Source organism: Hemitrygon akajei, chromosome 21, assembly GCF_048418815.1.
Source record: "Hemitrygon akajei chromosome 21, sHemAka1.3, whole genome shotgun sequence".
NCBI lineage: Eukaryota > Metazoa > Chordata > Chondrichthyes > Myliobatiformes > Dasyatidae > Hemitrygon > Hemitrygon akajei.
Genome location: NC_133144.1, coordinates 8,119,877 through 8,264,055, shown reverse-complemented (window position 1 = coordinate 8,264,055; position 144,179 = coordinate 8,119,877).

The following is a 144,179-nucleotide window of genomic DNA, read 5'->3' as shown; positions in this document are numbered from 1 at the left end:
GTCAGGGATCTCTCTGAGCAGGGTCAGGGATGTCCCAGTGCAGGGTCAGGGATCTCTCAGTGCAGGGTCAGGGATGTCTCAGTGCTGGGTCGGGAATGACGCAGTGCAGGGTCAGGGATCTCTCAGTGCAGGGTCAGGGATGTCCCAGTGCAGGGTCAGGGATGTCCCAGTGCAGGGTCAGGGATGTCCCAGTGCAGAGTCAGGGATGTCTCAGTGCAGAGTCAGGGATCTCTCAGTGCAGGGTCAGGGTTCTCTCAGTGCAGAGTCAGGGATCTGTCAGTGCAGGGTCAGGGATCTCTCAGTGCAGAGTCAGGGATCTCTCAGTGCAGAGTCAGGGATGTCCCAGTGCCGAGTCAGGGTTCTCTGAGTGCAGATTCAGGGATGTCTCAGTGCAGAGTCAGGGATCTCTCAGTGCAGGGTCAGGGATGTCCCAGTGCAGGGTCAGGGATCTCTCAGTGCAGGGTCAGGGATGTCTCAATGCAGAGTCAGGGATGTCCCAGTGCAGGGTCAGGGATCTCTCACTGCAGGGTCAGGGATCTCTCAGTGCAGGGTCAGGGATCTCTCAGTGCAGGGTCAGGGATGTCTCAGTGCAGGGTCAGGGATCTCTCAGTGCAGGGTCAGGGATGTCTCAGTGCAGGGTCAGGGATGTCCCAGTGCAGGGTCAGGGATCTCTCAATGCAGAGTCAGGGATGTTTCAGTGCAGGGTCAGGGATGTCTCAGTGCAGGGTCAGGGATCTCACAGTGCAGGGTCAGGGATCTCTCAGTGCAGGGTCAGGGATCTCTCAGTGCAGGGTCAGGGATGTCCCAGTGCAGGTTCAGGGATGTCCCAGTGCAGGGTCAGGGATCTCTCAGTGCAGAGTCAGGGATCTCTCAGTGCAGAGTCAGGGATGTCTCAGTGCAGAGTCAGGGATGTCTCAGTGCAGGGTCAGGGATATCTCAGTTAGGGTCAGGGTTGTCTCAGAGCAGGATCAGGGATGTCCCAGTGCAGGGTCAGGGATGTCTCAGTGCAGGGTCGGGAATGACGCAGTGCAGGGTCAGTGATCTCTCAGTGCAGGGTCAGGGATCTCTCAGTGCAGGGTCAGGGATCTCTCAGTGCAGGGTCAGGAATGATGCAGTGCAGGGTCAGGGATTTCTCAGTGCGTGGTCAGGGATCTCTCAGTGCAGGGTCGGGAATGACGCAGTGCAGGGTCAGGGATGTCTCAGTGCAGGGTCAGGGATGTCTCAGTGCAGGGTCAGGGATGTCTCAGTCCAGGGTCAGGGATGTCCCAGTGCAGGGTCAGGGATGTCTCAGTGCAGGGTCAGGGATTTCTCAGTGCAGGGTCAGGGATCTCTCTGTGCAGGGTCAGGGATCTCTCAGTGCAGGGTCAGGATTGACGCAGTGCAGGGTCAGGGATCTCTCAGTGCAGGGTCAGGGATGTCCCAGTGCAGTGTCAGGGATCTCTCAGTGCAGGGTCAGGGATGTCTCAGTGCAGGGTCAGGGATGTCTCAGTGCAGGGTCAGGGATGTCCCAGTGCAGGGTCAGGGATCTCTCAGTGCAGGGTCAGGGATCTCTCAGTGCAGGGTCAGGGATGTCTCAGTGCAGGGTCAGGGATGTCCCAGTGCAGGGTCAGGGATCTCTCAGTGCAGGGTCAGGGATGTCCCAGTGCAGGGTCAGGGATCTCTCAGTGCAGGGTCAGGGATCTCTCAGTGCAGTGTCAGGGATCTCTCAGTGCAGGGTCAGGAATGTCTCAGTGCAGGGTCAGGGATGTCTCAGTGCAGAGTCAAGGATGTCTCAGTGCAGTGTCGGGAATGACGCAGTGCAGGGTCAGGGATCTCTCAGTGCAGGGTCAGTGATCTCTCAGTGCAGAGTCAGGGATGTCTCAGTGCAGGGTGAGGGATGTCCCAGTGCAGGGTCAGGGATCTCTCAGTGCAGAGTCAGGGATCTCTCAGTGCAGGGTCAGGGATGTCTCAGTGCAGGGTCAGGGATGTCTCAGTGCAGGGTCAGGGATCTCTCAGTGCAGAGTCAGGGATCTCTCAGTGCAGGGTCAGGGATCTCTCAGTGCAGTGTCAGGGATGTCTCAGTGCAGTGTCAGGGATGTCCCAGTGCAGAGTCAGGGATGTCTCAGTGCAGGGTCAGGGATCTCTCTGAGCAGGGTCAGGGATGTCCCAGTGCAGGGTCAGGGATCTCTCAGTGCAGGGTCAGGGATGTCTCAGTGCTGGGTCGGGAATGACGCAGTGCAGGGTCAGGGATCTCTCAGTGCAGGGTCAGGGATGTCCCAGTGCAGGGTCAGGGATCTCTCAGTGCAGGGTCAGGGATGTCCCAGTGCAGAGTCAGGGATGTCTCAGTGCAGAGTCAGGGATCTCTCAGTGCAGGGTCAGGGTTCTCTCAGTGCAGAGTCAGGGATCTGTCAGTGCAGGGTCAGGGATCTCTCAGTGCAGAGTCAGGGATCTCTCAGTGCAGAGTCAGGGATGTCCCAGTGCAGAGTCAGGGTTCTCTGAGTGCAGAGTCAGGGATGTCTCAGTGCAGAGTCAGGGATCTCTCAGTGCAGGGTCAGGGATGTCTCAGTGCAGGGTCAGGGATGTCTCAGTGCAGGGTCAGGGATGTCTCAGTCCAGGATCAGGGATGTCCCAGTGCAGGGTCAGGGATGTCTCAGTGCAGGGTCAGGGATTTCTCAGTGCAGGGTCAGGGATCTCTCAGTGCAGGGTCAGGGATCTCTCAGTGCAGGGTCAGGAATGACGCAGTGCAGGGTCAGGGATCTCTCAGTGCAGGGTCAGGGATGTCCCAGTGCAGTGTCAGGGATCTCTCAGTGCAGGGTCAGGGATGTCTCACTGCAGGGTCAGGGATGTCTCAGTGCAGGGTCAGGGATCTCGCAGTGCAGGGTCAGGGATCTCTCAGTGCAGGGTCAGGAATGACGCAGTGCAGGGTCAGGGATCTCTCAGTGCAGGGTCAGGAATGTCTCAGTGCAGGGTCAGGGATGTCCCAGTGCAGGGTCAGGGATCTCTCAGTGCAGGGTCAGGGATGTCCCAGTGCAGGGTCAGGGATCTCTCAGTGCAGGGTCAGGGATGTCCCAGTGCAGGGTCAGGGATGTCCCAGTGCAGGGTCAGGGATCTCTCAGTGCAGGGTCAGGGATCTCTCAGTGCAGGGTCAGGGATGTCTCAGTGCAGGGTCAGGGATGTCCCAGTGCAGGGTCAGGGATCTCTCAGTGCAGGGTCAGGGATGTCCCAGTGCAGGGTCAGGGATCTCTCAGTGCAGGGTCAGGGATCTCTCAGTGCAGGGTCAGGGATCTCTCAGTGCAGGGTCAGGAATGTCTCAGTGCAGGGTCAGGGATGTCTCAGTGCAGAGTCAGGGATGTCTCAGTGCAGTGTCGGGAATGACGCAGTGCAGGGTCAGGGATCTCTCAGTGCAGGGTCAGGGATCTCTCAGTGCAGAGTCAGGGATGTCTCAGTGCAGGGTGAGGGATGTCCCAGTGCAGGGTCAGGGATCTCTCAGTGCAGAGTCAGGGATCTCTCAGTGCAGGGTCAGGGATGTCTCAGTGCAGGGTCAGGGATGTCTCAGTGCAGGGTCAGGGATCTCTCAGTGCAGAGTCAGGGATCTCTCAGTGCAGGGTCAGGGATCTCTCAGTGCAGTGTCAGGGATGTCTCAGTGCAGTGTCAGGGATGTCCCAGTGCAGAGTCAGGGATGTCTCAGTGCAGGGTCAGGGATCTCTCTGAGCAGGGTCAGGGATGTCCCAGTGCAGGGTCAGGGATCTCTCAGTGCAGGGTCAGGGATGTCTCAGTGCTGGGTCGGGAATGACGCAGTGCAGGGTCAGGGATCTCTCAGTGCAGGGTCAGGGATGTCCCAGTGCAGGGTCAGGGATGTCCCAGTGCAGGGTCAGGGATGTCCCAGTGCAGAGTCAGGGATGTCTCAGTGCAGAGTCAGGGATCTCTCAGTGCAGGGTCAGGGTTCTCTCAGTGCAGAGTCAGGGATCTGTCAGTGCAGGGTCAGGGATCTCTCAGTGCAGAGTCAGGGATGTCCCAGTGCAGAGTCAGGGTTCTCTGAGTGCAGAGTCAGGGATGTCTCAGTGCAGAGTCAGGGATCTCTCAGTGCAGGGTCAGGGATGTCCCAGTGCAGGGTCAGGGATCTCTCAGTGCAGGGTCAGGGATGTCTCAATGCAGAGTCAGGGATGTCCCAGTGCAGGGTCAGGGATCTCTCAATGCAGGGTCAGGGATCTCTCAGTGCAGGGTCAGGGATCTCTCAGTGCAGGGTCAGGGATGTCTCAGTGCAGGGTCAGGGATCTCTCAGTGCAGGGTCAGGGATGTCTCAGTGCAGGGTCAGGGATGTCCCAGTGCAGGGTCAGGGATCTCTCAATGCAGAGTCAGGGATGTTTCAGTGCAGGGTCAGGGATGTCTCAGTGCAGGGTCAGGGATCTCACAGTGCAGGGTCAGGGATCTCTCAGTGCAGGGTCAGGGATCTCTCAGTGCAGGGTCAGGGATGTCCCAGTGCAGGTTCAGGGATGTCCCAGTGCAGGGTCAGGGATCTCTCAGTGCAGAGTCAGGGATCTCTCAGTGCAGAGTCAGGGATGTCTCAGTGCAGAGTCAGGGATGTCTCAGTGCAGGGTCAGGGATATCTCAGTTAGGGTCAGGGTTGTCTCAGAGCAGGATCAGGGATGTCCCAGTGCAGGGTCAGGGATGTCTCAGTGCAGGGTCGGGAATGACGCAGTGCAGGGTCAGTGATCTCTCAGTGCAGGGTCAGGGATCTCTCAGTGCAGGGTCAGGGATCTCTCAGTGCAGGGTCAGGAATGATGCAGTGCAGGGTCAGGGATTTCTCAGTGCGTGGTCAGGGATCTCTCAGTGCAGGGTCGGGAATGACGCAGTGCAGGGTCAGGGATGTCTCAGTGCAGGGTCAGGGATGTCTCAGTGCAGGGTCAGGGATGTCTCAGTCCAGGGTCAGGGATGTCCCAGTGCAGGGTCAGGGATGTCTCAGTGCAGGGTCAGGGATTTCTCAGTGCAGGGTCAGGGATCTCTCTGTGCAGGGTCAGGGATCTCTCATTGCAGGGTCAGGAATGACGCAGTGCAGGGTCAGGGATCTCTCAGTGCAGGGTCAGGGATGTCCCAGTGCAGTGTCAGGGATCTCTCAGTGCAGGGTCAGGGATCTCTCAGTGCAGGGTCAGGGATCTCTCAGTGCAGGGTCAGGAATGACGCAGTGCAGGGTCAGGGATCTCTCAGTGCAGGGTCAGGGATCTCTCAGTGCAGGGTCAGGAATGACGCAGTGCAGGGTCAGGGATCTCTCAGTGCATGGTCAGGGATGTCCCAGTGCAGGGTCAGGGATGTCTCAGTGCAGGGTCAGGGATGTCTCAGTGCAGGGTCAGGGATGTCCCAGTGCAGGGTCAGGGATCTCTCAGTGCAGGGTCAGGGATCTCTCAGTGCAGGGTCAGGGATGTCTCAGTGCAGGGTCAGGGATGTCCCAGTGCAGGGTCAGGGATCTCTCAGTGCAGGGTCAGGGATGTCCCAGTGCAGGGTCAGGGATCTCTCAGTGCAGGGTCAGGGATCTCTCAGTGCAGTGTCAGGGATCTCTCAGTGCAGGGTCAGGAATGTCTCAGTGCAGGGTCAGGGATGTCTCAGTGCAGAGTCAGGGATGTCTCAGTGCAGTGTCGGGAATGACGCAGTGCAGGGTCAGGGATCTCTCAGTGCAGGGTCAGTGATCTCTCAGTGCAGAGTCAGGGATGTCTCAGTGCAGGGTGAGGGATGTCCCAGTGCAGGGTCAGGGATCTCTCAGTGCAGAGTCAGGGATCTCTCAGTGCAGGGTCAGGGATGTCTCAGTGCAGGGTCAGGGATGTCTCAGTGCAGGGTCAGGGATCTCTCAGTGCAGAGTCAGGGATCTCTCAGTGCAGGGTCAGGGATCTCTCAGTGCAGTGTCAGGGATGTCTCAGTGCAGTGTCAGGGATGTCCCAGTGCAGAGTCAGGGATGTCTCAGTGCAGGGTCAGGGATCTCTCTGAGCAGGGTCAGGGATGTCCCAGTGCAGGGTCAGGGATCTCTCAGTGCAGGGTCAGGGATGTCTCAGTGCTGGGTCGGGAATGACGCAGTGCAGGGTCAGGGATCTCTCAGTGCAGGGTCAGGGATGTCCCAGTGCAGGGTCAGGGATCTCTCAGTGCAGGGTCAGGGATGTCCCAGTGCAGAGTCAGGGATGTCTCAGTGCAGAGTCAGGGATCTCTCAGTGCAGGGTCAGGGTTCTCTCAGTGCAGAGTCAGGGATCTGTCAGTGCAGGGTCAGGGATCTCTCAGTGCAGAGTCAGGGATCTCTCAGTGCAGAGTCAGGGATGTCCCAGTGCAGAGTCAGGGTTCTCTGAGTGCAGAGTCAGGGATGTCTCAGTGCAGAGTCAGGGATCTCTCAGTGCAGGGTCAGGGATGTCCCAGTGCAGGGTCAGGGATCTCTCAGTGCAGGGTCAGGGATGTCTCAATGCAGAGTCAGGGATGTCCCAGTGCAGGGTCAGGGATCTCTCAATGCAGAGTCAGGGATGTCTCAGTGCAGGGTCAGGGATGTCTCAGTGCAGGGTCAGGGATGTCTCAGTGCAGGGTCAGGGATCTCTCAGTGCAGGGTCAGGGATCTCTCAGTGCAGGGTCAGGGATGTCCCAGTGCAGGTTCAGGGATGTCCCAGTGCAGGGTCAGGGATCTCTCAGTGCAGAGTCAGGGATCTCTCAGTGCAGAGTCAGGGATGTCTCAGTGCAGGGTCAGGGATCTCTCAGTGCACGGTCAGGGATGTCTCAGAGCAGGGTCAGGGATCTCTCAGTGCAGGGTCAGGGATGTCCCAGTGCAGGATCAGGGATCTCTCAGTGCAGGGTCAGGGATCTCTCAGTGCAGAGTCAGGGATGTCTCAGTGCAGAGTCAGGGATGTCTCAGTGCAGGGTCAGGGATCTCTCAGTGCAGGGTCAGGGATCTCTCAGTGCAGGGTCAGTGATCTCTCAGTGCAGGGTCAGGGATGTCCCAGTGCAGGGTCAGGGATCTCTCAGTGCAGGGTCAGGGATGTCTCAGTGCAGGGTCAGGGATGTCTCAGTGCAGGGTCAGGGATGTCTCAGTGCAGAGTCAGGGATCTCTCAGTGCAGGGTCAGGGATCTCTCAGTGCAGGGTCAGGGATGTCTCAGTGCAGGGTCAGGGATGTCCCAGTGCAGAGTCAGGGATGTCTCAGTGCAGGGTCAGGGATCTCTCTGAGCAGGGTCAGGGATGTCCCAGTGCAGGGTCAGGGATCTCTCAGTGCAGGGTCAGGGATGTCTCAGTGCAGGGTCGGGAATGACGCAGTGCAGGGTCAGGGATCTCTCAGTGCAGGGTCAGGGATGTCCCAGTGCAGGGTCAGGGATCTCTCAGTGCAGGGTCAGGGATCTCTCAGTGCAGGGTCAGGGATCTCTCAGTGCAGGGTCAGGGATCTCTCAGTGCAGAGTCAGGGATCTCTCAGTGCAGGGTCAGGGATCTCTCATTGCAGGTCAGGGATCTCTCAGTGCCCAGTCAGGGTTCTCTCAGTGCAGAGTCAGGGATGTCCCAGTGCACGGTCCGGGATCTCTCAGTGCAGGGTCAGGGATCTCTCAGTGCAGAGTCAGGGATGTCTCAGTGCAGGGTCAGGGATGTCCCAGTGCAGAGTCAGGGATGTCCCAGTGCAGGGTCAGGGATGTCTCGGTGCAGAGTCAGGGATGTCCCAGTGCACGGTCAGGGATGTCTCAGTGCAGGGTCAGGGATCTCAGTGCAGAGTCAGGGATGTCCCAGTGCAGGGTCAGGGATGTCTCAGTGCAGAGTCAGGGATGTCTCAGTGCAGGGTCAGGGATGTCTCAGTGCAGAGTCAGGGATGTCCCAGTGCAGAGTCAGGGATGTCCCAGTGCAGAGTCAGGGATGTCCCAATGCACGGTCAGTGATCTCTCAGTGCAGAGTCAGGGTTCTCTCAGTACAGAGTCAGGGATGTCCCAGTGCAGAGTCAGGGATATCTCAGTACAGAGTCAGGGATGTCCCAGTGCAGAGTCAGGGATATCTCAGTGCAGAGTCAGGGATCTCTCAGTGCAGGGTCAGGGTTCTCTCAGTGCAGAGTCAGGGGTCTGTCAGTGCAGAGTCAGGGATCTCTCAGTGCAGGGTCAGGGATGTCTCAGTGCAGGGCCAGGGTTCTCTCAGTGCAGAGTCAGGGATCTGTCAGTGCAGAGTCAGGGATCTCTCAGTGCAGAGTCAGGGATGTCCCAGTGCAGAGTCAGGGTTCTCTCAGTGCAGAGTCAGGGATGTCTCAGTGCAGAGTCAGGGATCTCTCAGTGCAGGGTCTGGGATGTCCCAGTGCAGGGTCAGGGATGTCCCAGTGCAGGGTCAGGGATGTCTCAGTGCAGGGTCAGGGATCTCTCAGTGCAGAGTCAGGGATCTCTCAGTGCAGGGTCAGGGATGTCTCAGTGCAGGGTCAGGGATGTCCCAGTGCAGAGTCAGGGATCTCTCAGTGCAGGGTCAGGGATCTCTCAGTGCAGGGTCAGGGATCTCAGTGCAGATGCAGGATATTCTCAAAGTTGTTTCCATGAGGCCTGACCATGTTTGAGTGACATCTTGTAATGAAGATCTCTGCAACACCACGTACTTGCATCTGATAACACCAATCCACATCACGTCAACCTCTGCATGACATTAGCAGCCTCGAGAAGGCTCCCTGATGTACACCTGTCCGATGCTGTCAAGGATTTGATAGAATATTGACTATCCAATTGAAACTGAAATTGCTTTTATAGATTCTGCCACCGGTGTCCAATTGAAAGAGAAATTGTGTGCTATGAATCCTTCGCTCTTCACGTTGGAATGGACTTAATTTTTAATGCTCCTAAGTCCCCATCATTCTCTCATTAAGATTACAGACTGTCTTAAATTGTCTGCTTAAGTATTGCTAGATTGTGTGGAGACTCCATCCAGATGTGAGCATTTGTGTTACTATTGACACTTATGATATAAAACAGAGCATTACATTGTGTACACACCATATGATGTCCAATTTCATGAAAAACCAGGCTAAAAAATTGCTATGTTATCCTTAGTAAGTTTTATTGCAAGTTTTGCTGAATGTTTTCAAATTGGGCCCCATATCTAAGAAAGGATGTGTTGGCATCGGGGAACGTCCGCAGGAGGTTCCTGAGAATAAAGGATTTCTGAATGAGAAGTGTTTGATGCCTCTGGGCTTGTACTCAGGGGATGTGGGGTGTATCTCATTGAAACGTACAAAATATTGAAAGGCCTAGATAGGGTGGACGTGGAGAGTATGTTTCCTGTGGTGGGCACAACCTCTGAATAGAGGTGCATCGTTTAAAACAAAGATAAGGAGGAATTTCTTCAATCAGAGGGTGGCAAACTGTGGAGTTCATTGCTACAGGTGGCTATGGAGGCCAAATCATTGGATATATTAAAGCCGAGGTTGATAAGTTCTTGATTACTAAAGGTTACAGGGAGAAGGCAGGAGAATGGGGTTGAGAGGGAATATAAATCAACCATGATAGAATGGTGGAGCAGACTCGATGGGCTGAATGTCCTCATTGAACTCTGATGTCCTATGGCATCTTCTGATTAAGAAACTACAAGGTGATTTGTGAATCTTCCCATTTCATTTTCCAGTCCATCCTCTGTGAGATCTGCGACATGCCTAGTACATCTCAGTGACTTAGTGCCTGAGACCACTTTGTATTTGTCCAAATTATTTATGAGTTCATCATGCTTTAGCAGCTATAAATGAGGCAATGAAGGAATGACGGAACTTGTCTGTGTGTGAAGCCTCTGGATTCAGGCTAAACATGCTGGCTTGCACATGGGAGTCAGTGACCCCTGACAGTCTTGATCCCTGTGGTTGTTCCATCCCTGAGGATCATCCCTCAGGATCATTCGCTGTGGATCATTCCTGTGAATCATCGCTGTGGATCATCCCTATGGATCATCACTGTGGATCATCGCTGTGGATCATCGCTGTGGATCATCGCTGTGGATCATCCCTGTGGATCATCCCTGTGGATCATCCCTGTGGATCATCCCTGTGGTTCATCCCTGTGGATCATCCCTGTGGATCATCGCTGTGGATCATCCCTGTGGATCATCGCTGTGGATCATCCCTGTGGTTCATCGCTGTGAATCATCGCTGTGGATCATCCCTGTGGATCATTGCTATTCTGGTTGAACATTGAATCACGAATCACATTCAGTTAAAAGCTGGTCATTGTTGGTTGGCAGGATCTTGCTGTGGAATCCATTCCCTGTCCCATTGAATGTCTATTGCAGCACCAATACCCCCCATTGTAGGTTTAATCAAAGTTCAAAGTAAAATTTATTACCAGAGTACATACATGTCACCACACACAACCTGACATTCTTTTTCTCTGGGCATACTTAGCAAATCTATAGGATCGTAACTGTAAACAGGATCTGTAAACTGTAAACATCAGGAACTGTAAAATGTAAACAAACACTGCAAATGTGGGTAATAAGTAAATAGCAATATATAATGAGCATGAAATAACAAGATAAAAGAGTCCTTGAATGAGTGCAATTATCCTCTTTTGTTCTAAGAGCCTGATGGTTGAGAGGTAGTAACCGTTCATGAACATAGTGGTGCGAGTTCTGAGGCTCCTGCACCTTCTATTTGATGGCAGCAGCGAGAAAAGAGTATGGCCTTGTTGGTGAGGATCTTTGATAATGAATGCTGCTTTTCTACAGCAACGTCTCATGTAAATGTGCTCAATGGTTGGGAGAGTTTTACCTGTGATGTACTGGGTGGAATCCTCCACCTTTTGTAGGATTTTCAGCTCAAAGGCATTGTTGTTCCCATACTAGGCCGTAACGCAGACAGCACACTTTCCACCACACATCTACAGAAGTTAGCCAAGGTTTTCAATGACATGCCAAACCTCCACAGACTCCTGAAGAAGTAGAGGCACTGTCGTGCTTTCTTCACAATAATATTTATATGATGGTCCGGATCAGGTCCTCTGAGGCAGTGACACCCAGGAATTTAAAGCTACTGACCCTCTCCACCTCGGATCCTTCAGTGATTACTGGCTCATGGACTTCTGGTTTCCCTTTCCTGAAGTGTACAATCAGTTCCTTGGTCTTATTGACACTGAGTGAGAGGTTTTCCTCCTCCTGTATGCTCATTCATCACCCCCTTTGATACAGCAAACTTGGATATGCTGTTGGAGTTGTGCTTAGCCACACAACCATAGGTGTAAAGCGAGTATTGCAGAGGGCTAAGTTCACATCCCTGTGGTGCTCCTGTGCTGATGGAGATTGTGGAGATGTTTTTGCCAATACGAACTGACTGGGATCTACAACTGAGGAAATCTAGGATGTAATTGCACAAGGGAGTATTGAGGTCCAGGTCTTGGAGTTTACTGATTAGTTTAGAGCGGATGATGGTGTTAAATGCTGAACTGTAATTGATTAAAAAAAGCATCCTGATGTATGCATCTTTGCTGTCCAGATGTTTCAGGATTGTGTGAAGAGCCAACAAGACAGCATCTGCTGTGGATCCATTACTTTGGTAGGTGAAATTGGAGCGGGTCCAAGTCACTACCACATGACAGGAGCTAAAATTCTTCAACACCAGCCTCTCAAAACACTTCAAGCCTGTGAATGTAAGTGCCACAGGCCGATAGTCATATAGACAGATTACCACACTCCTCTTGCGCACCAGTACAATCGAAGCCTGCTTGAACCAGGTGGGTACCACACACTGCCGGAGCGAGAGGTTAAAGATATCCATGAACACACCAGCCAGTTGGTCAGCACAGGTCTTCAGTACTCAGCCAGGTGCTCCATCCGGACTGGATGCTTTCCTTGGATTTACTCTCTTGAAGTCAGCCCACAGGTCATCTTCAGATACTGAGACCAGAGGAGCATAGGGAGACATGGGGGTTTGCAATGGTTCCTCCCTGTTCTGGTGGTCAAAGTGAGCAAAGCAGGCCTCTGGAAGCAAAGCTCTGCTGTCCCCTATGTCACAAGATTTAACTCTGTAGGAGGTGATGGCATTCAAACACTGCCACAGCTGTTCCACATCCCTGTCAGTACCTCCAGTTGAACTCTGCCTTTTTGAGTGTTTCCCCCTGGCTGTCAGCCTGTGGTTTTGTATTGCCATGTGCTCCTGTCCCCGCTCCTGCTCTACTCTGGCCCCTGTGTTACTGAGTACCCCATCGCTCATCTGCTTCTCACTATTACCTGTATTGCTGCCACCCGTGTCTCATTGTGCTCCACCTATCATCTGCCTCTCTGTTTATTGCTCAGTGTATTTCAGTCCTGTTTGTTGCCAAATTGTGCCAATGTGTTTTCCTAAGCCTGTCCAGCATTTATATCTGAACTGTCTGAATATCGACTCTGCCTCTTTCCCGATTCTGGTTTTTGGATTTCTCTGGATTTTTGATCTCTGCCTGAACTTTGATGCCGACTTAGCTTGCACCTTGGGATTCATTACTGAATTAATGTCACTGTGTGCACAGTACTGGGTCCGTGATTGGATCCCTGCTCCAGCGCTTTGACAATCCCTCCTTGATTCCAGTCTGGTCCGGAATCTTCTCTGCCCAAGAGAAGGTTTTCCAGAGATGCCTGCACCTCTTGTAATATCCTTGATCTCCAGACTTGAATGCCTCTGATCTGCCTCTCACCCAGATTCCAGATTTCATTGTTCACACAGGACTTGGGATCGGGGAAAACCCTGAACGATTTTGTGGGGACACACTCATCCACAGCTGTTTTAATAAAGTCTGTAATGACCCTGGTGTAGGCATTCAGGCTCTCAACACGACCCCGTTCCTCAGCCTCCCGCAAACTCCTCTTAGTTGTCTGGATCTCTGGAGCCTTGCTCTGTAGGCTCTGTCTGTGTGCAGGTAGCAGGAGTACAGCCAAATGATCTGACTTGCCAAACTGTGGTCTTGGGAAAGAACGTTAGGCATTCCTTATTGTAGTGTAATTACATCGTACCTATGTCATTGTTCAATTAATTTTCCAGTACTTATGGTACAGTTGCTTCTGTGTTTTTTTACAAGCTTCTTAGTTTTTTGTAGCAGTTGTCACACCATTTTAATCTGGTTATGTTATGGGTTAATTGTGATTTAAAATCAGAATCATTTTTCACATCACTGGCAAATGTCATGAAATTGTGGCAGCAGTACATTGAAAAACAATATTTAAAAAATCTATAAATTACCAAGAAATATATATAAAAAATGAATTAATTTAGTAGTGCAAAATGAGAGCAAAAATAGTAAGGTAGTGTACATGGGTTCATTCAGACCAACAGAGACCAGCCTCTCTCTGGTCATCTCACACTCAGACTGGAGATCACAACATTTTCAATGAAATTTCTGCCAGTTCCATCGTGGGTGCTGGTCTCCCCAGCAGAAAAGATGTAGTCTCTGTTGGTTGGGATCAACCAACATGGTATCCAGGCCAGGACAGAACGATACAGAGAGCAATCAGTTACCCACGCAGCAGGCTCCCCATCTCCACGCAGCAGAGGCCGGCACACAGGAGTTGCCTAATAACTGAGAATCCAGGCTAGTGACTGAAGACTGGAGGTCTGATGTCTGAAGCCTCTCCTGGGGGTAGCAGCCTGACTGTAACACAGCATGAATCTTGAAGAAAACGTTAACGAGACGGTGATTCGTGGTTAAAGACCAGTCGCATTGGATGAGAAGTTTGCCATTGTTTTTGTCAAAAATCACGGTGAATCTGCCAAAATAGTCAAACCCTCCATCCTCGTGTCTACAGCCTGACTTTGGACTTTTAGGTCTGCAAACCGCGTTAAGGAATTGAAGCAGGACACGGGAAATTGGGTGACAGTCAGGAATAGGAAAGGGGTTAAAGAGCCAGTGCAGAGTACCTCTGTGGCCATCCCCTCTCAACAATGGGTATATTACTTTGGATACTGTTGGAGGGTTGATCTAACAGGAAAGTTACAGCGGGCCTGTCTGTGGCACTGAGTCTGACTCTGTGACTCAGAAAGGAAGGAGGGAGAAGAGGCACGCTGTGGTGATAGGGAATTCATTCGGGAAATGGACAGGAGGTTCTGTGGGAGAGAACGAAATTCTCAGATGATACATTGCCTCCTGGGTGCCAGGGTCCGGGACATCTCAGATAGAGTCCTCAGCATTCTTAAGTGGGTGGGTGAGCAGCTGGAGGGTCCATATAGGTACCAATAACATTGATAGGAAGAGTGATGAGGTTCTGCAAAGTGAGTTCAGGGAGTTAGGTGCTATGTAACCTCCAGGAATGTGATCTTGGGATTGCTACCCATGTCGCGTTCTAGTGAGGCCAGGATTAGGAAGAAGGTTACACAGTTTAATGCATAGCTAATGAATTGATGCAGGAGGGAGGGCGTCAGATGCTGGGTCATTGGATTCTTGTTCAAGGCAAGAGAGACCTGAACAAAAGGGACAGTTTTCACCTGAACTGGAGGGGGACTAATATCCTAGCAGGAGGGTTTGTTAATGCTGCACTGGGGTGGGGGGGAGGGAGCAGATGTAAACTGGAGTTGCAGGGGATGGGAACCAGAGTGCCAGAACAGTTCATGGAGAGGATGTGGAGGCAGATGTTGGTAAGGCCTCAGACAAAATCAGGAATCAAAGCATGGTGCGGCTAGTGTCCTGAGCTGTGTATATTTCAATCCAAGAAGTATCGTAGGAAAGATGGATGAGCTCAGGGCACGGATCAACAACTGGAATTATGACGTTGTAACCATTAGTGAGACTTGGTTGCAGGAATGATAGGATTGGCTGCCCGGTGTTCCAGTGTTTTGTTGTTTTAGACGTGACAGAACGAGAGGGATTAAAGAGCGAAGATGGCTTTACTAGTCAGGGAAAATGTCACGTCAGTGCTCCAATGGACAGACTAGAGTACTCGACTAATGAGGCATTATAGGTGGAGCTGAGAAATAAGAGCAGTGTGCCCACGTTAATGGGGCTGTTTCACAGACCACCCAACAGACCGAGGGATTTAAAGGAACAAATTTGCAGAGAGATCACAGGCTGTTGCAAGAAATGTAAGGTTGTTCTAGAAGGTGGTTTTAACTTTTCACGTATTGACTGGGACTCCCATACTGTAAAAGGACTAGATAGGATAGAATTTGTCCAATGTGTTCAGGAAAGTGACTTTGCTAATAAGGAATGAGACAGGGCAGGTGACAGAAGTTTGTGTAGGAGAACACTTTGCATCTAATGATCATAATGCCATAATGTTCAAAGTAAATATGCACAAAGATAGGTCAGGTCCATGGTTTGAGATTCTAAGCTGGAGAATGGCCAATTTGGACAGCATTGTGGGGTAACGTAACTGGAAAGAGTGTAAATAATTCACAGCCACCAACTTTGAGTTGGGTTTTGCTCTAAGAGGCTGGTCTGACTGATGATGTTGCTATGTAAAGGGTTCTTAGTGAGCCTTGTGTTCAGGTCTTTTTGGTGTTCAATAAATGAGTTGCTATGGCTTTTCTGAAACATAAAACACCTCATAGAATTTTATTTGTGAAAACCTACATTGGTGACCCCGATGCTCCAGGACAATTCCAGAGTTATTGAACATCTTGGCCAACACAGTTGTTTTGAAACTGCCAGTGTTTTGGCAGCAAAATGCCGTCGCTTGGCTCGTGTAAGTGGAGGCTCAATTCGCGCTTCCAGAAATCTCCACCGACAACACCAAATATTTCTATGTAGTTATGTTGGTCAGCAACTCCATGGATGGAAGAATAGTGAGTCTTACTTATAATTATAATTACTTATAATTTAAGAAATGAATATGATATATTTTTGAAAATTTGGCACCCCTATCTACAAAAGATAGGATTAAATATATAGTTCCTTTGAAGATAAAATTATTAGTTATTTGGGGAAAAAATAAAAATATATACTAAAGTTATTTTGAACTCCATGGTGCATGTGGGGATCCTCCGATATCCAGGCAATTCTTCTTTCTTTCTTCTTTCTTTCTTTCTTTCTTTCTTTCTTTCTTTCTTTCTTTCTTTCTTTCTTTCTTTCTTTCTTTCTTTCTTTCTTTCTTTTTCTTTTTTCTTTTTTTTTAGACAGGGATGTTAAGGGGGGAAATGTTAAGGGGAGGAGGAGGGCTAATATCAATTTTCATTACTCTATCATTCTATTCATTGTATGTAATTCTCTTAAAAATTTAATAAAAAATATATTACAAAAAGAATAGAACACCCATCCGAGCAAAACAAATACTGATTGCAAAAACTCACTTTTTACACACTGTTGGAGTAACGGTGTCTGAGCACACCAAACGGTTGCTCTCCTTGCCCGGCCTTGGCAACAGTAATGGACCACATGCTGCAAATCCCCATTCTTGTTTTATTTTTAAAGAACTCTTCACGTGGCAAATGCCTGATCAAGTTCACGTAGCCCACACTAAAGCACTAAAATGGCTGATAGTCTACACTCGGCTCAGCAGCAGTGTATCATTCCTCCTCCTTTCTCTACCCCAATAAGCCCGGTCAGCAAAGCCCCAACATATGGTCACCCGCAACTATGAAACAGACAATGCCGGGCTGATTTGTGGACTTTGGTTTGTTGTCTGCTCCCCCAGTAAGTTCTCCATGATTCTGTCATGCACTATCCAATATGAGCTTAATTGACTGCTGGCCAAATTCCCAAACCTTACCAAGCCCACATTGCCACAACTGGCCTGCCAGTCCATGCCCACATGCATAGACTGGATCCTGGAAAGCTGGCAACCCCAAAGGCTGAGTTTGCCTGGAAACGTGAAGAGACTTGGTGCTGTACACCAGTCGAATAGCCCCTGGGCTTCGCCCTTCCATATGATTCCTAAGTCATTAGGTGGTTGCACCCAGTGCTGATTACCAATGCCTTAATGAGGTCACCACCCTCGATTGCTACCCGGTCCCACACATCCAAGGCTTTTTGGCATGTTTAACCGGAAAGCTGATCTTTTCCAAAGTCAACCTAGTTAGGAGCTACCATCAGCTGCCTATGTGCCTGTTCCCAAAACAGTGGTGATCACCCCATTTGGCCTTTTTGAGTTTCTCCACATGCCATCTTGACTGAAAAATGCAGTCCAGACTTTCCAACGCTAATGGACTCTGACTGAAGACTTAGATTTTCATTTTGTTTACCTAGATGACATACTTGTCACCCGTGCGTCCAAATCCGAACGTGCATTCCATCTCCGCACACATTTTCAGCGTTTAAGCCAACACAGGTTGATCACAAGTTGACTTTCTTCAAAAGTAGCCGCTATTATTGATTTCCCACTGCCCCGCACACAAAACATTACAGTTTTTAGGCACGGTGAATCTCTATCACCGCTTCATTCTGCAAGCTGTTGAACTGATCCTTTCCCTGTATAGTGTGCTTAAAGGCAAAACCCCCTAATCACATACTTCACTGGTCAGTGGACATGTCCAGGGCATTGGATGGCACCAAACAAGCTTTTGGTAACAAGACCCTACTGGCACACCGGCTCCCCAACACTCCCCCAGCCGTTACCACTGATGCCTCAGACTATGCTGCGGGTGCTGTGCAGGAACGGCTGGCCGGAGGAGTCTGGCAGCTGCCCTCCTCCAGTCGGCAGCTCCGACCCCGAAAGGAAGTACAGCTCGTTTGACCGTGAGCTTCTCGGCCTCTACCTGGCTGTCCAACATCTTTGTTTTCTTCTGGAGGGTCGATAGCTCACAGTGTTCATTGACCACAAACCCCTTGTGCACACAGTAGCCAAAATATCAGACCCTCCCTCGGTCTGCATGACAGCAACGCCATCTGGCATATGTATCAGAGTTCACAACTGATATACAACATATCACAGGGGAAAAACAATTGCCTCTCACGGCCAGCCATTGAGACCATACACATAGGGATTGATTATGCCGGCATGGCAGTCAACCAAGCTACTGACCTACAGGTCCAGGCTTACCAAACAGCAGTCATGGGCCTGCGTTAGCTGGTATTAAGTTCAGGGAAGCTGGTGTTACTCTCCTGCATGATGTCTCAACTGGTCCCCATTGCCCCATTGTGCCCACACACTAGAGATGGATTGATAAAGGATCTAGCACTTTCCTGGTGTGTATGATGAATGAACGCTTTTCGAGCTTTCAGCCAGGTACGGATATCCAATATAACCGATGTTTCGATGACAAACTCTGCCATCTTCTTCATCCTGAGCCACTGTTTGACCATGTCAATGTGATCTTGTTGGTCCTCATCCCCCCACGGTCTCACACACCTCCATACCATGGTGGACCGTACCACCGGGTGGCCAGAGGTCATCCTTCTGGCATTGACGCTGACCGCAGACGTGGCTCGGGAATTCATCAGCTCCTGGGTTGCTTGGTTTGGCTCCTGATGCACTATCAATAACTCCGAAAGACTGGAAGTAGAGTAAATACAGCAGTAAAACGGAGCACGTCCATGCTGGATAACTGAGGGAGGAGCAGTGACACAGTCGCCTTTATCCAGGAGTCTGTGGGAGGAGCCACAGGAGCAGTCAGCAGAGGGGCATGTCCAGACAGATATACATGGTTTACCACAGCTCCCCAGCTGATATTCCCTCCGACTGTGTTCCGCAATTCATATTAAACCCCTGGGCTGCGATGGCCCAGAGCTTGGCATTAAGCTACATAGCACCACGGCATTTCACCCACAATCCAATGGCCTATGCGAGCAGTTTCACTGCTCCTTAAAGGCTGCTTTGAGGGCTTCCCTGACTAATGAGTGTTGATTATCTCCCGCGGGTCCTGCTGGGGCTCAGAACAGCTCCAAAAGATGACCTGCAGTCATCCATGGCTGAGCTGGTATGCTGGTGGCTGCTACAACTGCCAGGCGATTTCATCCCCGATGCCATGACCACCCGTTCACTCTGTCAGAGCATTCCACCCTCAGTAAATTCAGTTCCTTTGCACGTATTCCTGCCTCCCATCACGACGTACGGCATCCCTGGGTTCCTGTTGTTGACCTACGTTCCGCCTCGTTTGTTTTCATCCACCATGATGCCCATCACATCCTCTTAGGCCCGTTCTGTGTTTTGGAATGGAGAGACAATACTTTTTAACGATAGATAAGAGGGGTAAACCTGAGTGTGTTTTAGTAGATCACCTTAAAAGGGCCCACCAAGATGTGGAATATTCTGCTGGTGTCACGACACGTCTATGAGTGTGTCAACACACCTCTGGACAAGCCAGAGGCCCCTGCTGTTCCTCCACTCATGGAGCATAGGACCCTAGCCGGGCGACTTGTCCGAGCCCCAGACAGAGTCGCAATGACAGTTTTAGTGAATTCTGGGGGGTAGCCTGTGTAGGGTAATGTAACTGGGAGTAACATGGAGAGCGTATGAAGACACAGATATGAATACATGCCATGTGAAGAGTGTTTGATGGCTCTGGGCTGTATTCACTAGAATTCAGAAGAATGAGAGGTTTGACCTCATTTAAAACTGTTGAGTAGTGAAAGGCCTTGATACTTGATAGAGTGGATGAGAAGAGGATTTTTCCCATGGTGTGAGAGTCTAAGACCAGAGGACACAGCCTCAGAACAGAGGGGTGTCCTTTTAGAATGGAGATGAGGAGGAATTTCTTTAGCCAGAGAGTGGTGAATCTGTGGAATTCTTTGCCACAGGCATCTGTGAAGGCCAAGTTTTTATGAATATTTCAGGCAGAGGTTGATAGATTCTTGATTGGTCAGAGCATGAAGGGGAGAAGTCAGGAGACTGGGGCTGAGAGGAAAATTGGATCAGCCATGATGAAATGGCAGATCAGACTCAATGGGTCAAATGGCCCATGTCTTATGAAAAAGGGGTTCACTTTAAGAGGCTGAAACATAAAATGCCTCACTTTCTTTTATTTGTGAAAAGCTACAGTATCGGAAAGGATCTGGCAAGTGTGGATTGGGACGGGCTGTTTCTGACAAAGGTGTACTTGATAAGTGGGAGGCCTTCAAAAGGGAAATTTTGAGAGCACGAAGCTTGTATGTTCCTGTCAGAATAAAAGGCAAGCATAACGGGTGTAGGAAACCTTTGTTTGCAAGAGATTTTGAGGCCCTGGTTAAGAAAAAAAGGAGGTGCGTAGCAGGTATGGGTGTGTAGGAACAAATGAGGTGCTTATGGAGTATAAGAAATGCAAGACAACATTTAAGAAAGTAATCAGGAGGTACGAGGTTGCCCTAGCAGACAAAGTGAAGGAGAATCTTAAGGGATTCTACAGATATGTTGCAAGGGACAAAATTGGTCCTCTGGAAGACCAGAATGGTAATCCATGTGTGGAGCCAAAAGAGATGGTGGGGATCTTAAATTAATTATTTCTGCATCTGTATTCCCCCAGGAGGTGGACACACAGTCTACAGAAGTGAGGCAAAGTAGCATCAACTTCATGGACCCTGTACAGAGCACAGAGGAGGAGGCTTTTCTCTCTTGAGGCAAATCAAGATGGATAAATCCCCGCTGACAAGGTGCTCCCTCGGATCCCGAGGGAGGCGACTGTAGAAAGTGCAGGACCCTAGCAGAGGTATTTAAATCATCCTTCATAGCAGGTGAGATACTGGAGAACTGGAGGTTAACCAGTGTTGTTCTGCTGTTTAAGAAAGGCTCTAAATATGAACCAGGAGCCTGGCATAAGTAGTGGGGAAGTTATTGGAAGGAAATCTAAGGAGACAGATATATGAGTATTTGGATAGACAGGGACTGATTAGGGATAGTCAGCATGGCTTTGTGTGTGTAGGTTATGTCTAATTAATCTATAGAGTTCTTCAAGGAAATTACCAGGAAAATTGATGAAGCCAGGACAGTGGATGTTGGTTTCATGGACTTCATCAAGTTATTTGACACAGTTCTGCATGGGAGTTTAGTCCAGGTTCAGTCGCTCAGCATTCAGGATGAGGTAGTAAACTGGATTGGACATTGCCTTTGTGGAAGAGGCCAGAGAGTGGTAGTAGAAGTTGCCTCTCTGACTGAAGGCCAGTTACTGGTGGGCTGCCACACCGATCGGTGCTGGGTCTGCTGTTGTTTGACATCTACAGTATATCGACGATCTGGGTGATAAGGTGGTTAATAGAATCAGCAAACTTACAGATAACGCCAAGACAGGGGGTGTAGTGGGCAGCTAGGAATACTATCATGGCTTGCAGTGGGATCTGGACCAGCTGGGAAAATGGGCTGAAAGATGGCAAATGGGATTTAACGCAGACAAATGAGAGGTATTTCACTTTGGCAGGACCAGCCTTACACAGAAGAGCAGAACACTGAGGAGAGTTGTAGAACAAAGAGAACTGGGAATACAGGTCCTTCCTTCATTGAAAGTGGCATCGCAGATAAATAGGGTCATAAAGAAAGCTTTTGGCACATTGGCTTTCATAAATCAGAGTACTGAGTACAGGAGTTGGGATGTTATGTTGAGATTGCACAAGATATTGGTGAGTCCTAATTTGGTGTATTGTGTGCAGTTTTGGTCACCCACATACAGAAAAGATAGAACATAGAACATAGGACAGTACAGCAAAGGAACAGGCCCTTGACCCACAATGTTGTGCTGAACCAGCTCAAAAGTAAATTAAAAACACCAAAAAACGAATCCCTTCTCCCGACACAATGTCCATATCACTCCCTCTTCTGCACACTCATGTGCCTATCTAAACATCTATTAAAAGCTTCCAGTGTATTTCCCTCTATCACCATAACAGGCAGTAACTCCAGGCATCCATCTCTCACTGAGTCAAAAAGCTTACCCCTCACATCTCCTTGGAACCTATCATCTCTCACTTACCCGGCATTTCTACCTTGGGAAACAGATGCTCCCTGTGACCTCTATTAGAACTCTCCTCAGCCTCTGCTGCCCAGAGAAAACATTCCAAGTTTGTTGAGCCTCCCTTGATAGCACAGGCCCTCCACAGGTCCTGGAAAACCTCTCCTGCACCTTCTCCAAAGCCTCAACGTCCATCATGAGGAGACCAGAACTGTATGCAATACCCCAGATGTGGTCTAACCAGAGTTTTATAAAGTTGCTACATAACCTCCTGACCTTTGGACTTAGTGCCTCAACTAGTAAAAGCAAGCATTTCATAAGCCTTCTTAACCACCTAATCAGCCTGTGTAGCCACCGTCAAGGAGCTATGAGCTTGAATCTCAACATCTCCCTGCTCAGCAACACCATTAAGGATCTTGCACTGTTAATGTCTCCTTACATTTGCCCTACCAAGATGTAACTCGTCACATTTACCTGGGTTAAACTCTATCTGTCATTTCTCTGCCCATATCTGCAACTGATCTCTATCATGCTCTATTCTTTGCCAGTCTTCTACACTATCTACAACTCCACCAATCTTGGTATCATCCACAAACTTCCTAACCCTACTCTACATTTTCATCCACGCTGTTTATATACATCACAAACAGCAGAGGACCCAACTCTGCTCCCTGGGCAATGCCACTAATTACAGTCCTCCAACTCAAATAAGTCCCTTCAATCACTACCCTGTTTTCTACTCACAAGGCAGTTCTGAACCCAAACTGCCAATTCATCACAGGCCTCATGCAGCTTAATCTTCTGGATTAATATCCCATGAGGGACTTTGTCAAACACCTTACTAGAATCCATATCGACAGCATACATTGCCCTACCCTCATCAATCTCTCTTGTCAAAAAGCTCAGCCAAGTTGGTAAAACATGACTTACCACACACAAAGCCATGCTGGCTCTCTCTAATTAGGCCATGGGTTTCCAAATGCTCATATATCCTATTCCTAAGAATCTTCTCCAGCAATTTCCCTACAACTGATGCGAGACTCTCTGCTCTATAGTTCCCAGGATTTTCCCTTGTTCCCTTCTTAATTACAACATTAACCTCTCACCAATCCTCCGGGACCTCATCTGTGGCTAGAGAAGACAGAAAGACACCAGTCAAGGCCTCAGCAATTTCTTCTCTTTTGCCTCCTTCAATAACCTGGGACAAATCCCATTAGGCCCTGAGCTCTTATCCACCTTAATATTTATTTGGATTTCCAAAACTTCCTCCTCTTTGACCTCTAAACACTCTAACACATTTATACACTCAGCAGCGATCTCCCGGTCCTCCAAATCTGTTTCTTTGGTAAATACTGATTCAGTACCTCACTCACATTCTGTGCATCCAAACAAATGTTTCCCTCTTTATCCTTGAGTGGCCCCACCTCTCCCTAGTTAACCTTTTTCCCTTGATGTCTGTATAGATTGCTTTGGGATTCACCTGAACCCTACTTGCCAAGGACTTTTCATGACCCCACCTGACTTTCCTAATTGCCTTCTTTAGTCCTTTCCTGGTTTCCTTACATTCCTCATGTGCTCTATTTGATCTGAATTTCCAAAGCATAACATACTTTCACTTTTTCTTCTTGCCTAAGTTCATCACCTCTCTGGACATCCGAAGTTCTCTTATCTTTCCATCCCCGTCCTTCCTCCTAACAGGAACATTGTCTCTTGTACCCTGTGCAGTTGATCTTTAAACACCCTCTCCATAAGTGATATGGTCTTGCCAGAGAAAATGTGTTCCCAATTAACACTTCTTTGAAGCACAAACACAAGAAAACTGCAGATGCTGGAAATCTGAGGCTACGTCCACACAAGACCAGATAAATCCGTAACGGAAGCTTTTCCTCTTCGTTTTGACCCTCTGTCCACACTGAAATGGTGTTTTCTTCCCCCGAAAGTGGAGCTTTTCTAAAATGCCCTCCAGAGTGTGTAAATTTGAAAACGCTGCTTGGGCAAGAATAGTGTGGACGGGGTAACCGGAGATTTCTAGAAAAGCTGTCATGACATGCCAGAACAGATGGCAGCATTTCATTGTTTTCTTGAACGCAACCTAACAATTTCAGAACAGACGGCAAAGAGACTGAAGCCAGAAGAGTTAGAAATGTACTCACCAAATACTTTGACCCATAACTTACTGAATAAATAAGTTTACTCACTTTGCCCTGTTTTCTGTCCTTGCTCGTATGAAGGTGGTTTCCCTATTTATGCAAGTACTTCTCTGACAATAGATGTGTAGCAGCCTAATGTAACATTGTATGGAAATACAAGATAACACTGATGCAGACATGTTTTATACATTTAACAAGATGCTTTATTAATGCAACAGAGTTAGTCAGTTTTTCAATGTTCATTGTCAGCCGGGTCACACTGTCCGTGAACTCGCTGTCGGTTGCCTCCATACGCTCCAGTATTTGTTTTTAGTTTTAAGTCCTCCTGCACGAGAGCCAACAACTGTCCGTCGTTTGGCAATTTCCTTTTAAGTCTTTCTAGTCTGTAACTGCACGAACGTGCACTTTCACGGTGAGATTCAACACCAAACATGTCGCTTGTTTGCTGTAGATGAGTCCTGTGCAGACTCAGTAGGAGGAGATTCGCCCAAATACCCGTTTTAATGTGGATGGAGGTACTTTCAAAAACACTTGGTGTGGATGCCTATCGTTTTTATGTGAAACCGGCGTTTTCAAAATTATCCGGTCTAGTGTGGACACGAAATGCTGGAGGATCTCAGCAGGCCAGGCAGCATCTGTGGAAAAGAGATGTCAATGTTTCTCACTCTCACTCTCCAGCATTTTGTATGTGTAACTCTTCCTAATGTTCTTCCTCATGCCCTTGTAATTTGCCCTCTAACAGGTTCATACCTATCCTTATCTTTAGCTATCCTGAAAGGTAAGGAGCTGACCCACTGAAAGGTCAGTCACCTGGCCAGGCTCAGTACCCAACACCAGATCCACTACGGCCCCTCCTCTCACTGGACTGTCCATATATTAAGAAACCATCCTGGATACATTAAACAAATTCTACCCCATCTAAACACCTTGCGCTAAGAAACTACCAGTTTATATTAGGGAAGTTAAAGTTCCCCTTGATAACAATCGTATGATTTTTACACATTTCATTAATCTGATTCTCAATGTCCCGGTGGCTATTGGGGGATCTGTGGCACAATCCCATCAGTGTGATTGCACCTTCCTATTGCTGGGTTCTACCCAAATGGACTCTATTGTGTCTCCTCCGGGTGCAGATCTGATATTGTCCCCTCTTTTACCTCCTTCTCCATCTTTTCTAAAACTTTGAAAACCCATTCCTGCCCCTCTCTCAGCTAAGTTTCAGTAATGGCTGCAACATCGTATTTCCATGTTCTGGTCCATGCTGTAAGTTCATCACCTTTGCCCATAATCCTCCGAGCATTAAAGTATACACACTTCCAGCTGTCCGACCCATTATAGCTACTACTGTGATTTTGCCTTTCAATACTTTCCCTGACATCTACTTTCTGGTCTGATCCTTCCCTTACTGTCCCAGGGCTCCAGTTCCCAGCCTCTGCAAAACTAGATTAAACCCTCCTGAGAAGCATTAAATGACCTAAATTATGCAGAGAAAATTTACAAGGATTTGTCTGGACTGGAGGACCTGTGTTATGTGGAAAGATTGAACAGATTAGGACTTTATTCCTTGAAATGTAGAAGATTGAGGGGAGCTTTGAAAGAGGTATACAAAATCATGAGGGGGTATAGATAGGGCAGATGCAAGCAGACTTTTTCCACTGAGGTTGTGTGGGACTGCAACTAGAGGTCATGGTTTAAGGATGAAAGGTGAAAAGTTTCAGGGGAACATGAGTGGAAACTTCTTTGCTCAGAGAATCATGAGAGTGTGGAATGAACTGTCAGCACAAGTGTTGCATGTGAGCTCAATTTCCATTTAAAGAAGTTTGCATTTGTAGGTGAATGATAGGGGTATGGAAGGCTATGGCTCCAGTGCAGGTCGATGGGAGACAGTAGTTTAAATAGTTTCAGCATGGACTGGATGGGCCGTAGGTCCCATTTCTGTGCTGTACTTTTCCATGACACGCTGATGGATTGTACATAACATTATCTCTTCCACGTTTTTCTAATACTTGGTCAACACACAAAGACCCTCTCAATAGCTTTCACAGTTATGGGATTAGTATGTTCAGAGTATAATTTATCTAAGATTTATCCTTTCAGGACAGCGGGAGCTGACTATTCATGTCACCACTTCAGACAGCTATGATTTATGACCATTTCTTACCTTTCAGAGTAAACAGGCTGTGTATGCTCACTAATCTGATTTGGTCCAAAGTTTCGAGGGTCTTCATCGATTCCTTCAGAAAGCTTTCTTTCAGTGACTTGTACAGCTGGAAATTCATCATCAACTCTGTGTAACGTAGTTATGGTTTCATTACCTCCACTGGAATCTTCATGTATGATTGTATCAGTAATTGTGTTTTATTGAAGTGCAAAGTAAAGTTATCATCAAAGTGTCACCATTTACAGTCCACCAGTTAGTTGGACCATTGGTTAATCAAGTAACCACTTACTTGCAACAACTCTTAAGGAACAAAAATCAATTGAGCAAATAGCCACGACTCCCAGTGTTTATTTGGGACAATGCTGCTTAATTGGGACAGGGGACTTGTCAAACAGGTTCTAACTAGTGGCAGTTGTGTGCACTTATTTGGCTGTTGGATGCCACATGTGATAAAACTGAACAGTTTTTAAACAGTGTCAGTTCCATGGGTTTGTGTTAAAAAAAACCCAAATTTTATCACTGATAGTTGGTGAGAAATAATCAGTAAGACCATCCAGAACCGTTTTGCTCACTGTGGTTTCAAGCATTCAGGCTTGGAGATTCCAAAAACAGTCGGGAGTGAAAATGAAATGATTTCACCACTTCAACAAGTCAGGACCTGCGATGACTTTGAAGGCATCAACAATCATTTTGAATGTTACAATGAAAATGAAGATCCGTAGGATTTGTATCTCAGTTTGTCTTTTTCATAGCTTTAGCTATTTCCATGAAACTTCGGCAAACTGGTCCCAATCTGCTTCAATAGAACAGAATCACTGAACTACCCTGAGATTCACTTCTTTAAAATTTAGAGATACATTGTGACAGAGTTCCTCCTGCCATTTGAGCCGTGCTGTCAGTATCCCCCGATTTAACCTAAGCCTAATCAGTTTTTAACAATGGCAAATTAACCTACTAACTGCTATGTCTTTGGACTGTGGGTGGAAACCAGAGCAACACATTCCACGGGGAGGACGTACAAACTCCTAACGGGGGCAATGGGACTGAACTCTGAGCTATAATAGCGTTGTGCTATCCACTATGGCTCTCTTGCAGAAATTCACAGTAGAGCAATAGAATCAGTGAAAAACTACACACAAACAAACACTGACAAGTAACCAATCTGCAAAAGAAGACAAGCTTTGTAAATACAAATAAATAAACAAATAGTAATTAGGACGTCTAAAATTCAGTGGGGTAATTGCGTTGGGACAGGAAGATTGCCCATGTTGTGGCTATGATTGGCTTATTTGGGACTGGAGAAACTAAGTCCAAACTTAATGCCTTTTGTAAGGGAGATGTAAAATCTTCTCAGTTGAATCTGGTGAAATGCCTTTGCTTGAAGAATAATGACCTGTGCTTTGTCTCCATCAGTGTAGCAAAGAATTCCACAGATTCACCACCCTCTGGCTAAAGAAACTTCCCTCATCTCTGTTCTATATAACCATATAACAATTACAGCATGGAAACAGGCCATCTTGGCCCTTCTAGTCCGTGCCGAATGGTTACTCTCACCTAGTCCCACTGGCCTGCACTCAGCCCATAACCCTCCATTCCTTTCCTGTCCATATACCTATCCAATTTTACTTTAAATGACCATATTGAACCTGCCTCTACCACTTCTACTGGAAGCTCGTTCCACACAGCTACCACTCTCTGAGTAAAGAAATTCCCCCTCGTGTTACCCCTAAACTTTTGCCCCCTAACTCTTAACTCATGTCCTCTTGTTTGAATCTCCCCTACTCTCAATGGAAAAAACCTATCAATGTCAACTCTATCTACCCCCTCATAATTTTAAATGCCTCTATCAAGTCCCCCCTCAACCTTCTACGCTCCAAAGAATAAAGACCTAACTTGTTCAACCTTTCCCTGTAACTTAGGTGTTGAAACCCAGGTAACATTCTAGTAAATCTCCTCTGTACTCTCTCTATTTTGTTGACATCTTTCCTATAATTCAGTGACCAGAACTGTACACAATATTCCAAATTTGGCCTTACCAATGCCTTGTACAATTTTAACATTACATCCCAACTCCTATACTCAATGCTCTGATTTACAAAGGCCAGCATACCAAAAGATTTCTTTACCACCCAATCCACATGAGATTCCACCTTCAGGGAACTATGCACCATTATTCCTAGATCACTCTCTTCTACTGCATTCTTCAATGCCCTACCATTTACCATGTATGTCCTATTTGGATTATTCCTACCAAAATGTAGCACCTCACACTTATCAGCATTAAACTCCATTTGTCATCTTTTCAGCCCACTCTTCTAACTGGCCTAAATCTCTCTGCAAGCTAAGTCTGCCTAAATCTAAGGAGATCTCTAAATCTCTAAATCTCTAAAGAGATGTTCTTCTATTTTGAGGCTGTGCCCTCTGGTCCCAGACTCACCCACTAAAGGAAACATCCTCTCTACATCCACTCTATCCAGACTTTTCGACAACACAAACACATTTTCAGATTCGGATTCAGATTCAGATTCAGTTTATTGTCATTTAGAAACCACGAATGCAATGCAGTTAAAAAAATGAGACAATGTTTCTCTGTTTCTCACCTGTCCTTTCTTGGAATGTGCATGGAAACTGGACTAGCCCGCAGGATTGTGATCCAAAGGCATCAGGATTTTCACTGAGATTGTTACAGACCCATTCTCTGTTCAATCGATTTCAGAGCATATACAGTACTGGACCCAAAGGTGGACACACTGATCTCCTGCACTTCTGAGAACCCCTGAACAATTATTTTATTGTTTGAATAATATTTACTGCAGCCACAATATAAATATTCACAGTGCATATTTTCAAATGAGATCGTGTGAGATGTTTGCTCGTTGTTCTTGGTAAACAATCTTCCGGCGATCACCACGAGAACTAAGGGAGAGAGCTAACTCATGGGATCTTGATGAATACTGTACAATGAGCATTTCTAAGTGGTGCCTACACTTGTCGGATGTTCCTCACTCAATCCACCAGGGAAGAGTGCGCTGTCGGGTGTTAGTATGCCATTTCTGTACACCCATTATGGAATCACCATGTATGTGATATTGGCAGCGGTGTTAGTTGTGAGGACATAGGAACCAGTAACAGGAGACGGACATCTGGCTCATCGAGCCTGCTCCACCATTCAATAAGATCATGGCTGATCTGACCGTGGACTCATCTCCTCCTTCCTGCATTTTCCACATTAATTCCCCTGCTCGGGAAAAACCTATCAAAACACTCTGTCTTAAATACATTGAATGGGGTAGTGTTGTCTGCTTCCCAGAGCAGAGCATTCCACAGATACACTACTCTGTGGGAAAGGTAGCATTTCCTCATGTCTGTCCTAAATCTTGACTCTGTGTCCTGTGGTTGCTGTTAGGCTGCAAAACTTTATACACCAACTTCTTGTTTATGTTTTGAAGTTCAAAGTTCAAATTTAAAAATGAATATATACAACCCTGAGATTCATTTTTTGTGGGCATTAACAGTAAGTCCATAAAAAAAAACCAAAAGAATCAATGGAAGACCACAAACAACATGGAGGACAACAAACTGCAAATAAAGAAAGAGAAAATGTAATAAGCAACAAATACCAAAAACATGAGATGAAGAGTCCTTGAAAATTAATCCAGACATTGTGGGAACAGTTCAGTGATGGGGTGAGTGAAGTTATCCCCTCTGGTTCAAGAGCTTGATGGTTGAGGGGTAATATCTGCTCTAATACCTCCTTCCTGATGGTGGCAGTGAGAGAAGAGCATGGCCTGGGTGGTGGGGGTCCCTGATGATGGATGCTGCTGTCTTGTAACAGTGCTCCATGTAGATGTGCTCAGTGGTGGGGTGGGCTTTACCTGGGCTGTATACACTACTTTTGAAGGATTTTCTATTCAAGTACATTAGTGTATCAATAACAGACCATGATGCATCCAGTCAGTAAACTCTCCGCCACTGGAGGAGTCACAAGGGCACGTGGTTGGTGTGACGTTATTACAGATCAGGCAGCGGAGTTCAGGGTTCAATTCTGGTGTCCTCAGTAAGGAGTCTGTACATCCAACATGTGCAAAGCTTGGGTTTTCCCAGGATGTGCCAGCTTTCTCCCACATTGCAAAGATATACTGGGTAGGTTAATTGTTCACTGTAAATTGTCCCATCATTAAGTTAAGGTTCAATCAGGAATGTTGGGTGTTACTGGGACAGTGTGAACCAGAGGGGCTGAATGTCCTCCCTCCACCTTCATCCCCTCCCCTACCATCACCCCCCTAACCCACCACTCTCCCCTCCCCCACCATCATTCCCTCCCCCATCTTCCCCTTCCCCACATCCCCCTCCACCTTCACCACCCTCCCCACCCCACCATCATTCCCTCCCCCATCTTCCCCTTCCCCACATCCCCCTCCACCTTCACCACCCTCCCCACCCCACCATCACTCCCTCCCCCATCTTCCCCTTCCCCACATCCCCCTCCACCTTCACCACCCTCCCCTCCCCACCATCACCCCCCAACCCACCACTCTCCCCTCCCCCACCATCACTCCCTCCCCATCTTCCCCTTCCCCATATCCCTCCCCCTCCACCTTCACCACCCTCCCCTCCCCACCATCATTCCCTCCTCCACCTTCATCCCCTCCCCTACCATCACCCCCCCAACCCATCACTCTCCCCTCCCCACCATCATTCCCTCCTCCACCTTCCCGCTTCCACGTGACCCTCCCCTCCCCTACCATTACCCACCTACCCCACCACCCTCCTTTCCCCTACCTTCACCACCTCCTCCACCTCCCCTTCCCCATGTCCCTCCCCTCCCTCCACCTTCACCACCCTCCCCTCCCCACCATCATTCCCTCCTCCACCTTCATCCCCTCCCACCATCACCCCCCTAACCCACCACTCTCCCCTCCCCCACCATCACTCCCTCGCCATCTTCCCCTTCCCCACATCCCTCCCCCTCCACCTTCACCACCCTCCCCACCCCGCCATCATTCCCTCCTCCACCTTCCCCCCTTCCACGTGACCCCTCCTCCACCTTCACCACCCTTCCCTCTCCCACCATCACCGCCTCCCCCACTTTCCCCCTTCCCCATGTCCCTCCCTCCCTCCACCCTCAACCCCTCTCCTCCCTTCCCCCACCATCACCATCAGCACCTTCCCCCTTCCCCATGTCCCTCCCCTCCCTCCACCTTCCCCTTCCCCATGTCCCTCCCCTCCCTCCACCTTCACCCTTCCCCGTCCCTCCCCTCCCTCCACCTTCCCCTTCCCCATGTCCCTCCACCTTCACCCCCTCCCCCACCAGCATGGAGGCCGTTGCACCAGAATTCCCAACACCCTAGACCACTGCGACACTACAACAAGCAATGCCTACACTAGGGTCATGACAGACTTTATTAAAACAGTGGTGGATGAGTGTGTACCCACAAAATCGTTCAGGGTTTTCCCCGATCCCAAGTCCTGTATGAACAATGAAATCTGGAATCTGGGTGAGAGGCAGATCAGAGGCATTCAAGTCTGGAGATCAAGGATATTACAAGAGGTGCAGGTATCTCTGGAAAACCTTCTCTTGGGCAGAGAAGCTTCTGGACTAGACTGGAATCAAGGAGGGATGCACAACATTTGTGGCAGTGTTTGAATGCCATCAACTCCTACAGAGTTAAATCTTGTGACATAGGGGACAGCAGAGCTTTGCTTCCAGAGTACAGAGACCACCAGAACAGGGAGGAACCATTGCACACCCCCATGTCTCCCTATGACCCTTACATCTCAGTATCTGAAGATGACATGCCGGCTGACTTCAAGAGAGTGAATCTAAGGAAAGCATCCGGACCGGACAGAGTACCTGGCCAGGTACTAAAGACCTGTGGAGCCCAACTGACTGGTGTATTCACAGATATCTTCACTTCAGCAGAGTGTGGTACCCAGCTGATTCAAGCAGGTTTCAATCGTACTGGTGCCCAAGAAGAGTGTGGTAAGCTACCTCAGCGACTGTGGCCAGTGGCACTTGCATCCACAGTGATGAAGTATTTTGACAGGCCGGTGTTGAAGAATTTTAGCTCCTGTCTGCGTGTTGACTTGGATCTGCTCCAATTCGCCTACTCTAGTAACAGGTCCACAGCAGATGCTGTCTTGTTGGCTCTTCACACAATCCTGAAACATCTGGACAGCAAAGATGCATACATCAGGATGTTTTTTTCATCAATTACGGTTCAGCATTTAACACCATCATCCCCTCTAAACTAATCAGTAAACTCCAAGATCTCCTCAATACCCCCTTGTGCAATTGGATCCTGGGTTTTCTCACTTGTCAACCCCAGCCAGTCTGAATTGGCAAAAACATTTCCACTATCTCCCTCAGCACAGGAGCACCACAGGGATGTGAACTTTGCCCCCTGCTCTACTCGCTTTACACCTATGACTGTGTGGCTAAGCACAGCTCCAACAACACATAGAAATTTGATGGTGACTCCACCGTTGTGGGCTGTATCAAGCGGGTGATGAATCAGCATACAGGAGGGAGATTGAAAACTTGGCTGAGTGGTGTAATAACAACAAACTCTCACTCAGAGTCGAATGTACTTCCTAAGAAGGTTGGCGTCATTCAATGTCTGTAGTGAGATGCTGAAGATGTTCTATAGGTCAGTTGTGGAGAGCGCCCTCTTCTTTGTGGTGGCGTGTTGGGGAGGAAGCATTAAGAAGAGGGACGCCTCACGTCTTAATAAGCTGGTAAGGAAGGCGGGCTCTGTCGTGGGCAAAGTACTGGAGAGTTTAACATCGGTAGCTGAGCGAAGGGCGCTGAGTAGGCTACGGTCAATTATGGATAACTCTGAACATCCTCTACATAGCACCATCCAGAGACAGAGAAGCAGTTTCAGCGACAGGTTACTATCGATGCAATGCTCCTCAGACAGGATGAAGAGGTCAATACTCCCCAATGCCATTAGGCTTTACAATTCTACCGCCAGGACTTAAGAACTTTTTAAAGCTATTATTAATGCTTTTTGAGATGGTGATTTAGATGCATATCATATTTTTTTTACTGAGTTAAGTATTGTATGTAATTAGTTTTGCTACAACAAGTGTATGGGACATTGGAAAAAAGTTGAATTTCCCCATGGGGATGAATAAAGTATCTATCTATCTATCTATCTATCTATCAACAAGAGAAAATCTGTAGATGCTGGAATCTGAGCAACATTCACAAAATGCTGGAGGAACTCAGCAGGTCAGGCAGCGTCTATGGAAAAGAGTACAGTCGACATTTTGGGCTGAAGCCAACTGGGAGGACTGGAGAAGAAAAGCTGAGGAGTAGATTTAAAAGGTGGGGGGAGGGGAGAGAGAAACGCCAGGCGATAGGTGAAACCTGGAGGGGGAGGGATGAAGTAAAGAGCTGGGAAGTTGATGGGTGAAAGAGACAGAAGGCCATGGAAGGAAGAAAAAGGGGGAAGGAGCACCCGAGGGAGACGATGGGTGAGCAAGGAGATGAGGAGATGAGGGAAAAGGGGATGGGAAATGGAAAAGGGGGAGGTTGTGGGGGCATTACCAGAAGTTAGTGAAATTAATGTCATGCCATCAGGTTGGAGGCTGCCCAAACGGAATATAAGGTGTTGTTCCTCCAACCTGAGTGTGGCCTCATCACGACAGTAGAGGAAGCCACGGATGTACATATTGGAATGGGAATGGGAAGTGGATTTAAAATGGGAGATCCCACTTGTTTTGCCGAATGGAGTGTAGGTACATCACGGGTAAAACCTTCCCAACCACTGAGCACATCGACATGAAACGTTGCCAAAAAAAGCAGCATCCATCATCAGAGATCTTCACCGCCCAGGCCAGGCTCTTATCTCACTGCTGCCATCAGGTAGAAGGTACAGGAGCCTCAGGACTCACACCACCAGGTTCAAGGACAGTTACTACCTCTCATCCATCAGACTCTTGATCAAAAGGGGAACGCTAAACTCATTCAAGGATGCTGTTATATTGTTATTTCATGCTCGTTCTTTGTTATTTATTCATATCTGTGTTTGCACAGTTTGTTCAATTTACATTTCCCGATGTTTACAGTTTACAGTTATTGTCCTATAGATTTGCTCAGTATGCCCACCGAAAAAGAATCTCAGGGTTGTACGTGGTGACATGTATATACGGTACTCTGATGATAAATTTTACTTTGAACTTTGAACTTTTCACCCACCCCCCCACCTTCAGCTCCTCCCACTCTTTAACCATCCCCTCCCCCACCTTCGACCCCTACCTTCACCCCCTCCACCTATCTTCACCCCTCTCCCCCATCTTCACTTCCCCTCCCCCAACCATCTGCTTCCATTTACCATCCAAGTCCTAAATCCATGAAATGTTGGCAATGAATTCCTGCCACAGTTGGTATTGTGAGCAATTCCGGGCCCTTATCCAGGAGAGGGTGTGCTGACATTGTGAAGAGTCCAGAGGAAGTTCACTAGAATGTTTCTGAGAAGGAAAGGGTTAACGTATGAGGAGTGGTTGATGGCTCTGGGTCTGTACTCACTGGCGTTTAGAAGGATGAGGGAGAATCTCATTGAACCTTATTGAGTGTTGAAAGGTCTGGTTAGAGTGGATGTGGAGAGGGTGCTTCTCTTACTTGGAGAGTCAGTCGAGAGGGCACAGCTTCAGAAGATTAGTTTAGCTTTATTAGTCACATGTACATCGATATATACAGTGAAATGTGTTGTGTTTTGTCAAATCAAATCAGCGAGGATGTTCTGAGCAAGTGACCTCATAGTTTCAGCACCACATCTTACAAAACCTAATCCTACCATCTTTGGACATTAGGAGGAGACCCATGCACTCACGGGGAGACCATACAAACTCCTTACAGACAGACAGCAGTGGGAACTAAACCATGATCGCACATCCAGTGCCATAGAGCATTGTGATACCATGCCGCAAAGGACGCCCATTTAGAACAGGGATGAGGAGAGAGTTCTTCAGCCAGAGGCTGGTGAATCTGTGGAATTCATTGCCATCGATGGCTGTGGAGGCCAAGTCATTGAGTATATTTAAGGTGGAGCATGATAATTATTGATTAGTCAAGGCATTAAAGGTTACGTGGAGAAGGCAGGAGAATGGGCTTGAGAGGGATAATAAATCAGCCATGATGGAATGGTGAAGCAGACTCGATGGCCTAATTCTGCTCCGATGTCTTATGGTCTTATAGGCAAGTGGACTGTGAATTACACAGACTAAAGACAAAGAACAACAACGTCTCAGCCCCACTAACTGTAGAAACATCTCTTTTGGGTCTACCAAAGCCTACACAGGTAGACCTGGGATCTCAGACTGGGCCTCCCTGCTGTGGGGTCTGAGACCCACCTTCCCCAACACCAGAGTCGGTGGCCGGACTCGAGGGATTCCCTGAGAGGACCTTTCGACTTCTTGGCTGCGTGGGCCTGGTCAGTTCCGGCTGGTAGGTTCCTCACACTCTGCAATCCCCCGATGTGGGACACCTCAGCGAGAATGGGATCTGTGTCACGTGCCCGGAATCCACTGAATTACTCCCCACAGTTATGCTGAGGCATGAGACAAGAAAGGTCATCTCACAGCAACACTGTGCTTCAGGATGAACGAATTCTGTTCCTTTGACTATCACACCCCGTTCGGATGAGCACAAGAATATGTTTTCGAGCGGCTATCAGGAAGATTCCCTCACATATTTTACCTCAAGTTCTGTGATTAACTGAGTGCATAAGAGTCACAGAGTCATGGAAAACCACAGCACAGAAACAGGTCCTTCGGCCTCCCGACTTCATGCCAATCCACTTAAGCTACCTGCCCCCATCGACCTGCACCCAGACCATAGCCTTCCATGCCCCCTGCCAATCCAAACTTCTCTTAAACGTTGAAATCAAAGTCACATCCACCATTCCCACTGGCACTCCACACTCTCATCACCTGCTGAGTCAGGGGTGTCAAACTCATTTTAGGTCACGGGCCGGATTGAGCAAAATGCAGCTTCATGCGGGCCGGATCAGTCGGACGCGTGCGAACGCAGCTTTCGTTGCCTCCGTTTTTTCAGCCTGCTCTCATGTGTCTCAGTCTCTGCTATAACTACAAAGTGTTTCACTTTACAAATTCCGTTTCTTATGAAGAGGACTGCCGAGCAAGACTGCCGAATAAACACTAAAAACCCTGAAAACCTGGTACCTGAATAAACTCAGCATTAGCCATATCATACGCCATAGGCGCTTCGATTACTGGGGACAGCTTTAATAGTAATTAGATATTATCTCGCGGGCCAAAGATAAATCCGGCCCGCGGGCCTTGAGTTTGACATATATGTGCTGAGTGAAGAATTTTCCCTTCATGTTCCCTTTCACCTTTCACCCTTCACCTATGACATCTCGTTGTAGTTTCTCCCAGCCTCAGTGGGAAAAGCCTGTTTACGTTTACCTATCTGTGCCCCTCATAATTTTGTACACCTTTATCAAATCTCCCTTCAACCTTCTATGTTCTAGGGAATAAAGTTCTAACCTATTCAATCTTTCCTCCAGTCCCGCATCATCCTTGCAAATTTTCTCTTTCAATCTTTCATCTTTCCTGCAGATAGGGAACCAAAACTGCACACAATACTCCAAATGAGGCCTCACCAACGTCTTATACAACTTCAGCATCTCGTCTCATCTCCTGTACTCAATACTTTGATCTATGAAAGCCAGTGATGCCACTTTCAATGAACTGTGGACCTGTATTCACCAATCCCTTTGTTCTACCCACTGTGTAAGACCGACCCTGATTGGTCCTACTGAAGTGCAAAACCTCGCCCTTGTCTGCATCTGCCATTTTTCAGCCCAGTTTTACAGCTGGTTCAGATCCTGCTGCAAGCCATGACTCTATCTACAACACTCCAACCTTGGTGTGATCTGCAGATTTGCTGATCCAGTTAACCACATTATCATCCAGATCATTGAGATAGATGACAAACAACAACAGACCCAGTACCGATCCCTGCAGCACTCCACCACTCACAGGCCTCCAGTCAGAGAGGCAACCCTCTCCTACCACTCTCTGGCTTCTCCCACAGATCCAATGTCTAATCCAATTTACTACCTCATCCTGAATGCCAAGCGACTGAACCTTCTTGACCAACCTCCCATGATGACCTTGTCAAAGTTGACGTAGACAACATCCACCACTGTTTTCATCCACTTTCCTGGTAACTTCCTCAAGGAACTCTATAAGATTGGTTAGACAAGACTGACCACACACAAGGCCACACTGATTATCCCTAATCAGTCCCTGTCTATCCATATATTCATATATCCAGTCCCTTAGAATACCCTCCAATAACTTTCCCATGACTCATGCCAGGCTCAGTGGCCTATAGCTCCCTGGTTTATTCTGAGCGTCTTTTTTAAACAGCAGAACAACTTTGGTTACATCTGTAACCTCACCTGTTGCTAAAGATGATTTAAGCATCTTTACTAGGACCCCTGTAATGACTGCACTTGTCTCTCAGGGAGTTTGAGGGGACACCTTGTCAGGCATTAAGGGTTTGTCCACTCTAATTTGCCTCAAGACAGCAAGCACATCCTCCTCTGTAATCCGTATAGGAGCCACGAACTTGCTGCTGAGACGCTTCATCAGGACTGGGAGAAAAAGAGATGAGGTGTCAGAGTAAGAAGGTGGAGAGGAGGGGAGGAAGAAACACAAGGTGATGTGAAACTAGGAGGGGAGGGGTGAAGTAAAGAGCTGGGAATGTTGATTGGTGAAAGAGATACAGGGCTGGAGAAGGGAGAGTAATAGGAGAGGACAGAAGGCCCTGGAAGAAAGAAAAGGGAGAGGAGCCCCAGAGGCAGGTGATGGACAGTAGGGAGATAAGGTGAGAGAGGGAAAAGGAGAGGGTGAAGGAGAGTGAGGGTGAGAGTTTGAGAAATCGATGTTTGTGCCATCAGGTTGGAGGTTACCCAAATGGAATATAAGGTGTTACTCCTCCAACCTGAGTGTGGCCTCTTCGTGACTGTAGAGGAGGCCATGGATGAACATATTGGAATAGGAATGTGAAGTAGAATTCAAATGAGTGGCTACTGGGAGATTTTGCTTTTACTACAGGATGGAGCGTAAGTGCTCGGTGACACAGTCTCACAATCTACATCAGGGCTCACTGATATACAAGAAGCCACACTGGGAGTTTGTGACCTCTCTACGAATTTGTTCCTCTAAATCCCTCAGACTGTTGGGTGGTGTGTAATATAGCCCTATCAATGTGGTCATACCTTTCTCATTCCTCAGTTCCACCTATAAAGCCTTACTGGGTGAGTTTTCCAGCCTGTCCTGACTGAGCACTGCCATGACATTTTCCAGGATTAATCCCATTAAACCTGTCCATTCTATCCGTTTAAAACAATGGAGCCCCGGACTGTATAGGAGCTACTGAACCTAACTTGTCTGTGGCTTCATCTTCCTTTTTTCATGTTGACTGGATCTGTATCAGTAAACAACAAAACACTCGGCATCCCACCAGCCCCCACCCAAAGGGCAAAGGCCAGACAGAACCCCACTCCCCACCCACCCAATGGGCAAAGGTCAAACCGAACCCCTCTCCCCTCCCACCCAATGAGCAAAGGTCAAACCGAACCCCTCTCTCCTCCCACCCAATGCCAGAACCCCTCTCCCCTCCCACCCAATGGGCAAAGGTCAGACAGAACCCCTCTCCCCTCCCACCCAATGGGCAAAGGTCAAACCGAACCCCTCTCCCCTCCCACCCAATGGGCAAAGGTCAAACCGAACCCCTCTCCCCTCCCACCCAATGGGCAAAAGTCAAACCGAACCCCTCTCCCCACCCACCCAATGGGCAAAAGTCAAACCGAACCCCTCTCCCCTCCCATCCAATGGGCAAAGGTCAGACAGAACCCCTCTCCCCTCCCACCCAATGGGCAAAGGCCAGACAGAACCCCTGTCCCCACCCACCCAATGGGCAAAGGTCAGAGGGAACCCCTCTCCCCTCCCACCCAATGGCAGAACCCCTCTCCCCTCCCACCCAATGGGCAAAGGTCAGGCAGAACCCCTCTCCCCTCCCACCCAATGGGCAAAGGTCAGGCAGAACCCCTCTCCCCTCCCACCCAATGGCAGAACCCCTCTCCCCTCCCACCCAATGGGCAAAGGTCAGGCAGAACCCCTCTCCCCTCCCACCCAATGGCAGAACTCCTCTCCCCTCCCACCCAATGGGCAAAGGTCAAACCGAACCCCTCTCCCCTCCCACCCAATGGGCAAAGATCAAATCGATCCCCTCTCCCCTCCCACCCAATGCCAGAACCCCTCTCCCCTCCCACCCAATGGGCAAAGGTCAAACCGAACCCCTCTCCCCTCCCACCCAATGGGCAAAAGTCAGACAGAACCCCTCTCCCCTCCCACCCAATGGGCAAAGGTCAGACAGAACCCCTCTCCCCTCCCACCCAATGGGCAAGGTCAAACCGAACCCCTCTCCCCTCCCACCCAATGGCAGAACCCCACTCCCCTCCCACCCAATGGGCAAAGGTCAGGCAGAACCCCTCTCCCCTCCCACACAATGGGCAAAGGTCAGGCAGAACCCCTCTCCCCTCCCATCCAATGGGCAAAGGTCAAACCCAACCCCTCTCCCCTCCCACCCAATGGGCTAAGGTCAGGCAGAACCCCTCTCCCCTCCCACCCAATGGGCAAAGGTCAGGCAGAACCCCTCTCCCCTCCCACCCAATGGCAGAACCCCTCTCCCCTCCCACCCAATGGGCAAAGGTCAGGCAGAACCCCTCTCCCCTCCCACCCAATGGCAGAACCCCTCTCCCCTCCCACCCAATGGGCAAAGGTCAGGCAGAACCCCTCTCCCCTCCCACCCAATGGCAGAACTCCTCTCCCCTCCCACCCAATGGGCAAAGGTCAGGCAGAACCCCTCTCCCCTCCCACCCAATGGGCAAAGGTCAGGCAGAACCCCTCTCCCCTCCCACCCAATGGGCAAAGGTCAGACAGAACCCCTCTCCCCTCCCACCCAATGGGCAAAGGCCAGACAGAACCCCTGTCCCCACCCACCCAATGGGCAAAGGTCAGAGGGAACCCCTCTCCCCTCCCACCCAATGGCATAACCCCACTCCCCTCCCACCCAATGGGCAAAGGTCAGGCAGAACCCCTCTCCCCTCCCACACAATGGGCAAAGGTCAGGCAGAACCCCTCTCCCCTCCCATCCAATGGGCAAAGGTCAAACCCAACCCCTCTCCCCTCCCACCCAATGGGCAAAGGTCAGGCAGAACCCCTCTCCCCTCCCACCCAATGGCAGAACCCCTCTCCCCTCCCACCCAATGGGCAAAGGTCAGGCAGAACCCCTCTCCCCTCCCACCCAATGGCAGAACTCCTCTCCCCTCCCACCCAATGGGCAAAGGTCAAACCGAACCCCTCTCCCCTCCCACCCAATGGGCAAAGGTCAAATCGAACCCCTCTCCCCTCCCACCCAATGAGCAAAGGTCAAACCGAACCCCTCTCCCCTCCCACCCAATGGGCAAAAGTCAGACAGAACCCCTCTCCCCTCCCACCCAATGGCTGAACCCCTCTCCCCTCCCACCCAATGGGCAAAAGTCAGACAGAACCCCTCTCCCCTCCCACCCAATGGGCAAAGGTCAGACAGAACCCCTCTCCCCTCCCACCCAATGGGCAAGGTCAAACCGAACCCCTCTCCCCTCCCACCCAATGGCAGAACCCCACTCCCCTCCCACCCAATGGGCAAAGGTCAGGCAGAACCCCTCTCCCCTCCCACACAATGGGCAAAGGTCAGGCAGAACCCCTCTCCCCTCCCATCCAATGGGCAAAGGTCAAACCCAACCCCTCTCCCCTCCCACCCAATGGGCTAAGGTCAGGCAGAACCCCTCTCCCCTCCCACCCAATGGGCAAAGGTCAGGCAGAACCCCTCTCCCCTCCCACCCAATGGCAGAACCCCTCTCCCCTCCCACCCAATGGGCAAAGGTCAGGCAGAACCCCTCTCCCCTCCCACCCCATGGTCAAAGGTCAGGCAGAACCCCTCTCCCCTCCCACCCAATGGCAGAACTCCTCTCCCCTCCCACCCAATGGGCAAAGGTCAGGCAGAACCCCTCTCCCCTCCCACCCAATGGGCAAAGGTCAGGCAGAACCCCTCTCCCCTGCCACCCAATGGGCAAAGGTCAGACAGAACCCCTCTCCCCTCCCACCCAATGGGCAAAGGTCAGAGGGAACCCCTTTCCCCTCCCACCCAATGGGCAAAGATCAGAGGGAATCCCTCTCCCCTCCCACCCAATGGGCAAAGGTCAGGCAGAACCCCTCTCCCCTCCCACCCAATGGGCAAAGATCAGAGGGAATCCCTCTCCCCTCCCACCCAATGGGCAAAGGTCAGGCAGAACCCGTCTCCCCTCCCACCCAAGGGGCAAAGGTCAGAGGGAACTCCTCCCTGCTCCCACCCATCAGTCTGGTAAATAAAGAGAATATCTGTGTGTTCTCCCCATGGAATATCTGGTATTCCTGTGCACCGGTGTCCTCCCATAGACCAGATGGTTAATCAGTCATTGTAGATTGTCCTGTGATTGGGCTAGCGATTGGTGTCTGCTGGGAGGTGCAGCTCAATCGTCTCGGAAGGCCTGCTTCATGCTGTAACTTTCAATAACTAAAATAAAAAGTGTGGAGACAGCTTATTCTGGAGGTTCTCAATGCCTTCCCACAGACACAGAAACTCGAAGGAAGGGCAAGAGGCAAGGCAGTGTCAGCGGAAGGGAAACCCCAATGGTGCAGCACGCTGTCCTGTATGTGAGCAGAGCTCAGGCTGCTAACCCTGTGTGTGTCGATGGCCAGTGCTCATCTGAAACTCCACAGACACAAGAGGTTGTGCAGACGCTGGAAATGTAGCGTAACACACACAGATTCTGAAGGAGCTCAGCAGGCCAGGCAGCAACTGTGGAAATGAGTAAACTGTAGGTGTTTTGGACCGAGACCCTTCATCAGTACTGGAAAGGAGCGGGGTAGGAGCTAGAATATGAAGGTGGGGGAGAAGGAAGGAAACACGCTGGCAGGTGACAGGTGAGGGGAAAGGTAGGTGGGTGAGGGAAGGGGATGAAGTACAAAGCTGGGAGGTGATAGTGAAAGAGTAAAGGGCTGAAGGAGGAAGAATCTGGTCAGAGAGGAGAGTGGACCATGGGAGAAAGGGAAGGGAGGGACGCAAAGGGTGAGGAGAAGAGAAGGGGTAAGGGGGAACTGGAATAGAAAAAGAGATAAAAGGGAAGAGGCAGAACTTCTGGAAGTTGGAGAATCGACATTCATCCCGCCCAGGTGGAATACTCTGACAGAATATGAGGTTGTCCCTCCAACCTGATGATGGCAGTAGAGGAGCCCATGGAGCACCATGTCAGATGGGAGTGGGAAGTAGAAGTAAAATGGGTAGCCACTGGGAAATCCTCTGGATGGAGTGAAGGGACTTGAGCAAACACAAGGAAATCTGCAGATGCTGGAAATTCAAACAACAACACACACAAAATGCTGGTGGGACACAGCAGGCCAGGCAGCATCTATAGGAGAAGCACTGTCGACGTTTCGGGCCGAGACCCTTCATCAGGACTCCTGTTGGCCCGAAACGTCGACAGTGCTTCTCCTTATAGATGCTGCCTGGCCTGCTGTGTTCCACCAGCATTTTGTGTGTGTTGAAGAGACTTGATGTAGCTCCACATCTGGAACCACCTGTTCTCTACTCTGCCTGTCTCTTCCCCTCATCCAGAAACAGGTGTATTCTCACTGACACACATCATGAAATTTGTTTTGTGGCAACAGTACAGGGCAATACATAAAATTTCTTTAAGTTACTCTTTTGAGTTGGTGTGGAGAGGACATCACTAAACTGTTATCCATTATGGACAATCAGGCACACCCTCTCCGCGACCGACTGAGTCAGCAGTGAAGCATCCTTTCAAACAGACTCCTTCAGCTCCACTGTCAGGATCGTTACAGAAAATCTTTCCTACCAAATGCAATAGGAATGTACAACAGTTCATCTCTGCAACAATCTCTGAACACACGGCATAGTACGCTAGTCTCTGTTTTATTATTTCATACATTATTATTGCACATGGTATATTATTATTGTATAAATTATTATGTTCTACTTTATTTTTAGTTAATATTATTATTACATTTATTATTATTTGTTATTGCTAAGTTGTCATTATTATTATTATTAATAAGGAATATAAAGAAATTAAATACGTGGGTCAAAAGAGAGTTAAAAGTGAGGTGGTGTTTATGGGTTCATAAATCCGATGGTGGAAGGCAGTATCTTTTTCTGAATCATTGAGTGTGGGTCTTCAGGCTCCTGTACCTCCTCCCTGTTGGTAGCAATGAGATGAGAACATGTCCTCGATGGTGAGAGCCTTTTGAAGGTGTCCTCCATGGTGGGGAGGATAGTACCCGTGATGGAGCCAGCTGACTTTCCAACCCTCTCAGCTTTTTCAGATCCTGTGCGGTGGCCCCTCTGTATCAGAGAGCGATGCAAGCTCCTGTTGGAATGTAGCACTGGTGTGCCTTCTTCATAATTGCATTAATGTTACCTCCCTTGCACAGTGCTTTCAACTAAATCCAAGTTAACAGATGCAGTGAAGATTGTATTGTGCCCAAGTCCCTCCCTAATTGGGCTGGAAGCTAAAAGTAAATCGTTCCAAATCTCACTGGGATGTAGAACATGATTCAGGACCAAGAGTGCTTTTCAGTTTTAGCAGGCTGGGAGATAATTGAATTGGCACGTCGTAAGGTTGGAGAAAGGTGGCAGGTGAGGGAATGAGAAATGAAAGAGAGAGGGGTAGAGATAGATGGGAAAGAGAGGGAAAGGGTTAGAACATGCGTGGGGAAAGGTGGAGTCTACTTTGCCTCAGGATGGAGATAATGATCTGGGTTTTGTGGTGGGAGTGAGTGACAGTAAAATCTTTTCCACTGTTTGGAACAAGGTGAACAATCACAGGAATCTGTTCTGGGACCCATGCTCCATATGATTTTTAGAGGATGAGGAAGTGGGAAGATGGGTTAGTAAGTCTGCAGACAACAGAAGGATTGGCAGTGTTGTTGATAGTGTGTTGTAATGGTACATCGATAGGACGCAGATCTGGGCTGAGAAGAGGCAGCTGGAGTACAATCCAGAAAAATATGAAATGATACGCTTTGGGAGGTTGAACTTGAAGGCAGAATACAGGGTGATCATTGATCATTATACATTGAATTCTCCTTAATGTAATTTTCACCCTTCCTCTCCCATCTTCATTTGATTTCCCATTCTGGCCTCATCTCTTCTCCTCCCCAACCTATCGCCTCCCCCTGGGTCCCCTCCACCTTCCCTTTCTCCCACTCTCACTCTCCTCTCCTATCAGATCTCTTCTTCTCCAACCCTTTACCTTTCCCATTCACCTGGCTTCACCTATCGCCTTGCAGCATTTCCTTCCCCTCCTCCACCATTTTAGTTTGGTATCATCCCCCTTCCTTTCCAGTGCTGATGAAGGGTCTCAGCCTGGAACATCGACCGTTTACTCATTTCCGTGGATGTTGCTGAGTTCCTTTGTGTGTGTTGCTCTGATTTCCACCTGCTTTTTAGTTGAGACAATGAAGGTTACTTGTTGGTAAATACAGATTCTCTGTGCCTCTCTGATCTTTATTACAAAGGGTGATTCTTGTAACAATCTGTAGAAATTTGTGAGTGTTTTAGGACACACCAAATCTCCTCAAACTCCTAATGAGATATAGCCGCTGCTGTGCCTTCTTTGTAGCTGCATCGATATGTTGGGACCAGGTTAGATCCTCAGAGATGTTGACACTCAGGAACTTGAAACTGCTCACTCTCTCCACTTCTGATCCCTCTGTGAGGATTGGTGTGTGTTCCCTCGTCCTACCCTTCCTGAAGTAAACAATCAGCTCTTTGGTCTTCCTGACGTTGAGTGCCAGCTTGTTGCTGCGACCCCGTCAAGCAGATGGCATATTTCACTCCTGTACGCCCTCTCATCACCATCTAAAATTCTGTCAATGATGGCTGCATCATCAGCAAATGTATAGACAGCATTTGAGCTCTGCCTAGCCACACGGTCATTGCTGTAGAGAAAGTAGAAATGTGGGCTACGCACACATCCCTGAGGCGCACCAGTGTTGATTGTCAGTGAGGTGGAGATGTTATTTTCAATCTGCACAGACTGTGGTTTTCCCATTAGGAAGTCAAGGATTCAATTGCAGAGGGAGGTACAGAGACCCAGATTCCAGAGCTTTTCATTTGAACTGTAGGAATGATGGTGTTGATTCTAGCCACAATCGACTTCTCAAAGCATTTCTTCTACATAGATGTTACTGGTCGATGGTCACTGAGGCAGCTCACCCTGCTCTTTTTGGGCGCTGGTATAACTGTTGCCCTTTTGAAGCAGCTGGGAACTTCAGACCTTGGCAGTGAGAGATTGAAAATGTTTTTGAACACCCCAGGCGGTTGGTTGGCACAGGTTTTCAGAGTTTTACAGGTACTCCATCACAGCCTGATGCCTTGCAAGAGGTCACCCTCCTGAAAGACAGCCAGACGTCAGCCTCCAAAACATAGCTATGGTTTCATTCTCCCTTTCAAAGCGAGATAAAAGACATTAATATAATCTATGAGTGAAGCATCACAGCCACTCATGATGTTAGGTTTTGTTTTATAGGAAGTAGTGGCCTGCAAACCCTGCCAAAGTTGACATGCATCTAATATCACCTCCAATCTCACTTGGAATTGTTCCTCAGCTCTTGAAAAAGCCCTCCGCAAGTCATACCTGGTTTTCTTGTACAGATCTGGGTTGTCAGACTTCAGTGTCACAGATCCAGCCTTCAGCAGACGACGAACCTCCTGGTTCACCATGGCTTTTGATTTGGGAATGTACAGTAAGTTTTCGTAGGCACACACTCATCCACACAGGTTCTAATGAAGTCAGTAACAACTACAGCGTACTCATTCAGACTCAAAGATAAGTCGCTGAATACCATCCAGAGCACTGATTCAAAGCAGTCCTGTGTTTCCCCTGTCCATACCTTCTTGATCCTCACTGCTGGTGCTGCAGTCTTCAGTCTCTGCCTGTACCCAGAGAGTAGAAGTACAGCCAGGTGATGAGACTTCCTGAAGTGAGGGTGTGGATTAGCACAGTAGGCATTCTTGATCTTAGTGTAAGAGTGACCCAGTGTGTTGTTTCCACTTGTCCACACCCCCAACCACATGATGGACTCCACACCCAGCTCATGGACCCATCGCATCCACATCAGGACCACCAGACTCAAAAACAGTGACTTTCCCCAAGCAGTAGGACTGATCAGCACCTCCACCACTACTTTTTCATTTCCTGTCGAAGTTACCTTGTATACAGACACCCCTGTGCCTAGCAACACTTTATGGACAGACTTTACTATCAATCTGTGAAAATAACCTACCTTATTTATGCGGTTAAATTTATTGTGTTCTTGTTTAGTGTTGCATCAGATGTGGAGTAACAATTTGTTATGGCAAACCAAATCAACCAATGCCTTTCGGTCAGCTAACAACCAGCAGCAGGCTGACTTTCACTGATTGATCTTTGTTCCAATCAATATCTTGAACGTTCTTTGGGGTAAACCATCTAAATTGTTGTGCTTTGGGAAGTGCAGTTGAGACTTGAGATTTTTGTAGTTGTGTGGTTTACCGAAAAGAGGCGTGTTTCGAGTTCCAGCCCATCGGTTGCTGTAGGTGAGCGAACACAGCACAATTTGCTTGTCAAACATGAGGAAATCTGCAGATGCTGGAAATTCAAGAAACACACACAAAATGCTGGTGGAACACAGCAGGCCAGGCAGCACTGTTGACGTTTCGGGCCGAGACCCTTCATCCTGACAATTACCTTGTTCTCCTATACACGTGAGAGCTGGAAATGACAGTAACCAATCTTGACTCAAAGGAATTAAACCTGGCAAGAGGCAGGTCACTTGGCATGCTACAAGGGTTTTGTTCACAGTGCAGAGCTGATGTGCAGATTAGCCCAGGGATGTGCACATTAACAGACATAAATATCATTGGTGACACCAGCATGACAGGCAAACAGAGAGATGTAAAAAAATATAGTGGTGCAGAGAAACAGAGATACAGACTGACGTGAACATAATCTAGAAAATTATCAGCATGGTTATTTTAACACAGAGACATAGTAAGGAATGTGTAAATATCTGTAGGAACAGAGAGAGTGACAGGCAGCCAGAGACAGAGATTCAAACAGATAGACAGAGACAACAGGGAGAGTCAGAAACAGAGAGCCAATTGGTTAACACGTAAAAACCAGCATGAAGATGGTGACGCACAGACCGAGGGGAGATGGTTACACAAAAGGACACAGAACTGAGGGGGAATCTGCAGGGAGAGAGGGGAAGACAGACAGAAAACCCTTGCCAGGGAAACAGAGTCTGGATCTGGGCAGAAAGGAAACACGAACAGACCACGTCACCGTGTAAAGCAGACCAACACCTTCGCAGAATAAATAACTCTCAGAATCAGGTTTAATTTGCAGAACTGCAGTGCAATACGGTTAAAAATACGATAAACTACAATAAATATAATTTGCAAAATGAATTAAGTAGCTAGTGCAGGAAGAGGAAGTAACAAAGGGGGAAGAGTTCATGGGTTCACTGTCCTTTCAGAAATCTAATGGTGGAGGGGAAGAAGCTGTTCCTGAATCACTGAGTGTGTGTCTTCAGGCTCCTGTACCTCCTCCTCGATGACAGCAATGAGACGAAGGCATGTCAGAGATTCAAAGTACAGTTATTATCAAAATCTTCATACAGTATACAACCCTGAGCTTCGTCTTCCTCACGGACAGCCACAAAACAAAGAAACACCATGGAACCTGTTCAAAGGAAAACACCCCCCCCATGAACAAATAAAAAGCAACTTGCACAAGCAGCAACAGAGGAAAACAAGTGAAATACCAAAGGGTATGAAACACAAAATGGAAAGAGTCCAGGCAGATTCAGTTCAGCTCAGTGTTTGATACCTGCAGGCTGCCCCGATTCAATATCGCCTAAAACTACAACTAAAAAAGTAGATAGAAACCAGAAACACATCATAACATGAACTACAGAATCGATTTGACAAACTGCATCGATTAAATCTTGCCCAAGACCCAAATCCTTCGAGAGAGAGAGAGAGAGAGAGAGAGAGAGAGAGAGAGAGAAAGCATCTGGATGCAGGGATCTTCCTTCAGGGGTAGCGAGCGAGAAAGAGAGAGAGAGACAAACACATGCAGCCATCTTCCTCTCGCACCAGCTGGCATCATGAGGTTTGTTTATGACACTGAATACCCCCCCTACTTCCGCACTTGCTTTGGTGATTTTCCTTGGTGCTTTAATTGGTGAGATCAGAGAGAGAGAAATGGAGTTGCTCATAGGCTCAGGCTCCATCTCTGGACTTACTGGCCCTGAGGCCACACACCTCATGAAGACACCCTCAGAGACTGGCCTGAAAATACAGCACTACTGCAGGCTCCTACAGTTGCAGAAACACATTTGAAGGAAAAAGAAGTCGTAGATGAAGTGAAAGACATAGTTTTGTGAACCATGTGGATGATGTCTCCCTTGGTCAGGTTGTTCACTGGTGCATGTTCTGGGTAGATGCCGCCATTTTGAGGCATTGATTATTGAAGGTGTCCTCGATATTGGGGAGGCTGGTGCCCTTGATGGAGCTGGCTGAGTTTGCAACTTGTTCCAATCTCCCACCATTCTACAAGTGATGCAACCCAGTCAGAATGTTTTCCACAGCAATTTGAAAATTGCTAGTATTTGGTGATGTCCTGTTATGCTGTAAAAGAAGTAACATGTTAATATATACCAGTGTGGGAATTTCAGTTGAGTGATCTTGCTGCAGAATCAAGATGTTTACCTCCATGGGCCTTAATTAGTACCAAGCAACAACGTACTGTAGTGTTGGTGATGCAATTGCCAATTTAATGGGCCTCACTAATTTTCAATTTGAAAAGCAAATCAGTTTTCAATTTGTCATGTTTGAATCAGGGCATTTCCTCTGCTCTGCATGGATGAGTTTGGCACTGCTTTTTCCGTCTGGAGAGATGAGATTGACCCTCTGCTCGTTCGGTCTGGAGAGATGAGATTGACCCTCTGCTCGTTCGGTCTGGAGGGATGAGATTGACCCTCTGCTCGTTCGGTCTGGAGGGATGAGATTGACCCTCTGCTCGTTCGGTCTGGAGGGATGAGATTGGCCCTCTGCTCGTTCGGTCTGGAGGGATGAGATTGACTCTCTGCTCGTTCGGTCTGGAGGGATGAGATTGACCCTCTGCTCGTTCGGTCTGGAGGGATGAGATTGACCCTCTGCTCGTTCGGTCTGGAGGGATGAGATTGACCCTCTGCTCGTTCGGTCTGGAGGGATGAGATTGGCCCTCTGCTCGTTCGGTCTGGAGGGATGAGATTGACCCTCTGCTCGTTCGGTCTGGAGGGATGAGATTGGCCCTCTGCTCGTTCGGTCTGGAGGGATGAGATTGACCCTCTGCTCGTTCGGTCTGGAGGGATGAGATTGACCCTCTGCTCGTTCGGTCTGGAGGGATGAGATTGGCCCTCTGCTCGTTCGGTCTGGAGGGATGAGATTGACCCTCTGCTCGTTCGGTCTGGAGGGATGAGATTGACCCTCTGCTCGTTCGGTCTGGAGGGATGAGATTGACCCTCTGCTCGTTCGGTCTGGAGGGATGAGATTGACCCTCTGCTCGTTTGGTCTGGAGGGATGAGATTGGCCCTCTGCTCGTTCGGTCTGGAGGGATGAGATTGGCCCTCTGCTCGTTCGGTCTGGAGGGATGAGATTGACCCTCTGCTCGTTCGGTCTGGAGGGATGAGATTGGCCCTCTGCTCGTTCGGTCTGGAGGGATGAGATTGGCCCTCTGCTCGTTCGGTCTGGAGGGATGAGATTGGCCCTCTGCTCGTTCGGTCTGGATGGATGAGATTGGCCCTCTGCTCGTTCGGTCTGGAGGGATGAGATTGACCCTCTGCTCGTTCGGTCTGGAGGGATGAGATTGACCCTCTGCTCGTTCGGTCTGGAGGGATGAGATTGGCCCTCTGCTCGTTCGGTCTGGAGGGATGAGATTGACCCTCTGCTCGTTCGGTCCGGAGGGATGAGATTGGCCCTCTGCTCGTTCGGTCCGGAGGGATGAGATTGACCCTCTGCTCGTTCGGTCTGGAGGGATGAGATTGGCCCTCTGCTCGTTCGGTCTGGAGGGATGAGATTGACCCTCTGCTCGTTCGGTCTGGAGGGATGAGATTGGCCCTCTGCTCGTTCGGTCCGGAGGGATGAGATTGACCCTCTGCTCGTTTGGTTTGGAGGGATGAGATTGGCCCTCTGCTCGTTCGGTCTGGAGGGATGAGATTGGCCCTCTGCTCGTTCGGTCCGGAGGGATGAGATTGACCCTCTGCTCGTTCGGTCCGGAGGGATGAGATTGACCCTCTGCTCGTTCGGTTTGGAGGGATGGAATTGACCCTCTGCTTGTTTGGTCTGGAGGGATGGAATTGACCCTCTGCTCATTCAGTGTTAGATGGATAAGTTTGGCTGGTTTGCTGCCAATCTAGTTGTAGTCAATACAGCTCAGAGGTTTGATTAAGAGTGGATTTTAATGAGTCAGGCTGTGCAGAATTGAGAGACTTTCTTCCCAAGAATGTTCAATATCATCTGTCTAGTTTGTTCCAGTTTTTATTAGAGAGTAAATAATAACAGCTTTATACATGGAGGAAGCAAAGAATCTGAGCATTGCCGGGGGCAAAGCACTTTATTCACTGTAAAATGATATTGTTCCATCTTTCTTCATTTTTAGCTGGATTGTACATTCATCAAAGAATAGAAGCTCACTGTTAAAGGACAGAGCAGCGTTACTTCCCACACGAGAGCTGTGACATTGATTAGATACAGAGTAAAGCTCTCTCTCTGTTCACAGGGCAGGGACAGTACAGGCTTGCTGCAGAGTAAATCTACATTGTCATGTCTCCCAGGGAAGGGTCAACAGGATAAAATATAATTAAAAAATAATTGATTGTAGACTAAGCTGCCTCCTCACTTCCCTGGGGCAAGGAATCATAAACACAAGAGATTCTGCGCATAACATTCTGGAGGAACTCAGCATCTATGAAAATGAATAAACAGTTGAAGTTTCAGGTGCTTTCTCTTCCTCCAGTCCCCTGGCTTCACCCATCACCTGCTAGCTTGCACTTCCTCCCCTGTTGCATCACTGAGTGATGGCTTACTTGGGAATACCTGTGCTCAATTAGTATGCAGAATAGCCGTAGCTCAGCGTTACAGGGTGAGAACTGACATAATCTCGACCTCATTGAGATTTCAGATAATGGGACACTGTGTATGTGGATCCAGCACATGTTGGTATTAGAGCTAGTGAACAAGCGGATAAATTAGTAAAGGAGGCAGCAGGAAGAGCAGAAGTGTGATTTCAAATAAATTAAAGGAGAAATGAAAAACATTATTAAAAGTGAAATAAAGTGAAAAAGGGAAATAAATATTATTAAAAGGGAAAACAATAGGATGAAGAGAGAAAAGGAGGAAATCTTTATAATATCCAGAAAGAAGTGGAATGGTTGAGAAATGCAGGAAAAGCAGGAGGGAGGATAATATCAAGGTAAAGGTTTGGGCACACAGGGTTAAATAACGCATTGTTTTTCATGAGGATTGTAATCAGCAAGAATTGGTTGAGTATCCAAACTATAATCAAGTGAGGGGATGGTAGATTTTAATGTCATCTTGGGATAAAACACAATTTGACATTAACGATAGTTTGCAGAAAGGATTACAGGATTATATATTGCACTTGCTTAAGAATACAGGGTCTGTTTTTTTGAATTTGATACAGATATAAACATATAAGATTTAGGTATCCTGATGTACACTCCAGTTCAGAAGGTGGCGGTAATGCACTTGAAAGCTGTTTTCCAACCTCCACAAAACCTTAGAAGAAGAAGAGGAAGAACCGGAGACTGTGAAGAGAAGGAGATGCAGATAGATTGTATTCTAACAGCTTGCAGTGTGTGTTAAAGAGGGGAGGAATAGTTGCTTTCAAATAGGTTAGCTGTAGAGTGAAACTTCCTCTGCACCATCCCAGCAAATATTCCCAGGTCAGGAACAGTAATGGTAAAAGAAAGAGTCAAGTTTCCTCACTACTGAGGTATGATTTGAATCTGTCTGTAATGTTCATTTACATTTATACCAGTTGCAGGCCTGTTCTGGTGCTTTGTGGTGTTATGTCATGGTTGGAATGAACTTAAATCTCAGGAATGAGATTAGAAATGGAATGAGAAATGATGCACAGGGAAAACCATTGATCTGTTCAGCCTAACCTAGGCCGCTGTGTTAAAAATAACCATGTAAGAGAAAAAAATACCAGGCAAACAGAACCCAGGAAGCTTAAGCAAAGAATGTGTGAAATTTGTCTCGGGCTTAGTCTACTGCAATCAGAACTGGTTCAGAAGACCGTGTAGGGCTGGCCTTGAACTAAATGTAAGCCTGTATTTTGGTTTTTTTTCTGTACATTATTCCTTCTGTTTTATTTCTGTTAAAGTGTGAGTTATATGACATCATTGGCAACAAAATTGTTTATTGCAATTCGCCCTTCAGTAGTTGTGTAGAATTCTCCAGACAACAGTTAACTCCATTCCTGATCATACTGTCAACCTCAAGACAGTCCAAGCATCAAGCTGCAGTCTATATACAAGTCATGGAGCTCTTTAGAAGTTAATGGCTTTGTCAAATGATGCTGCTGAGTTTGCCTCCCTGGAAGTTTCCGAGACGGTTGAATGGACAAGACAAACTTGTGCACCATCTTCAAGTGATGCTGAATACTCCATAGCCAAGCACTGCCTCACAGATTCCCCAGAAGCAGGCCCAGTGAATATGTGCTCCAAACAACAGGCCCAGGGAACGTGTGCTCCTAGCAACAGGCCCAGGGAATGTGTGCTCCTAGCAACAGGCCCAGGGAATGTGTGCTCCTAGCAACAGGCCCAGGGAATGTGTGCTCCTAGCAACAGGCCCAGGGAATGTGTGCTCCTAGCAACAGGCCCAGGGAATGTGTGCTCCTAGCAACAGGCCCAGGGAATGTGTGATTTTAGCAACAGGCCCAGGGAATGTGTGCTCCGAACAACAGGCCCAGGGAATGTGTGCTCCGAACAACAGGCCCAGGAAATGTGTGCTCCTAGCAACAGGCCCAGGGAATGTGTGCTCCTAGCAACAGGCCCAGGGAATGTGTGATTTTAGCAACAGGCCCAGGGAATGTGTGCTCCGAACAACAGGCCCAGGGAATGTGTGCTCCTAGCAACAGGCCCAGGGAATGTGTGCTCCGAACAACAGGCCCAGGGAATGTGTGCTCCGAACAACAGGCCCAGGGAATGTGTGCTCCGAACAACAGGCCCAGGGAATGTGTGCTCCGAACAACAGGCCCAGGGAATGTGTGCTCCGAACAACAGGCCCAGGGAATGTGTGCTCCTAGCAACAGGTCCAGGGAATGTGTGCTCCTAGCAACAGGCCCAGGGAATGTGTGGTAAACTATGTATACCTGTCTGGACATGCCCCTCTGCTGACTGCTCCTGTGGCTCCTCCCACAGACCCCTGTATAAAGGCGATTGGGGCACTGCTCCTCTCTCAGTCTTCGAGATGTCGTGCTCCCTTTTGTTGTTAATAAAAGCCTATCGTTCACTTCCAGTCTCTGAGAGTTATTGATGGTGCATCAATTTTTTAATAGCAATTTTAAAACATGGAGAGCATTTTACGACCTGACAGATTGGATCTCGACCCTCAATCCTAGGAAGCTGGCAATGCTTTTGAACTCTGGCTAGCATGCTTCAAATCGTACCTGGAGGAGATTCAAGTGACCGAGCCTGCCACGATGAACAGAGTTCTCCTCTCCAGGGTCAGTCCAAGGGTCTACTCCATGATCAGGGATCAAGTGGACTACCCGGGTGTGCTGGATGCCCTCAAAAGACAATACCTGCAGCCGGTGAACACCGTCTACGCAAGACATCGCTTAGCGACACGGCAGCAGTAGGCCAGAGAGTCGAGCGCTGAATTTGTCCGGACCCTAAAGACACTCGTATGGGCCTGCGATTGCAGGAGGCTGATGGTGGAACAGCATGCGGAGCTCCTAGTAAGAGACGCCTTCGTTACGGGGATCAGGTCAGTGTATGTGCGCCAGCGGCTGCTGGAACACGCCAATCTTACCTTACTTTCGGCGATCGAGCTGGCCGTCATGCTGGAGGCCGCTCTGCACAATGCTGACGCTGTCCAGGCCGCGCAATCGCTGATGACACGGCCATAGTGGGGTGTGTCAGGAATGGACAGGAGGAGGAGTATAGGAAACTGATACAGGACTTTGTGATATGGTGCAACTCAAACTACCTGCGTCTCAATATCACCAAGACCAAGGAGATGGTGGTGGACTTTAGGAGATCTAGGCCTCATATGGAGCCAGTGATCATTAATGGAGAATGTGTGGAGCAGGTTAAGACCTACAAGTATCTGGGAGTACAGTTAGACGAGAAGCTAGACTGGACTGCCAACACAGATGCCTTGTGCAGGAAGGCACAGAGTCGACTGTACTTCCTTAGAAGGTTGGCGTCATTCAATGTCTGTAGTGAGATGCTGAAGATGTTCTATAGGTCAGTTGTGGAGAGCGCCCTCTTCTTTGTGGTGGCATGTTGGGGATTAAGAAGAGGGATGCCTCACGTCTTAATAAGCTGGTAAGGAAGGCGGGCTCTGTCGTGGGCAAAGTACTGGAGAGTTTTACATCGGTAGCTGAGCGAAGGGCGCTGAGTAGGCTACGGTCAATTATGGATAACTCTGAACATCCTCTACATAGCACCATCCAGAGACAGAGAAGCAGTTTCAGCGACAGGTTACTGTCGATGCAATGCTCCTCAGACAGGATGAAGAGGTCAATACTCCCCAATGCCATTAGGCTTTACAATTCTACCGCCAGGACTTAAGAACTTTTTAAAAGCTATTATTAATGCTTTTTGAGATAGTGATTTAGATGCATATCATATTTTTTTACTGAGTTAAGTATTGTATGTAATTAGTTATGCTACAACAAGTGTATGGGACATTGGAAAAAAGTTGAATTTCCCCATGGGGATGAATAAAGTATCTATCTATCTATCTATCTAATCTCCCGCTGGCCTCGTGGACAACGCAGACCCCGCAACCTGCCAGCGAATCGACCTCGGCTGCTGCCAGTCGCGAGTCCGTGAAGTCCCCGCAACCCGCTGGCGAATCGACCTCGGCTGCTGCCAGTCGCGAGTCCGCGAAATGTTACTTCTGCGGACTCGAGAAGCACCCTGGAAAACGCTGCCCAGCCCGAGAAGCGACCTGCTCCAGCTGCAGAAAGATGGGCCACTTCGCCAAGGCCTGTAGGTCCAAACCGCGAGCGGGGTCGAGCAGCGCCGCGTGCGAAGCATGGGGGTCTCTGTCTTGGTTGCCGCCATCTTGCCTGCCCGCCGCGTGCATGGCATGGGGGCGTCCATCTTTGTCGGCGCCACCTCACCTCGCCTCTGACCCACGGGTGCTTACCAGGCACCAAGACAGCGATTCAACTCTGGCCTCCGTGGCCCTCGACCAAAGCGCTCCACACCAGCTCGCAAGGTCAATGATGGACATCCTGGTGGAGGGGCGCAGGACAAGCTGCCTGTTTGACACGGGCAGCACTGAGAGTTTTATTCACCCAGACACGGTGCAACGCTGCGGACTCGTGACACGGCCGGTAAGCCAGAGGGTCACCATGGCTTCTGGGTCGCATACAACAGACATCCAGGGGGATTGTGTAGCGACACTGGTGGTGCAGGGCACAGAGTATCAGGACTTTGTCTTACTGGTCATGCCTCAACTGTGTGCCCCTGTGCTATTGGGGCTCGACTTCCAGAGCCACCTGAAAAGTGTGACAATGGAGTATGACGGGCCCCTCCCACCAATCACTGTCAGAAATCCTCAGTTTTGTGGGGCTTCGTCACATACCCCACTACTGACCACACACACACACCGACCCACACATCCCACCCAGCACCATGCCAACAGCCGCGCTACTGACACCACTTGCAGCCTCTCCACCCTCAAGATCCCTCCCCCACGGCTGTTTGCCAACCTGACCCCCAACTGTTAAACTGTGGCAACTAAAAGCAGGAGGTACAGCGCGGGGGACAGGGCCTTCATTCAGTCAGAGGTGCAGCGGCTGCTCAGGGAGGGGATCATTGAGCCAAGCACAAGCCCTTGGAGGGCCCAGGTGGTTGTTGTTCGGAACGGGCAGAAAAATAGGATGGTTGTGGACTATAGCCAGACCATCAATAGGTTCACGCAGCTTGACGCGTATCCCCTACCCCTCATCGCGGATATAGTCAATCAGATAGCTCAGTACAAGGTGTACTCGACCATAGACCTAAACACCATCCAGCCCAAGATCTTAAGGCACAAACTAACGGAGATGGGAGTAGACTCTCACATGGTGGATTGGATAGTGGACTACTTGACAGATAGACCTCAGTATGTGCGGTTGGGAGACTGTAGGTCTGACACGGTGGTCAGCAGCACAGGAGCGCCGCAGGGAACCGTACTCTCTCCAGTCCTGTTCACCCTGTACACATCAGACTTCCAATATAACTCGGAGTCCTGCCATGTGCAGAAGTTCGCTGATGACACGGCCATAGTGGGGTGTGTCAGGAATGGACAGGAGGAGGAGTATAGGAAACTGATACAGGACTTTGTGATATGGTGCAACTCAAACTACCTGCGTCTCAATATCACCAAGACCAAGGAGATGGTGGTGGACTTTAGGAGATCTAGGCCTCATATGGAGCCAGTGATCATTAATGGAGAATGTGTGGAGCAGGTTAAGATCTACAAGTATCTGGGAGTACAGTTAGACGAGAAGCTAGACTGGACTGCCAACACAGATGCCTTGTGCAGGAAGGCACAGAGTCAACTGTACTTCCTTAGAAGGTTGGCGTCATTCAATGTCTGTAGTGAGATGCTGAAGATGTTCTATAGGTCAGTTGTGGAGAGCGCCCTCTTCTTTGTGGTGGCGTGTTGGGGAGGAAGCATTAAGAAGAGGGACGCCTCACGTCTTAATAAGCTGATAAGGAAGGCGGGCTCTGTCGTGGGCAAAGTACTGGAGAGTTTAACATCGGTAGCTGAGCGAAGGGCGCTGAGTAGGCTATGGTCAATTATGGAAAACTCTGAACATCCTCTACATAGCACCATCCAGAGACAGAGAAGCAGTTTCAGTGACAGGTTACTATCGATGCAATGCTCCTCAGACAGGATGAAGAGGTCAATACTCCCCAATGCCATTAGGCTTTACAATTCAACCGCCAGGACTTAAGAACTTTTTAAAAGCTATTATTAATGCTTTTTGAGATAGTGATTTAGATGCAAATCATATTTTTTACTGAGTTAAGTATTGTATGTAATTAGTTTTGATACAACAAGTGTATGGGACATTGGAAAAAAAGTTGAATTTCCCCATGGGGATGAATAAAGTATCTATCTATCTATCTATCTAAATCTGCTTACCATCAGTTCCCCATCCGCCTGGAGGATCGCCCCTACACTGCCTTCGAGGTGGGCAGCAGGCTCTATCACTTTCTGTGCGTCCCCTTCGGTATCACGAATGGTGTCTCTGTCTTCCAGAGGGAAATGGACCAGATGGTGGACCAGTGCCAACTGAAGGCCACATTCCCATATCTGGATAACATCACCATCTGCGGTCACGACTGGCAGGTTCACGATACCAACCTCCAACGATTTTTCCAAGCGGCCAAAGCTCTTAACATTACCTATAACAGGGACAAGTGTGTGTTTGGAACCACCCGACTTGCTATCCTTGGGTATGTCGTGGAGAACGGAGTCATTGGCCCTGGCCCCAACCGTATGCGCCTCCTGTTGGAACTCCCTCTTCCCAACACCCTCAGAGCCCTCAAAAGGTGCCTGGGCTTCTTTTCCTATTACACCCAATGGGTCCCTCACTACGCAGACAAGGCCCGCCCCCTGGTCAAGTCTACCACATTTCCCCTCTCAGCCGAGGCCCGCGTGGCCTTCAGCCACATTAAAGGGGACATTGCCAAAGCAACGATGCATGCGGTATGCCCCTCTGCTGACTACTCCTGTGGCTCCTCCCACAGACCCCTGTATAAAGGCGATTGAGGCACTGCTCCTCCATCAGTCTTCGAGATGTCGTGCTCCCTTTTGCTGTTAATAAAAACCTATCGTTCACTTCCAGTCTCCAAGAGTTATTGATGGTGCATCAGAATGTGTGCTCTGAACAATAGGCCCAGGGAATGTGTGCTCCTAGCAACAGGCCCAGGGAATGTGTGCTCCTAGCAACAGGCCCAGGGAATGTGTGCTCCAAGCAACAGGCCCAGGGAATGTGTGCTCCTAGCAACAGGCCCAGGGAATGTGTGCTCCTAGCAACAGGCCCAGGGAATGTGTGCTCCGAACAATAGGCCCAGGGAATGTGTGCTCCTAGCAACAGGCCCAGGGAATGTGTGCTCCAAGCAACAGGCCCAGGGAATGTGTGCTCCTAGCAACAGGCCCAGGGAATGTGTGATCTTAGCAACAGGCCCAGGGAATGTGTGCTCCTAGCAACAGGCCCAGGGAATGTGTGCTCCGAACAATAGGCCCAGGGAATGTGTGCTCCTAGCAACAGGCCCAGGGAATGTGTGCTCCAAGCAACAGGCCCAGGGAATGTGTGCTCCTAGCAACAGGCCCAGGGAATGTGTGATCTTAGCAACAGGCCCAGGGAATGTGTGATTTTAGCAACAGGCCCAGGGAATGTGTGATTTTAGCAACAGGCCCAGGGAATGTGTGCTCCTAGCAACAGGCCCAGGGAATGTGTGATCTTAGCAACAGGCCCAGGGAATGTGTGATTTTAGCAACAGGCCCAGGGAATGTGTGCTCCTAGCAACAGGCCCAGGGAATGTGTGATCTTAGCAACAGGCCCAGGGAATGTGTGCTCCTAGCAACAGGCCCAGGGAATGTGTGATTTTAGCAACAGGCCCAGGGAATGTGTGCTCCTAGCAACAGGCCCAGGGAATGTGTGATTTTAGCAACAGGCCCAGGGAATGTGTGATTTTAGCAACAGGCCCAGGGAATGTGTGCTCTTAGCAACAGGCCTAGGGAATGTGTGCTCCTAGCTTCATGTTTCTGGACAATTGGGCCTTGTTCCAGGGAAGGTGGGACCTGTTCCCGATGGGATGGGTTGCACCTGAACTGCAGGGGAACTAACATCCTTGCGGGAAGGTTTGCTTGTGCTACTCCAGGGGGTTTATACTAGATTTACAGGGGGAGGGGAACCAGAGTGTTAGAGCAGATAGTGAGGTGGAGGAGGATAAAGGTCATGCAAGAGCCGCAAGTATAGTGCATGGAGTAAAGCCAGATCTAACATATAGAGGCTTTGAGGAAAGAGCAGCAGAATAAAGGGTATAAAGGTAGTAAGGTAGAAGGGCTAAAGTGCGTGTACTTCAATGCAAGAAGCATCAGGAACAAAGGTGATGAACTGAGAGCTTGGATACATACATGGAATTATGATGTAGTGGCCATTACAGAGACTTGGCTGGCACCAGGGCAGGAATAGATTCTCAATATTCCTGGATTTCAGTGCTTTAAAAGGGATAGAGAGAGGGGGGAAAGGGGTGGAGGGGTGGCATTACTGGTCAGGGATACTATTACAGCTACAGAAAGGGTGGGTAATGTAGCAGGATCCTCTTTTGAGTCAGTATGGGTGGAAGTCAGGAACAGGAAGGGAGCAGTTACTCTACTGGGGGTATTCTATAGGTCCCCTGGTAGCAGAAGAAATACCGAGGAGCAGATTGGGAGGCAGATTTTGTAAAGGTGCAAAAAAACAGGGTTGTTATCATGGGTGACTTTAACTTCCCTAATATTGATTGGCACTTGATTAGTTCCAAGGGTTTAGATGGGGCAGAGTTTGTTAAGTGTGTCCAGGATGGATTCCTGTCACAGTATGTTGACAGGCTGACTAGGGGGAATGCCATACTAGATCTAGTATTAGGTAACGAATCGGGTCAGGTCACAGATCTGTCAGTGGGTGAGCATCTGGGGGACAGTGATCACCGCTCCCTGACCTTTAACATTATCATGGAAAAGGATAGAATCAGAGAGGATAGGAAAATTTTTAATTGGGGAAGGGCAAATTATGAGGCTATAAGGCTAGAACTTGCGGGTGTGAATTGGGATGATGTTTTTGCAGGGAAATGTACTATGGACATGTGGTCGATGTTTAAGGATCTCTTGCATGATGTTAGGGATGAATTTGTCCCGGTGAGGAAGATAAAGAATGGTAGGGTGAAGGAACCATTCCCTTCCAAGTAGAGAGTGACGCCTCCGACTTTGCGCTTGCTGCTACCCTCAATCAGGCAGGAAGGCCGGTAGCATTCTTTTCTCGTACCCTTCAAGGCCCTGAAATTCGGCACTCCGCGGTGGAGAAAGAAGCCCAGGCCATAGTGGAAGCTATTAGGCACTGGAGGCACTATCTCGCCGGTAAAAGGTTCAACTTGCTGACCGACCAGCGCTCAGTTGCGTTCATGTTCAGCAACCAACAGCGGGGCAAAATCAAAAATGATAAGTGGAGAATAGAACTCACCACCTACAACTATGATATTCTGTACCGGCCTTCCTGCCCTATCCCGGGGAACATGTGCCAGCACGCAGCTCGACTGGCTATACACCCTCCATGCAGATCTTTGCCACCCGGGGGTCACCCGACTTTACCATTTTGTGAAAGCCCGGAACCTGCCGTACTCCCTTGAGGACATCAGGACGATGACCAGGGACTGCCAAGTCTGCGCTGAGTGCAAACCGCACTTCTACCGTCCTGAAAAGGCGTAACTTATCAAGGCCACCCGCCCCTTTGAGCGACTGAGTGTCGACTTTAAGGGCCCCCTTCCCTCCACCGACCGCAATGTCTACTTTCTCAATATTATTGACGAGTACTTGCGGTTCCCCTTTGCCACCCCTGCCCCGACACCACTGCCACGTCCGTCATAAAAGCCCTGTGCTAGCTCTTCACACTCTTCGGATATCCCTGCTATATCCACAGTGATAGAGGGTCCTCCTTTATGAGTGACGAGCTGCGCCAGTACCTGCTGGCTAGGGGCATTGCTACTAGTAGGACCACGAGCTATAATCCCCGGGGGAATGGACAGGTGGAGAGGGAGAATGCTACGGTGTGGAAGGCCACACTCTTAGCCCTTAAGTCAAAGGGATTGCTGGTCTCTCGCTGGCAGGAGGTCCTCCCCGAGGCACTGCACTCCATCCGCTCCCTGTTATGTACGTCCATCAATGCCACCCCTCACGAGCGCCTATTCTCTTTTCCCAGGAAATCTGCCACTGGGACCACCCTACCGACTTGGCTGACGTCCCCAGGGCTAGTGCTGCTCCGGAAACATGTGAGGAGCAATAAATACTCCCCGCTGGTCGAGAGGGTTCACCTTCTACATGTGAACCCCCAGTATGCTTACGTGGTCTTACTTGATGGGCGGGAGGACACGGTCTCCGTCCGCGACCTGGTGCCCGCAGGAGCAGCAGACCACTACCCCGAACACTCCACGGTAACTATGAACCCTGTACCCAAGGTGACACCGCGCACACCGAGCCCTACACAGTCTCCTCACGACACTCCTATACCGGGCGTCTCGCACGCGCATATACCAGGCACCTCGCACACGCATCACTGACGCCTAGTGGGCTGACACCTCCAGTTAGGCCAGAACCAGCACAACCACTGTCTCCGGTGCAATCACCACCAGCACCTGTGCAATCACCACCGGCACCTGTGCAATCACAGCCGGTGCTACGTAGATCGCAGCGACAGATTCGACCACCTGATAGACTTAACCTGTAAATATACTTGTAAGAAACTTCGCCCCATGGGGACTCTCTTTTAAAACAAAGGTGGAGTGAATGTGGTGAACTACATATACCTGTCTGGACACGGTCCCCCCCGCTGACTGCTCCTGTGGCTCCTCCCACAGTCCCCGGTATAAAGGCGATTGGGGACTCCGCCCCGGTCTCAGTCTCCAGGATGCTGTATGGTGGTCAATTGCTGCTTGTTCTTTCTTCCAGCCAATAAAAGCCTCTATCTCACCTCACGTCTCCAAGAGTTATTGATGGTGCGTCAGCAGCATACGAACTTTGAAGAAAGATTGAAAGAGTTGGATCTCTTTTTTAGCCTAAGTAGATGTAGAATGAGAGGAGACATGACAGAAGTGTTCAAAATCATTAAGGGTGTAAGAAGGTGAAAGCCGGCTGCTGCTTCAGAATTAATCCATCATCAAGGACACGGGGCCATAGGTAGAGGCTAGTTAAAGGGAGATTTCAGACTAACATCAGGAAGCATTTCTTCACACAGTGAGTTGTGGACACATGGAACAAGCAACCTAGTTGTGCAGTTGAGAGTAGTACCTTAGAGACTTTCAAATCTAAACTCAATAGTTATTTCAACACACTATGTGAATGGGAATTTACAAGCTTTGTTGGGCCAAATGGCCTGTTCTTGTCAAAAACTTTTTGATGTTCTAATGCCCACAATCTCGTACTTTCCAGTCTCTAACTGTGCTGCAAGATCATCTACCTTATTTTCTATACTGCATGCGTTCTAATATAATACTTAAGGTCCTGTATTTGTCACCCGTTTTGATGTTAACGCATCTGACTGACTGCAGTTTTGTCGGGTGTTTGTGAGGAAGGAGGGGCAGATGCACTCAGCCTGATGGTTTGAGATGTGTTTATTTTATTGCAAGGAGTGTCATAAACAAGGTGGATGAACTTAGAGCCTGGATCAATATGTGGAACTATGATGTTGTGGCCATTACAGAGACTTGGATATCTCAGGAGCAGGAATGGCTGTTGAGTGTGCCACGGTTCAGAGAGGGAGGCAAAAGAGGTAGGGGCAAGATAGTGTCACAGTTGCAGGAAAGGAAGAAGTCATGCAGGGATTGTCTACTGGGTCAGTGTGGATGGAGGTTAGAAACAGGAAGGAGGCAATATCTCCACTGGGTGTTTTTTATAGACCCCCCCCCCCCCCATAGTAACAGGGATATCGAGGAGCAGATAGGGAGGCAGATTCTGGAATGGTGCAATAATGGGGTTGTTGTGATGGGAGACTTTAACTTTCCCAATGTAAGCTGGCATCTCCTTAGAGCAGGGGGTTTAGATGGGGTGGAGTTTGTTAGGTGTGTTCAGGAAGGTTTCCTGACATATAGATAAGCCAACTAGAGGAGAGGCTGCACTTGATCTGGTACTGGGAAATGAACCTAGTCAGGTTCATGGAGTTCTGCATAGGTATGTTCCATTGAGGCAGGGAAAGGATGGCAGGGTAAAAGAACCATGGTGTACAAAGGATGTGGAAAATCTAGTTAAGAAGAAAAGAAAAGCTTATGAAAGGTTCAAGAAACTAGATGCTGTTAGAGCTCTAGAAAACTACAAGGTTGCTAGAAAGGAGTTTAAGATTGGAATTAGCAGAGCTAGAAGGGGCCATGAGAAGGCCTTGGTGAGCAGGATTAAGGAAAACCCCAAGACATTCCACAAGTAGGTGAAGAATAAGAGGATGAGCCATGTGAGAATAGGATCAATCAGATGTGATAGCGGAGGCGTGTGCATGGAGTTGGAGGATGTAGCAAAGGTACTTAATGAATACTTTGCTTCAGTATTCACCAGGGAAAAAGACCTTGGCAATTGTGGAGATGACTTACAGCGGACCGGAATGCTTGAGCATATAGACATTAAGAAAGAGGATATGCTGGAGCTTTTGAAAAGCATTAAGTCACTGGGACCGGATGGTATATACCTCAGACTACTGTGGGAAATGGGGGAGGAGATTGTTGAGCCTCTGGCGATGATCTTTGCATCGTCAATAGGAATGGGAGAGGTCCGGAGGATTGGAGGGTTGCAAATGTTGTTCCCTTGTTCAAGAAAGAGAGGAAATTACAGACCAGTGAGTCTGACTTCAGTGGTGGGCAAGTTGTTGAAGAAAATCCTAAGAGACAAGATTTATAAGCAGTTGGAGAGATGTAATCTGATTAGGGATAGTCAGCATGGCTTTGTCAAGGGCAGGTCATACCTTACAAGCCTAATTGAATTCTTTGAGGATGGAACAAAACACATTGATGAAGGTAGGAAAGTAAGGAGGAATGGGATCTAAGGAGACCTTGCTTTGCGGATCCAGAATTAGCTTGTCCATAGAAAGCAAAGCGTGGTTGTAGATGGTTTGTATTCTGCATGGAGGTTGGTGACCAGTGGTGTTCTGCAGGGATCTGTTCTGGGACCCCACCTCTTTGTGAGTTTTATAAGTGACCTGGATGAAGAAGTAGAAGGGTGGTTTAGTAAGTTTGCTGATGACACAAAATTTGGAGGTGTTGTGGATAGTCTGGAGGGTTGTCAGAGATTACAGCGGGACACTGATACAGTGCAGAACTGGGCTGAGAAGTGGCAGATGGACTTCAACCCAGATAAGTGTGAAGTGGTTAATTTTGGTGGGTCCAATTTGAAGACAGAATATAATATAAATGGTAAGAGTCTTGGCTGTGTGGAGGATCTGAGAGATCCTGTACCACATGACTACCCTGAAGATTTTGTTTTTCGGCTTTCTACCTAGCTCCGTAACGTATGAAATGGTGCAGCAATTTACACGTCCATGAAGAAGGATTTGTTAATTACCGGATAATCTCTTTTGTTAACTTTGCGGTATCGTTTGGGCACCAGATTGTTCCTATTTGTACGATAGTATTGTCGGATGTCTCACCCATCTTGCATAAGGTGTGCTTGCAGGAAGCAAGAGAAAACCTGCAGATGCTGTAAATCAAAACAACCCTCACAAAATGCTGGAGGAACTCAGCAGGCCAGGCAGCACCTACAGAAAAGAGTTAACAGACCCTTCATCAGGACATGCCAGGAAGAGCCAAGAGGTTAGGCTCCAGTTTTATAAAACTCTGGTTAGGCTGCATCTGGAGTATTGCCTTCAGTTCTGATCACCCTGTTCCAGGAAGGGTGTCGAGGCTTTGGAGAGGGAGCAGAAGAGGTTCACCAGGATGCTGCCTGGTTAGAGGGCTTGTGCTATCACGACGGGCTGAAGAAACTTGGAACAAACACGAGGAAATCTGCAGATGCTGGAAATTCAAACAACACACACAAAATGCTGGTAGAACACAGCAGGCCAGGCAGCATCTATAAGGAGAAGCACTGTCGACATTTCGGGCCGAGACCCTTCGTCAGGACTAACTGAAAGGAAAGATAGTAAGAAATTTGAAAGTAGTGGGGGGAGGGTGAAATGTGAAATGATAGGAGAAGACTGGAGGGGGTGGGATGAAGCTAAGAGCTGGAAAGGTGATTGGCAACAGTGATACAGAGCTGGAGAAGGGAAAGGATCATGGGACGGGAGGCCTCGGGAGAAAGAAAGGGGGAGGGGGGAGCACCAAAGGGAGATGGAGAACAGGCAGTGATGGGCAGAGAGAGAGAAAAAAAAACAAAGAATTAAATATATCAGGGATGGGGTAAGAAGGGGAGGAGGGGCATTAACGGAAATTAGAGAAGTCAATGTTCATGCCATCAGGTTGGAGGCTACCCAGCCGGTATATAAGGTGTTGTTCCTCCAACCTGAGTTTGGATTCATTTTGACAGCAGATAGACATGGATAGACATATCAGAATGGGAACAGTAGAGGAAGCCATGGATAGACATATCAGAATGGGAATCTGGACTATTCCTCTTCCCACCCTGACTCTTGCAAAAATGCTATCCCCCTCTCACAATTCCTCCATCTCCGCTGCATCTGCTCTCAGGATGAGGCTTTTCATTCCAGGACGAAGCAGATGTCTTCCTTTTTTAAATAAAGGGGCTTCCCTTCTTCCACCATCAACTCTGCTCTCAAATGCATCTCTCCCATTTCCCACACATCTGCCCTCACCCCATCCACCCACCACCCCACTCGGGATAGGGTTCCCCTTGTCCTCATCTACCACCCCACCAGCCTCCAGGTCCAACGTATAATTCTCTGTAACTTCCGCCACCTCTAACGGGATCCCACTACCAAGCACATCTTTCCCTCCCCCGATCTTTCTGCTTTCCGCAGGGATCACTCCCTACGCGACTCCCTTGTCCACTCGTCCCCCCCATCCCTTCCCACCGATCTCCCTCCTGGCACTTATCCTTGTAAGCGGAACAAGTGCTACACCTGCCCTGACACTTCCTCCCTCACCACCATTCAGGGCCCCAGACAGTCCTTCCAGGTGAGGCGACACTTCACCTGTGAGTCGGCTGGTGTGGTATACTGCATCCGGTGCTCCCGGTGTGGCCTTTTATATATTGGTGAGACCCGACGCAGACTGGGAGACCATTTCACTGAACACCTATGCTTGATCCACCAGAGAAAGCAGGATCTCCCAGTGGCCACACATTTTAATTCCACGTCCCATTCCCATTCTGATATGTCTATCCATGGCCTCCTCTACTGTTAAAATGAATCCAAACTCAGGTTGGAGGAACAACACCTTATATACCGGCTGGGTAGCCTCCAACCTGATGGCTTGAACATTGACTTCTCTAACTTCTGCTCTTGCCCCTCCTCCCTTCTTACCCCATCCCTGACATATTTAGTTGTTTGCCTGTTCTCCATCTCCCTCTGGTGCTTCCCCCCCCCCTTTCTTTCTCCATAGGCCTCCCGCCCCATGATCCTTTCCCTTCTCCAGCTTGGTATCACTTTCGCCAATCACCTCTCCAGCTCTTAGCTTCACCACACCCCCTCCGGTCTTCTCCTATCATTTCGCATTTCCCCCTCCCCCCACTACTTTCAAATCTCTTACTATCTTTCCTTTCAGTTAGTCCTGACGAAGGGTCTCAGCCCGAAATGTCGACAGTGCTTCTCCTTATAGATGCTGCCTGGCCTGCTGTGTTCCACCAGCATTTTGTGTGTGTTGAAGAAACTTGGACTGTTTTCTCTGGAGTATTGGAGGCTGAGGGGAGATCAGATAGAGGTTCATAAGATTAAGAGAGGCATAGATAGAGTAGAAAGACAGTATCTTTTTCCCTGGGTTGAAATGACTAACACCAGAGGGTGGGCATTTAAAGTAAGAGGGGGTAAATTCAAAAGAAGATTGCGGGGCTGGGGAGTGCTGGAGGCATACAGGATAGAGGTAGTCGAGAGGCTTTCAGATAGGCATGTGAAAGTTCTGGAAAGGGAAGGTTACGGGCATTGAGTAGACAGAAGAGATTAGCTTAGGTGTGCATTTGGTGATTAATGTAATTAGCTGGCAAAACATGATTACACAATTGGCACAACATTGTGGGCCAAAGGTCCTGTACTGTGCTGTACTGTTCTATGTTCTTTCTGAAAGAATAGAATCTCGTTTAACATATTGTCCAAAAGCTGCCACTAAACCGTCAGCATTACACCTGAATGATGGCCTAGAACGTTCCTCACAGGTGGGAGTTAACCCTTGAGAGGAGGCTGGAGTGTTGTCCCTCTGGGCCTCTCACAGCACCTATCTATTAAGAAGTTGCAGAGGCTTTTCAGTCTCCTAACAAAGATGGATGGTGCAACACTTTGCCGCCCCAGGCTCTCTGTGAGGAGTTTGCCCCACGACCACTTGGGTTTTCTCCAGGTGCTCCAGTTTCATCCCACATTCCAAAGATCTACGGGTTAGGATTAGTGAATTGTGGGCTTGCAGGCCGCCCAGCCCAATCCTTGCTGATTTGATCTGACACAAATGACACATTTCACTGTATGTTTCAATATACATGTAACAAATAAAGTTAACGTTTAAAAAACCTTTATCTTTAATGACTAGGAATTTGGAACTGCTTATTCTCTCCACTTCTGACTCTCCAGTGAAAAGTGGTACATGGTTAAGAGTGGGGAATTGTTGGCCATGGTGCCTCACCATTCTGTAAGATCTCACCCTCACCTCAACCAACTGGCTCTTAAATCAGAGGAGATAACATCACTCAACTTCACTCACCCCATCACTGAACTGTTCCCACAGCCTATAGACTCCCTTCAGTGACTCTTCATCTCATTTCATTGATAATTATTGTTTATTTATTATTATCATTATTTTTCTTCTTGTATCTGCACAGTCTGTTGTCTTTTGCCCATTGGGGTTTGCTCGTCTTGTTGAATGCATTCTTCCAAAGATCCTATTGTGTTCCTTTGTATTTAGGAATGCGCACAAGAAAATGAATCTCTGGTTTGTATATGGTGACACCTATGCATTTTAATAATAAATTTACCTTGCACTGCCATCTTGTCTTCACCTTTACCCCACTTCCTACTTGTTAGCCATGACACTCAACTCTTGTGTTGACCAAAGTCTCGTGAAATCCATTCAGACATAGCCCTATTACAATGATTAATCATTTTGCTTTCTCCAGTGATCTTTATAGAGGAGCTGATTCCATTGAGATGATAATGGGCTATTTCATGTGTTCATCATTAAAAGAACTCTTATCAGGGGTAGCAAGAGCTTTTAGGAAGAACGTTTGTTCGATTTGAGCAACAAAAAGGCAATTTAATACAGATCAAAGCTTGCAGTCTAGCAGTTGGTGAATAATGAGATTTTAAGTGGAGCTAATCAGCCAATTAGCATTGGAATAGTGAGAATAGTGTTTGTTGGGTAATAAATGCTTACTGAAATGAGTTTAGTGGATTTCCATTTGTGGACATATTCCATTAAGCGCTCAATCTGCCTTTATGAGTTTTATCTGTGCATCAGTTGAATGTCACCATTGTTGATGAACTCTTGGTGCAATGAATGAACCAACAGAAGCGCGAAGTTGTTCTAAATTGATTGGGATTGGCGAACAGCAAGCTGGTCAAGTTCCTGTGACCAGCAGGTTTTCTTCATTTTTTAATGCTTTCAAATGCTAGCCGACACGGTGGAATCACAGTCTGGTTTATTATCACTGATGTATGTCATGAAGTCTGGTGTTTTGCAGCAGCAATACATGCAAGGCATAGGAGTTACAAAATAAATAATGCGGACTATGAATAATGAGACAGAGCAGCTCACACAGAACGCTGAATGAACTTAGCAAGTCAGGCAGCATCTTTGGAAGGGAATAAACAGTTGATGCCTTGAGCCAAGACCCTTCATCAGGATTAGAAAGGAGGGGACTGTTGAATGGTCCCAGCCTGAAACATCAACTATTCATTCTCCTCCAGAGATGCTGCCTGACCTCCTGAGTTCCTCCAGCATTTTGTGTGTGGTTATTAACCATATAACATATAACAATCACAGCACGGAAACAGGCCATTCCGGCCCTCCTAGTCCGTGCCGAACTCTTAATCTCACCTAGTCCCACCTACCCGCACTCAGCCCATAACCCTCCACTCCTTTCCTATCCATATACCTATCCAATTTTACCTTAAATGACACAACTGAACTGGCCTCTACTACTTCTACAGGAAGCTCATTCCACACAGCTATCACTCTCTGAGTAAAGAAATACCCCCTCGTGTTTCCCTTAAACTTTTGCCCCCTAACTCTCAAATCATGTCCTCTCATTTGAATCTCCCCTACTCTCAATGGAAACAGCCTATTCACGTCAACTCTATCTATCCCTCTCAACATTTTAAATACCTCGATCAAATCCCCCCTCAACCTTCTACGCTCCAATGAATAGAGACCTAACTTGTTCAACCTTTCTCTGTAACTTAAGTGCTGAAACCCAGGTAACATCCTAGTAAATCGTCTCTGCACTCTCTCTAATTTATTGATATCTTTCCTATAATTCGGTGACCAGAACTGTACACAATATTCCAAATTTGGCCTTACCAATGCCTTGTACAATTTTAACATTACATCCCAACTTCTGTACTCAATGCTCTGATTTATGAAGGCCAGCGTTCCAAAAGCCTTCTTCACCACCCTATCTACATGAGACTCCACCTTCAGGGAACTATGCACTGTTATTCCTAGATCTCTCTGTTCCACTGCATTCCTCAATGCCCTACCATTTACCCTGTATGTTCTATTTGGATTATTCCTGCCAAAATGTAGAACCTCACACTTCTCAGCATTAAACTCCATCTGCCAACGTTCAGCCCATTCTTCTAACCGGCATAAATCTCCCTGCAAGCTTTGAAAACCCACCTCATTATCCACAACACCTCCTACCTTAGTATCATCAGCATACTTACTAATCCAATTTACCACCCCATCATCCAGATCATTTATGTATATTACAAACAACATTGGGCCCAAAACAGATCCCTGAGGCACCCCGCTAGTCACCGGCCTCCATCCCGATAAACAATTATCCACCACTACTCTCTGGCATCTCCCATCTAGCCACTGTTGAATCCATTTTATTACTGCAGCATTAATACCTAACGACTGAACCTTCTTAACTAACCTTCCATGTGGAACTTTGTCAAAGGCCTTGCTGAAGTCCATATAGACTACATCCACTGCCTTACCCTCGTCAACATTCCTCGTAACTACTTCAAAAAATTCAATAAGGTTTGCCAAAGATTTTCAGCATCTGCAGAATCTCTTGTGTTTATGGCTTGGGAGAACAGTTTTGGTCACCCTGTTATAGGAAAGATGTGCAGAAAAGATTTACCAGGATGGTGCCTGAGGTACAAGAAGCTGCACAGGACAGGACTTCATTCTCTGGAATGTATCAGAGTGGAGGGGTGACCTGATAAGAGTTGTATACGGGTGAAAGCAAGTGGTCTTTTTCCTAGAGAGAGTGTGCCAAAAGCAAGAGGACATATGTTTAATATTATAGGTGAGAGATTTATAAAGTACCTTCAGGGCAGCCACTTTACTCAAAGGGTATTCAGAATAAGCTGCCAAAAATAGTGGTTGAAATGTTCTGTACATGTAGAGGAAGGGTTTAAAGAACTATGGGGAAAATACAGGAAGATGGAACACCTCTATCAGCACGGATAATTTGGGCTGAAGGGCCTGTTCCTGTGTTGTATGACTCATCTACCCTATTAACCTCTCGCCTTTATGTGCGAGACTCCATCAATAGACAAACATAGATGGGATCTGCTTCTTCTTGCCCTCGATGAATGATCTGGAGCTAGTCTTACTTGGCCACTTCAAAGGTTCACTTTATTATCAAAGTATGTATGCAGAATACAACTCTGAGATTCATCTTCTCTAGGTAGCCACGAAATACAGCAAAACCATGAAAGTCAATGAAAGGAAGGTCACTAACCCTGCCCCCCATATGAAAAAAAAACAAAACTCAAACCCCAAACCCCCCCAAACCTTCCCTCACACAAAAACTAACAGATCACACACCAGAACACAGCAGCTAAAACATCAAACCCCTAACCCCCAAGCCCCTCCCACGCAAAACAAACAGTAACAATAACAACACTCTTAACACAAACAGTTCAACTTCAACGGATGCCGGATATCTTAAGCACCACATTCAAAATGGAGGAGCTCAGAAGGTCAGGCAGCATCTGCAGAGAGGAACGAACGGTTGATGCTTTGACTGAACGCCCTCATGAGGATCATTGTTACTGAGGAAAGGGAAAATAAGGAAAGGGAAGATAGAGTATGAAAGTAAATTAGCACAAAATATAAAAACAGATGGCAAAAGGTTTTATAAATATATAAAGTGGAAGAGGGTGGCTAAAGTCAATGTAGATCCCTTGGAAGGCGATAAGGGGAAATTGATATTGGGTGATAAGGAAATGGCTGAGGCATTGAATCGGATTTTGAATCGGTCTTCACGGTGGAGGACATGCCTAATATGCCAAAGAAGGATGTTATAGACAAAATGGGAGGTGAGGACTTAAATAAAATCACTGTCGCTAAAGAGATAGTGATGAGCAAAGTAGAGGGCCTGAAGGTAGATAAGTCCCCTGGTCCTGATGGGATGCATCCCAGGGTGCTGAGGGAATTGGCGGAGGTTATAGTAGAAGTGTTGGTAATCATTTATCAAAACTCTCTAGACTCTGGGAAGGTCCTAGCAGATTGGAAGACAACAAATGTCACACCACTTTTTAAAAAAGGATGTAGGAAAAAGATGGGCAACTATAGGCGAGTTAGCTTAACATCTGTTGTCGGGAAAATGCTTGAAGCTGTCATTAAGGAAGAAATAGCAAAACATTTAGAAAGGAGTGGTTCCATTAGACAGATGCAGCATGGATTCAGAAAGGGCAGGTCCTGTTTGACAAACTTACTGGAGTTCTGTGAGGACATAATGAGTGCAGTGGATAGAGGGGAACAGGTGGATGTCGTACACTTGGATTTCCAGAAGGCGTTCATTAAGGTGCTGCACAAGAGACTTATAAATAAGATACGGATGCATGGAGTCGTAGAAAGTGTATTGGCATGGATAGTGGATTGGTTAACCAATAGAAGGCAGAGAGATGGTATAAATGGGTGTTTCTCCGGTTGGCAGTCAGTGGTGAGTGGGGTGCCGTTTACCATTTACATTGATGATCTGGAAGAGGGGACTGAGTGTAGCGTAGCAGAATTTGCTGATGACACTAAACTGAGTGGGAAAGCAAATTGTACAGAGGATGTGGAGAGTCTACAGAGGGATATAGATAGGCTAAGTGAGTATTCTGTTTCAGGGAACCAGCTGAGAGAAATGGATGGCTGAACTTATCATGTTACCACCTTGTTTCAAAGCTAGTCTAAAGTACCTTGGAGACATCAACTGCAGATGTTGAAATCTGGAGCAACAAATGAGCTGCTGGAGGGACTCAGAGGGTCAGGCGGCATATGTGGAGGGAAATGGACAGGTGGTGTTTCAGCTCAAGATCCTTCATCTGGAAATAGTGAATATCTTTCATAGTGAAATGTGTGATGTAACTGCAACACAGACAAAATGCTGGAGGAACTCAGAGGGTCAGGCAGCATCTGTGGAGGGAAATGGATAGGTGATGTTTCAGCTCAAGATCCTTCATCTGGACAAACATAGTGAAATGTGTGATGTAACTGCAACACAGACAAAATGCTGGAGGGACTCAGCAGGTCAGGGAAATAAGCAGTCAGCATTTCAGGCTGAGACCCTCGAAAGGAACGGGGCAGGAGTCATAATGCAAGTGAGGGGGAGGAGAACGAGGATAATCTAGAAGGTGGTAGGTGAACACAGGTGGGTGAGGAAGGGGATAAGTAAGCAGTTGGGAGGTGATAGGTTGAAAAGGCAAAGGGCTAGAGGAGAAGGAATCTGATAGGAAAGAACCGTCAGAGAAAGGGAAGGTGTTGGCAGGTGACGAGAAGAGGTAAGAGGCCAGAGTGGAGATTAGAAGCGAGAGGAGAAAAATAACCAGAAGCTGGAAGAATCGGTGTTCATGTCCTTAGATTGGGCAGACAGACAGACAGACATACTTTATTAATCCCGAGGGAAATTGGATTTCGTTACAGCCGCGCCAACCAAGAATAGTGTAGAAATATAGCAATATAAAACCATAAATAATTAAATAATAAGTTAATCATGCCAAGTGGAAATAAGTCCAGGACCAGCCTATTGGCTCAGGGTGTCTGACACTCCGAGGGAGGAGTTGTAAAGTTTGATGGCCACAGGTAGGAATGACTTCCTATGACGCTCAGTGTTACATCTCGGTGGAATGAGTCTCTGGCTGAATGTACTCCTGTGCCTAACCAGTACATTATGGAGTGGATGGGAGACATTGTCCAAGATGGCATGCGACTTGGACAGCATCCTCTTTTCAGACACCACCGTCAGAGAGTCCAGTTCCACACCCACAACATCACTGGCCTTACGAATGAGTTTGTTGATTCTGTTGGTGTCTGCTACCCTCAGCCTGCTGCCCAGCACACAACAGCAAACATGATAGCACTGGCCACCACAGCCTCGTAGAACATCCTCAGCATCGACCGGCAGATGTTAAAGGACCGCAGTCTCCTCAGGAAATAGAGACGGTTCTGACCTTTCTTGTAGGTAGCCTCAGTGTTCTTTGACCTGTCCAGTTTATTGTCAATTCGTATCCCCAGGTATCTGTAATCCTCCACCGTGTCCACACTGACCCCTTGGGGTCACCGAGGTCACCGGTGCCTTAGCCCTCCTCAGGTCCACCACCAGCTCCTTAGTCTTCTTCACATTAAGCTGCAGATGATTCTGCTCGCACTACGTGACAAAGTTTCCCACTGTAGCCCTGTACTCAGCCTCATCTCCCTTGCTGATGCATCCAACTATGGCAGAGTCATCAGAAAACTTCTGACGATGGCAAGACTCTGTGCAGAACTTGAAGTGTTGCTCCTCCAACCTGAGTGCGGACTCATCGTGACAGAAGAGAAAGCCATCTTATTCTGGCATCTCCCCCCTTCCGTTCCCTTTGATGAAAGCTCTCTGCCCGAAATACCAACTATTTATTCATTTCCACAGATGCTGCCTGAATGGCTGAGCTTCTCCAGAATTTTATACGTGTTGCTCTGGATTTCCAGCCTCTGCAGAATCTCTCATGGTTGTGATGTAACTGCAAGTATTTTCCTTCGTCCTGTCCTCCCAGCTCCTCCTCACTGCAGCTTGCTACAAAAATCTGCCTGTAAATCCTCTTCTTCGGTTATTGACACTTGTGCTGACTGGATGTTTTCATCTAACCGCGCCGTTTTCCACAATATCACCTCAGGGCTGTATAACACTCACAGTGTTAAGTATCTGATTACCTGCAAGTTGATGCTGCAGTTCTAAGGGTGATAAAGTGGATATGAAAATACTCCCTTTGGCCTCGCTAAGGAAAGAAGGAGGAACTGTAATCCCTGTCCTCGGAGTGCCTGCTAAGATATACCGTCAGTTCCAGCTGTGCCACTGCTCGGGCAGCATCTGAACTCCTGATGATGGCGAATTCTCATTGTAGGTGGAGGCTTCAGTGAGCCACAACTGGTGTTGCTCAGGGCACTGGTACAGAGAGACTGAATAACACATCGAGTTGTATCAGGCTGCATTCCTTTTCTCATGAAATGTGGCCACCTTGACGCAGTTTTACCTTTCTTTTTAATTTGTGCAAGCCTCAAACGAAGATTAAGCCTTTTACTTCTTTCCGAATCTATTAGTTAATTAACTGAATTTTAGCATTCTCATTAGTTCTTCTTCACTGTTCAATTTTGTCTGATGAACTCTCCCTCTATAAAACTCTAATCCAAGGATTCATTGCCACATTCCCACCTGTGATTCAAGCTTTAAAAAAGGTGAATTCATATTGTGTTGGGCTGTTCCCAGCTGTTGGTGTTGATGCTGCCTGAGGAAACACATTATACATCATCAGTCAGTAGCTACTTTGGTACACCAGACTATTATTTAAATTAAAACTTTACTTTTCATTCTTCCTGCCACCTACATGGAGCACTGTGGCAAGAAAGCAGCATCCATTATCAAGGACCTCCACCATCCACACCATGCTCTCTTCTTGCTGCTGCCGTCAGAAATAAGGGTCAGGTGACCCACACCACCAGGGTCAGGAACGGTTATTACCCCTCAACCATCAGGAAGAAGGTACAGGAGCCTCAGGACCCACACCACCAGGTTCAGGAACAGTTATTACCCCTCACCCATCAAGCTCTTTAACTTCACTCGATTTCTCTCACCCCATCACAGGACTGTTTCCACAACCAATAGACTCACTTTCAAGGAATCTTCATCTCATGTTCTTAATATTTATTCATTATTACTTTTTTCTTACTGTATTTGCAGAGTTTGTTGTCTTTTGCATGCTGGTTGTTTGTCTGTCCTGTTGGGTAGGGTCTTCAATTGATGTTACTGTTTTTCTTTGTATTTATTGTGAATGCCTGCAAGAAAACAAATCTCAGAGTTGAAAATGTACTCTGATAATAAAATTTGAACTTTGAACCTTCCCTCAGACCAGTCATAGTGATGGAAAGATACAACACAGAAACAATGATCGAAGTAACATCGGAATGTGCACTTCATCCCATCAGTCACACTAAAGCTCCTGTTTTGTTCTCGACAGATTCCTGTCAACTCCTAACTCTACAGGTTCAGCTGATCTAAGCACCCCAGGTAGCTGAGCCAGTCAGTAATCGTCGCAAACTGTGTTGGCATTTCTGCGATTCTCAGCTTTCACGGGATGAGGTTGCTTGCTCCACACCCAGCCCTCCTCATTAGGCAGCCAGTCTTGGCACTGTTGTGTTGTATGTTGAGGGAGAGTGCCCAGGCCAGCCTTGGCACTGTTGTGTTGTATGTTGAGGGAGAGTGCCCAGGCCAGCCTTGGCACTGTTGTGTTGTATGTTGAGGGAGAGTGCCGAGAGGCACCTAGAGACCAGCCTTGGCACTGTTGTGTTGTATGTTGAGGGAGAGTTCCGAGAGGCACCTAGAGGCCAGCCTTGGCACTGTTGTGTTGTATGTTGAGGGAGAGTGCCGAGAGGCACCTAGAGACCAGCCTTGGCACTGTTGTGTCGTATGTTGAGGGAGAGTGGTGAGAGGAACCTAGAGGCCAGCCTTGGCACTGTTGTGTCGTATGTTGAAGGAGAGTGGTGAGAGGCACCTAGAGGCCAGCCTTGGCACTGTTGTGTTGTATGTTGAGGGAGAGTGGTGAGAGGCACCTAGAGGCCAGCCTTGGCACTGTTGTGTTGTATGTTGAGGGAGAGTGCCCAGGCCAGGTTGGCACTGTTGTGTCGTATGTTGAGGGAGAGTGCCGAGAGGCACCTAGAGACCAGCCTTGGCACTGTTGTGTTGTATGTTGAGGGAGAGTGCCGAGAGGCAACTAGAGACCAGCCTTGGCACTGTTGTGTTGTATGTTGAGGGAGAGTGCCCAGGCGAGCCTTGGCACTGTTGTGTTGTATGTTGAGGGAGAGTGCCCAGGCCAGCCTTGGCACTGTTGTGTTGTATGTTGAGGGAGAGTGCCGAGAGGCAACTAGAGACCAGAGTTGGCACTGTTGTGTTGTATGTTGAGGGAGAGTGCCGAGAGGCACCTAGAGACCAGCCTTGGCACTGTTGTGTTGTATGTTGAGGGAGAGTGCCCAGGCCAGCCTTGGCACTGTTGTGTTGTATGTTGAGGGACAGTGGTGAGAGGCACCTAGAGGCCAGCCTTGGCACTGTTGTGTCGTATGTTGAGGGAGAGTGGTGAGAGGCACCTAGAGGCCAGCCTTGGCACTGTTGTGTTGTATGTTGAGGGAGAGTGGTGAGAGGCACCTAGAGGCCAGCCTTGGCACTGTTGTGTTGTATGTTGAGGGAGAGTGCCCAGGCCAGGTTGGCACTGTTGTGTCGTATGTTGAGGGAGAGTGCCGAGAAGCACCTAGAGACCAGCCTTGGCACTGTTGTGTTGTATGTTGAGGGAGAGTGCCGAGAGGCAACTAGAGACCAGCCTTGGCACTGTTGTGTTGTATGTTGAGGGAGAGTGCCCAGGCCAGGTTGGCACTGTTGTGTCGTATGTTGAGGGAGAGTGCCGAGAAGCACCTAGAGACCAGCCTTGGCACTGTTGTGTTGTATGTTGAGGGAGAGTGCCGAGAGGCAACTAGAGACCAGCCTTGGCACTGTTGTGTTGTATGTTGAGGGAGAGTGCCGAGAGGCACCTAGAGACCAGCCTTGGCACTGTTGTGTTGTATGTTGAGGGAGAGTGCCCAGGCCAGCCTTGGCACTGTTGTGTTGTATGTTGAGGGAGAGTGCCGAGAGGCAACTAGAGACCAGAGTTGGCACTGTTGTGTTGTATGTTGAGGGAGAGTGCCGAGAGGCAACTAGAGACCAGCCTTGGCACTGTTGTGTTGTATGTTGAGGGAGAGTGCCCAGGCCAGCCTTGGCACTGTTGTGTTGTATGTTGAGGGAGAGTGCCCAGGCCAGCCTTGGCACTGTTGTGTTGTATGTTGAGGGAGAGTGCCGAGAGGCACCTAGAGACCAGCCTTGGCACTGTTGTGTTGTATGTTGAGGGAGAGTGCCCAGGCCAGCCTTGGCACTGTTGTGTTGTATGTTGTGGGAGAGTGCCGAGAGGCACCTAGAGACCAGCCTTGGCACTGTTGTGTTGTATGTTGAGGGAGAGTGCCGAGAGGCACCTAGAGACCAGCCTTGGCACTGTTGTGTTGTATGTTGAGGGAGAGTGCCCAGGCCAGCCTTGGCACTGTTGTGTTGTATGTTGAGGGAGAGTGCCCAGGCCAGCCTTGGCACTGTTGTGTTGTATGTTGAGGGAGAGTGCCGAGAGGCACCTAGAGGCCAGCCTTGGCACTGTTGCGTTGTATGTTGAGGGAGAGTGCCGAGAGGCACCTAGAGGCCAGCCTTGGCACTGTTGTGTTGTATGTTGAGGGAGAGTGCCGAGAGGCACCTAGAGACCAGCCTTGGCACTGTTGTGTTGTATGTTGAGGGAGAGTGCCCAGGCCAGCCTTGGCACTGTTGTGTTGTATGTTGAGGGAGAGTGCCGAGAGGCACCTAGAGGCCAGCCTTGGCACTGTTGTGTTGTATGTTGAGGGAGAGTGCCGAGAGGCACCTAGAGGCCAGCCTTGGCACTCTTGTGTTGTATGTTTAGGGAGAGTTCCCAGGCCAGCCTTGGCACTGTTGTGTTGTATGTTGAGGGAGAGTGCCGAGAGGCACCTAGAGACCAGCCTTGGCACTGTTGTGTTGTATGTTGAGGGAGAATGCCGAGAGGCACCTAGAGACCAGCCTTGGCACTGTTGTGTTGTATGTTGAGGGAGAGTTCCGAGAGGCACCTAGAGACCAGCCTTGGCACTGTTGTGTTGTATGTTGAGGGAGAGTGCCGAGAGGCACCTAGAGGCCAGCCTTGGCACGGTTGTGTTGTATGTTGAGGGAGAGTGCCGAGAGGCAGCTAGGGGCCAGCCTTGGCACGGTTGTGTTGTATGTTGAGGGAGAGTGCCCAGGCCAGCCTTGGCACGGTTGTGTTGTGTGTTGAGGGAGAGTGCCGAGTGGCACCTAGATGCCAGCCTTGCAGGATCTTCAAATGAACTTTACCGATAACACTGCTTCAACAATATGTGAACTCTTCCTCTGTGGGAGCGGTTAACCGAGTGACATATAAATGATCTTATTAAATGCCACAACATCTCTCCTTCTTAAAAGAAAAGAAAAACTAGGTCTTGTCTAGATAGATAGATAGATAGATAGATAGATAGATAGATAGATAGATAGATACTTTATTCATCCCCATGGGGAAATTCAACATTTTTTTTCCAATGTCCCATACACTTGTTGTGTATGTCTTGTCTATAGAACTGCATTGAAATTACAGTCACTGAAATTGAGCGATTCAGTTCACTTTACCCGTAGCACAGAACTTATGTTCCTGACATAAACATAAAAAGTTGCCAACATTATATCTGTCTTTTTCTTTCTTTTTAATGGTCTCTCTCTCTCTTTGTTCTCCTCCTTTTTCCTCCCAGATTTTTTTAAATGAAGTATCATTTTGTGGAGTGTTTTCAACATTAGAACTCTTTTTTAGGAAAAAACTAAGTCTAATGGAGGGCAGGGTGGACTGTCTGAACATTCGGGTAAAGTGAGAGGAGTATTCTGCCTCTTTAGTGACTTGCCCTAAGCTATTAGGCTATGGAGGTGGGATAGGTAAAGGTTCTCGGAAGTGTTGGAGCAGAAGGAGCTTCTTGAACAGGTGTGTCCACCTCAGGTTGGAAGTCCTGGTACGTAGCTCCACTTGATTTCACCTCGTGATGTTCTGATCACAAGTGATCATGGTGCGTGCTGTTTGACTGCTCTGCTCCTTTGATGGATTTGACTGGTGATTTTGTCGTGCTTAGAAGCAGGAATGATGAGTCTGGAGCCCTTTAGCCTCAAACCATCAAGTATGGTGAGTGTGTCTCTTTCGAGCCAGTAAGGGCTGATTCCTGAGCTCCTATTGGAACAGCTGGCCATCCATGCTCACTGTATTGCACGACCTTGCTGCAGATTTGGTCCTTTCTCAGTTCAGCGTGAATTTCATCCAGTTTACTCTGTGTTGCAGGAAAGCTTTCATGTAGCTGAGCTAAGTAGATGTTGGTACCTTCCATGAGGATGGAGTCAACTTCCGTCCACTTAGTTTGGCACATCATCCTCAGCAGAGTGCCTGGTGTTGTGGAAGGTTTGCCAAGAAGATGTCAGTGTCACATACACCTCATTCTGAATCTTTGTAGACTCGGAAGTAAGTCATCCAAGTGTTTCAAGCTGAAGATACTGACAAGTGGCTTTCAAGTAGCATCTGAAGTTCTCAGAACATCTCCTTCTCAATTTGGATGTAACGTTGTTCAGTAGGACTCAGTACACCCCAAGCCACAGGAAGAGGCATCTGCTTTGTTCAGATCAAAGAATGCCAATTATAGTGTAGAGATCAGCTCTTCTTTAAATGATGATAATGACTTCTGTGGTGCATCCTGGGTCTAAACATTTCCCTGAGAGCCTTTTGCTACAAATCTGGAATGAACTTTCCCAGCTGGTTTACCATGCCAAGGAAACTGCAGATAGATAGTTAGATACTTCATTGATCCCAAAGCAAATGACAGTGTCACAGTAGCATTACAAGTGCACAGACGTACAAATATTAGAAGAGAAGTCAGAAGAGTAAAGAATAAGTTACTTCACACAGTCTAACAGGAGGGGGTCATCACTACCCCAGCTATAGGTTGACTCATTATAGAGCCTAATGGCTGAGGGTAAGAATGACCTCATATAGCGCTCTTTGGAGCAGCACAGTTGTCTTAGTCTGTCACTGAAAGTGCTCCTCCGTTCAGCCAAGGTGGCATGCGGAGGGTGAGAAACATTGTCCAGAATTGCCAGGATTTTCCACAGGGTCCTTTTGTTCTATCACAGCCTCCAGAGTGTCCAGTTTGACTCCTATAACAGAGCCAGCCTTTCTAATCAGTCCATTGAGCCTGTTGGCATCACCCGTGTTGAGGCCATTGCCCCAGCACACCACCGCATAGAAGATTGTACCGGCGACAGCAGACTGGTGGAACATGTGAAGGAGAGGCCTGCGTACTCCAAAGGACCTCAGTCTCCTCAGGAAGTAGAGGTGACTCTGGCCCTTCTTGTACACAGCCTCTGTGTTGGTGCTCCGCTCAAGTCTGTCATCCAGGTGCACCCCCCCCCCCCCAAGGTACGTAGGTCTTCACCACATCCACATCCTCACCATCTATAGTAAAAGAGAGCAGTGCAGGCTTAGTCTTCCTAGAGTCCATCACTGATGCATTCGTAGGGTGGCCAGGTTCTGAACTCCTACCAGTTTGTCTGAATCTGGGTTGCACTCCCTCTGAAGACATTTGGTGGCCTTCACTTCCAACTTTGCAAATTCACATTTCTTTTTGATCAGGGTGGTTCCAGCCTGTTTCTCCGAGGCAGCTTCCACTTTTTGCCATGTTCTTCACTTGAGCTTGTGAAGATGATTATATCATCCATGTGGCAGACTACTTCTTCTAGTCCCTCCAAAATTTGGTTCATCCTCATCTGAAAGATTTCAAAGGCTGATGAGATGCCAAAAGGGAGTCTCCTGAAGGCACAGAGACCATATGGTGTGATAAAAGTTGTAGGTTTCTGTGACTCAGGAGCTAAACAGATCTGCCAGAACCCCGAGTTTCCATCTAGTTTGGAGAAGAACTTTGCTCCACCCAGCATACCCAGTGTGTCCTCAACAGAGGGCAGAATAAACTCCTCCTGCCTCACTGCTTTATTCAGCTTTGTTAGATCAGTACGAATCCTCATTGTGTCATCTGGCTTGGGAACAGGACCAATGCCCAGACATCAGTCAGTACATCCATTCACTCCAGTTATGATGTCAAACACCTCCATTCTCTCAAGTTCAACTTTGACTTTATCATCAATGGGAATGGTATGTGCCTCGCTGTGGTCAGAGAGTAGGGTGTCAATCCTGTCCTCAGTTGGATAAGATACTCTTCTTCCAGTACCCCCAGGCCTGGGAGCAGCTCCGAGTCCTTCTGCCACTGAACATCATTTAGCAACTCCAACTTTGCAATGAAGTTCAGCTTCTCGATGGCATCTCCTCCCAAGGGTGGAGAAAAGAGATCTTGAACAACATAGACATCATCTTTTAACTGTTTCTCATTTTTACGGATGGAAGTAGTAAACATTCCTTTCACACTCAGCTTGTGTTTCCCTGGGCCTGTGAGCACTTTCTTTGTTGGGCTTAACCTGTTTCCTTTGTCAGTTTTGTGACCAGACATTCGGAGATGGCTGTGACATCTGCACCAGTGTCCATTTTGAATGTCACTGCCTTATTTTGCAACTGAATTTATTTGTACTGGCGACAACAGACTGGTGGAACATGAGAAAGAGAGGCCTGCATGCTCCAAAGGACCTCAATCTCCTCGGGTAGTAGAGGTGACTCTGGCTCTATTTAAATCTAGAGCCCCAAGGAAAGCACTCTCTCAATCTGAATCATGATCTTCTTTGACCTCCTGAAGAACTGGTTTTGAGTGACTCTGGTTTTTACAATGACCAACTCTATTGAATTGGCGGCATTTCACTTCCTTTACTGGACAGTCTCTGGAACGGAGACTCGCTGCATCTCCTGCAGTTGGATATTTTACCTGCTCTTTGTTTCACTTGTCTGTTTTGTTCGAGCTGAGCTCTGCTGTCACCTCTTTCTGTAGTCTTTGTGACTGCACCTTGTTTGTACCCTTCCTTCTGTACAGCCTCTAGCTTTACCTCAGCATCGTTTTCGTGTCTGAGTTCTGCCTGTTGCTGACGGACATTCTCACCCTGCCCGACCACAGTAATAGCTTTCTCTAGTGTGAGATTTGCCTGCAACTGGAGATCATAAGACATAGGAGCAGAATTAGGCCATTCAGCCTATCAAGTCTGCTGTGCCATTCTGTCATAGCTGATCCCGGATCCCACTCAACCCCATACACCTGCCTTCTTGCCATATCCTTTGACCAATCAGGAAACTATCAACTTCTGCCTTAAATATACCCACAGACTTGGCCTCCACCGCAGTCTGTGGCAGAGCATTCCACAGAAAATCCCCACTTAACTCTGTTCTAAAATGTCACCCCTCAATTTTGAGGTTGTGCCCTCTAGTTCTGGATACCCCCACCATAGGAAGCATGGTCTTCCCATCCACCTTATCTAATCCCTTCAACATTCCATAGGATTCAAAAAGAGCCCCCTGCATTCTTATAAATACAGGCCCAAAGCTGCCAAAACACACCTCATATGTTAACACCTTCATTCCCAGAATCATCCTTGTGAACTTCCTCTGGACTCTCTGCAATGAGAGCACATTCTTTCTGAGACATGGGGCCCAAAACTGTTGACGATACTCTAAGTGCTGCCTGACAAAGTGCCTTATAAAGGCTCAGCATTATCTCCTTGCTTTTATATTCTATTCCTCTTGAAATAAATGTCAACGTTGCATTTGCCTTCTTTGTCACAGACTCAACCTGAAAATTAACCTTCTGGGAGACGTGCACAAGGACTCCTAAGTCCCTCTGCACCTCTGATGTTTGAACCTTCTCTCCATTTAGATAATAGTCCGTATTATTGTTCCATTTACCAAAACGCATTATCATACATTTCCCAACACTGTATTCCGTCTGTCACTTCTTTGCCCATTCTTCCAATTTGTCCAAGTCCTGCTACAATCGCATTGCTTCCTCAGCATTACCTACCCCTCCATCTATCTTTGTATCATCCACAAACTTTGCCACAAAGCCATCAATTCCATTATCTAAATCACAGACAAACAATATGAAAAGCAGCGGTCCCAATACTGACCCCTGAGGAACACCACTAGTCACTGGCAGGCAACCAGAAAAGGCCCCCTTCATTCCCTCTCGCTGCTGACTACCTGTCAGCCATTGTCTGACAGTGTCTTTCCTGTAACACCACAGGATTTCATCTTATTAAGCAGCCTCATGTGTGGCACCTTATCAAATGCCTTCTGAAATCCAAGTAAATGACATCCACTGCCTCTCCTTCATCCACCCTACTTGTTACTTCCTCAAAGAACTCTAACAAACTCATCAGGCAAGATTCCTCTTCACAGAAACCATGCTGATTTTGATTTATTTTTATCATTACCCTCCAAGTACCTCAAACCTCATCCTGAATAAAAGCTTGCTGAACACTTTTTCCTTTGTAATAGCAATGGCACTCACTCCTGCTCCCTGACACTCACGGACCTCTGGCACACTGCTAGTGTCTTCCACAGTGAAGACAGATGTAAAGTAGCCATTAAGTTCATCTGCTATTTCTTTGTCCCCGTTACTACCTCACCAGCATAATTTTCCAGTGGTCCAATATCAACTCTCACCTCCCTTTTACTCTTTATATAACTTTTGGTATCCTGCTTTATATTATTGATTACTTTGCCATCATATATCATCTTTTCCTATTTTATAGCTTTTTAGTTGCCTTTTATCGATTTTAAAAACTTTCCAATCATCCAACTTCCCACTCACTTTTTCTACTTTTTATGCCCCTTCCTTGGCTTTTACATAGTCCTTAACTTCCCTTGTCATTCGCGATTGCCTAACCCTGCCATTAGAGCCCTTCTCTTTCTGAGGGACATATCTATCCTGCACCCTGTGAACTATTCCCAGACATTTCAGCCACTTGTGCTCTGTCGACTATTTGGTGTCTAGAAGCTGCACAACAATGCTGTCTCTACTGAGCTATCTCTCAGTTTGCCATATGCACAGGGCATACATTGGTGTAATCTATACTTTAATCTGGCTCCTATTTTCCACAGCTGAACTTTGCCCTCTCATATATCACATTTGGCTTTACTGTGAAATATTCTTTGAACTTGTCCTGCACTGTTTTTTGTTCCGTTATCTGGGCGTCTGCCAGTCCTAATACACCCATGATGTCTTCTGCTTTGTCACCCATGCAGTATATCAGTGTGCTTACTTGATGCTCTTCTGAAGCCTGAGTGAGATTGTTTGCATCCCTAAATCTCTCAAAGCATCTGAGCCATCTCTCAGATTCCCCTGTTTTAGAGAAATCAACTGTCTCAGGGGCTTTAATGGGTAACTGCATGTAGGTACTGCAGATACTTGCTCCCTTTTCTTGTCTGTTTATTATTTTATTAATTTGGACTACAGATTCTTTTCTCTCCCAGAGATTTTGACTGACTTCTCTGACTTCTCTGCTGTGTCTGTGTCTCTGTACACTTCCCCTGGATAGTGGTCCACAGGTTATTACAATGCATCAATTTTTGGGTGTAGCTCAAAGGTGTTGCTTAGCAACCCTGGCCAGATATCAGCAAATGCACATACATTTAACAGATAGCATAGGGTGATTAGCCTTTGGGTGTTTTTCATAGACACAAACGAGCAGAAAATCTTACTGTAAATTCTTTCACGTTGGGGCTCTCCTTTGGTCCATCACCATTCGAATCCATCACCAATCGAATAGCTCTGACACAATTTGTATTCATTGTGAGGGAGAGTTCAGAGAGTCAACTGGAGGCCAACCTTGCAGGGTCTTCAACTGAATTTTACCGATAACTCTGTATGTGAGCCCCTCCCATGTGAGGGACATAGAAATAACTCTATTGACTATCTCGGCAGGGACCATCCATGGCGGAGTTACAGACAATTTACAGTGGCCAATTAACCCACCGACTGTACATATGAGGAATCCAGGGAATTCCTGCCAGGTCGTCGGGAAAGTAAATGGGTAGGTTCACCTGGCGTCGTGTGAGATGAGAGGAGAATCTCTGGAGCTGTCTTATCCCAATCCCAGCTGAGACTGCACTTCAAGCACAATATTCCCCACCTGACTGGTTCTGTTTATTCCTCCACAGGTGCTGCCTGACCTGCTAAGTTCCTCTGGCATTTTGTGTGTGTTGCCTGGATTTGAAGCACTTGCAAAATCCCTTATGCTTACGATTTGCTGCTCCACGGTGAATTCTTTTTGAGGTGTGCCCACCCAGAAGAAGATCAAAACTTCTCTTGGGGAGTTCACTGCTTCCCTCTGTGATCTCCATTGCCCTCCAACTCTTTGACCATCTGGTCACGCAGACTTGCTCACATGCCACCTTCTTCTGGCTTCTGCCCCCTTCCCCACCTGGTCTTCTTCTGGCTTCTGCCCCCTTCCCCACCTGGTCTTCTTCTGGCTTCTGCCACCCTCTTTTCCAGTCTAGAGTAAAAACCTTCCCTCAAATCCCCTTCAAAACACCTTCCTCTTTCCATATACCCATGCTCTCTTGTTTTCAAAATCCCTGCCATGAGAAAAGGATTCTATCTAACTTGTGCCTCTTACAATCTTACACATACTTCTACAAGGTCACTCCTCAGTCTCCTTTACCGCAGGGGAAACAGGCCCAGCCCATCGAACCTTGCTCCATAGCCAAAGTGCCAGTTCAGACATCATCCTGGTGAATTTCATCCACTCCCTCTCACCCACTCATTTAGCCCCTCACTTGGTTTCATCTATCACCTACTCCCATGTACTCCTCCCCCACACCCCTCCTTCTTATTCTGGCTTCTGCCCCCTTCTTTTCCAGCCCTGATGATCTAGGACCGAAACATCGACTGTTAATTCCCTTCCATGGACGCTGCCTGACCTGCTGAGTTCCTCCAGCATTTTGTGTGTGTTGCTTATTTGTTCTGCCAGTGTAGAACCAGCTGCCCTCCTGTGCCATGCCCTGCTCTCGGCTTAGCAGGGCTACTGGATGCCCCTCTGGTCCAAACCTGACTAGCAAATGGAGCAGAGATATCGCCAGATTACCCTTCAATTTTCCTGTGGTGAAATCCTGCTGGGAATGAGAGAATGATTTCCTTCCCACAACTCATACACATCTGGAATGTGGGAGGAAACTGGAGGACATGGAGAACGTACAAACTCCATACAGACAGTGGGAGGAATCGAACCCCCATCACTGATTGTTAATGCCATAAAGCATTACACTAACTGCTATGCCACCATGATCCCCTCCCAGAAAAAATGAACTCATGGAGTAATGGAATAAAATTCCAAAATCATAGAGCAAGTTCTTCTTGACTTCGCAAGAATACTGCAAGTCTGGTTCACTGGCTTATTGGTGAGACAGATAGCGGGGAGCTGTGTGGCCTCAGATGTGTGGAAAGTGTCCAGTGAGTGAGTGGACTAGTGAAGGAGTGGAGATTTGAGGCTTTGACTCGAGAGGCTTCGATGAGAAGAGGCGGAGGATGAGTTTGTTCCCAGTTAGTCTTTACAATGCCTCCTGAGACAGTGATGTGCCTCTCCTGTGAGATGTGGCAGCCTTGGGGGAGCTCCCCTCTCCCGCAGAGTCACATCTGCCAGAAGTGCTTGCAGCTGGGCGATCTGGAAGACCGTGTGAGGAATCTGGAGCAGCAGCTGGATGACCTTCGACTCATAAGGGAGAATGAGGCAGTCATAGATGAGAGCTACAGGGAGGTAGTCACACCTAGGCTGCCGGAAGCAGGTTGTTGGGTGACAGTACGAGGGGGGGAATGCGAAGGAGAGTAGACAGGTAGTGCAGAGCACCCCTGTAACCATTCCCCTGAATAATAAGTTTACTGTCTTGGATGCTGTTGGTGAGGACAACTGACCAGGTGTGAGCCACGGTGGCAGGGTCTCTGGAACTGAGTCTGACCCTGTGGTGCAGAAGGATGGGACAGAGAAGAGGAGAGCTGTTGTCATTGGAGACTCTATAGTCAGGGGAGCAGACAGGAGATTTTGTGGACGTGAGAAGGAAACCCGCATGGTTTGTTGCCTCCCGGGTGCCAGGGTCCGGGATGTCTCTGACTGGGTGCATGACATCCTGGTATGAGAGGGAAAGCAACCAGAAGTCGTGATACGTGTTGGTACCAACGACATAGGCAGGATAGGCATCTGCCTTGCAAGATGGCGGTGTGACGCAGCGCGCAGCGGCCACTCCAGGAATGAATATCTGTTATCTGTAAGTAGGGGCCATGTACAATCCTGATTTGATGGAGATGGACGTGTGAAGCACGGAGGAACATCTGGTGAAACTTTTGAAATGCCTGTTTTGCTGCCGCTGCTACTGTGCGATCGGAAAAATCTCCGGAGAGGAAGGCCCCGAATCCTCGGCTTTGCCTGTTGCCTGGCGGCCGGTGCCGGGGTTGAAGCGCTCGGCAGAGATGGTGCTCGGTGCTCGGTGTTGGAGGGCAGGTCGGAGGCTCAAGTTTTCAGACGGACTCGGAGTTGGCTGTGGTCGGAACTCCCAGAGTGCTGTATCGGCAAGCTGCGGCGCTGGAGGTTCATGGCAGGAAGAGTTTTTCTTCCTTCTACCGTCTGCGTGAGATGATGGGCTGTCGGGACTTTGAGACTTTCTTTTAAACCGTGCCATGGACTGCTCTTTATCAGATTACGGTATTGCTTTGCACTGTTGAAACTGTGTGTTATAATTATGTGGTCTTTGTCAGTTAGTCTTTTATCAATTATGGTATTGTCTGCACTGTTGAAACTATATGTTAACTATAACTATATGTAACTATGTGGTTTTGTGTAGGTCTTGTAGCTTTAGGTTTGTCTGATGGGTTTGTAGTTCCTTTCTGGGGAACGTGCTAAGACGGTAGCGCGATATCGATACGCAGCAGCCTCTCCGGACTCTGGATTGGGGATTACCAAACGTTATGTGGTTTTTCTTGTGTGGTCTGTTTTGTGCTTTTTCATGATATCATTCCGGAGAACGCTGTCTCATTTTTTAACTACATTGTATTTGTGGTTTCTAAATGACAATAAACTGAATCTGAATCTGAATCTGAGGAAGAGGGATGAGGTCCTGAAGTGTGAGTTTCGGGAACTAGGCAGAAGGCTGAAGAACAGGACCTCAAGGGTGGCGTTCTCAGGATTGCTGCCAGTACTATGTGATAGTGATGGTAAGAATTGGAGGAGATGGCAGTTGAATGCGTGGCTGAGGAGTTGGTGCAGGGGGCAGGGTTTTAGATTTTTGGATCATTGGGATCTCTTCTGGGGAAGGTGGGACCTGTACAGATTGGATGGGTTGCACCTGAACTCGAGGGGGAGCAATATCCTTGCAGGTAGGTTTGTTAGCATGGTTCGGGAGGGTTTAAACTAATTTGCAAGGGGGATGGGACCCGGAGCGATAGAGCAATGAAAGAAGTGCATGGAGTAAAGCCAGATCTAAAATATAGAGAGGCTTTGAGGAAAGAGAAACAGAATAAAGGGCATAAGGGTAATAAGGTAGAAGGGCTAAAGTGTGTGTACTTAAATGCAAGAAGCATCAGGAACAAAGGCGATGAACTGAGAGCTTGGATACATACATGGAATTATGACGTAGTGGCCATTACAGAGACTTGGCTGGCACCAGGGCAGGAATGGATTCCAAATATTCCTGGATTTCAGTGCTTTAAAAGGGATAGAGAGAGGGGGAAAAAGGGGAGGAGGGGTGGCATTACTGGTCAGGGATACTATTACAGCTACAGAAAGGGTGGGTAATGTAGCAGGATCCTCTTTTGAGTCAGTATGGGTGGAAGTCAGGAACAGGAAGGGAGCAGTTACTCTACTGGGGGTATTCTATAGGCCCCCTGGTAGCAGCAGAGATACCGAGGAGCAGATTGGGAGGCAGATTTTGGAAAGGTGCAAAAATAACAGGGTTGTTATCATGGGTGACTTTAACTTCCCTAATATTGATTGGCACCTGATTAGCTCCAAGGGTTTAAATGGCGCAGAGTTTGTTAAGTGTGTCCAGGACGGATTCCTGTCACAGTATGTTGACAGACCAACTAGGGGGAATGCCATACTAGATCTAGTATTGGGTAATGAACTGGGTCAGGTCACAGATCTGTCAGTGGGTGAGCATCTGGGGGACAGTGATCACTGCTCCCTGACCTTTAGCATTATCATGGAAAAGGATAGAATCAGAGAGGACAGGAAAATTTTTAATTGGGGAAGGGCAAATTATGAGGCTCTAAGGCTAGAACTTGCGGGTGTGAATTGGGATGATGCTTTTGCAGGGAAATGTACTATGGACATGTGGTCGATGTTTAAGGTTCTCTTGCAGGATGTTAGGGATAAATTTGTCCCGGTGAGGAAGATAAAGAATGGTAGGGTGAAGGAACCATGGGTGACAAGTGAAGTGGAAGATCTAGTCAGGTGGAAGAAGGCAGCATACATGAGGTTTAGGAAGCAAGGATCAGATGGGTCTATTGAGGAATATAGGGTAGCAAGAAAGGAGCTTAAGAAGGGGCTGAGAAGAGCAAGAAAGGGGGCATGAGAAAGCCTTGGCAAGTAGGATAAAGGAAAACCCCAAGGCATTCTTCAATTATGTGAGGAACAAAAGGATGACAGGAGTGAAGGTAGGACCGATTAGAGATAAGAGTGGGAAGATGTGCCTGGAGGCTGCGGAAGTGAGCGAGGTCCTCAATGAATACTTCTCTTCGGTATTCACCACTGAGAGGGAACTTGATGACTGTGAGGACAATATGAGTGAGGTTGATGTTCTGGAACATGTTGATATTAAGGAAGAGGAGGTGTTGGAGTTGTTAAAATACATTAGGATGGATAAGTCCCCGGGGTCTGATGGAATATTCCCCAGGCTGCTCCACGAGGCGAGGGAAGAGATTGCTGAGGCTCAGGCTAGGATCTTTATGTCCTCGTTGTCCACGGGAATGGTACCAGAGGATTGGAGGGAGGCGAATGCTGTCCCCTTGTTCAAAAAAATGTTGTAGGGATAGTCCAGATAATTATAGACCAGTGAGCCTTACATCTGTGGTGGGAAAGCTGTTGGAAAAGATTCTTAGAGATAGGATCTATGAGCATTTAGAGAATCATGGTCTGATCAGGGACAGTCAGCATGGCTTTGTGAAGGGCAGATCATGCCTAACAAGCTTGATAGTGTTCTTTGAGGAGGTGACCAGGCACATAGATGAGGGTAGTGTAGTGGATGTGATCTACATGGATTTTAGTAAGGCATTTGACAAGGTTCCACATGGTAGGCTTATTCAGAAAGTCAGAAGGCATGGGATCAAGGGAAGTTTGGCCAGGTGGATTCAGAATTGTCTTGCCTGCAGAAGGCAGAGGGTTGTGGTGGAGGGAGTACATTCAGATTGGAGGGTTGTGACTAGTGGTGTCCCACAAGGATCTGTTCTGGGACCTCCACTTTTTGTGATTTTTATTATCGACCTGGATGTGGGGGTAGAAGGTTGGTTGGCAAGTTTGCAGACGACACAAAGGTTGGTGGTGTTGTCGATAGTGTAGAGGATTGTCGAAGATTGCAGAGAGACATTGATAGGTTGCAGAAGTGGCAGATGGAGATCAACCCGGAGAAGTGTGAGGTGGTACACTTTGGAAGGACAAACTCCAAGGCAGAGTACAAAGTAAATGGCAGGATACTTGGTAGTGTGGAGGAGCAGAGGGATCTGAGGGTACATATCCACAGATCCCTGAAAGTTGCCTCACAGGTAGATAGGGTAGTTAAGAAAGCTTATGGGGTGTTAGCTTTCATAAATTGAGGAATAGAGTTTAAGAGACGTGATGAAATGATGCAGCTCTATAAAACTCTGGTTAGGCCACACTTGGAGTATTGTGTCCAGTTCTGGTCGCCTGACTATAGGAAGGATGTGGAAGCATTGGAAAGGGTACAGAGGAGATTTACCAGGATGCTGCCTGGTTTAGAGAGTATGGATTATGATCAGAGATTAAGGGAGCTAGGGCTTTACCCTTTGGAGAGAAGGAGGATGAGAGGAGACATGATAGAGGTATACAAGATATTAAGAGGAATAGACAGAGTGGACAGCCAGTGCTTCTTCCCCAGGGCACCACTGCTCAGTACAAGAGGACATGGCTTTAAGGTAAGGGGAGGGAAGTTCAAGGGGGATATTAGAGGAAGGTTTTTCACTCAGAGAGTGATTGGTGCGTGGAATGCACTGCCAGGCCACACACTGGTACTCTGCTTCAGTAGGCAGGTTAGACAGGTGAGCGTATCCAGCAGGTCAATGCTTGGAATACCGGCTCTGGTGAGCTGGGTGGATACGATCTAAAGTGAGATCCAATGGCCAGGAAACTGGTACTGCAACAGTAGGGCACAACAAGACCATAAGATATAGGAGCAGAATTAGGCCATTTGGCCCATCGAGTCTGCTCTGCCATTCCATCATGGCTGATCCATTTTTCTGCTCAGCTCCAATCTTCTACTTTCCAACATCCACCACACCCTCTCTCCCGTATCCCTTTATGCTCTGACCAATCAAGAATCTTAAATATACATAAAAACTTAGCCTCCACAGTAGCCTGTGGCAAAGATTTCCACAGATTCACCAAAGAAATTCCTCCTCATCACCATTCTAAACGGACACCCCTCTGTTCTGAGTCTGTTTCCTCTGGGCTTAAGACTCTCCCACCACAGGAAATATCCTCTCCACATCTACTCTACCCAGGCCTATCAATAGGTTTCAATGCGATTCTTTCAACTCCAGTGAGCAGGTCCACAGCCATCAAACGCTCCTCATATGACAAGCTGTTTCATCCTGGAATCATTTTCGTGACCCTCTCCAGTTTCAGCACATCCTTTCTAAGATAAGGGGCCCAGAATGGATCACAATACTCGGTGAAGCCTCGCCAGGGCTTTATAAAGTTTCAACAGGATATCCTTGCTTTTATATTCAGGTCCTCTTGAAATGGATGCTAACATCGTATTTGCTTTCCTCACCACAGTCTCAACCTACAAATTAACCTTTAAGGATTCTTGCACAAGGACTTCAAAATCCCTTCCTGCCTCAGATTTTTGTATTTTATCCCCATTTCAAAAATAGTCAGCTCTTTCATTTCTTTGACCAAATGCATGACCATACACTTTCAGGCACTGTGTTCCATCTGCCATTTATTTGCCTATTCTCCTAATCTGTCTAAGTCCTTCTGTAGCCTGTCTACTTCCTCAAAGCTACCTGCCTCTTCACCTGTCTTAGCATCATCAAAGCCATTGATTCCATCATCCCGCAAGGCACAGACGATGTCATGGTCATCCACAGCCACCAAAGAAGACCTCAGTTTGTGACACTTGTTTGTTCCACTGGACCTGGACTGCTAGGGTCGAGAGAGTGGAAATGCCCCAGTGCAATGGCTTTTCTACTTTAAAAACTCCCCCACGCAGGTTTCCTGTCCTTGGATGGACAACCACCATTCATGGGAGTTCATATATGGTTGAATGACAATTAAACTTGAACTTGAGCACAGAATGAGGCTGTTCAGTCCATCCACCTGTACTGATCCTTCGGCAGAACTTTCCATTGTCTCACTCTCTTTGCTCTTTCTCCTTGTTCTGTAATTTGTTTCTTGTCATACTGTGTTGCTAACAACTCGTGCGTGACTGTGCACTCCTCAGAAAGGGCTCTTTATAAGCTGCTCCACCAGCTGGAAGGTTTCTGAAACATTATCTGTTAATTTCTTAAAAGCACTTTCCAGGAAACCCTACCATCTTAATTACCCGAGAGTTGGAGCTGTGCTCCTATCTGTCGCTCAATCTATTCAAATTCCCTTTGAATTTGTTTCTGTGGCCTTTGTGGTTAATGTGCTGCAGATTGTGTAACCGACTGGAAGAGGCAGCTTATCTAATGATTAAAGATAAAGATTAGCTTTAACAAACACTGAGATGAGAACGATTCACACAGTCCGAGAATTGTGCAGGGCAGCCCACAAGTGCTGCCATGCTCCCAGCACCAGCATTGCCACTGAACCTCTTTGGAATGTAGGAGGAAACCAGAGCACCCTGAGGAAAGCCACAAATGGTGGGGAGAAGGTGCAAACTCCTTCTGCCGGCATTGTAAAACATCATACAATCAATCCTTGGTCGGTTCCACCTCTCTCCTCCCAGCCAGTGTCACTGTTCCTCCCCTCCCACCGCCGAACACCTCTCTTCTCCCAGCACTTACTCCATCCCTTCCCCTCACCACTTTATGGTGATCCTCTCCCATCTATTTTTCAGTCCTAATAGGATCACAAGACCATGAGACATAGGAGCAGAATGAGGCCACTCAGCCCACCATTCCATCATGGCTGATCCACTCAATCTCATACACCTGCCATACTCTCGCCATAGCCATTGATGGCCTGACCAATCAGGAAACTATCAATTTTCACTTTAAATATACCCACAATCTTGGCCTCCACTGCAGTCTGTGGCAGAGCATTCCACAGATTTACTACTCCCTAGTTAAGAAAATTCCTCCTTACCTCTGTTCTCAATGGTTGCCCCTCAATTTTGAGGCTGTGTCCTCTAGTTCTGGACACCCCCACCATAGGAGACATCCTCTCCACATGTACCTGATCTAGTCCTTTCAACAATTGGTAGGTTTCAATGAGATCCCCCCACATTCTTCTAAATTGCAGTGAGTACAGGCCCAAAGCTGCCAACTGCTCCCCAGATGTTAACCCCTTCATTCCCAGAACCATTCTCGTGAACCTCCTCTGGACTCTCACCAATGACAACACATTCTTTCTGAGATATGGGGCCCGAAACTGTTGACAATGCTCTTAGTGTGGCCTGACTAGTGTCTCACAAAGGCTCAACATTTCGCCTTCCTTTTATTTTCTATTCCCCTCGAAATAAATGCCAACATTGTATTTCCCTTCTTTATCACAGATCCAGCCTGAGAATTAAATTTCTGGGTGTTTTGCACGAGGACTCCTAAGCCCCTTTACATCTCTGATATTTGAACCTTCTCCCCATTTAGATAATAGTCTGCACTTTCATTCCTTTTACCAAAACGCATTATCATACATTTCCCAACGCTGTATTCCGTCTGTCACTTCTTTGCCCATTCTTCCAATTTGTCTAAGTCCTGCTGCAATCGCATTGCTTCCTCAGCACTACCTACCCCTCTGCCTATCTTGGTATCATCTGTAAGCTTTGCCACAAATTCCATTATCTAAATCACAGACAAACAATATGAAAAGTAGTGGTCTCAATACTGACCCCTGAGGAACACTGGCAGCCAACCAGAAAAGGCCTCTTTTATTCCCACTTGTTGCCTCCTGCCTCTCAGCCATTCTTCTATTTATGCCAGTACCTTTCCTGAAATGCCATGGGATTTGATCTTGTTAAGCAGCATCATGTGTGGCACCTTATCAAATGTCTTTTTAAAATCCAAGTAAATGACATCTACTGGGTCTCTTTTGTCCACCCTGCCTGTTACTTCCTCAAAGAACTCTAACAGATTTGTCAGGCAAGATTTCCCTTCGCAGAAACCATGCTGAGTTTGACTTATTTTATCATTAGTCTCCAAGTACCTTGAAACCTCATCTTTAACAATAGACTCCAACAACTTCCCAGCACTGAGGTTAGGCTAACTAGCTTATAATTTTCTTTTTTTCGTTCCTCCCTTCTTAAAGAGTGGAGTGACATTTGCAACCTTCCAGTCTTCTGGGACCATGCCAGAATCAAGTGATTCTTGAAAGGTCTTGACCAATTCATCTGTTATCTCTTCAGCAACCTCTCTCAGGACTCTGCGATGTAGTCCATCTGGTCCAGGTGACTCATCTACCTTACAACCTCTCAGTTTGCCTCGCACATTTTCCTTTGTAATGGCAGTGGCTCTCTCTCCTGCTCCCTGACCCCTGCGAACCTCTGACACACTGCTAGTGTCTTCCACAGTGAAGACTGATGCAAGGTACCACTGGGGAGGCTGGAAGTCTCCTGGAAATCCAATATCTGACACCCAGAACAGAACACTGGCCCTGCAGACATACTCTTTATTACTTCAAGAGTTAAATAAGAAAAGGAAATAATAAATAAACTTACTTACTTACCTTGCCGCCACCTGTTCTCTCCAAAGTCTGCTGAGCCTTACCACTCTGACTCAGACCCCTCCGATGATGCACTAGACAGCACCTTTCTTTTATGGAGACTGGGTTTTGCAAGCTCTGCTCCAGACTTGGGTGGGAGCACTTTTACTGCGTCTGCACTGCTGTTTAATCGAAAGGGCCTTGAATGAAAATGCCGTCTGTCCACTCCCTTCCCCAGATGCTGCCTGACCTGCTTAGCTCCTCCCAGGAGTTTATTCATTTTATTTGATTTGGAGATACAATGCGGAACAGACCCTTCCTGTCCAGTGAGACACACTGCCCAGTAATTGACCAGTTCAACTCAGAATCAAAATTGGGTTTATTATCACCGGCATGTGTCATGAAATCTGTTAACTTAGCAGCAGCAGTTCAATGCAATACGTAATCTAGAAGATGAAGAAACAAAGTAACAATAGTAATAAATAAATAATTAGATCAATTACAGTATATGTATATTGAATAAATTTAAAATCGTGCAAAAACAGAAACAATATATATTAAAAATGTGAGTTAGTGTCCAAGGATTCAATGTCCATTTAGGAATCAGGTGGCAGAGGGGAAGAAGCTGTTCCTGAATCGCTGAGTGTGTGCCTTCAGGCTTCTGTACCTCCGACTTGATGGTAACAGTGAGAAAAGGGCATGCCCTGGGTGCCGGAGGTCCTTAATAATGGACGCTGCCTTTCCGAGACACCGCTCCCTGAAGATGTCCTGGGTACTTTGTGGGCTAGTACCCAAGATGGAGCTGACTAAATTTTTACAACCCTCTGCAGCTTCTTTTGGTCCTGTGCAGTAGTCCCCATAGCCTAACTTGAGCCTATATCACGGGACGATTGACAGTAACTAATTGACCTACTAACCAGTACATGCTTGGACTGTGAAAGGAAACCGGAGCACCCGGAGGAAATCCACTCACACCCGGGAAGGAAAGTAGAAACGTGCTCACGGAGGACACCAGAATTGAACTCTGAACTCCAGTGCTCTGAGCTGTAATAGCATCACGCTAATCGCTATGCTGCTGTGGCGGCCTGTTGTTTGTTGCTCCAGACTCCCATGACTACGGTCTCTTGTGACTCCAGCCTTTACATCGTGCCTGGTTCTCCCTCCAACAGCAGTAGTTCAGGTTGAGGTCCCCATGCCAAATCACATGTGTGCCTATGATTTGAGAGTTGAAATCATTGTGTGGGAAGTGACAAGCAAAGGGTTAATGCATATATCCAAGACATTGTAGAGGTACAATATAGTGAAAAGATGGATTCATCTTATTGTCCTGGTCACCCAGTTTAATTAAATGTTAGCATAATGTCCTTTTGCATTTATCCCCATTGTGATCCATCGCAGAAGATTATGGACAGAGGTCACCAGTGGTAAGAACGGAAAACAGCTGAGGTAATTGGTCCAATCCCTCAGCAGGTGATCAGACATGACTCCCGCCATCGATCACCGCCTGCTTTACTTTGTGATCCACACCATTTATTACGGAGCTTACAAACTAACAGAAGTTGCACACTGATTACAAATCAGTATAGAGAAATGAGGTGAAATTTTCATCAAAGAAAATCAGCTAGGGATCAGGCAATCAGAAGGAATTTTGCAGTTCAAAGTTCAATGTAAATTAATTATCAGTACATATATGTTAGCATATAAACCCTGAGATTCATTTTCTTGTGGGCATACTCAATAACTCTAAAGAATAATAACCATAACAGAATCACTGAAAGACCACCCAACTAGAGTGTTCAACCAGAGTGCTAAAGAAAATAAACTGTGAAAGTACAAAAATAATTAAATAATAATAAATAAGCAATAAATATTGAGAACATGAGATGAAGAGTCCTTGAAAGTGAGTCTATAGTTTGTGAGAATAGTTCAGTGATGTGTGAGTGAAGTTATCCCCTTTTGTTCAAAAGCCTGATGGTTGAGGGGTAATAACTGTTCCTGTACTTGGTGGTACAGGAAATATGTAAAATTTAGTCAGCTCTATCATGGGTACCAACCTCTGTAATATCCAAGACATCTTTGAGGAGTGGTTCCTTAGGAAGATGGTGTCCACCATTAAGGATCTCCACCACCCAGTATGTGCCCTCTTCACTTACCATCAGGAAGGAGGTACAGAAGCCTGAAGACACACACTCAGCGATTCAAGAGCAGATTCATCCCCTCTGCCATCCGATTTCTAAATGGACATTGAATTCAGAACACGACCTCACAACTTTTTTATTTCTGTTATTTTGCACTGTATATTTTAGCTTAACTATTCAATAGACATACAAATACTGAATGTAACTCAGTTTATTTCTCTGTATTTATAATACTGAATGTAACAGTTCATTTCTCTGTATTTATTTATAGCGTATTTCATTGTACTGCTGCCATAAAGTTAACAAATTTCATGACATATACAGGTGATATTAAAATCTGAATCTGATTCTGATTCTGGTGTGAGTCCTGAGGCTCCTGTACCTTCTTCCTGTTGGCAGCAGTGAGAAAAGAGCATGACCTGGGTGGTGGGGGCCCCTGATCTATGAACTGTCCAGTGGTCTGTGTATTTTGCCCCAAGTTCAAAATTTTGAAGAAACAACTGCAAACTGTAAGGAATTCTGAGCAGGTTTGGCAGAGACTGTGGGAACTGAGTTTCAGGCCAATCATCTATTTTTGTGACAGGTTATTTCTAGATATTCAACAAACCTAGAAAAGCCGATCATAAACTCAAGGGGCTAACTTTTCCTGTGTTGTAACAATGCTGTGGTGACAACGGTGTCACAAATTAATCTGACTTTGGAACCTGTGAGATTAATGTATGTAAGTGTATTGATAAAATTGAGGCCTGCCAACTAACTTGTATACAGGATTGTTTCATAAGCCTGTTAGTAAACTAACTGAAACAGTTAGTGCACATTATTATTGTGAACATCATTATGATGCAGCTATCCCAGCGGGAAAAGGGATGAGATGGTTGCCTGAGGAAGCAAATTAATATGCCGCTAATGCTGGCTTGGCTTTTGCCACAAATGAGAAATGTCTCATCAGTCAACAGGCCGCCTTGATGCTCTCTGAACGGGTAAGAGTGAACTTGATGTCGTTGTCAGAGGGAGATCTTTCAAACTGAGGCACAAGTGACAGGTTGCATCACCATCTGGTGTGGAGGCTCCAGTGCATGGGATTGCAGGAGGCTGCAGACCCAGCCAGTCCCACCATGAGCAATAACCTCCCCACTATCGAGGGCATCTTTGAAAGGTGATGCATCAGGAAGCTGGCATCTATTATAAAAGATCCTCACCATCCAGGACATGACCTCTTAGAAAATAGAACATAGAATAGTACAGCACATTACAGGCCCTTCGGCCCACAATGTTGTGCTGATCCTCAAACCCTGCCTCCCATATAACCCCTCACCTTAAATTCCTCCATATACCTGTCTAGTAGTCTCTTAAACTTCACTAGTGTATCTGCCTCCACCACTGACTCAGGCAGTGCATTCCACGCACCAACCACTCTCTGAGTGAAAAACCTTCCTCTAATATCCCCCTTGAACTTCCCTCCCCTTACCTTAAAGCCATGTCCTCTTGTACTGAGCAGTGGTGCCCTGGGGAAGAGGCGCTGGCTGTCCACTCTGTCTATTCCTCTTAATATCTTGTAGACCTCTATCATGTCTCCTCTCATCCTCCTTCTCTCCAGAGAGTAAAGCCCTAGCTCCCTTAATCTCTGATCATAATCCATACTCTCTAAACCAGGCAGCATCCTGGTAAATCTCTTCTGTACCCTTTCCAATGCTTCCACATCCTTCTCATTGTGAGGTGACCAGAACTGGACACAGTACTCCAAGTGTGGCCTAACCAGAGTTTTATAGAGCTGCATCATTACATCACGACTCTTAAACTCTATCCCTCGACTTATGAAAGCTAACACCCCATAAGCTTTCTTAACTACCCTATCTACCTGTGAGGCAACTTTCAGGTATCTGTGGACATGTACCCTCAGATCCCTCTGCTCCTCCACACTACCAAGTATCCTGTCAATTACTTTGTACTCTGCTTTGGAGCTTGTCCTTCCAAAGTGTACCACCTCACATTTCTCCGGGTTGAACTCTATCTGCCACTTCTCAGCCCACTTCTGCATCCTATCAATGTCTCTCTGCAATCTTCGACAATCCTCTACACTATCGACAACACCACCAACCTTTGTGTCGTCTGCAAACTTGCCAACCCACCCTTCTACCCCCACATCCAGGTCGTTAATAAAAATCACGAAAAGTAGAGGTCCCAGAACAGATCCTTGTGGGACACTTCTTGTAACTATCATTGGGAGGGAGGCAGATACTGAAGGCACACACTCACAACTTAGGAACAGCTTCTTCCCCCATGCCATCACATTTCTCAGCAGTTCATGACCACACTACTTTGTTTACTTTTTATATATTCTTTTTGAAATTATAGTCATTTTTATTTTTTCAACTGTACTGCTGCTAAAAAGCAAGATTTCACATCAATGATGATAAACCTGATTTTGATTCAGTTTGTGTGATGTGAGAGAGTGTGTGAGAGTGAATGTGTGTGTCTGTGTGTGTGTGAGAGAGAGAGTGTGACTGTGTGTGTGTGTGTGTGTGTGTGTGTGTGTGAGACTGTGAGTGTGTGTGTGTGTGTGTGTGTGTGAGACTGTGAGTGTGTGTGTGAGACTGAGTGAGTGTGTGTGTGTGTGAGACTGAGTGTGTGTGTGTGTGTGTATATAAGTGTGTGAGACTGAGTGAGTGAGTGAGTGAGTGAGTGAGTGTGTGTGTGTGTGTGTGTGTGTGCAAAGCAGTTCATGGATGTAAGAGGAAGGAATCCTGGTGTGTTGTCAAGGAAACCAAGTAGTAGGGGCCTCCAGCCTGCTGCAGGCCTCTTCATGGCTGTACAGAACTCTGAAAACACCTCATTCACCACTGGGCTGTGCAAAATCTGGAACGTGTCTGATTCTTTTGTTGAGGGTGGCCCTTATGAGATGTGGCTTTGAGAAGCTACAACTGGACAGGGTGACTGGAGTCTGGGACAAATGCAATTGTTGATGTAAGGCACCTCCATTGAAAATGACTAACTCAATGAGACCATACTCGGTGAAGGACAGGATAGCCAAGGCACATTCAAGAGGCTCTTAGGGACATGAATGTGCACAATATGGAAGGTTATGGACATTGCGTAGGCAGGAGAGGCTAGTTTAGTTCTGCTTTTTCAAAATCCAAGATTATTTAATGTTACTTCCAATACATGAGTGTAAAGGAGAACAAAATAATTGTTACTCCAGATCTGAACCGGCACAAATAAACACAATAAGGAAGATAATAAAAATAAACAAAATAAATATAAATATGTAAAACAGATTGATTATGTGTCCATCCATAAAGTGACGCTTGGCACAGGAGTGTCAGTATGTCAGGTGACTCTGACAGGAAATGATAAAGTGGTCCTGTTCCTGATGAAGGGTCTCGGCCCGAAACGTTGGCTACTCTTTTCTCAAGGATGCTGCCTGGCCTGCTGAGTTCTTCCAGCGTTGTGTACGTATTCTTTGATCCACAGCATCTGCAGTTGTATTTTTGTGTTTTGTACGTAATGATAAAGTGGTGGCATGGAGCGGTGGCTTAGTGGGTGAGATGTTGATCAGCCTTACTGCTTGAGGAAAGTCACTGTTTGTAACGGTCTATTACTAATGTGATTAGCTTAGCACAACATTGTGGGCTAAAGGGTGTGTTCCTGCCCCATGTTCGATGGTGCATGGTGAGGCATCGCCTTCCTTTAGCTGGGGTTGCAGAAGACAAGAATTATCCTGACCCTGATCGTCAGCCTAATTGGAAAGCACTGTTTACTCACCCTCACTGGAAACACTGTATACTCACCCTCACTGGAAAGCACTGTGTACTCAGCCTCACTGGAAATCACTGTGTACTCAGCCTCACTGGAAAGCACTGTGTACTCAGCCTCACTGGAAATCACTGTGTACTCAGCCTCACTGGAAAGCACTGTGTACTCAGACAAAATGCTGGTGGAATGCAGCAGGCCAGGCAGCATCTATAGGAAGAAGCACAGTTGACGTTTCAGGCTGAGACCCTTCATCAGGACTGGAACGGCGACTGTACTTCCTATAGATGCGGCCTGGCCTGCTGCATTCCACCAGCATTTTGTGTGTGTTGCTTGAATTTCCAGCATCTGCAGATTCCCTCGTGACTGTGTACTCGGCCTCACTGGAAAACACTGTATACTCAGCCTCACTGGAAAACACTGTATACTCAGCCTCATTGGTAAACACTGTATACTCAGTCTAACTGGAAAACACTGTATACTCAGCCTCACTGGAAAGCACTGTGTACTCACCCTCACTGGAAAACTCTGTGTACTCAGCCTCACTGGAAAACACTGTATACGCAGTCTCACTGGAAAACACTGTATACTCAGCCTCACTGGAAAGCACTGTGTACTCGGCCTCACTGGAAAGCACTGTGTACTCAGTCTCACTGGAAAGCACTGTTTACTTGCCCTCACTGGAAAGCACTCTGTACTCAGCCTCACTGGAAAACACTGTATACTCAGCCTCACTGGAAAGCACTCTGTACTCAGCCTCACTGGAAAGCACTGTGTACTCAGCCTCACTGGAAAGCACTCTGTACTCAGCCTCACCGGAAATCACTGTGTACTCAGCCTCACTGGAAAGCACTCTGTACTCAGCCTCACTGGAAAGCACTGTGTACTCAGCCTCACTGGAAAGCATTCTGTACTCAGCCTCACTGGAAATCACTGTGTACTCAGCCTCACTGGAAATCACTGTGTACTCAGTCTCACTGGAAAGCACTCTGTACTCAGCCTCACTGGAAAGCACTGTGTACTCAGCCTCACTGGAAAGCACTGTGTACTCAGCCTCACTGGAAAACACTGTGTACTCAGCCTCACTGGAAAGCACTGTGTACTCAGCCTCACTGGAAAGCACTGTGTACTCACCCTCAATGGAAAACTCTGTGTACTCAGCCTCACTGGAAAACACTCTGTACTCAGCGTCACTGGAAAACACTGTGTACTTAGCTAAGACTGTAGTTGCTTAATGTTCCTCAGAGTAAGGGTGAAGGTGTGGCATGGTAGCCTGGTTGTTAGCGTAATGCTAATACAGTGCCAGTGACCTGGGTTCAATTCCAGCCACTGCCTGTAAGGAGTTTGTACATTCTCCCTGTGACCACGTGGCTTTCCTCTGGGTGCTCTGGTTTCCTCCCACATTCCAAAGACGTGCGGGTATCTAACATGAATGACTGTTGATGCATGTTAAACCTTTATGAGTGAAAGCAAGGCCTACTCCCATTTCATTGCCTGCAGTGCGGGAGTGGGCAGAGCCAGAGGCAGCAGCAAGCCGCATTCTGCCAGACAGAAACCAAACCCCCATCAGGATTCCCTCTAATCAATCTGATTATCCAACATATCTCTGTGTTCTGAACACGGGTGGAATTAGATCATTAAGAAGCAGTAATGTAAATTCGGCTCTGGTCTGCTATATTTCAGTAATTACTCAAGGCAGCAATAATTAACTATAATTGAAATTGTGAGTGTTAATTATTCCAGCTGGCAAAAGCAAGTATTAATTACCTCAATTAATAAGGAGTAGCAATTATTCCAACTAGTGAGAGCAATGATTACTCCACGTGATTGGAGGTGGTGGCCAATCCAATGAGGATATGTTGAGTAACAATTGTTCCATGATGATTAATCATTCCGTTTGCACATCTTCTGGGCGGCATAAAGGACAATCGGAGAGGCAATCCCTTCCCCCTGTAGAAATGTAGAATGTTGGAGCAGGAGCAGGTCATGGGATCCTTCAGCCATGTTTCCACTCTTCAGTAAGACCATGGCTGGTCACCCACTCGCTTCCCATCTTTTACCCCTGTCAGTGACCAGCTGACTTAAAAACAGTGACTATCCCCAAGCAGTAAGGCTGATCCACACCTCAGCCAGCAGCCCACCTCTCCACCTCTCCAACAACCACCACGTGAACATTTCCAGTTGGTTGTCTGAAGTACAGACACCCCTGTGCCTAGCGTCACTTTATGGACAAGTTTATAAGCTAACTTATGTACTTATATTTATTGTTTATAATAATAACAATGATGATACTTATTATTATTACTATTAATATTGTGTTCTTTATCTTTTGTGCTTTGTGCTACATTGGATCCTGAGTAACAATTATTTTGTGTACGGGAAATGACACGAATCCTGAATCCCATCAACAACAGGAAGTTCATCTACCTCTTGAGAACATTCAGTGACTTGACCTCCGCTGGCCTCTGAGATTATTGACTCTGACGTGAAGCTTGTGGCTCCGTGGCAACAGTACAGAGCAGCCATAACACATAGCATTAAAGAGGGATAGTGAGATAGTCTTCATGGAACATTCATAAATCTGATGGCAGAAACTGTTCCTCAAACATTCAGCATGGGTTTTCAGCCTCCTGTACCTTCTCCTAGATGGTAGTAGTGAGAAGAGGGCATGTACTGGATTGTGAGGCTCCTTCACGATGGATGCTACCGCCTTGAAGCATTGTGCTTTGAAGATGTCCTTGATGTTGGGAAGACTAGAGTCCATAATGGAGCTGGATGAGTTTGCAGCCCTCTGCAGCATTTTCTGTCCTGTGCAGAGGTGTCTCCACACTAGGCAGAGATGCCTAAAGATTTTGATTCTTTCTGTTGGATTGGAGTTTAGAATTGTTAATTTTCTTGTAGTTTAACTTTCCTGTGCTTGCTTGTATTTTTATATAATTATCTATATATGTACATGTCATTGTTCATTGAATTTCCAGTAATTATAGTCTAGCTGCTTCTGTATTTTTCTCAAAGCTTCTTCGTTTTCATGCCGCAGGAAGCACACCACTAACATCTGGTTATTTTAGAGGCTGTTGTTACTGTTACTTTTTTAGTTGGAGCTAGTTACTGTGGAAGATTACCACGATTTCTTTGTTCTTTCATTTTACTTTGTTCTTTGTGTTTCTAACATATAATAGAACAGCCATAAGCATCATATTTAATGCCTCATCTAGACTTCCAAAGACTCTCCGCATCACAAAAACACCAGGATCCAACATTTCCTCTCTGTCTACTAATTCTTGACCTGTGCCAACAATATCGCTCCCAGTCCCAAGTGCATGTTAACCTTTTGCGTGGTATCTGGTCTAAAGACTTCCATAACTCCAAACACAACACATGCATTGACTCTCCCTTACCTATTCTATTAGCAACATCTTTAAAAAACACTCTAGATTTGTGGCACACTGTTTCATTGAAACAGTATGTTCTCAGATCCAAGCCGATGAGAAAGAAAGACACAAACTCCAATTATTTACTGAGAACTCCAAAATTACATTTATTAGAATCGAACAGAGAAGGCATTAAAAAGCTTGTCTAGGTATGTGTGGACCCCTCTCACTGCAGCATACCTCCCGTTCTGCCCAATCTGTGAGGATATTCATCGCCAACCCATCAGTGAGGCCCCAAAGAACTATCCCCAAAGCCCAACCCCTCTCTGACCGCTCGACTTTATACCCTTCCCACTGATAGGAAAGATGCAGTAATTGGGCCAATATGTAGCACCACCTCAGACCACGGAGCCAAACCAGTTGTCACCGCTCTTCACGAGTCCCACCCCTGTGTTCATCTCATCCCATGTTTCCATGGTTGTCTTCCCACAGTAGTAATCCAAGTTCTGACATGTTCAAAGCCACAGTGGTGCTGAGATATTGGACAAACACAAAGATTAACCCTTTATGATAGAAGCATAAGTTGCCTTTTTAAAATCCTTGCTGACTTTGCCCCGTCCTCTTAACATATTCTAATTGTTTATTAATTGCATCTTATATAATGAATTGCAGCATTTTTTCCACTGCTAATAGTAGGATATGTGACTCCCTTATCTATTTTTCATAAGAATGTGCCTTTGCAGCACATCACCCTCTGGAAACTGCTCTGGATTCTGACAGATTTTGGGAGATGACGTCTGATGAATCCATGCTTCCTTTAAGACTGCGGGAAGCTTATTGGCTCTGATTTATCAGATAAAGGCTCATTATTTCTCCACCAATATTTAAATCCAATTTACTTTCCCCTTATTTCCTAATGTATCTGGGAAGTTATTTTTGCTATTCTTCATAATGTTTCTTTCCCATCACACCTGTTTCTCACTGTAGGAGGTTTGCGATTATCTTTCATTTATTTATAAACTCTTTCATCACCATTTATTCATGCCTTGCAATTTTAATCTCATCGTCTATCCAGGTTTTTGCCCTCCTTTGCTGACGTTTAAACTGTTCCAAGAACTGCTGTTTTTCTGCTCATTTCAGATGTCCTTTTGATGGAGTTAGATTATTTAGAGATACAGCAAAGGAAATTCCCTTCCAGCAGCGCAGGACTGTCCCTTCCGACAGCACAGGACAGCCCCTTCCAACAGCGCAGGACTGTCCCCTCGGGCAGCACAGGACTGTCCCCTCCGGCAGCACAGGACTGTCCCCTCCGGCAGCACAGGACTGTCCCCTCTGGCAGCACAGGACTGTCCCTTCCGACAGCACAGGACAGCCCCTTCCAACAGCGCAGGACTGTCCCCTCCGGCAGCACAGGACAGTCCCCTCCGGCAGCACAGGACTGTCCCTTCCGACAGCACAGGACAGCCCCTTCCAACAGCGCAGGACTGTCCCCTCCGGCAGCACAGGACTGTCCCCTCCGGCAGCACAGGACTGTCCCCTCCGGCAGCACAGGACAGTCCCCTCCGGCAGCACAGGACTGTCCCCTCCGGCAGCGCAGGACTGTCCCCTCCGGCAGCACAGGACTGTCCCCTCCGGCAGCGCAGGACTGTCCCCTCCGGCAGCGCAGGACATTCCCCTCCGGCAGCACAGGACTGTCCCCTCCGGCAGCGCAGGACTGTCCCCTCCGGCAGCGCAGGACTGTCCCCTCCGGCAGCGCAGGACTGTCCCCTCCGGCAGCGCAGGACTGTCCCCTCCGGCAGCACAGGACTGTCCCCTCCGGCAGCACAGGACAGTCCCCTCCGGCAGCACAGGACTGTCCCCTCCGGCAGCGCAGGACTGTCCCCTCCGGCAGCACAGGACTGTCCCCTCCGGCAGCGCAGGACTGTCCGCTCCGGCAGCACAGGACTGTCCCCTCCGGCAGCACAGGACAGTCCCCTCCGGCATCACAGGACTGTCCCCTCCGGCAGCACAGGACTGTCCCCTCCGGCAGCGCAGGACAGTCCCCTCTGGCAGCACAGGACTGTCCCCTCCGGCAGCGCAGGACAGTCCCCTCTGGCAGCGCAGGACAGTCCGCTCCGGCAGCGCAGGACAGTCCCCTCCAGCAGTGCAGGACAGTCCCCTCTGGCGCACAGGACAGTCCCCTCCGGCAGCACAGGACTGTCCCCTCCGGCAGCACAGGACTGTCCCCTCCGGCAGCACAGGACAATCCCCTCCGGCAGCACAGGACAGTCCCCTCCGGCAGCACAGGACTGTCCCCTCCGGCAGCACAGGACTGTCCCCTCTGGCAGCACAGGACTGTCCCCTCCGGCAGCACAGGACAGTCCCCTCCGGCAGCACAGGACAGTCCCCTCAGACAGCACAGGACTGTCCCCTCCGGCAGCACAGGACAATCCCCTCTGGCAGCACAGGACAGTCCCCTCCGGCAGCACAGGACTGTCCCATCCGGCAGCGCAGGACTGTCCCCTCCGGCAACGCAGGACTGTCCCCTCTGGCAGCACAGGACAGTCCCCTCCGGCAGCACAGGACTGTCCCCTCCGGCAGCGCAGGACTGTCCCCTCCGGCAGCGCAGGACTGTCCCCTCTGGCAGCACAGGACAGTCCCCTCCGGCAGCACAGGACAATCCCCTCCGGCAGCACAGGACAGTCCCCTCTGGCAGCGCAGGACAGTCCCCTCCGGCAGCACAGGACAATCCCCTCTGGCAGCACAGGACTGTCCCCTCCGGCAGCACAGGACAGTCCCTTCCGGCAGCACAGGACAGTCCCCTCCGGCAGTACAGGACTGTCCCCTCCGGCAGCACAGGACAGTCCCTTCCGGCAGCACAGGACAGTTCCCTCCGGCAGCACAGGACTGTCCCTTCCGGCAGCACAGGACAGTTCCCTCCGGCAGGGCAGGACAGTCCCCTCCGGCAGCGCAGGACAGCCCCTTCCAACAGCACAGGACAGTTCCCTCTGGCAGCGCAGGACAGTCCCCTCCGGCAGCGCAGGACTGTCCCCTCCGGCAGCACAGGACTGTCCCCTCCGGCAGCGCAGGACAGCCCCTTCCAACAGCACAGGACAGTTCCCTCTGGCAGCGCAGGACAGTCCCCACCGGCAGCGCAGGACTGTCCCCTCTGGCAGTACAGGACTGTCCCCTCCGGCAGCACAGGACAGCCCCTTCCAACAGCACAGGACAGTCCCCACCGGCAGCGCAGGACTGTCCCCTCTGGCAGTACAGGACTGTCCCCTCCGGCAGCACAGGACAGCCCCTTCCAACAGCACAGGACAGTTCCCTCCGGCAGCACAGGACAGTCCCCTCCGGCAGAACAGGACAGTCCCCTCCGGCAGCACAGGACAGTCCCCTCCGGCAGCGCAGGACAGTTCCCTCTGGCAGCGCAGGACTGTCTCCTCCGGCAGCACAGGACAGTCCCCTCTAGCAGCACAGGACAGTCCCCTCTGGCAGCACAGGACTGTCTCCTCCGGCAGCACAGGACAGTCCCCTCCAGCAGTACAGGACTGTCCCCTCTGGAAGCACAAGACTGTCCCCTCCAGCAGCGCAGGACTGTCCCCTCCGGCAGCACAGGACAGTCCCCTCTGGCAGCGCAGGACTGTCCACTCTGGCAGTACAGGACAGTCCCCTCTGGCAGCACAGGACTGTCCCCTCTGGCAGCACAGGACAGTCCCTTCCGGCAGCACAGGACAGTCCCTTCCGGCAGCACAGGACAGTCCCCTCCGGCAGCGCAGGACAGTCCCCTCTGGCAGCACAGGACTGTCCCCTCCGGCAGCCCAGGACTGTCCCCTCCGGCAGCACAGGACAGTTCCCTCCGGCAGCACAGGACAGTCCCCTCCGGCAGCGCAGGACAGTCCCCTCCGGCAGCCCAGGACAGTCACCTCCGGCAGCACAGGACAGTTCCCTCCGGCAGTACAGGACTGTCCCCTCCGGCAGCACAGGACAGTCCCCTCCGGCAGCACAGGACTGTCCCCTCCGGCAGCACAGGACAGTCCCCTCCGGCAGCACAGGACTGTCCCCTCCGGCAGCACAGGACAGTTCCCTCCGGCAGTACAGGACTGTCCCCTCCGGCAGCACAGGACAGTCCCCTCCGGCAGCACAGGACTGTCCCCTCCGGCAGCACAGGACTGTCCCCTCCGGCAGCACAGGACAGTCCCCTCCGGCAGCGAAGGACAGTCCCCTCCGGCAGCGAAGGACAGTCCCCTCCGGCAGCACAGGACAGTCCCCTCCGGCAGCGCAGGACTGTCCCCTCCGGCAGCACAGGACAGTCCCCTCCGGCAGCACAGGACTGTCCCCTCCGGCAGCACAGGACAGTCCCCTCCGGCAGCGCAGGACAGTCCCCTCCGGCAGCGAAGGACAATCCCCTCCGGCAGCACAGGACAGTCCCCTCCGGCAGCACAGGACAGTCCCCTCCGGCAGCGCAGGACAGTCCCCTCCGGCAGCGAAGGACAGTCCCCTCCGGCAGCACAGGACAGTCCCCTCCGGCAGCGCAGGACTGTCCCCTCCGGCAGCGCAGGACAGTCCCCTCCGGCAGCGCAGGACAGTCCCCTCCGGCAGCGAAGGACAATCCCCTCCGGCAGCACAGGACAGTCCCCTCCGGCAGCACAGGACAGTCCCCTCCGGCAGCGCAGGACAGTCCCCTCCGGCAGCGAAGGACAGTCCCCTCCGGCAGCACAGGACAGTCCCCTCCGGCAGCGCAGGACTGTCCCCTCCGGCAGCGCAGGACAGTCCCCTCCGGCAGTGCAGGACAATCCCCTCCGGCAGCACCGGACAGTCCCCTCCGGCAGCGCAGGACTGTCCCCTCCGGCAGCGCAGGACTGTCCCCTCCGGCAGCACAGGACAGTCCCCTCCGGCAGCGCAGGACTGTCCCCTCTGGCAGCACAGGACTGTCCCCTCCGACAGCGCAGGACTGTCCCCTCAGGCAGCGCAGGACTGTCCCCTCTGGCAGCACAGGACAGTCCCCTCCGGCAGCGCAGGACAGTCCCCTCCGGCAGCGCAGGACAGTCCCCTCCGGCAGCACAGGACTGTCCCCTCTGGCAGCACAGGACAGTCCCCTCCGGCAGCGCAGGACTGTCCCCTCAGGCAGCGCAGGACTGTCCCCTCCAGCAGCGCAGGACTGTCCCCTCCAGCAGCCCAGGACAGTCCCCTCTGGCAGCACAGGACAGTCCCCTCAGGCAGCGCAGGACTGTCCCCTCAGGCAGCGCAGGACTGTCCCCTCAGGCAGCGCAGGACTGTCCCCTCAGGCAGCGCAGGACAGTCCCCTCCGGCAGCGCAGGACTGTCCCCTCTGGCAGCACAGGACAGTCCCCTCCGGCAGCGCAGGACTGTCCCCTCAGGCAGCGCAGGACTGTCCCCTCCGGCAGCGCAGGACTGTCCCCTCCAGCAGCCCAGGACAGTCCCCTCTGGCAGCACAGGACAGTCCCCTCAGGCAGCGCAGGACTGTCCCCTCCGGCAGCCCAGGACAGTCCCCTCCGGCAGCACAGGACTGTCCCCTCCGGCAGCGCCGGACTGTCCCCTCCGGCAGCACAGGACAGTCCCCTCCGGCAGCACAGGACAGTCCCCTCTGGCAGCGCAGGACAGTCCACTCCGACAGCGCAGGACTGTCCCCTCCGGCAGCGCAGGACAGTCCCCTCCGACAGCGCAGGACAGTCCCCTCCGACAGCACAGGACAGTCCCCTCCGGCAGCGCAGGACAGTCCCCTCTGGCAGCACAGGACTGTCCCCTCAGGTAGCGCAGGACAGTCCCCTCCGAAAGCGCAGGACTGTTCCCTCCGGCAGCGCAGGACTGTCCCCTCCGGCAGCGCAGGACAGTCCCCTCCGACAGCGCAGGACAGTCCCCTCCGACAGCACAGGACAGTCCCCTCCGGCAGCGCAGGACAGTCCCCTCTGGCAGCACAGGACTGTCCCCTCAGGTAGCGCAGGACAGTCCCCTCCGGCAGCACAGGACTGTCCCCTCTGGCAGCACAGGACTGTCCCCTCAGGCAGCACAGGACTGTCCCTTCTGGCAGCGCAGGACTGTCCCCTCCGGCAGCGCAGGACAGTCCCCTCTGGCAGCACAGGACAGTCCCCTCCGGCAGCACAGGACTGTCCCCTCTGGCAGCGCAGGACAGTCCCAGTTTGCAGTACAGGACTGTCCCCTCCGGCAGCACAGGACTGTCCCCTCCGGCAGCGCAGGACTGTCCCCTCTGGCAGCGCAGGACTGTCCCCTCCGGCAGCGCAGGACAATCCCCTCCGGCAGCGCAGGACTGTCCCCTCCGGCAGCGCAGGACTGTCCCCTCCGGCAGCGCAGGACTGTCCCCTCTGGCAGCACAGGACTGTCCCTTCCGGCAGCGCAGGACAGTTCCCTCCGGCAGCACAGGACTGTCCCCTCCGGCAGCACAGGACTGTCCCCTCTGGCAGCGCAGGACTGTCCCCTCCGGCAGCACAGGACTGTCCACTCCGGCAGCGCAGCACTGTCCCCTCCGGCAGCGCAGGACTGTCCCCTCCGGCAGCGCAGGACTGTCCCTTCCGGCAGCACAGGACTGTCCCTTACGGCAGCGCAGGACTGTCCCTTCCGGCAGCGCAGGACTGTCCCCTCCGGCAGCGCAGGACTGTCCCTTCCGGCAGCACAGGACTGTCCCCTCCGGCAGCACAGGACTGTCCCTTCCGGCAGCACAGGACTGTCCCCTCCGGCAGCACAGGACTGTCCACTCCGGCAGCGCAGCACTGTCCCCTCCGGCAGCGCAGGACTGTCCCCTCCGGCAGCACAGGACTGTCCCCTCCGGCAGCACAGGACTGTCCCCTCCGGCAGCACAGGACAGTCCCCTCCGGCAGCACAGGACAGTCCCCTCCGGCAGCACAGGACAGTCCCCTCTGGCAGCACAGGACTGTCCCCTCCGGCAGCACAGGACTGTCCCCTCCGGCAGCGCAGGACTGTCCCTTCCGGCAGCACAGGACTGTCCCCTCCGGCAGCACAGGACTGTCCCCTCTGGCAGCACAGGACTGTCCCCTCCGGCATCACAGGACAGTTCCCTCCGGCAGCACAGGACTGTCCCCTCCGGCAGCACAGGACTGTCCCCTCCGGCAGCGCAGGACTGTCCCTTCCGGCATCACAGGACTGACCCTCCGGCAGCACAGGACTGTCCCCTCCAACAGCACAGGACTGTCCCCTCCGGCAGCACAGGACAGTCCCCTCCGGCAGCGCAGAACAGTCCCCTCCGGCAGCACAGGACTGTCCCCTCTGGCAGCGCAGGACTGTCCCTTCCGGCAGCACAGGACTGTCCCCTCCGGCAGCGCAGGACTGTCCCTTCCGGCAGCACAGGACTGTCCCCTCCGGCAGCACAGGACAGTCCCCTCCGGCAGCGCAGAACAGTCCCCTCCGGCAGCACAGGACTGTCCCCTCTGGCAGCGCAGGACTGTCCCTTCCGGCAGCACAGGACTGTCCCCTCCGGCAGCACAGGACTGTCCCCTCCGGCATCACAGGACTGTCCCCTCCGGCAGCGCAGGACAATCCCCTCCGGCAGCACAGGACTGTCCCCTCCGGCAGCACAGGACTGTCCCCTCCGGCAGCACAGGACTGTCCCCTCCGGCATCACAGGACTGTCCCCTCCGGCAGCGCAGGACAATCCCCTCCGGCAGCACAGGACAGTCCCCGTTGGCAGTACAGGACAGTCCCCTCCGGCAGCGCAGGACAGTCCCCTCCGGCAGCGCAGGACAATCCCCTCCGGCAGCACAGGACAGTCCCCTCCGGCAGCGCAGGACTGTCCCCTCCGGCAGCGCAGGACAATCCCCTCCGGCAGCACAGGACAGTCCCCTCCGGCAGCGCAGGACTGTCCCCTCCGGCAGCGAAGGACAGTCCCCTCCGGCAGCACCGGACAGTCCCCTCCGGCAGCGCAGGACTGTCCCCTCCGGCAGCGCAGGACAGTCCCCTCCGGCAGTGCAGGACAATCCCCTCCGGCAGCACCGGACAGTCCCCTCCGGCAGCGCAGGACTGTCCCCTCCGGCAGCGCAGGACTGTCCCCTCCGGCAGCACAGGACAGTCCCCTCCGGCAGCGCAGGACTGTCCCCTCCGGCAGCACAGAACTGTCCCCTCCGACAGCGCAGGACTGTCCCCTCCGGCAGCCCAGGACTGTCCCCTCCGGCAGCGCAGGACTGTCCCCTCCAGCAGCCCAGGACAGTCCCCTCCGGCAGCACAGGACTGTCCCCTCAGGCAGCGCAGGACTGTCCCCTCCGGCAGCGCAGGACTGTCCCCTCCAGCAGCCCAGGACAGTCCCCTCTGGCAGCACAGGACAGTGCCCTCAGGCAGCGCAGGACTGTCCCCTCCGGCAGCGCAGGACAGTCCCCTCCGGCAGCGCAGGACTGTCCCCTCTGGCAGCACAGGACTGTCCCCTCCGGCAGCGCCGGACTGTCCCCTCCGGCAGCACAGGACAGTCCCCTCCGGCAGCACAGGACAGTCCCCTCTGGCAGCGCAGGACAGTCCCCTCCGGCAGCACAGGACTGTCCCCTCCGGCAGCGCCGGACTGTCCCCTCCGGCAGCACAGGACAGTCCCCTCCGGCAGCACAGGACAGTCCCCTCTGGCAGCGCAGGACTGTCCCCTACGGCAGCACAGGACTGTCACCTCCGGCAGCGCAGGAGAGTCCCCTCCGGCAGCGCAGGACTGTCCCCTCCGGCAGCGCAGGACAGTCCACTCCGACAGCACAGGACTGTCCCCTCCGGCAGCACAGGACTGTCCCTTCCGGCATCACAGGACTGTCCCCTCTGGCAGCACAGGACAGTCCCCTCCGGCAGCACAGGACTGTCCCTTCCGGCATCACAGGACAGTCCCCTCCGGCAGCACAGCACTGACCCCTCCCGCAGCACAGGACTGTCCCCTCCGGCAGCGCAGGACAGTCCGCTCCGGCAGCGCAGGACTGTCCCCTCCGGCAGCACAGGACTGTCCCCTCCGGCAGCACAGGACTGTCCCCTCCGGCAGCACAGGACAGTCCCCTCCGGCAGCGCAGGACTGTCCCCTCCGGCAGCACAGGACAGTCCCCGTTGGCAGTACAGGACTGTCCCCTCCGGCAGCGCAGGACTGTCCCCTCCGGCAGCACAGGACAGTCCCCTCCGGCAGCACAGGACAGTCCCCTCCGGCAGCGCAGGACTGTCCCCTCCGGCAGCACAGGACAGTCCCCGTTGGCAGTACAGGACTGTCCCCTCCGGCAGCGCAGGACTGTCCCCTACGGCAGCGCAGGACTGTCCCCTACGGCAGCGCAGGACAGTCCCCTCCGGCAGCACAGGACTATCCCCTCCGGCATCACAGGACAGTCCCCTCCGGCAGCACAGGACAGTCCCCTCCGGCAGCGCAGGACTGTTCCCTCTGGCAGCGCAGGACAGACCCCTCCGGCAGCACAGGACTGTCCCCTCCGGCAGCACAGGACAGTCCCCGTTGGCAGTACAGGACAGTCCCCTCCGGCAGCGCAGGACAGTCACCTTCGGCAGCACAGGACTGTCCCCTCCGGCATCACAGGACTGTCCCCTCCGGCAGCACAGGACTATCCCCTCCGGCATCACAGGACAGTCCCCTCCGGCAGCACAGGACAGTCCCCGTTGGCAGTACAGGACTGTCCCTTCTGGCAGCGCAGGACAGTCCCCTCCGGCAGCACAGGACTGTCCCCTCCGGCAGCACAGGACTGTCCCCTCCGGCAGCACAGGACTGTCCCCTCCGGCAGCACAGGACAGTCCCCGTTGGCAGTACAGGACTGTCCCTTCTGGCAGCGCAGGACAGTCCCCTCCGGCAGCACAGGACAGTCCCCTCCGGCAGCGCAGGACAGTCACCTTCGGCAGCACAGGACTGTCCCCTCCGGCAGCACAGGACAGTCCCCTCCGGCAGCGCAGGACTGTCCCCTCCGGCAGCACAGGACTGTCCCCTCCGGCAGCGCAGGACTGTCCCCTCCGGCAGCGCAGGACAGTCCCCTCCGGCAGCGCAGGACAGTCCCCTCCGACAGCGCAGGACAGTCCCCTCCGGCAGCACAGGACAGTCCCCTCCGTCAGCACAGGACAGTCCCCTCCGGCATCACAGGACAGTCCCCTCCGGCAGCGCAGGACTGTCCCCTCCGGCATCACAGGACTGTCCCCTCCGGCATCACAGGACTGTCCCCTCCGGCATCACAGGACTGTCCCCTCCGTCAGCACAGGACAATCCCCTCCGGCAGCGCAGGACAGTCCCCTCAGGCAGCACAGGACTGTCCCCTCCGGCAGCACAGGACTGTCCCCTCCGTCAGCACAGGACTGTCCCCTCCGGCAGTACAGGACTGTCCCCTCCGGCAGCACAGGACTGTCCCCTCCGTCAGCACAGGACTGTCCCCTCCGGCAGCACAGGACTGTCCCCTCCGGCAGCGCAGGACTGTCCCCTCCGGCATCACAGGACTGTCCCCTCCGTCAGCACAGGACTGTCCCCTCCGGCAGTACAGGACTGTCCCCTCCGGCATCACAGGACTGTCCCCTCCGGCATCACAGGACTGTCCCCTCCGTCAGCACAGGACTGTCCCCTCCGGCATCACAGGACTGTCCCCTCCGGCAGCGCAGGACTGTCCCCTCCGGCATCACAGGACTGTTCCCTCCGGCATCACAGGACTGTCCCCTCCGGCATCACAGGACTGTTCCCTCCGGCATCACAGGACTGTCCCCTCCGGCATCACAGGACAGTCCCCTCCGGCAGCACAGGACTGTCCCCTCTGGCGGCACAGGACTGTCCCCTCCGGCATCACAGGACTGTCCCCTCTGGCGGCACAGGACTGTCCCCTCCGGCATCACAGGACTGTCCCCTCCGGCATCACAGGACAGTCCCCTCCGGCAGCACAGGACTGTCCCCTCCGGCAGCGCAGGACAGTCCCCTCTGGCAGCACAGGACTGTCCCCTCCGGCAGCACAGGACAGTCCCTTCCGGCAGCTCAGGACAGTCCCCTCCGGCAGCACAGGACAGTCCCCTCCGGCAGCACTGTCCCCTCTGGCAGCGCAGGACAGTCCCCTCTGGCAGCGCAGGACTGTCCCCTCCGGCAGCACAGGACTGTCCCCTCCGGCATCACAGGACAGTCCCCTCCGGCAGCACAGGACAGTCCCCTCTGGCAGCACAGGACTGTCCCCTCCGGCAGCGCAGGACTGTCCCTTCCGGCATCACAGGACAGTCCCCTCCGGCAGCACAGTACTGTCCCCTCCAACATACAGGACAGTCCCCTCTGGCAGCACAGGACTGTCCCCTCTGGCAGCACAGGACTGTCCCCTCCGGCAGCACAGGACTGTCCCCTCCGGCATCACAGGACAGTCCCCGTTGGCAGTACAGGACAGTCCCCTCTGGCAGCACAGGACTGTCCCCTCTGGCAGCGCAGGACTGTCCCTTCCGGCAGCGCAGGACAGTCCCCTCCGGCAGCGCAGGACTGTCCCCTCCGGCAGCACAGGACTGTCCCCTCCGGCATCACAGGACAGTCCCCGTTGGCAGTACAGGACAGTCCCCTCCGGCAGCGCAGGACAGTCCCCTCCGGCAGCGCAGGACAGTCCCCTCTGGCAGCACAGGACTGTCCCCTCCGGCATCACAGGACAGTCCCCGTTGGCAGTACAGGACAGTCCCCTCCGGCAGCGCAGGACAGTCCCCTCCGGCAGCGCAGGACAATCCCCTCCGGCAGCACAGGACAGTCCCCTCCGGCAGCGCAGGACTGTCCCCTCCGGCAGCGCAGGACAATCCCCTCCGGCAGCGCAGGACTGTCCCCTCCGGCAGCGCAGGACTGTCCCCTCTGGCAGCACAGGACAGTCCCGTCCGGCAGCACAGGACTGTCCCCTCCGGCAGCGCAGGACTGTCCCCTCTGGCAGTACAGGACAATCCCTTCCGGCAGCACCGGACAGTCCCCTCCGGCAGCACAGGACTGTCCCCTCCGGCAGCGCAGGACTGTCCCCTCCGGAAGCGCAGGACTGTCCCCTCCGGCAGCACAGGACTGTCCCCTCCGGCAGCGCAGGACTGTCCCCTCCGGCAGCACAGGACTGTCCCCTCCGACAGTGCAACACTGTCCCTTCCGGCAGCCCAGGACTGTCCCCTCCGGCAGCGCAGGACTGTCCCCTCCAGCAGCCCAGGACAGTCCCCTCCGGCAGCACAGGACAGTCCCCTCCGGCAGAGCAGGACAGTCCCCTCTGGCAGCACAGGACAGTCCCCTCCGGCAGCACAGGACTGTCCCCTCCGGCAGCACAGGACAGTCCCCTCCGCCAGCACAGGACTGTCCCGTCAGGCAGCAAAGGACTGTCCCCTCTGGCAGCACAGGACTGTCCCGTCAGGCAGCAAAGGACTGTCCCCTCCGGCAGCGCAGGACTGTCCCCTCCGGCAGCACAGGACAGTCCCCTCTGGCAGCGCAGGACTGTCCCCTCTGGCAGTACAGGACAGTCCCCTCCGGCAGCACAGGACTGTCCCTTCTGGCAGCGCAGGACTGTCCCCTCTGGCAGCACAGGACAGTCCCCTCCGGCAGCACAGGACTGTCCCCTCTGGCAGCGCAGGACAGTCCCCTCCGGCAGCACAGGACTGTCCCCTCTGGCAGCGCAGGACTGTCCCCTCCGGCAGCACAGGACAGTCCCCTCTGGCAGCGCAGGACTGTCCCCTCTGGCAGTACAGGACAGTCCCCTCCGGCAGCACAGGACTGTCCCCTCAGGCAGCGCAGTAGAGTCCCCTCCGGCAGCACAGGACAGTCCCCTCCGGCAGCGCAGGACAGTCCCCTCTGGCAGCGCAGGACTGTCCCCTCTGGCAGTACAGGACAGTCCCCTCTGGCAGCACAGGACTGTCCCCTCAGGCAGCGCAGGAGAGTCCCCTCCGGCAGCACAGGACAGTCCCCTCCGGCAGCGCAGGACAGTCCCCTCTGGCAGCACAGGACTGTCCCCTCCGGCAGCCCAGGACTGTCCGCTCCGGCAGCACAGGACTGTCCCCTCTGGCAGCACAGGACTGTCCCCTCTGGCAGCACAGGACTGTCCCCTCCGGCAGCGCAGGACTGTCCCCTCCGGCAGCACAGGATAGTCCCCTCTGGCAGCACAGGACTGTCCCCTACGGCAGCACAGGACAGTCCCCTCCGGCAGCGCAGGACTGTCCCCTCTGGCAGCACAGGACTGTCCCCTCAGGCAGCAAAGGACTGACCCCTCCGGCAGCGGAGGACAGTCCCCTCAGGCAGCACAGGACTGTCCCTTCTGGCAGCGCAGGACTGTCCCCTCCGGCAGCGCAGGACAGTCCCCTCTGGCAGCACAGGACAGTCCCCTCCGGCAGCACAGGACTGTCCCCTCCGACAGTGCAACACTGTCCCTTCCGGCAGCCCAGGACTGTCCCCTCCGGCAGCGCAGGACTGTCCCCTCCAGCAGCCCAGGACAGTCCCCTCCGGCAGCACAGGACAGTCCCCTCCGGCAGAGCAGGACAGTCCCCTCTGGCAGCACAGGACAGTCCCCTCCGGCAGCACAGGACTGTCCCCTCCGGCAGCACAGGACAGTCCCCTCCGCCAGCACAGGACTGTCCCGTCAGGCAGCAAAGGACTGTCCCCTCTGGCAGCACAGGACTGTCCCGTCAGGCAGCAAAGGACTGTCCCCTCCGGCAGCGCAGGACTGTCCCCTCCGGCAGCACAGGACAGTCCCCTCTGGCAGCGCAGGACTGTCCCCTCTGGCAGTACAGGACAGTCCCCTCCGGCAGCACAGGACTGTCCCTTCTGGCAGCGCAGGACTGTCCCCTCTGGCAGCACAGGACAGTCCCCTCCGGCAGCACAGGACTGTCCCCTCTGGCAGCGCAGGACAGTCCCCTCCGGCAGCACAGGACTGTCCCCTCTGGCAGCGCAGGACTGTCCCCTCCGGCAGCACAGGACAGTCCCCTCTGGCAGCGCAGGACTGTCCCCTCTGGCAGTACAGGACAGTCCCCTCCGGCAGCACAGGACTGTCCCCTCAGGCAGCGCAGTAGAGTCCCCTCCGGCAGCACAGGACAGTCCCCTCCGGCAGCGCAGGACAGTCCCCTCTGGCAGCGCAGGACTGTCCCCTCTGGCAGTACAGGACAGTCCCCTCTGGCAGCACAGGACTGTCCCCTCAGGCAGCGCAGGAGAGTCCCCTCCGGCAGCACAGGACAGTCCCCTCCGGCAGCGCAGGACAGTCCCCTCTGGCAGCACAGGACTGTCCCCTCCGGCAGCCCAGGACTGTCCGCTCCGGCAGCACAGGACTGTCCCCTCTGGCAGCACAGGACTGTCCCCTCTGGCAGCACAGGACTGTCCCCTCCGGCAGCGCAGGACTGTCCCCTCCGGCAGCACAGGATAGTCCCCTCTGGCAGCACAGGACTGTCCCCTACGGCAGCACAGGACAGTCCCCTCCGGCAGCGCAGGACTGTCCCCTCTGGCAGCACAGGACTGTCCCCTCAGGCAGCAAAGGACTGACCCCTCCGGCAGCGGAGGACAGTCCCCTCAGGCAGCACAGGACTGTCCCTTCTGGCAGCGCAGGACTGTCCCCTCCGGCAGCGCAGGACAGTCCCCTCTGGCAGCACAGGACAGTCCCCTCCGGCAGCACTGGACTGTCCCCTCTGGCAGCGCAGGACTGTCCCCTCTGGCAGCACAGGACAGTCCCCGTTTGCAGTACAGGACTGTCCCCTCCGGCAGCACAGGACAGTCCCCTCCGGCAGCGCAGGACAATCCCCTCCGGCAGCACAGGACTGTCCCCTCCGGCAGCGCAGGACTGTCCCCTCTGGCAGCGCAGGACTGTCCCCTCCGGCAGCGCAGGACAATCCCCTCCGGCAGCGCAGGACTGTCCCCTCCGGCAGCGCAGGACTGTCCCCTCCGGCAGCGCAGGACTGTCCCCTCTGGCAGCACAGGACTGTCCCTTCCGGCAGCGCAGGACAGTTCCCTCCGGCAGCGCAGGACTGTCCCCTCTGGCAGCACAGGACAGTCCCCTCCGGCAGCGCAGGACTGTCCCCTCTGGCAGCACAGGACTGTACCTTCCGGCAGCGCAGGACAGTTCCCTCCGGCAGCGCAGGACTGTCCCCTCTGGCAGCGCAGGACTGTCCCCTCCGGCAGCACAGGACAGTCCCCTCCGGCAGCACAGGACTGTCCCCTCTGGCAGCGCAGGACTGTCCCCTCCGGCAGCACAGGACAGTCCCCTCCGGCAGCACAGGACTGTCCCCTCAGGCAGCGCAGGAGAGTCCCCTCCGGCAGCGCAGGACAGTCCCCTCTGGCAGCGCAGGACTGTCCCCTCTGGCAGTACAGGACAGTCCCCTCTGGCAGCACAGGACAGTCCCCTCCGGCAGCACAGGACTGTCCCTTCCGGCAGCGCAGGACAGTCCCCTCTGGCAGCACAGGACTGTCCCCTCCGACAGTGCAACACTGTCCCTTCCGGCAGCCCAGGACTGTCCCCTCCGGCAGCGCAGGACTGTCCCCTCCAGCAGCCCAGGACAGTCCCCTCCGGCAGCACAGGACAGTCCCCTCCGGCAGAGCAGGACAGTCCCCTCTGGCAGCACAGGACAGTCCCCTCCGGCAGCACAGGACTGTCCCCTCCGGCAGCACAGGACAGTCCCCTCCGCCAGCACAGGACTGTCCCGTCAGGCAGCAAAGGACTGTCCCCTCTGGCAGCACAGGACTGTCCCGTCAGGCAGCAAAGGACTGTCCCCTCCGGCAGCGCAGGACTGTCCCCTCCGGCAGCACAGTACAGTCCCCTCTGGCAGCGCAGGACTGTCCCCTCTGGCAGTACAGGACAGTCCCCTCCGGCAGCACAGGACTGTCCCTTCTGGCAGCGCAGGACTGTCCCCTCTGGCAGCACAGGACAGTCCCCTCCGGCAGCACAGGACTGTCCCCTCTGGCAGCGCAGGACAGTCCCCTCCGGCAGCACAGGACTGTCCCCTCTGGCAGCGCAGGACTGTCCCCTCCGGCAGCACAGGACAGTCCCCTCTGGCAGCGCAGGACTGTCCCCTCTGGCAGTACAGGACAGTCCCCTCCGGCAGCACAGGACTGTCCCCTCAGGCAGCGCAGTAGAGTCCCCTCCGGCAGCACAGGACAGTCCCCTCCGGCAGCGCAGGACAGTCCCCTCTGGCAGCGCAGGACTGTCCCCTCTGGCAGTACAGGACAGTCCCCTCTGGCAGCACAGGACTGTCCCCTCAGGCAGCGCAGGAGAGTCCCCTCCGGCAGCACAGGACAGTCCCCTCCGGCAGCGCAGGACAGTCCCCTCTGGCAGCACAGGACTGTCCCCTCCGGCAGCCCAGGACTGTCCGCTCCGGCAGCACAGGACTGTCCCCTCTGGCAGCACAGGACTGTCCCCTCTGGCAGCACAGGACTGTCCCCTCCGGCAGCGCAGGACTGTCCCCTCCGGCAGCACAGGATATTCCCCTCTGGCAGCACAGGACTGTCCCCTACGGCAGCACAGGACAGTCCCCTCCGGCAGCGCAGGACTGTCCCCTCTGGCAGCACAGGACTGTCCCCTCAGGCAGCAAAGGACTGACCCCTCCGGCAGCGGAGGACAGTCCCCTCAGGCAGCACAGGACTGTCCCTTCTGGCAGCGCAGGACTGTCCCCTCCGGCAGCGCAGGACAGTCCCCTCTGGCAGCACAGGACAGTCCCCTCCGGCAGCACTGGACTGTCCCCTCTGGCAGCGCAGGACTGTCCCCTCTGGCAGCACAGGACAGTCCCCGTTTGCAGTACAGGACTGTCCCCTCCGGCAGCACAGGACAGTCCCCTCCGGCAGCGCAGGACAATCCCCTCCGGCAGCACAGGACTGTCCCCTCCGGCAGCGCAGGACTGTCCCCTCTGGCAGCGCAGGACTGTCCCCTCCGGCAGCGCAGGACAATCCCCTCCGGCAGCGCAGGACTGTCCCCTCCGGCAGCGCAGGACTGTCCCCTCCGGCAGCGCAGGACTGTCCCCTCTGGCAGCACAGGACTGTCCCTTCCGGCAGCGCAGGACAGTTCCCTCCGGCAGCGCAGGACTGTCCCCTCTGGCAGCACAGGACAGTCCCCTCCGGCAGCGCAGGACTGTCCCCTCTGGCAGCACAGGACTGTACCTTCCGGCAGCGCAGGACAGTTCCCTCCGGCAGCGCAGGACTGTCCCCTCTGGCAGCGCAGGACTGTCCCCTCCGGCAGCACAGGACAGTCCCCTCCGGCAGCACAGGACTGTCCCCTCTGGCAGCGCAGGACTGTCCCCTCCGGCAGCACAGGACAGTCCCCTCCGGCAGCACAGGACTGTCCCCTCAGGCAGCGCAGGAGAGTCCCCTCCGGCAGCGCAGGACAGTTCCCTCTGGCAGCGCAGGACTGTCCCCTCTGGCAGTACAGGACAGTCCCCTCTGGCAGCACAGGACAGTCCCCTCCGGCAGCACAGGACTGTCCCTTCCGGCAGCGCAGGACAGTCCCCTCTGGCAGCACAGGACAGTCCCCTCAGGCAGCGCAGGAGAGTCCCCTCCGGCAGCACAGGACAGTCCCCTCCGGCAGCGCAGGACAGTCCCCTCTGGCAGCACAGGACTGTCCCCTCCGGCAGCCCAGGACTGTCCGCTCCGGCAGCACAGGACTGTCCCCTCTGGCAGCACAGGACTGTCCCCTCTGGCAGCACAGGACTGTCCCCTCCGGCAGCGCAGGACTGTCCCCTCCGGCAGCACAGGATAGTCCCCTCTGGCAGCACAGGACTGTCCCCTCAGGCAGCAAAGGACTGACCCCTCCGGCAGCGGAGGACAGTCCCCTCAGGCAGCACAGGACTGTCCCTTCTGGCAGCGCAGGACTGTCCCCTCCGGCAGCGCAGGACAGTCCCCTCTGGCAGCACAGGACAGTCCCCTCCGGCAGCACAGGACTGTCCCCTCTGGCAGCGCAGGACTGTCCCCTCTGGCAGCACAGGACAGTCCCCGTTTGCAGTACAGGACTGTCCCCTCCGGCAGCACAGGACAGTCCCCTCCGGCAGCGCAGGACAATCCCCTCCGGCAGCACAGGACTGTCCCCTCCGGCAGCGCATGACTGTCCCCTCTGGCAGCGCAGCACTGTCCCCTCCGGCAGCGCAGGACAATCCCCTCCGGCAGCGCAGGACTGTCCCCTCCGGCAGCGCAGGACTGTCCCCTCCGGCAGCGCAGGACTGTCCCCTCTGGCAGCACAGGACTGTCCCTTCCGGCAGCGCAGGACAGTTCCCTCCGGCAGCACAGGACTGACCCCTCCGGCAGCGCAGGACTGTCCCCTCCGGCAGCGCAGGACTGTCCCCTCAGGCAGCGCAGGAGAGTCCCCTCCGGCAGCACAGGACAGTCCCCTCCGGCAGCGCAGGACAGTCCCCTCTGGCAGCGCAGGACTGTCCCCTCTGGCAGTACAGGACAGTCCCCTCCGGCAGCACAGGACAGTCCCCTCCGGCAGCGCAGGACTGTCCCCTCTGGCAGTACAGGACAGTCCCCTCCGGCAGCGCAGGACAGTCCCCTCTGGCAGCGCAGGACTGTCCCCTCTGGCAGTACAGGACAGTCCCCTCTGGCAGCACAGGACTGTCCCCTCCGGCAGCGCAGGAGAGTCCCCTCCGGCAGCACAGGACAGTCCCCTCCGGCAGCCCAGGACTGTCCGCTCCGGCAGCACAGGACTGTCCCCTCCGGCAGCACAGGACAGTCCCCTCCAGCAGCCCAGGACAGGCCCCCTCCGGCAGCACAGGACAGTCCCCTCCGGCAGCACAGGACAGTCCCCTCCGGCAGTACAGGACTGTCCCCTCAGGCAGCAAAGGACTGTCCCCTCCGGCAGCACAGGACAGTCCCCTCCAGCAGCACAGGACAGTCCCCTCTGGCAGCACAGGACTGTCCCCTTCGGCAGCACAGGACAGTCCCCTCTGGCAGCACAGGACTGTCCCCTCAGGCAGCGCAGGAGAGTCCCCTCTGGCAGCACAGGACTGTCCCCTCAGGCAGCAAAGGACTGTCCCCTCCGGCAGCAAAGGACTGACCCCTCCGGCAGCACAGGACAGTCCCCTCCGGCAGCGCAGGACTGTCCCCTCCGGCAGCGCAGGACTGTCCCCTCCGGCAGCACAGGACTGTCCCCTTCGGCAGCACAGGACTGTCCCCTCAGGCAGCGCAGGAGAGTCCCCTCCGGCAGCACAGGACTGTCCCCTCCGGCAGCAAAGGACTGTCCCCTCTGGCAACACAGGACTGTCCCTTCTGGCAGCACAGGATAGTCCCCTCTGGCAGCACAGGACTGTCCCCTCAGGCAGCAAAGGACTGACCCCTCCGGCAGCACAGGACAGTCCCCTCTGGCAGCACAGGACTGTCCCCTTCGGCAGCACAGGACTGTCCCCTCAGGCAGCGCAGGAGAGTCCCCCTCCGGCAGCACAGGACTGTCCCCTCCGGCAGCACAGGACAGTCCCCTCTGGCAGCACAGGACTGTCCCTTCTGGCAGCGCAGGACTGTCCCCTCCGGCAGCGCAGGACAGTCCCCTCAGGCAGCACAGGACTGTCCCTTCTGGCAGCGCAGGACTGTCCCCTCCGGCAGCGCAGGACAGTCCCCTCTGGCAGCACAGGACAGTCCCCTCCGGCAGCACAGGACTGTCCCCTCTGGCAGCGCAGGACTGTCCCCTCTGGCAGCACAGGACAGTCCACGTTTGCAGCACAGGACAGTCCCCTCCGGCAGCGCAGGACAATCCCCTCCGGCAGCGCAGGACAATCCCCTCCGGCAGCACAGGACTGTCCCCTCCGGCAGCGCAGGACTGTCCCCTCTGGCAGCGCAGGACTGTCCCCTCCGGCAGCGCAGGACAATCCCCTCTGGCAGCACAGGACTGTCCCCTCCGGCAGCGCAGGACTGTCCCCTCCGGCAGCGCAGGACTGTCCCCTCTGGCAGCGCAGGACTGTCCCCTCCGGCAGCGCAGGACAATCCCCTCCGGCAGCACAGGACTGTCCCCTCCGGCAGCGCAGGACTGTCCCCTCCGGCAGCGCAGGACTGTCCCCTCCGGCAGCGCAGGACTGTCCCCTCTGGCAGCACAGGACTGTCCCTTCCGGCAGCGCAGGACAGTTCCCTCCTGCAGCACAGGACTGTCCCCTCTGGCAGCACAGGACAGTCCCCTCCGGCAGCACAGGACTGTCCCCTCTGGCAGCGCAGGACTGTCCCCTCCGGCAGCACAGGACAGTCCCCTCTGGCAGCGCAGGACTGTCCCCTCTGGCAGTACAGGACAGTCCCCTCCGGCAGCACAGGACTGTCCCCTCAGGCAGCGCAGGAGAGTCCCCTCCGGCAGCACAGGACTGTCCCCTCCGGCAGCGCAGGACAGTCCCCTCCGGCAGCGCAGGAGAGTCCCCTCCGGCAGCACAGGACTGTCCCCTCCGGCAGCACAGGACTGTCCCCTCCGGCAGCGCAGGACTGTCCCCTCCGGCAGCACAGGATAGTCCCCTCTGGCAGCACAGGACTGTCCCCTCAGGCAGCAAAGGACTGACCCCTCCGGCAGCGGAGGACAGTCCCCTCCGGCAGCACAGGACAGTCCCTTCTGGCAGCGCAGGACTGTCCCCTCCGGCAGCGCAGGACAGTCCCCTCTGGCAGCACAGGACAGTCCCCTCCGGCAGCACAGGACTGTCCCCTCTGGCAGCGCAGGACTGTCCCCTCTGGCAGCACAGGACAGTCCCCGTTTGCAGTACAGGACTGTCCCCTCCGGCAGCACAGGACAGTCCCCTCCGGCAGCGCAGGACAATCCCCTCCGGCAGCACAGGACTGTCCCCTCCGGCAGCGCAGGACTGTCCCCTCTGGCAGCGCAGGACTGTCCCCTCCGGCAGCGCAGGACAATCCCCTCCGGCAGCGCAGGACTGTCCCCTCCGGCAGCGCAGGACTGTCCCCTCCGGCAGCGCAGGACTGTCCCCTCTGGCAGCACAGGACTGTCCCTTCCGGCAGCGCAGGACAGTTCCCTCCGGCAGCACAGGACTGTCCCTTCTGGCAGCGCAGGACTGTCCCCTCCGGCAGCGCAGGACAGTCCCCTCTGGCAGCACAGGACAGTCCCCTCCGGCAGCACAGGACTGTCCCCTCTGGCAGCGCAGGACTGTCCCCTCTGGCAGCACAGGACAGTCCACGTTTGCAGCACAGGACAGTCCCCTCCGGCAGCGCAGGACAATCCCCTCCGGCAGCGCAGGACAATCCCCTCCGGCAGCACAGGACTGTCCCCTCCGGCAGCGCAGGACTGTCCCCTCTGGCAGCGCAGGACTGTCCCCTCCGGCAGCGCAGGACAATCCCCTCTGGCAGCACAGGACTGTCCCCTCCGGCAGCGCAGGACTGTCCTCTCCGGCAGCGCAGGACTGTCCCCTCTGGCAGCGCAGGACTGTCCCCTCCGGCAGCGCAGGACAATCCCCTCCGGCAGCACAGGACTGTCCCCTCCGGCAGCGCAGGACTGTCCCCTCCGGCAGCGCAGGACTGTCCCCTCCGGCAGCGCAGGACTGTCCCCTCTGGCAGCACAGGACTGTCCCTTCCGGCAGCGCAGGACAGTTCCCTCCTGCAGCACAGGACTGTCCCCTCTGGCAGCACAGGACAGTCCCCTCCGGCAGCACAGGACTGTCCCCTCTGGCAGCGCAGGACTGTCCCCTCCGGCAGCACAGGACAGTCCCCTCTGGCAGCGCAGGACTGTCCCCTCTGGCAGTACAGGACAGTCCCCTCCGGCAGCACAGGACTGTCCCCTCAGGCAGCGCAGGAGAGTCCCCTCCGGCAGCACAGGACTGTCCCCTCCGGCAGCGCAGGACAGTCCCCTCCGGCAGCGCAGGAGAGTCCCCTCCGGCAGCACAGGACTGTCCCCTCCGGCAGCACAGGACTGTCCCCTCCGGCAGCGCAGGACTGTCCCCTCCGGCAGCACAGGATAGTCCCCTCTGGCAGCACAGGACTGTCCCCTCAGGCAGCAAAGGACTGACCCCTCCGGCAGCGGAGGACAGTCCCCTCCGGCAGCACAGGACAGTCCCTTCTGGCAGCGCAGGACTGTCCCCTCCGGCAGCGCAGGACAGTCCCCTCTGGCAGCACAGGACAGTCCCCTCCGGCAGCACAGGACTGTCCCCTCTGGCAGCGCAGGACTGTCCCCTCTGGCAGCACAGGACAGTCCCCGTTTGCAGTACAGGACTGTCCCCTCCGGCAGCACAGGACAGTCCCCTCCGGCAGCGCAGGACAATCCCCTCCGGCAGCACAGGACTGTCCCCTCCGGCAGCGCAGGACTGTCCCCTCTGGCAGCGCAGGACTGTCCCCTCCGGCAGCGCAGGACAATCCCCTCCGGCAGCGCAGGACTGTCCCCTCCGGCAGCGCAGGACTGTCCCCTCCGGCAGCGCAGGACTGTCCCCTCTGGCAGCACAGGACTGTCCCTTCCGGCAGCGCAGGACAGTTCCCTCCGGCAGCACAGGACTGACCCCTCCGGCAGCGCAGGACTGTCCCCTCCGGCAGCACAGGACAGTCCCCGTTGGCAGTACAGGACAGTCCCCTCCGGCAGCGAAGGACAATCCCCTCCGGCAGCGAAGGACAATCCCCTCCGGCAGCGAAGGACAGTCCCCTCCGGCAGCACAGGACAGTCCCCTCTGGCAGCGCAGGACTGTCCCCTCCGGCAGCACAGGACTGTCCCCTCCGGCAGCGCAGGAGAGTACCCTCCGCCAGCGCAGGACTGTCCCCTCCGACAGCGCAGGACTGTCCCCTCCGGCAGCACAGGACAGTCCCCTCCGACAGCGCAGGACTGTTCGCTCCGGCAGCGCAGGACTGTCCCCTCCGGCAGCGCAGGACAGTCCCCTCCGACAGCGCAGGACAGTCCCCTCCGGCAGCACAGGACTGTCCCCTCTGGCAGCACAGGACTGTCCCCTCAGGCAGCACAGGACTGTCCCTTCTGGCAGCGCAGGACTGTCCCCTCCGGCAGCGCAGGACAGACCCCTCCGGCAGCACAGGACTGTCCCCTCCGGCAGCGCAGGACAGTCCCCTCTGGCATCACAGGACAGTCCCCTCTGGCAGCACAGGACTGTCCCCTCTGGCAGCACAGGACAGTCCCCTACGGCAGCACAGGACTGTCCCCTCTGGCAGCGCAGGACTGTCCCCTCCGGCAGCACAGGACAGTCCCCTCCGGCAGCGCAGGACAATCCCCTCCGGCAGCACAGGACTGTCCCCTCCGGCAGCGCAGGAGAATCCCCTCCGGCAGCACAAGACTGTCCCCTCCGGCATCACAGGACTGTCCCCTCCGGCAGCACAGGACTGTCCCCTCCGGCATCACAGGACTGTCCCCTCCGGCAGCACAAGACTGTCCCCTCCGGCAGCACAGGACTGTCCCCTCCGGCAGCACAGGACTGTCCCCTCCGGCATCACAGGACTGTCCCCTCCGGCAGCACAGGACTGTCCCCTCTGGCAGCGCAGGACTGTCCCTTCCGGCAGCACAGGACTGTCCCCTCTGGCAGCACAGGACAGTCCCCTCCGGCAGCACAGGACAGTCCCCTCCGGCACCACAGGACTGTCCCCTCCGGCAGCACAGGACTGTCCCCTCCGGCAGCGCAGGACAGTCCCCTCCGGCAGCGCAGGACTCTCCCCTCCGGCAGCGCAGGACTGTCCCCTCCGGCAGCGCAGGACTGTCCCCTCCGGCAGCACAGGACTGTCCCCTCCGGCAGCACAGGACTGTCCCCTCTGGCAGCGCAGGACTGTCCCTTCCGGCAGCACAGGACTGTCCCCTCTGGCAGCACAGGACAGTCCCCTCCGGCAGCACAGGACAGTCCCCTCCGGCACCACAGGACTGTCCCCTCCGGCAGCACAGGACTGTCCCCTCCGGCAGCGCAGGACAGTCCCCTCCGGCAGCGCAGGACTCTCCCCTCCGGCAGCGCAGGACTGTCCCCTCCGGCAGCGCAGGACTGTCCCCTCCGGCAGCACAGGACTGTCCCCTCCGGCAGCACAGGACTGTCCCCTCTGGCAGCACAGGACTGTCCCCTCTGGCAGCACAGGACTGTCCCCTCCGGCAGCACAGGACTGTCCCCTCCGGCAGCACAGGACTGTCCCCGTTGGCAGTACAGGACAGTGCCCTCCGGCAGCGCAGGACAGTCCCCTCCGGCAGCGCAGGACAGTCCCCTCTGTCAGCACAGGACTGTCCCCTCCGGCATCACAGGACAGTCCCCTCCGGCAGCGCAGGACAGTCCCCTCCGGCAGCGCAGGACAATCCCCTCCGGCAGCACAGGACAGTCCCCTCCGGCAGCGCAGGACAGTCCCCTCCGGCAGCGCAGGACTGTCCCCTCCGGCAGCGCAGGACAGTCCCCTCCGGCAGCGCAGGACTGTCCCCTCCGGCAGCGCAGGACTGTCCCCTCCGGCAGCGCAGGACAATCCCCTCCGGCAGCGCAGGACTGTCCCCTCCGGCAGCGCAGGACAGTCCCCTCCGGCAGCGCAGGACTGTCCCCTCCGGCAGCGCAGGACTGTCCCCTCTGGCAGCACAGGACAGTCCCGTCCGGCAGCACAGGACTGTCCCCTCCGGCAGCGCAGGACTGTCCCCTCCGGCAGCGCAGGACTGTCCCCTCTGGCAGTACAGGACAATCCCCTCCGGCAGCACCGGACAGTCCCCTCCGGCAGCACAGGACTGTCCCCTCCGGCAGCGCAGGACTGTCCCCTCCGGAAGCGCAGGACTGTCCCCTCCGGCAGCACAGGACTGTCCCCTCCGGCAGCGCAGGACTGTCCCCTCCGGCAGCACAGGACTGTCCCCTCCGACAGTGCAGGACTGTCCCTTCCGGCAGCCCAGGACTGTCCCCTCAGGCAGCACAGGACTGTCCCTTCTGGCAGCGCAGGACAGTCCCCTCCGGCAGCACAGGACAGTCCCCTCTGGCAGTACAGGACAGTCCCCTCCGGCAGCACAGGACTGTCCCCTCAGGCAGCGCAGGAGAGTCCCCTCCGGCAGCACAGGACAGTCCCCTCCGGCAGCGCAGGACAGTCCCCTCTGGCAGCGCAGGACTGTCCCCTCTGGCAGTACAGGACAGTCCCCTCTGGCAGCACAGGACTGTCCCCTCAGGCAGCGCAGGAGAGTCCCCTCCGGCAGCACAGGACAGTCCCCTCCGGCAGCGCAGGACAGTCCCCTCTGGCAGCACAGGACATTCCCCTCTGGCAGCACAGGACTGTCCCCTCTGGCAGCACAGGACTGTCCCCTCCGGCAGCGCAGGACTGTCCCCTCCGGCAGCGCAGGACTGTCCCCTCTGGCAGCACAGGACTGTCCCCTCAGGCAGCAAAGGACTGACCCCTCCGGCAGCGGAGGACAGTCCCCTCAGGCAGCACAGGACTGTCCCTTCTGGCAGCACAGGACAGTCCCCTCCGGCAGCACAGGACAGTCCCCTCCGGCAGCACAGGACTGTCCCCTCCGGCAGCGCAGGACAGTCCCCTCTGGCAGCACAGGACAGTCCCCTCCGGCAGCACAGGACTGTCCCCTCTGGCAGCGCAGGACTGTCCCCTCTGGCAGCACAGGACAGTCCCCGTTTGCAGTACAGGACTGTCCCCTCCGGCAGCACAGGACAGTCCCCTCCGGCACCGCAGGACAATCCCCTCCGGCAGCACAGGACTGTCCCCTCCGGCAGCGCAGGACTGTCCCCTCTGGCAGCGCAGGACTGTCCCCTCCGGCAGCGCAGGACAATCCCCTCCGGCAGCGCAGGACTGTCCCCTCCGGCAGCGCAGGACTGTCCCCTCCGGCAGCGCAGGACTGTCCCATCTGGCAGCGCAGGACTGTCCCCTCCGGCAGCGCAGGACAGTTCCCTCCGGCAGCGCAGGACTGTCCCCTCTGGCAGCACAGGACAGTCCCCTCCGGCAGCACAGGACTGTCCCCTGCGGCAGCGCAGGACTGTCCCCTCCGGCAGCGCAGGACTGTCCCCTCCGGCAGCACAGGACTGTCCCCTCCGGCAGCGCAGGACTGTCCCCTCTGGCAGCGCAGGAGAGTCCCCTCCGGCAGCACAGGACAGACCCCTCCGGCAGCGCAGGACTGTCCCCTCCGGCAGCACAGGACTGTCCCCTCCGGCAGTACAGGACTGTCCCCTCCGGCAGCGCAGGACTGTCCCCTCTGGCAGCGCAGGAGAGTCCCCTCCGGCAGCACAGGACAGACCCCTCCGGCAGCGCAGGACTGTCCCCTCCGGCAGCACAGGACTGTCCCCTCCGGCAGCGCAGGACTGTCCCTTCCGGCAGCACAGGACTGTCCCCTCCGGCAGCACAGGACTGTCCCCTCCGGCAGCGCAGGACTGTCCCCTCTGGCAGCGCAGGAGAGTCCCCTCCGGCAGCACAGGACAGACCCCTCCGGCAGCGCAGGACTGTCCCCTCCGGCAGCACAGGACTGTCCCCTCCGGCAGTACAGGACTGTCCCCTCCGGCAGCGCAGGACTGTCCCCTCTGGCAGCGCAGGAGAGTCCCCTCCGGCAGCACAGGACAGACCCCTCCGGCAGCGCAGGACTGTCCCCTCCGGCAGCACAGGACTGTCCCCTCCGGCAGCGCAGGACTGTCCCTTCCGGCAGCACAGGACTGTCCCCTCCGGCAGCGCAGGACTGTCCCCTCTGGCAGCGCAGGAGAGTCCCCTCCGGCAGCACAGGACAGACCCCTCCGGCAGCGCAGGACTGTCCCCTCCGGCAGCACAGGACTGTCCCCTCCGGCAGCGCAGGACTGTCCCTTCCGGCAGCGCAGGACTGTCCCCTCTGGCAGTACAGGACAGTCCCCTCTGGCAGCACAGGACTGTCCCCTCAGGCAGCGCAGGAGAGTCCCCTCCGGCAGCACAGGACAGTCCCCTCCGGCAGCGCAGGACTGTCCGCTCCGGCAGCACAGGACTGTCCCCTCCGGCAGCACAGGACAGTCCCCTCCGGCAGCGCAGGACAGTCCCCTCTGGCAGCGCAGGACTGTCCCCTCAGGCAGCACAGGACTGTCCCCTCAGGCAGCGCAGGAGAGTCCCCTCTGGCAGCACAGGACTGTCCCCTCCGGCAGCCCAGGACTGTCCGCTCCGGCAGCACAGGACTGTCCCCTCTGGCAGCACAGGACTGTCCCCTCCGGCAGCGCAGGACTGTCCCCTCCGGCAGCACAGGACTGTCCCCTCTGGCAGCACAGGACTGTCCCCTCAGGCAGCAAAGGACTGACCCCTCCGGCAGCGGAGGACTGTCCCCTCTAGCAGCACAGGACTGTCCCCTCAGGCAGCAAAGGACTGACCCCTCCGGCAGCGGAGGACAGTCCCCTCAGGCAGCACAGTACTGTCCCCTCAGGCAGCAAAGGACTGACCCCTCCGGCAGCGGAGGACTGTCCCCTCTAGCAGCACAGGACTGTCCCCTCAGGCAGCACAGGACTGTCCCCTCAGGCAGCAAAGGACTGACCCCTCCGGCAGCGGAGGACTGTCCCCTCTAGCAGCACAGGACTGTCCCCTCAGGCAGCACAGGACTGTCCCCTCAGGCAGCAAAGGACTGACCCCTCCGGCAGCGGAGGACTGTCCCCTCTAGCAGCACAGGACTGACCCCTCAGGCAGCACAGGACTGTCCCTTCTGGCAGCACAGGACTGTCCCCTCCGGCAGCGCAGGACAGTCCCCTCTGGCAGCAAAGGACTGACCCCTCCGGCAGCGGAGGACAGTCCCCTCAGGCAGCACAGGACTGTCCCCTCAGGCAGCAAAGGACTGACCCCTCCGGCAGCGGAGGACAGTCCCCTCAGGCAGCACAGGACTGTCCCCTCCGGCAGTACAGGACTGTCCCCTCCGGCAGCGCAGGACAGTCCCCTCTGGCAGCGCAGGACAGTCCCCTCTGGCAGCACAGGACAGTCCCCTCCGGCAGCACAGGACTGTCCCCTCTGGCAGCGCAGGACTGTCCCCTCTGGCAGCACAGGACAGTCCCCGTTTGCAGTACAGGACTGTCCCCTCCGGCAGCACAGGACAGTCCCCTCCGGCAGCGCAGGACAATCCCCTCCGGCAGCACAGGACTGTCCCCTCCGGCAGCGCAGGACTGTCCCCTCTGGCAGCGCAGGACTGTCCCCTCCGGCAGCGCAGGACAATCCCCTCCGGCAGCGCAGGACTGTCCCCTCCGGCAGCGCAGGACTGTCCCCTCCGGCAGCGCAGGACTGTCCCCTCTGGCAGCGCAGGACAATCCCCTCCGGCAGCACAGGACTGTCCCCTCCGGCAGCGCAGGACTGTCCCCTCTGGCAGCGCAGGACTGTCCCCTCCGGCAGCGCAGGACAATCCCCTCCGGCAGCGCAGGACTGTCCCCTCCGGCAGCGCAGGACTGTCCCCTCCGGCAGCGCAGGACTGTCCCCTCTGGCAGCACAGGACAGACCCCTCCGGCAGCACAGGACTGTCCACTCCGGCAGCACAGGACTGTCCCCTCAGGCAGCACAGGACTGTCCACTCCGGCAGCACAGGACTGTCCCCTCAGGCAGCACAGGACTGTCCCCTCTGGCAGCGCAGGACTGTCCCCTCTGGCAGTACAGGACAGTCCCCTACGGCAGCACAGGACTGTCCCCTGCGGCAGCGCAGGACTGTCCCCTCCGGCAGCGCAGGACTGTCCCCTCCGGCAGCACAGGACTGTCCCCTCCGGCAGCGCAGGACTGTCCGCTCTGGCAGCGCAGGAGAGTCCCCTCCGGCAGCACAGGACAGACCCCTCCGGCAGCGCAGGACTGTCCCCTCCGGCAGCACAGGACTGTCCCCTCAGGCAGCGCAGGAGAGTCCCCTCCGGCAGCACAGGACAGTCCCCTCCGGCAGCGCAGGACAGTCCCCTCTGGCAGCGCAGGACTGTCCCCTCTGGCAGTACAGGACAGTCCCCTCTGGCAGCACAGGACTGTCCCCTCAGGCAGCGCAGGAGAGTCCCCTCCGGCAGCACAGGACAGTCCCCTCCGGCAGCGCAGGACAGTCCCCTCTGGCAGCACAGGACTGTCCCCTCCGGCAGCCCAGGACAGTCCCCTCCGGCAGCGCAGGACAGTCCCCTCTGGCAGCACAGGACAGTCCCCTCCGGCAGCGCAGGACAGTCCCCTCTGGCAGCACAGGACTGTCCCCTCCGGCAGCCCAGGACTGTCCCCTCTGGCAGCACAGGACTGTCCCCTCCAACAGCCCAGGACTGTCCCCTCTGGCAGCACAGGACTGTCCCCTCCAACAGCGCAGGACAGTCCCCTCCAACAGCGCAGGACTGTCCCCTCCGGCAGCACAGGACTGTCCCCTCCGGCAGCGCAGGACTGTCCCCTCCGGCAGCACAGGACTGTCCCCTCCGGCAGCACAGGACAGTCCCCTCCGGCAGCACAGGACAGTCCCCTCCGGCAGCACAGGACTGTCCCTTCCGGCAGCACAGGACTGTCCCCTCTGGCAGCGCAAGACTGTCCCCTCTGGCAGCGCAAGACTGTCCCCTCCGGCAGCACAGGACAGTCCCCTCCAGCAGCACAGGACTGTCCCTTCCGGCAGCACAGGACTGTCCCTTCCGGCAGCGCAGGACTGTCCCCTCTGGCAGCGCAAGACTGTCCCCTCCGGCAGCACAGGACAGTTCCCTCCGGCAGCACAGGACAGTCCCCTCCGTCAGCGAAGGACAATCCCCTCCGGCAGCGAAGGACAATCCCCTCCGGCAGCGAAGGACAATCCCCTCCGGCAGCACAGGACTGTCCCCTCCGGCAGCGCAGGACTGTCCCCTCCGGCAGCACAGGACAGTCCCCTCCGGCAGCACAGGACAGTCCCCTCTGGCAGCGCAGGACTGTCCCCTCCGGCAGCACAGGACTGTCCCCTCCGGCAGCGCAGGAGAGTCCCCTCCGGCAGCGCAGGACTGTCCCCTCCGACAGCGCAGGACTGTCCCCTCCGGCTGCACAGGACAGTCCCCTCCGGCAGCACAGGACAGTCCCCTCCAACAGCACCGGACAGTTCCCTCCGGCAGCACAGGACTGTCCCCTCCGACAGCGCAGGACTGTCCCCTCCAGCAGCACAGGACAGTCCCCTCCGGCAGCACAGGACAGTCCCCTCCAACAGCACAGGACAGTCCCCTCCAACAGCACAGGACAGTTCCCTCTGGCAGCACAGGACAGTCCCCTCCGGCAGCACAGGACAGTCCCCTCCAACAGCACAGGACAGTCCCCTCCAACAGCACAGGACAGTTCCCTCTGGCAGCACAGGACAGTCCCCTCCGGCAGCACAGGACTGTTCCCTCTGGCAGCACAGGACTGTCCCCTCAGGCAGCACAGGACTGTCCCCTCTGGCAGCGCAGGACAGTCCCCTCCGGCAGCACAGGACTGTCCCCTCCGGCAGCGCAGGACAGTCCCCTCTGGCAGCACAGGACAGTCCCCTCCGGCAGCACAGGACTGTCCCCTCTGGCAGCGCAGGACTGTCCCCTCTGGCAGCACAGGACAGTCCCAGTTTGCAGTACAGGACTGTCCCCTCCGGCAGCACAGGACAGTCCCCTCCGGCAGCGCAGGACAATCCCCTCCGGCAGCACAGGACTGTCCCCTCCGGCAGCGCAGGAGAATCCCCTCCGGCAGCACAGGACTGTCCCCTCCGGCAGCGCAGGACAATCCCCTCCGGCAGCGCAGGACTGTCCCCTCCGGCAGCACAGGACTGTCCCCTCCGGCAGCGCAGGACTGTCCCCTCTGGCAGCACAGGACTGTCCCTTCCGGCAGCGCAGGACAGTTCCCTCCGGCAGCACAGGACTGTCCCCTCCGGCAGCGCAGGACTGTCCCCTCCGGCAGCACAGGACTGTCCCCTCCGGCAGCACAGGACAGTCCCCTCTGGCAGCACAGGACTGTCCCCTCCGGCAGCACAGGACTGTCCCCTCCGGCAGCACAGGACTGTCCCCTCTGGCAGAGCAGGACTGTCCCCTCTGGCAGCGCAAGACTGTCCCCTCTGGCAGCACAAGACTGTCCCCTCTGGCAGTGCAGGACTGTCCCCTCTGGCAGCGCAAGACTGTCCCCTCTGGCAGCACAGGACAGTCCCCTCCGGCAGCACAGGACTGTCCCCTCCGGCAGCACAGGACTGTCCCCTCTGGCAGTGCAGGACTGTCCCCTCTGGCAGCACAGGACTGTCCCCTCTGGCAGCGCAGGACAGTCCCCTCCGGCAGCGCAGGACAGTCCCCTCCGGCATCACAGGACTGTCCCCTCCGGCAGCACAGGACTGTCCCCTCCGGCAGCGCAGGACAGTCCCCTCCGGCATCACAGGACTGTCCCCTCCGGCAGCGCAGGACAGTCCCCTCCGGCATCACAGGACAGTCCCCGTTGGCAGTACAGGACTGTCCCCTACGGCAGCGCAGGACTGTCCCCTCCGGCAGCGCAGGACTGTCCCCTCCGGCAGCACAGGACTGTCCCCTCCGGCAGCGCAGGACTGTCCCCTCTGGCAGCACAGGACTGTCCCCTCTGGCAGCACAGGACAGTCCCCTCCGGCAGCACAGGACAGTCCCCTCTGGCAGCACAGGACTGACCCCTCTGGCAGCACAGGACAGACCCCTCCGGCAGCACAGGACTGTCCCCTCTGGCAGCACAGGACAGACCCCTCCGGCAGCACAGGACAGACCCCTCCGGCAGCACAGGACTGTCCCCTCTGTCAGTGCAGGACTGTCCCCTCTGGCAGCACAGGACAGTCCCCTCCGGCATCACAGGACTGTCCCCTCCGGCAGCGCAGGACAGTCCCCTCCGGCATCACAGGACAGTCCCCATTGGCAGTACAGGACTGTCCCCTCTGGCAGCACAGGACTGTCCCCTACGGCAGCGCAGGACTGTCCCCTCTGGCAGCACAGGACTGTCCCCTCCGGCAGCACAGGACAGTCCCCTCCGGCAGCACAGGACTGTCCCCTCTGGCAGCGCAGGACAGTCCCCTCCGGCAGCACAGGACTGTCCCCTCCGGCAGGACAGGACTGTCCCCTCTGGCAGCACAGGACTGTCCCCTCTGGCAGCACAGGACTGTCCCCTCTGGCAGCACAGGACAGTCCCCTCCGGCAGCGCAGGACTGTCCCCTCTGGCAGCACAGGACTGTCCCCTCTGGCAGCACAGGACAGTCCCCTCCGGCAGCACAGGACAGACCCCTCCGGCAGCGCAGGACTGTCCCCTCCGGCAGCACAGGACTGTCCCCTCCGGCAGTACAGGACAGTCCCCTCCGGCAGGACAGGACTGTCCCCTCTGGCATCACAGGACAGTCCCCTCCGGCAGCACAGGACTGTCCCCTCAGGCAGCGCAGGAGAGTCCCCTCCGGCAGCACAGGACAGTCCCCTCCGGCAGCGCAGGACAGTCCCCTCTGGCAGCGCAGGACTGTCCCCTCTGGCAGTACAGGACAGTCCCCTCTGGCAGCACAGGACTGTCCCCTCAGGCAGCGCAGGACAGTCCCCTCTGGCAGCGCAGGACTGTCCCCTCAGGCAGCACAGGACTGTCCCCTCAGGCAGCGCAGGAGAGTCCCCTCTGGCAGCACAGGACTGTCCCCTCCGGCAGCCCAGGACTGTCCGCTCCGGCAGCACAGGACTGTCCCCTCTGGCAGCACAGGACTGTCCCCTCTGGCAGCACAGGACTGTCCCCTCCGGCAGCGCAGGACTGTCCCCTCCGGCAGCACAGGACTGTCCCCTCTGGCAGCACAGGACTGTCCCCTCCGGCAGCAAAGGACTGACCCCTCCGGCAGCACAGGACTGTCCCCTCTAGCAGCACAGGACTGTCCCCTCAGGCAGCAAAGGACTGTCCCCTCCGGCAGCGCAGGACTGTCCCCTCCGGCAGCACAGGACTGTCCCCTCTAGCAGCACAGGACTGTCCCCTCAGGCAGCAAAGGACTGACCCCTCCGGCAGCGGAGGACTGTCCCCTCTAGCAGCACAGGACTGTCCCCTCAGGCAGCACAGGACTGTCCCCTCAGGCAGCAAAGGACTGACCCCTCCGGCAGCGGAGGACTGTCCCCTCTAGCAGCACAGGACTGTCCCCTCAGGCAGCAAAGGACTGACCCCTCCGGCAGCGGAGGACAGTCCCCTCAGGCAGCACAGGACTGTCCCCTCAGGCAGCAAAAGACTGACCCCTCCGGCAGCGGAGGACTGTCCCCTCTAGCAGCACAGGACTGTCCCCTCAGGCAGCACAGGACTGTCCCTTCTGGCAGCACAGGACTGTCCCCTCCGGCAGCGCAGGACAGTCCCCTCTGGCAGCAAAGGACTGACCCCTCCGGCAGCGGAGGACAGTCCCCTCAGGCAGCACAGGACTGTCCCCTCAGGCAGCAAAGGACTGACCCCTCCGGCAGCGGAGGACAGTCCCCTCAGGCAGCACAGGACTGTCCCCTCCGGCAGTACAGGACTGTCCCCTCCGGCAGCGCAGGACAGTCCCCTCTGGCAGCACAGGACAGTCCCCTCCGGCAGCACAGGACTGTCCCCTCTGGCAGCGCAGGACTGTCCCCTCTGGCAGCACAGGACTGTCCCCTCAGGCAGCAAAGGACTGACCCCTCCGGCAGCGGAGGACAGTCCCCTCAGGCAGCACAGGACTGTCCCCTCCGGCAGCGCAGGACAGTCCCCTCTGGCAGCACAGGACAGTCCCCTCCGGCAGCACAGGACTCTCCCCTCTGGCAGCGCAGGACTGTCCCCTCTGGCAGCACAGGACAGTCCCCGTTTGCAGTACAGGACTGTCCCCTCCGGCAGCGCTGGACTGTCCCCTCCGGCAGCGCAGGACAATCCCCTCCGGCAGCACAGGACTGTCCCCTCCGGCAGCGCAGGACTGTCCCCTCTGGCAGCGCAGGACTGTCCCCTCCGGCAGCGCAGGACAATCCCCTCCGGCAGCGCAGGACTGTCCCCTCCGGCAGCGCAGGACTGTCCCCTCCGGCAGCGCAGGACTGTCCCCTCTGGCAGCACAGGACAGTCCCCTCCGGCAGCACAGGACAGTCCCCTCCGGCAGCACAGGACTGTCCACTCCGGCAGCACAGGACTGTCCCCTCAGGCAGCACAGGACTGTCCCCTCCGGCAGCACAGGACAGTCCCCTCCGGCAGCACAGGACTGTCCCCTCAGGCAGCACAGGACTGTCCCCTCTGGCAGCACAGGACTGTCCCCTCCGGCAGCACAGGACTGTCCCCTCTGGCAGCGCAGGACTGTCCCCTCTGGCAGTACAGGACAGTCCCCTACGGCAGCACAGGACTGTCCCCTGCGGCAGCGCAGGACTGTCCCCTCCGGCAGCGCAGGACTGTCCCCTCCGGCAGCACAGGACTGTCCCCTCCGGCAGCGCAGGACTGTCCCCTCTGGCAGCGCAGGAGAGTCCCCTCCGGCAGCACAGGACAGACCCCTCCCCCAGCGCAGGACTGTCCCCTCCGGCAGCACAGGACTGTCCCCTCAGGCAGCGCAGGAGAGTCCCCTCCGGCAGCACAGGACAGTCCCCTCCGGCAGCGCAGGACAGTCCCCTCTGGCAGCGCAGGACTGTCCCCTCTGGCAGTACAGGACAGTCCCCTCTGGCAGCACAGGACTGTCCCCTCAGGCAGCGCAGGAGAGTCCCCTCCGGCAGCACAGGACAGTCCCCTCCGGCAGCGCAGGACAGTCCCCTCTGGCAGCACAGGACTGTCCCCTCCGGCAGCCCAGGACTGTCCCCTCCGGCAGCCCAGGACAGTCCCCTCCGGCAGCGCAGGACAGTCCCCTCTGGCAGCTCAGGACAGTCCCCTCCGGCAGCGCAGGACAGTCCCCTCTGGCAGCACAGGACTGTCCCCTCCGGCAGCCCAGGACTGTCCCCTCTGGCAGCACAGGACTGTCCCCTCCAACAGCCCAGGACTGTCCCCTCTGGCAGCACAGGACTGTCCCCTCCAACAGCGCAGGACAGTCCCCTCCAACAGCGCAGGACTGTCCCCTCCGGCAGCACAGGACTGTCCCCTCCGGCAGCGCAGGACTGTCCCCTCCGGCAGCACAGGACTGTCCCCTCCGGCAGCACAGGACAGTCCCCTCCGGCAGCACAGGACAGTCCCCTCCGGCAGCACAGGACTGTCCCTTCCGGCAGCACAGGACTGTCCCCTCAGGCAGCACAGGACTGTCCCCTCTGGCAGCACAGGACTGTCCCCTCCGGCAGCACAGGACTGTCCCCTCCGGCAGCGCAGGACTGTCCCCTCTGGCAGCGCAAGACTGTCCCCTCCGGCAGCACAGGACAGTCCCCGTTGGCAGTACAGGACAGTCCCCTCCGTCAGCGAAGGACAATCCCCTCCGGCAGCGAAGGACAATCCCCTCCGGCAGCGAAGGACAATCCCCTCCGGCAGCACAGGACTGTCCCCTCCGGCAGCGCAGGACTGTCCCCTCCGGCAGCACAGGACAGTCCCCTCTGGCAGCGCAGGACTGTCCCCTCCGGCAGCACAGGACTGTCCCCTCCGGCAGCGCAGGAGAGTCCCCTCCGGCAGCGCAGGACTGTCCCCTCCGACAGCGCAGGACTGTCCCCTCCGGCAGCACAGGACAGTCCCCTCCGGCAGCACAGGACAGTCCCCTCCAACAGCACAGGACAGTTCCCTCCGGCAGTACAGGACTGTCCCCTCCGACAGCGCAGGACTGTCCCCTCCGGCAGCACAGGACAGTCCCCTCCGGCAGCACAGGACAGTCCCCTCCAACAGCACAGGACAGTTCCCTCTGGCAGCACAGGACAGTCCCCTCCGGCAGCACAGGACTGTTCCCTCTGGCAGCACAGGACTGTCCCCTCAGGCAGCACAGGACTGTCCCCTCTGGCAGCGCAGGACAGTCCCCTCCGGCAGCACAGGACTGTCCCCTCCGGCAGCGCAGGACAGTCCCCTCCGGCAGCACAGGACTGTCCCCTCCGGCAGCTCAGGACAGTCCCCTCCGGCAGCGCAGGACAGTCCCCTCCGGCAGCACAGGACAATCCCCTCCGGCAGCACAGGACAGTCCCCTCCAACAGCACAGGACAGTTCCCTCTGGCAGCACAGGACAGTCCCCTCCGGCAGCACAGGACTGTTCCCTCTGGCAGCACAGGACAGTCCCCTCAGGCAGCACAGGACTGTCCCCTCTGGCAGCGCAGGACAGTCCCCTCCGGCAGCACAGGACTGTCCCCTCCGGCAGCGCAGGACAGTCCCCTCCGGCAGTACAGGACTGTCCCCTCTGGCAGCACAGGACAGTCCCCTCCGGCAGCACAGGACTGTCCCCTCTGGCAGAGCAGGACTGTCCCCTCTGGCAGCGCAAGACTGTCCCCTCTGGCAGCGCAAGACTGTCCCCTCTGGCAGTGCAGGACTGTCCCCTCTGGCAGCGCAAGACTGTCCCCTCTGGCAGTGCAGGACTGTCCCCTCCGGCAGCACAGGACTGTCCCCTCTGGCAGCACAGGACTGTCCCCTCTGGCAGAGCAGGACTGTCCCCTCTGGCAGCACAGGACAGTCCCCTCCGGCAGCACAGGACTGTCCCCTCTGGCAGTGCAGGACTGTCCCCTCTGGCAGCACAGGACTGTCCCCTCTGGCAGCACAGGACTGTCCCCTCAGGCAGCGCAGGAGAGTCCCCTCCGGCAGTACAGGACAGTCCCCTCCGGCAGCGCAGGACAGTCCCCTCTGGCAGCGCAGGACTGTCCCCTCTGGCAGTACAGGACAGTCCCCTCTGGCAGCACAGGACTGTCCCCTCAGGCAGCGCAGGACAGTCCCCTCTGGCAGCGCAGGACTGTCCCCTCAGGCAGCACAGGACTGTCCCCTCAGGCAGCGCAGGAGAGTCCCCTCTGGCAGCACAGGACTGTCCCCTCCGGCAGCCCAGGACTGTCCGCTCCGGCAGCACAGGACTGTCCCCTCTGGCAGCACAGGACTGTCCCCTCTGGCAGCACAGGACTGTCCCCTCCGGCAGCGCAGGACTGTCCCCTCCGGCAGCACAGGACTGTCCCCTCTGGCAGCACAGGACTGTCCCCTCAGGCAGCAAAGGACTGACCCCTCCGGCAGCGGAGGACTGTCCCCTCTAGCAGCACAGGACTGTCCCCTCAGGCAGCAAAGGACTGACCCCTCCGGCAGCGGAGGACTGTCCCCTCTAGCAGCACAGGACTGTCCCCTCAGGCAGCACAGGACTGTCCCCTCAGGCAGCAAAGGACTGACCCCTCCGGCAGCGGAGGACTGTCCCCTCTAGCAGCACAGGACTGTCCCCTCAGGCAGCAAAGGACTGACCCCTCCGGCAGCGGAGGACAGTCCCCTCAGGCAGCACAGGACTGTCCCCTCAGGCAGCAAAAGACTGACCCCTCCGGCAGCGGAGGACTGTCCCCTCTAGCAGCACAGGACTGTCCCCTCAGGCAGCACAGGACTGTCCCTTCTGGCAGCACAGGACTGTCCCCTCCGGCAGCGCAGGACAGTCCCCTCTGGCAGCAAAGGACTGACCCCTCCGGCAGCGGAGGACAGTCCCCTCAGGCAGCACAGGACTGTCCCCTCAGGCAGCAAAGGACTGACCCCTCCGGCAGCGGAGGACAGTCCCCTCAGGCAGCACAGGACTGTCCCCTCCGGCAGTACAGGACTGTCCCCTCCGGCAGCGCAGGACAGTCCCCTCTGGCAGCACAGGACAGTCCCCTCCGGCAGCACAGGACTGTCCCCTCTGGCAGCGCAGGACTGTCCCCTCTGGCAGCACAGGACTGTCCCCTCAGGCAGCAAAGGACTGACCCCTCCGGCAGCGGAGGACAGTCCCCTCAGGCAGCACAGGACTGTCCCCTCCGGCAGCGCAGGACAGTCCCCTCTGGCAGCACAGGACAGTCCCCTCCGGCAGCACAGGACTCTCCCCTCTGGCAGCGCAGGACTGTCCCCTCTGGTAGCACAGGACAGTCCCCGTTTGCAGTACAGGACTGTCCCCTCCGGCAGCGCTGGACTGTCCCCTCCGGCAGCGCAGGACAATCCCCTCCGGCAGCACAGGACTGTCCCCTCCGGCAGCGCAGGACTGTCCCCTCTGGCAGCGCAGGACTGTCCCCTCCGGCAGCGCAGGACAATCCCCTCCGGCAGCGCAGGACTGTCCCCTCCGGCAGCGCAGGACTGTCCCCTCCGGCAGCGCAGGACTGTCCCCTCTGGCAGCACAGGACAGTCCCCTCCGGCAGCACAGGACAGTCCCCTCCGGCAGCACAGGACTGTCCACTCCGGCAGCACAGGACTGTCCCCTCAGGCAGCACAGGACTGTCCCCTCCGGCAGCACAGGACAGTCCCCTCCGGCAGCACAGGACTGTCCCCTCAGGCAGCACAGGACTGTCCCCTCTGGCAGCACAGGACTGTCCCCTCCGGCAGCACAGGACTGTCCCCTCTGGCAGCGCAGGACTGTCCCCTCTGGCAGTACAGGACAGTCCCCTACGGCAGCACAGGACTGTCCCCTGCGGCAGCGCAGGACTGTCCCCTCCGGCAGCGCAGGACTGTCCCCTCCGGCAGCACAGGACTGTCCCCTCCGGCAGCGCAGGACTGTCCCCTCTGGCAGCGCAGGAGAGTCCCCTCCGGCAGCACAGGACAGACCCCTCCCCCAGCGCAGGACTGTCCCCTCCGGCAGCACAGGACTGTCCCCTCAGGCAGCGCAGGAGAGTCCCCTCCGGCAGCACAGGACAGTCCCCTCCGGCAGCGCAGGACAGTCCCCTCTGGCAGCGCAGGACTGTCCCCTCTGGCAGTACAGGACAGTCCCCTCTGGCAGCACAGGACTGTCCCCTCAGGCAGCGCAGGAGAGTCCCCTCCGGCAGCACAGGACAGTCCCCTCCGGCAGCGCAGGACAGTCCCCTCTGGCAGCACAGGACTGTCCCCTCCGGCAGCCCAGGACTGTCCCCTCCGGCAGCCCAGGACAGTCCCCTCCGGCAGCGCAGGACAGTCCCCTCTGGCAGCTCAGGACAGTCCCCTCCGGCAGCGCAGGACAGTCCCCTCTGGCAGCACAGGACTGTCCCCTCCGGCAGCCCAGGACTGTCCCCTCTGGCAGCACAGGACTGTCCCCTCCAACAGCCCAGGACTGTCCCCTCTGGCAGCACAGGACTGTCCCCTCCAACAGCGCAGGACAGTCCCCTCCAACAGCGCAGGACTGTCCCCTCCGGCAGCACAGGACTGTCCCCTCCGGCAGCGCAGGACTGTCCCCTCCGGCAGCACAGGACTGTCCCCTCCGGCAGCACAGGACAGTCCCCTCCGGCAGCACAGGACAGTCCCCTCCGGCAGCACAGGACTGTCCCTTCCGGCAGCACAGGACTGTCCCCTCAGGCAGCACAGGACTGTCCCCTCTGGCAGCACAGGACTGTCCCCTCCGGCAGCACAGGACTGTCCCCTCCGGCAGCGCAGGACTGTCCCCTCTGGCAGCGCAAGACTGTCCCCTCCGGCAGCACAGGACAGTCCCCGTTGGCAGTACAGGACAGTCCCCTCCGTCAGCGAAGGACAATCCCCTCCGGCAGCGAAGGACAATCCCCTCCGGCAGCGAAGGACAATCCCCTCCGGCAGCACAGGACTGTCCCCTCCGGCAGCGCAGGACTGTCCCCTCCGGCAGCACAGGACAGTCCCCTCTGGCAGCGCAGGACTGTCCCCTCCGGCAGCACAGGACTGTCCCCTCCGGCAGCGCAGGAGAGTCCCCTCCGGCAGC